The sequence below is a fragment of the Sturnus vulgaris genome, chromosome 2 (assembly GCF_052056855.1).
Source record: "Sturnus vulgaris isolate bStuVul1 chromosome 2, bStuVul1.hap1, whole genome shotgun sequence".
NCBI lineage: Eukaryota > Metazoa > Chordata > Aves > Passeriformes > Sturnidae > Sturnus > Sturnus vulgaris.
In genome coordinates, this window is record NC_142244.1 from 91,206,685 (window position 1) to 91,350,863 (window position 144,179).

Here is a 144,179-nt window from a genome sequence, read left to right on the forward strand (position 1 = left end):
TTAAGCTGAAGTTGTCTTTTAGAACACTCTTCTCCACCCCTTAAATCTCAAGGGGCCTGATCAAGGAGGCGTGTTCCGAATATGGCTAATGCACAAAGATAGCATTGGACTCTTTGCCAAATACAGTCATAACTTTTCTGTTTTAAAATCAGAAGCAGGAGGTGATGACAGTGCTGCCCACCTCCTGTCTATAATTGTAGCCTTCCAAAATAGATCAGTGGTTACAGTGCTCACCCAAAAGCTTAAGGTTTTGGTTTATTGCAAACTTCCTTCCGGGGGCAGAGGTCGAATACTTTCAAGGAAGAGCGTATCCTTCATCTGTCCTGGAGGAAGTGGGCCACAGCAAAAAAAGAAAATAAAGTTTATCTCACCTGGAAAAGCAGAAAAATATAACTCAGTAACAGGGCACTTTCCAGCTTTCTTTTAATTTAGAACACTTCAGTATTTGTGATTCTTTCTCCCAGCCAGATTTCTGTAAGCGCTAGAGTACCTGCTCTGCTTGTTACTTGGCTGTAGATCATACCGAAAGCTACACCTCAGAGGTCACAGAAGGTGCCAGCAGGTCACCACAGGTGATAAGCAGCTGTGAGTGATGTGTACAGGTCATTATTTTCCCAAGTAGCATTCAGGGGAGCAGCAAATAGATAGACCTCATCAGCTTAGCAAAACAGAGAAGGTCAGAAACTGGGTATGCATTGCTGACTGACATGTTTGTGATTCCTCTCCCCAAACTTTTGTTCCTTGAGAATACTCTGTAAACTTGGACAAGATTCCTCATTGCTAAGATAGTTCATCTCAATCAAAATACATGAGGCTAAAATTACCTGAAAGGACATTGTACTAATTTGGGTGTCTTTTCCAAAGTAGCAAGTGATAGAATGAGAGGAACCACATAAAGTTGTGCCACTGAAGGTTTAGATTGGATATGAGGAAAATTTCCGTCACCTAAAGGGTTGTCTAACACTGGCTCAGGCTGTCCAGGGAAGTGGTGGAGTCTATATAAGACATGTAGATGTAGTGCCTGGGGACATGATTTAATGGAGGACATGGTTCAGTGGTGGACTTGGCACCACTGGGTAAATGGTCAGACTCTGAATTTAGAGGTCTCTTCCAATGCAGAAGATTCTGTGACTGGTTAAGTTGAATTCAACAGCTGAGGCAATTCACCTGTCCCTTTGAAAAACAAATGGGGATTTTACATGAGAGATTCTACACTAAGGCAAATACAGAAAAGCTTAACTAGCATTTCTTTTAAATCTGAATTGCTTGTGTGTAGCAAAATAACTCTTATGTCGTGTATCAGTAGGAGTTGTGATTTGTAATAGAAACATTCATCTATGCTGGGACAAGTACCTAAGGATACTTTTGTTGTGCTCACATAATGAAATGAAAAATGAACATAATCACATGGTCTTGAAGGTGCTAGCTGAAGAAGATTCTGGAGAAGATTAAATAGTAGAATTTTTATCTTAGTATCTTCTCAAATGAGAATTGACCAGATTGGCCACGTTACTTGTCTCATTATTAGGCAAGAAGCTACAAGTGCAACAGCCTATCAGCACCTAAAACATGCAAAGTCTTTTATCGTGTTTTAAAGGAATTATTAGTGCTTTACCTTCCAATAAAAGTATGGCCATGGCCTTTGATGTTTTAACTGAGCAAAGAACATGAGATGAAGTTTCAGAATTTACCACAACTTTTTAGGAAAGTCACTAGGAATACTAATTAGTGCTATGCAACCAGGTCACTTGTTTAATAGCTACCAGCTCAGACTTCCAGCTAAATCTGGAAGTGAGCCAAAAGAGAAAAACATTTTTAAAAGAGGGGAAAAAAACAAAAAAAAAGAACAAAACCCAGAATTGTACAGTTTGGTTTTTTTCATTTTTCTTTCATATGAAGTTCCTCTCAATTGTCTGCAATATGTGTCAACATTTATAAGTTAGGAATTTAAAAAGCTGTATTAAGAAAGACTACTATATCTGTAGTATAAAGCTGATGAAAAGGTGAAACTACCATTTTTTCACTAATTTTTGCAAACATCAGAACAATTATCATGTGGGAGAACCAAATAAGGAATTTTTTCGGGGTTGTTAATCGTTGTTTGTGACAGCAGCACAGCAGTAGAATCAGTTCATCCGTTTGAATAATCTGTTTTAACTTCCTGCTCCTCCTACTCCGTTGCATTCCCAAAGTTATTGAGAGAGGCAGCCCTGAACACCTCGCTTCTGTGTTCAAGCCAGGCTTTTTAGGTTTGAGTTTTGAACCCTTGCAATGTGGACCAACTTACCTCGCCAACAGGATTTCATAATTTAGCGTCCTGTGACAGGTGCTTATACGCGGAACATTAAAATACTTCCTGAATATGGGCAGAAAAAAACAAGCCCTCTGTGCTTTTTGGGCAATGTACGTTGTGATTCATCCAGGCTGGTTTGTTTGTTTGTTTTTCCGTTCCTCCCCACCAAAGTGGTGGTTTTGCTGCAGGGTACCAGAATTGCCTGTGAGACAAACGGAGGATGTGTGTGCCAGTGTTTGTCCCTTGTCCCATTGCTCGGTCCGCAGGGAAGCCGGGGCTGTCCCCGTGCGGGCAATGCCGCCGCGCTGCCACCAGGTGGCGCAGCTCGCAACAGAATGCGGATCCAGGAGTGGGATGCGGACTCCTGGGAAAGGAAGGAGAAATCTTCCTCGTGAACACTGCTTCGAAAACCACAGGTTAATATGAGAATAAATGTATTGGATTTCCAAAGGGTATGATCAAGTTGTCTTTCCAGGGCTTCTTTTTTTTTTTTTTTGGCTCATGACAAAAGGGTTTAGTGTGAAATAGTAAATGTCAGTTAATATTAGTTTTCATCAATCTAATTTCAGTGTGTAATACTTCACATTAATACTGCATTATGTTAAGGAATGCGAGCTGCTCTTTGAAGCTTGAAAATGGTACTGTAACGTTGTGCCAAGTCATCAAAAATCATGGAATGGTTCGGGTTGAAAGGACCTTCATAGATCATCTAATTCCACTGTCCCTGCTATGGACAGGGACACCTTCCACTGGACCAAATGGCTCAAAACCCCATCCAACCCAGCCTTGAACAATTCCAGGGACAGGCATCCATAGCTTTTTGAAGCAACCTATTCCAGTATCTTACCATCCTCTTTGTAAAAGATTCCTGCCTTATGTCCAACCTAAACCTACCTTTAGAAATCTCATACATAACGTAATAAATATAATTATTTAAATAAAATGCCAGGAATCAGTTTTGGCTGAGGAGGGAGATTTCTTATTGAAACTCCGTTTTATTTGTACAGTTTCATAAAATTCTTGTAAATATTGAAATCAATTATCCCAGTATTCTCTGATATTTTATATGGATAAAATTTCATGGGCTGGAATTGGAAGGGGTTTTTTTGTGCTATGCTAGCACAGAGTGGATAGAAGTTGTATCTTACTAAATCTTCAGACAAACAAGTAAACATAAATCACTGTCCATGCACCTGCCCACATAAACAGTGTGGGAGCAGAACAAAACAAACAAATGGGCAGTAATGGGTTTAGATTTCATGGTGCTTAGCATCTACTCTCAGCCACTGTGTCAGAAATCACCTTCCCTGTTAGTTCTCAGTATTAAACACCCAAATGTTGAAACCTTTCTGGTGGGCAATTCTAGCCCCCCTGCCATTTCTCTCCTACTACCAGCCCCATCAGCTGTGATGGATACTCTGCTGCTGTGCTGGGGACTTGCTCAGTTTGAAGAAAGGAAGAAAACCTTGAGTACTCCACTCACAGCACAATGTATTTCAACACACTAATTGAGGCATTCAAGGTGTGTCCTGACTGTTTCTTCACCATTTCAATAAATGTCACATTCAGTTGCTGATGATACTGACATAATAAACAATGCAAGCAGAGCAGGGTGTGTTTGCCACATGTCCTGAGCAGACTAATACATCACAGAAGCAATTTGAGACTAAGAGATAATTAACATGAGATACAAGATGAAATCTTTCTGAAATCTTTCTGAAAGTGCTGATTTGCTTCTGAAGTCAACAAAAGCAAATTCTCCTTGGTTCCAGAACTGGTCCTGACACTTTCCTGCTGGCCTGGTAACACTTTGCCTTAGTAACTGTGGTAACTGACATAATGCTAGGAAAAAATTGATTGCACTAACAGTACCATGGCAGAAATTTTTTTTAAAAATTGCAGCATGTCTTGGTACAATCTTTATTTCAAGTCCCAGAGCAGCCCTGCAGGATTTGGATTGGTGACACCACTAAAACTTTGGCCTAATATATACCTAATATATACCTAATTCCTTGACTGCTAAGATTGCATGTGGGCAGTGACAGCTGCAATCCTTTTGTACTGGTGGATATATCAACAGGATATTTTTATTTGTTTACACTTGTGTTCATATAACATCAACTGAGGTTTTAGAGGAAAATATTTTACAAAGTAAGAATGAGTATAGACTATCCATTGTCAACAATAAAATGGTAAGAATATTGTTACAGACTGTGTAACAGAGAAAGAGGTCGTTGCTTTGTAAAGAACTTTGTCTTATAAAACTCTTTTCACACTTAGTCTGAGCACGACATGCCCATCTCTGCAAGCGTGAGGTGAGCCAGAAAATCCTCACTGAGTGCTCTTAGGCAGGAACAACAATGCCCGAGAAGGCTGTGACATGAATACTGACATTGCTGTGTGAGACAAAACATCTGCTTCCTTCAACTTCATTGCAAAAGGATAACGCAAGCATATGGTTGCACAATATCCTCCTTGCTCAGCCCACAAATAAAATCATAGGGCAGCTGGGCTGTTAGGATCTTACACCTTTCTGCTACGTGTCACCTGTCATGCTCAACCCGAGCTGAACACTCCCATCTCAGTAATAACTTTGAGGACAAGCTGAGGAAAGCCCCAGGCAGCTGCTGCAGGGTGTGCTGCAGTTCAGGCATGCTATTGTGTGTTTGCTGTGAGAGGGGAGTGAGGCTCAGAAATCTCTCACTGAGGCTGCAGTGTGCTGGTGGGGAGAGACCCCAGCAATGCAGAAGCAAGGGCTGCCCCTGCTCATGTACTAGAGGTCTAGGATCTGTTATTTAGTAAATGTTCACCCGCGGATTACATCACCTGCAAGGGGGTGAGGAATTTGCTTTTCTCCTCGCTCAGCTGTAGTTAAATTCTTAGGAGTTAAAAAGCATGTTCTTTAGTGAGACCTTGACATGCATGCTGGCATCTCTTGGATGTTTTTGAGCCACAGGGGTCCCTCCTGCATTGTTTCATCTGAGATATCTCTGGTAGCTACATACATTCAGCTTCCCTCAAAGAGTTTCCTTCCCTGTGAGAAAGTCACTTTGAGACCTATTCTAATTCCTTCCCCTATATTACCTCTGAATTCTGTCTAATTTCAGAGGTTAAGGAAAAGAGCAGATTGTTTTCTTCTCTAAGTCATGCTTTCAAAGCTGAAAGACTAATTTGTACTCAAGGTGTGAAGATCCCGTAATGATTTTGTTTGACTAAGGCAAAATGAGAAAGGAAAACGATATTTAGAAAAATTCATTAGAAAAACATTTGTTTCTTTGTTTCTCTAACAGCCAGATTTCTTTGTGATCTCTGCCTTAATTCATCAGGGATAGCTGGTTGCACCAGATGTGCTGATGGAGCTGATATTGATGGGCTGAGAGTACAAAGCATACACATTACCCTCTAGAAAACTTGTGCCTCAGACCAGGAACGTGCAAAACAGCTGCTCCATAAAGATACTCCAAAGTGTGAAAGAAAAACTGGGCAGGAGGTAAAACAGCTGAGAGCAACTGCAGAGAGTCAGAGGCAACTGAACTTCAAGAGCACCAGGCCAACCCTGCCCGCTGCTGAAGTCTGGGAAGCCCTAGGAAAGGAGCCCCCTCAGGTGGTGAATTGCTGTCCAAGTTGTGGCACTGACTGGTGCAGTGATGGTGTCTAGAGCTTCAGCTATCTGCGGTATCACCCTTCATTCATGAAGGGTGGGGTTCCAGATCTCCCCCACCTGGCAGCTGGGCTGCTCTCAGGTTGGCAGGACAAAGTCTGGGAAGGGTTTCACCGTGGGAAGGAAGAACTGGCTGGAACTCTCACACTGTGTGTGGGCAGAGGATGTATCCCTTCCGTACAGCAATGCAGCTGATTTTATCTGCCAATAAAAAGGGGACACTGGCTGTGTTTCATGATCCACTGTGAGCTTATTTTTATGTTAAGGAACTTATCATTTAATATAGCATGTTACGTTAGCATAAAGTTTATCAGATGTTTAACATCAAAAGTCAAGACTTCATCCACTGCCTGAATTTGGCATAAATCTGATTGGTTTCTTTTGTAGAAAGCCAATTTAGGAATCAATTATATATTGTGATGGGTGTGAAAACAGCTCTTCTTTGGTCATTGTAGTAGATTGCAGCTTGTTGTCTGACATCACTTAACTGCACAGCAAATTGTTTGAAAATGAAAACTCCTATTAGGACACTTAAAAAATTTCTGTTTCAAATGACTACTTAACAACCATTAAAGCATCTTTATAGAAATGTCACTACCCTCGTTACATCTGTACCTTTGGTTAGTTTCTTTCCCCCTTTCTAATTTTCTCCCAGCATCTTGCAGCTTGCCTATTATTTGGATGTATAATTAGAAATCTATTATTATGTTTTATGGAGATGTAAAGAGTAGGAAGAAAGCTGCATAACTACTTTTTACATACAGCATGCAAATTATCCACCTTGTGTATTTTGGCTCTGAATGTTCTGCAGATGTAGTTTCATTTCCCTTGGATCTCTGTTTACCCATTTTTATTGCTAGTCATCAAGTATAGAAGCAAAAAAATCAAAATAGGAGGGGAGGAGGGACCTTTCCAAAGAAGCAGCTTCGCATGCCCCCGTCACAGAGCAGTATCAAAATTAATGTGCTTCACCTACACAGTTCTTTGCATGGCCATTATTTATAATAGATGGTCATGGAAATGGTAGGGGTAATCAAAATCTCATGAGAAAGTGGTCGCTGCCAAAGCTGAATAGTTGGGAAAGTGCTTTGAAGGATACGGTTTTAAATGTTCAATCCAGATGCTATGTGTGCTGAGAAAGAATGTGGGATGGGCCTTTGGATGTACCCCACAGCTCAGGATGAGCAACGCCCCTTTCCTCAGCCTCACTCTTCCAGATGAGTGGTGTTGTGGACTTGCCTAAGGATGATATCCCACTGTGTGCTGCACTCAGGACCTGATCTGAAGTCAGTGAAAACCTTTGCCTCAGGTCCTTACATTTTAAAGGATTTAAGATCTCTGTGATAAACTCCTGTCAGTGCCTATGACACAGTGTGGTTTATGGGCTGCACTCCTTCAGATTTTCCAATTCACTGGAGAGTGAATGAGGTGGAGGTTTGTACCTTCTCCTTCTGCATCCCACCAGATAGAAATGTCTTGAGCCAAGAGGCTCCTCCATGCTCTGCAGCTGTTGACCAGAAAAAGGCTCTGGAAACTGGAAAAGCCTCTGAAGCTTGACTGTCCATTTCGATGCAGCATCGAGTACTGAATGCCTTGAGAGAGCTGCAAGCCTTGCTGTGCCTTTTGGGGTCCCTTGCTGGATCCCTGAGAGCATTTCCCCAGGTGGGAGGATGCCTCTAAGACAGGGAGGGCTCAGTGCAATGTCTTTAAAGCAAAGATTACTTTAAACTGGAATTGGACATTGGGTCTGATACCAGTGCATGAACAAGGCTCTAGGAGAGGGTATAAAAACACATGATCTTTCTTTTTGGATGCCGGTGTTTGAGAATGAGCTGCCTTCACAAGAGAAGGAGCCTCCCTAGTGGGGGTCTGGCGGAGACCTGTGATGTGTGAATTAAGATAACACATAGCCTTGGTAATACATGTTTTAGTGGCTCAGTGTAACTTTGGAATATTGAATTCTGAAAAGAAAAAAGGGCAAAGTGCACCTAGCAGGTATGCATTTTAAGAAATATATTTTGTTTTATTGAATATAATCTAATTTGTTTAGTCACTGGCTGGACAAAATGAGATGTAACATCTCTACAATATACAGATTTTTCCCCATTTTGAGTTGCTGCTGGTGTGCCTTAGCTTTTAATTTATTATAACTGGCAAAAGAATGGATTGCCCAAGAGTATCAATCTCATTTAGTCAGAGTAGAATCTGGAAACAGGTTGTGGTCAACCAGATGCTAACACTTAATAATAAAGTAATGGTTGATCAGTGTATTATATGCATGTATACATGAACACACATTTGCATCCAAGTATTACACACTCACATCTATTAGAACCAGGGAAGATACTTAACTCTTTCTCATTTACATAAATGAATTGTTCCTTGAGCTAATTTGATAACTGTGCTATGGTTATGACTTAGCTATAAGGACTGGAACAATTCAGAAGAAAGTTGCAGTTAGGAAGCTCTTATGTTGCTGGGTGAGCACATAGTTCATTTCCTGCTCCCTTCCAGAGCTTGTATGTGACTGTGGAGAAATTGCTGATTGCCTGACCATGAGCTGCAGGCAATACTTGAACAGAGGCAATGGCACAGGAGATACTGTTTAGCTCATTACAGTGTCCAAGCTTTCAGAAGAGAATCCAAATATGAGCATGGTAATGCCAGTGACCCTGGGCCTGTCTGTCCATCCTCGTGGCTGCTCTCAGGCAGCCTGCAGCTTCTACTGCAGCCCTCATGCTGTGTCCTGAGCTAAGTCTTTGTGTCTGATGGCCCCAGAAGTGCTGCTCTCAGACAAGAGCAGTGCTACCTCCTCTCCTGCTCCAAGTCTGCCACAAGACCCCTGAGGGCTCAGTTTGACTGGGTTTTGGAACTTGTTGAACCTTATATGGCTACACAACTTGTAGATAGTGCTCAAAATTGGCCTATGGCTTTTTGGAACTGTAGATGAAAGAGAATTGTGTTTCTAGGTTGAGAGGCTGAGCTACAGAAAGGAGGAAAGGGGCAGGAGGCCACATCACACCTTTTGTTTCTGCTGCTATTAGCAATGTTGGAGATGCCATGAATGACCACTGCTTGGGGTGGCAGCATATCATTCATCAAAATTGAATCATATCCTTGCTCTGTGTCTTCCCCTGGTCCCTGATGCCAGCAGTGGTGCCTAACCTGGCTCTCTGTGTGCACAAAAGACTCACTAACACCGTGGCCAGTTCGTTGCAGTGAGAAGTTTCCTCCCACAGGTGATGCTGTGCCTGAGTCTCAGCTCTCCTGCTTGTCAGGCAGGAAAGAGAAGCTTTGTCCAGCTGGAGGTCTGCCACAGTTATTCCCAGGCATGACCAGAGAGCAACTCAGCTGCATTTGTGCCAGCTTACATACGTGTTTTTCATTTTAGGGTTGCTGTAACGTTTTATCCTTACTGGCAGGAGAGGGATTTCGAGACATTGAGGTTGCTGCTTGCAGTGTCAGTGAAGTGATGAAGCTCGGCCAGGTATGGACCAGGACATCTCTAGCTCAGTCCTGTCCCATACATGGGTTGTGTCTTGCAGGTCCCAACAGCTGTAGAAACCTTTTTAAATCACTAGTTTAAGAAGATATATCTCTGGATACACCCAGGGAGGAGATCTGTTGAGGAAGCAGGTGCCAGTTTTCCATAGTTACTTTTAAGAGCCAAATTGTGCCTTAGTGCTGATTTTTAGTTTTAAGGCAATATTGAGAATTTAAACACTCTTCTTTCTTTTTTATTATTTTTTATTTGATCCAGCTGGAGCTCATACTTCCTCTTTAACTTTTTCTTTTATTATTTAAAATCCTTAATTATCTGAGACAAAATTGGTAAGAAAATCTGCAGAATCTAGGGATTCCACAGAGCTCTCTCTATAAACACTCAGGCTATTCACTGTTGCCAAATAGACATGTGCCAACTCTGAAACACCCACCCACTCCCTGCTTCTGCCGCAGCAAACTAATAAGCACATTGATTACATTCATTTAAGGAAAAACACTGCTCTTTTAAACTTTACATCCCGCATGCTTTAGATTTCTGATTACGAGAGATATCCTGTTTATCACACATCATGTGGTGAAAAAGCTACTTGACACACCTCAACGCATTAGATATTTTAAAAGAATATTTTATAGTGTACCAGCAAGTGGTAGTAAGAGATAATTATCATTTCCTGCAAGCTCTTGTACTATTTGCAAGATGAACGAGAGGTTTCTTAAATGTGATTTTTGTAAAGGTCCCTTAAATGCCTTCAATCCCCCCAAACAAAAATGTTCACATGCAGTTTCTCTCTTCCTTCCCTCTCCTCTCCCCCTTTTCCCACTCCCCAAATCTGCAGAAACTTTGTTACAATTATGTGAGACATCCTCTGATGCCTAGTTTGCTTCTCAGTAGGAATCAGTCATGAATAATGACAATTCTATAGTTACATATAGGTGCATGTGCATACATATATATATATAAAAGCAGATAAAAAATCGTATACATGTGCTGCACATGGCGTTGATAAAATAAATAATGCATATTTAAGTCAGAGTTGAAACCCACCTTTTCAAGACTTGAGGACTAGCAGGAATGTCCCGTGCAGCTACATGTGTTTATGTACATAGACAAGCTTGCTTTCCTCCAGTGGACCCTTATGAGAGTCCCCCACCAAGCCCCAGGCATAGAGCTGGCCAGCAGTGCTCCTTAGGTGTCATCCTGGCCAGGTTTCCTGAAAGTGTCAGTGCAGGGAAGGGAGGCAGATCCCCACTGGAACAGCTGGTGCTGGTTACCACCACAGAGCAGCTCAGAAATGAGCAACAAATACATTGCAAAGCTGTGGAAAACCTTGCTTGGAATCCTCCTCTGGGCCTGTTTGAGTTTACTGTGGTGAATTTTTGTCATGAATGGGTGGTTTGGCCACTTAAAGAAAAACTTTCAAGGATATTGGCAAAAGCAGGGTTTAATATGAATTTGTGAAAATATGACTCACAGAGTTTAATGGCAAGGTTCACTCTATTACTTACTAGGCAAGTTAAAGCATCCATAGGATGATTAGAAGCAATTTGGAGTGATTTCCATGGAAGCTAGGAGTGCAAAAGGGGTAAGAGTGCCAAGGATATGGATGTAAAGATAAGGTTGCAAAAGGAGTTAGCAGCACTTAATCATTGAGTAACATTTACAAAGCAATTCAATACGGTTCACTACAAATATTACAATGACTTAACTATAGATTTGAGGCAGTAACATTTATACATAATCAATTCACACAAAAATGGGGTATTGGTTTGTTAAATGGGGAAAATACCCAGAGCCTAAGTAATAACCAGAATTCTGATTAATTCCCCTCACCTGAAATACCCTGAATGAAGAGGGTTGATGGCAGGGCACCCCACACTGGCTGACCCCACGGCAGTAGGACAGTGCTCTGCCACCATAGCACCATGCTCAGTTTCCAAGGCTCTGTGTTTCACACCCCTGAATCTCCTGACCAGACCCTAACCTTGAGCCTGGCAGGGCCCCCGTGGGAGCTTGCAAGGGTTTAATGATGCAGAGTGATGGTGGCTGTAGATTCCCTGGCATCTGACCCTGCAAAAACCATCTTGTGCTGGCCCTGACAGTACAGTTTTGCTTTTCTTGCTCCAGAAAGGAGAGGTTATCTACAGATAGTAGAGAAATCTCTTGGGATCTGATTTTTCTTTGCTACTGAACTTCAGTATTTGTGATTCTGAATTCAATGCCAGGTGCTATGGTAATAGGGAACAGAGACTTGTGCATCTGTACAACCAATCACCATAACCCAAATAACCCCTCATGGGCATGAGGTGGTGTGAGTTTTTAAAATTCATTGTGCTCGTTTGTAACATAGAGTAAAACATTTGCCTCAGGTCCTGTTTGCAGACCACACAATGGCTATGCCTGAAGTTGGATTGGTGTTTCCACAGCTTCCCATTATCAGGCTGGGGCCTGCTTATATTTCTCAGTATAAGCATGTATCCTCAGCTCCAAATTAATTTTATTAGTTACCTTTAACCCTGTATATTATTGTCCAAATCCATAAATATTTCTAAAAAATGTATCTTTTCGTGTTCACCTATATAGCACTAAAGTACATTGAATCTTTCAGTCAAACCCAGGTACGGTTTGGTTTTGGGTTTTTTTCATTCCATATGTGTGCAATCTCCGTAACTATTCTAGTAGACTTTTAAAGGCGTCATTTACTAAGAATTCTTCCTAATATTTTGACTGCTAACCACGGATTTTTTTCCCCTTAGAATAGCTTTTCTAATGGAACAATTCAGAAAAAGCACTATCATCATATCATAATGTACTGTGACAAGAACTGTTCAACTTTATGTTTTGGCATTCAATGTATTCTCAGTTCTTCACTGTGTCTGGCAAGATATTATAGAGAAGTAGTTGAGAAAAATCTTTGTAGTAGCAAATACAGGACAAATTGTAGCAGATCTCTTGCTGTTTTTCAATTGTTTGTATTGTGCATGTTTCTGTCTGACATCTTCCAGCAGTAGGAGAAGACAGCAGCTGAATACTACTATGGCTTGCAACTGCAAACTTTCTGTAGACTTTCCAAGATTCAGTAGAGCTTGTTTCTGTTCTTAGAAAGAAGGGAGCCACTAACTCACACAGAAACCCTAAATATATAGAAATCATGGCTCACAGTAGAGGGATTTAGTTGTAAATCTAGCTAAGTGAACTTAGTTCATTTCCAGAAACTTAACTGTGTTGTTCAAATAAGAATTACTTTGGATATATGTCACAAATCAGAACTTGTAAAGTTAAAGAATCCTCTGGATTTTCAAGTGCTGTTGAGGAGCCTTCTGTAGAGGGATCAGTAGAAATTTTAAAAACATTTCTCTGACTCTAAAGTCTTAGAAATACAAATATAAAAATAGAAAATTTATATAACTTTTATATATCAATTAATAAATAATAAATTTATATTAAAATGTATATATTTATATAAAATATAAAAATACAAATTTTTGCTGTAGACCCTTGCTTCTCTTGCTACATGTTTTTGTCACTGTTCCTGTTGAGACTCTGCTGTAGTGATCTTTACAGGGGGGATTCCCAGGAGGCCTGAAATCTTTCAGATCTTATTGCTTATATGTTTTCTTTTCTTGGCAGAGCAATATGAAATATCTGACCTTGCCCAGAGCAAGATCATTAAAGCTAAAGAAGATAACACTTGTACTGCGTCTTGGTCAGGAGCTGTCTAAAGCATTTCCTGAGTTCTTGTGGAACAAGAAGAAAAATTTGGGCAGTTGAAACACATGTGATGACAGAAAACTAGTATTTCTTATTTGAACACAGGTAATAATAAATAATAATTATATATCTATAGCTACCTATCTATATCTATATCTATATCTATATCTATATCTATATCTATATCTATATCTATATCTATATCTATATCTATATCTATATCTATATCTATATCTATCTATATCTATATACAAGTTTAAAACAAAGAAAAGGGATATTTTATAACCTAGAGGCTCATCTTGAAATTGTTTTTATCATACAGTAAATGAAATTCAGACCTAGGTATTTGAAGGACTTTTCTTTGAGGACCAACTAATGTGCTTTGGGTTAACATCATGTGACCAGCAGAGATCTGTCAGGATGTTTTGTACCTCCTATCAAGCATAGGAGAAGATACAGGGCCCAGCTGACTTTATCTACCAGCTGGCAACTGTCAAGGTGATGGACTTGGAAGGGCTGAGGAAGGGCTAAGGAAGTGAAAGCCAGTGGGTAAGGGGCGTACACAGCAATTTTCTGCACTGCACACAAGACAAAAATTAATTTTTGACAGACAATGGATCTACTCTTCCTCTTTTCCTTTACTTAGTGAGGAACTCAAAACACTTTATATATAGGTCCCATTCATGCAGCCTTTGTGTCCACATACTTAACTGGGCAAATATTTTAAAGTCATCATTCTCATCCCCTTTTTTTCCCCAGCTTCAAGGGAAGTCAGTTCTTCAGAGCCACATGCAAGCACTGCCTCTGCTATGATGCTTGTGCCATCCAGTGGCCCGGTGAATGGCAGCTGCCTGTTTAAGGAATGAGATGATGCAGCCACTTGGTGAAGCCCTGGGGGCATCACGGGCAATGCCCTGCTTTGGGCAGAGCTTTTTCCCTGCTTGCCCAGGAGCTGCATGCAGCTCCTTTATTTCAGTTCTCCATTGTGCTTGCACAGGATCAGTAGCACTGAGGAGGGTGAATAGCCTCATGAAGAGGATTATTCTCCTTTCTGGATCACCTTTTCCCCTGCTGTACTGGCTGCTGTGTACATTTTCCCTGTTCACCAGAGTTTTACTAGGCTGGAGTGCCATTCATAGCACACTTCCCATCCTGAAGATTGTAGTCGACACAGATGGCTCTTTGTGGCTGAGTATATGTGAGAGCTAAATTGAATGTGAGCTCTTGTCTAATATTTAACAAAGCACATATTGAGTTAATGACTAATGTGTCATTATTGCAGGAAGCTTTTAGTTCCAAAAGGTTAAGTGGTTCATTTGAATATTGCCCAAGTATCTTTGCCCTGTCAAGGTTTTTTTTTTCCCTAAAGTTAATTTGCTATTGTTGTGATCATGTCTGACAAGTGGTGGGTAAAAGCAAAGGCAGGTTATGGGGGTCTGTTTCCACGACATTATTTTACTGGTTGGATTTTTTTAGCTGAGCATCTCATTTGCATGGGCCCTTATTCAGGGAAGGATTAAAAGCCAGTTTTGATCATAGGGCATCTTCCACTGGGAATTATTTGCATCAGAGGCAAAGGACTTGGGGAGAAGTGATAGAAAAGTTAATGGATCCAGAAGAGGTTGCCAGAACTACAAGAAGAGATTTGCTGTGCTTTCACAGGTAGAGGAGTAGGCTTAGGAATTATTGTGAAATATAAAATTGTAGTGGTTGAGTACTAGTAAAACACTATAGAAACAAGTTTCTACTATGCTGATATTAATCATACAAACTGTTTATGACATGTGATCATGAAAATGGAAAAAAAATATTTCTCCATGTTACTTCGCTTATGTTGAACTTTCCGGTGTTTGAATGGATTTTTCAGTGAAGAGCAGACTCCTCTTAAATTGGTTCAGCATATACTTTTCTATTAATTTGTTGAGAAGGGGAGCACACATGCACATCAAATGCACCCTCTCCTGCTTTGCTGTTTCCAGCACAGGAGCAGTGTGTGAAGCTGTCATCTGAACCTTGCAGGAAACCACAGCTGCTGCAATTTATCAGCTCTTTTCACCATGGTCACTGCAGCAACTTTGGCACAGTGGAACACCAGAGCTTCACCTTTGGCTTTGCAACAATGGCATTTTTAGCATAGCTGCTTCACAGGTCTGTTTGATCCAGGTGTATTTTGAATATATTATGGATTTTTTTTTATTCTGAATCTTCAATTTAAAATCTTTTAAAACCGTTAATTAGTGATGCCTCCAATGGCTCCAGCTCTCTGGAAAGGAGAACCAGATTAGTACAGCAATGCTAATTCAGAGGAAAAAACAACCTTCATTTCAAGGTATTGGGCATGATTTTTTTTAATTAGTTCATTTATTAGAGTTTCTACATCAATTCCTTGAATTAGGCAAGCTCCTTTGTTCTAAATAATCTAATTTTTTTTTTCTAAATAATTTTTCTAATGCCATCTGAATTAAGATGACTGTTTAATTAAGACTTGCTTGCAACTAAAGGTGAACTGTAGATAAATTGAGGTACCTCCTGGTTACATATTGTTTTTTAATTAGTAAGATAAAAATGAAGCTTCTTTTCAGCTTTCAATTCAATAATGAAATCTGCCTTAAGCATTGGTAGGGAGAATATCCAGGAGCTAGACTGAGAACAAATATGTCTGTGTGCTAGTAGGGAGATCTAAATTAGCAGTCATCAATTAATTTGACACACTTGCAGACTTCTTAGTCCAAACACCAAAAAGCTTGGACTTTAAAGTATCTTCTTAAAAGCTTCTTTAAAAAGAAATTTTAAGATATTTCTGTGGGCATTGAGTAGCTTGGTATGTGTTCTTGCAGTGGAATGGTTCTTCTGTCCTGGAGCACATCTCTGCAATTAGAATTATTAAGTTTCTTCTTCCTCAAGAAAAAAAATAATTCTTCTTTGTTTACTTTATAGTCTAAGCTCAAAATGTTTCTTCAAGTGGTTCTCAATGGCTCCCTGTCCATATTTTCAGCCAAATAACTAGCATGAAAATCAGCTTCACGTTTTTCATGTTTCAAGAGTCCAGAGAATTTTGATGTAAAAAATATTTTATTCTACATTGCTTAGAGTGCTTGCAGGAACTGTTTTCTGCAGGAAGAAAAAGCCACTTGTCAAAGTGTGTTCTTGTGCCAAAGACCTTCACTTCTCAAGTCCAGATCTTTACTTACCTCAAAGAAAAATCTCCATGATGGTTATCAAAGCACTGCAAAATCATATTGCTTTTCCACATAAGTAAGCTTTGCTAAACCAAGTTTCTCTGTGCACCTCAGCATTGCAATTCTATGAAAGGATCAGCCTTCTTACTGTGAGTTAGGACCAAAAATAGGCACGAGGAAGTATTTTTGGAAATGTGCTCTAACTCATCCAAAGGCATTATTGTCTAAGACCTAGTGAGCAAGATCTTACAGGAATGACCTGATTTCACTCCTTGTTCAATATCAACCTTTTTGGTAATATTTTTTCCTGACCTACTGCATCAGTAGATCCCTGCTTGTGGTGGTATCTCATCCCTTCTGACATCCAAAAGTGAAACACATGATCTGCAAACCTCCCCAGAGCAGATGTTTCACAGCCAGTTGGGCTCCCAGGGAAAGCACCTGAGCACAAAGCAAAGTGAGCATCACAGCAATTCCATACCTTGGGTCAAGACTCAGAGTTATTCAAATATCCAGGGAACAAATGTTCCTTCACAGCCTCAAGACCACTTCAGGAGAGACACCAGGGAAGGGTGACCAAAAGATACACCCCCATTAGAGCACATACCTCCTCTGCTTCAGAGCAGAATAAGATAAAGTGGCTCGTTTCAACAGACACCTCTCATTTCAATAGAGTGCCTCAGCAGACACTAACCCGGAGGTCACTGCTCAGGAATGCAGGGCAGCAGCTGTTCCCAGATGTGGGAGCTTTTATTTGTGCCCATCCCTGCCTGTGCTGTGGGTCCAGACAATGATGTTCTGAGGCATGAAGCAGTGTGGAGTCTGTTTTACTTCAAGGATGTGAAAAGGTTTTCCCATTGTCACCCTTCTGCACAAGGTGTCATGTAGCAATGTATTTGAATAGTTTAGGCCATAGTTTATACCAGGTGCACCAGCTGAGCCATTTTTATCTGTTTTTCAGCTGTTTTATCAAACACTCTGGAATTCATCAAGGCTACTGAAATATAAATTGTGCTAAATTGGGACAGAGGAAGCTGAAAAACAGAATACCAATATTAGAAGAACCAAGATAAAGATGGGCAGTGAAGCACTGGACTGTAACCAATCTTTTCCTTCAAGATGTGTGCAAAGTGCATGGACAAGATAGAGGCACCAATAAAATCATGTGTGATCTTGTGGACAGTAGTTTTAGAATGCATAAATAGGGTATAAGGTAATCAGTAAAGTGGCTTCTGCAAGATCACATTGATTTGTCATTCAGAAGTCCTTTGTTTCTGCAGTGTCAGGGTCATTAATGGGTTTTACAGACCTAAACCCCAAATGCATCCAAAGGAAGTGCAGCAAGTTGCCAATCTCAGTGAAAAGATAACACCCTTCTTTTTCATGCCTGTCAATGACCCGAAATTGTTTTTACAGGAAGGAAGCTGAAGAAGGTGAGTGGCAGAGTTAAAGGCTGGCTCTCTCCTTTGCCTGCAGCTTTCTGCATTGCATCACTCCTGATTTTCCGCAGGCGTCTGTCCAGCCGCAGCCTGCTGAGTTTCCCGTCTTGCCATGTGTTTCTCCCCTGGAAGCACAGCATTTCCCACAGGGGCAGTTCCCAGTGCCCGCTCCTGGTGTTTCCCTGCCTCTGGCAGGCGATGGTCCCGGTCTGGATGCGCCGCCGCTGCTGCCGGGCACCGCCCCCGCTGCTCCGCAGCCCGGCCCGCATCCTGCTCGCTCCATCGCTCCGGCAGATGTGCATGATTAATGGATTATTTACCTTTTGCTGCCTGATTATTATTTTTCTGCCTCTAACCTTTTCACTTTTACAAATATATTTTGAATTTGAAATTCTGGGGGTTCCACTTATAACCTTTATGTTTATTAGTGAAGTAGCTATTATTAGGCTGTTTTCCCCCTTCTTTCTAATTCTGGAGTTTAATTATATTTTTCCTTCTGCCTTTTAGTACAGGTGCAGTAATTAAATGGCATTAAATCTGTTTCATGATCATTAAGTAGGCTCGTTATTGTCCTTTTTGTATATACTTTAAGGCTGTAAATAAGTCACCTTTCTAGTGAATCTGCTTGATATAACTTTGCCATATCACTGAGATAATGATGCTATGGTTGTACACAAAAATTTCATGAGTCAGGTATGGTCCCTGTCCCTTCCCAGCACTGAGAGGTCAGGGTCACAAGAGGACCCCTGTGTTTGAGAGTGCAGCCCAAGACTTGCAGGTGGGATGAGCCAAGAGGAAGAGAGGAGACAAAGACTTGGATCTTTGGACTTCAAGACTTCACTTGGCTCTTTGGACCACCAATTTCAATGCCCTGGTGGCATCTGTGGCTACTTCCAGCCGTGAAGGTAGTCCTAAAAGCTGAGGGAATCTTATTTTTCCCCTACCTTTCTTTTCTTTTCTTTTCTTTTCTTTTCTTTTCTTTTCTTTTCTTTTCTTTTCTTTTCTTTTCTTTTCTTTTCTTTTCTTTTCTTTTCTTTTCTTTTCTTTTCTTTTCTTTTCTTTTCTTTTCTTTTCTTTTCTTTTCTTTTCTTTTCTTTTCTTTTCTTTTCTTTTCTTTTCTTTTCTTTTCTTTCTCTTGCTCTGTTGTGGCTGTTATCCTCTATTCTCTCTGTAAAAAACAACCTGAATTGTGCTGAACTTTAAATAATAAATGCAACTACTTAAAGCACTGACAACTGTTCAGGTGCAAGTTCATTTTTAAACTCAGGCTTGTAAGCTCAGGGCATATGGATGAGACCCCTGACATTTTCTGTGGGCATGGGTTTTTTTCAGAGTTTCTAAAGTACTATTGATGGGAGAAGGTAGTGTGACCTTTTTTTTAAACACTATTTAAGGGGTGAAACACTATATTGAAGCAGCGTGCATAATTTCAGAAAGGCTGAATTAATCAGTTTTATGTGTTGGCTCTGCAGGAATGGTACTTGCCTTATTACAAGACCATACACTTTAAAATATGGTAGTGGGAGACAGCAAATGGAATAGAAATGTCCCAAAGATGACTAGGGCAAGGAGCAGGGAGGAAGAAGAGGGGCTTCTTGCTAGCATAACTCCACAGTGTTAGAGCTCTTTTCCAGCTAAGGCTGGAAATTTATTCTCCATGATTACATGACGGGAAAAGTGTACTCATCTTTTGGGGCACGTCTTCAGGTTTTAAAATTTTCTGGTAAGAATCCACACAGAGTGACAAGCATGACCTGAATACACATCACCTCTACATGGTACTTGCCTCCTTATGCCACGAAAGATAAAGCTGCCAGTCTTTTCTATTGTGTGGATTTGTTTGGTGACCTTCACTTGTGCCATCAGAACACGTTGCTCCTAAGGCCAGGTTGGGTAATTTGATGGAGGAAAGAGCTCAAGTGCAAGAGTACTTGTCTGGGGCATCACCAAGTCAGCTGAATGCTGGCAGTCAATCTTTCGGTTTTTATAATATTGTTATTGTTCTGCTGTAGGGTGTGTGGCACAAAAGTTGGTACCCATCTTTGATGCATCTCTTTGTCACTACACTTTAGGAAGAGCAGTGTAGACACTGTACATGTCTTCTCTTGAGTGCCCAGCCTCCCACCTGCTGCTGGGCCTGGCTCAAAGAAAGTCTCCATCAGAAAAGGATGAGTAAAGGACAGCCTTGGAACCAGCAGGTTTTGCTGCACAGCTGAGCCCATGGCACATTTGCCTCTGACTTTTGTGCCCACCACAGTGCTGGAGCTGCTCCTCTCCCTCCACAACACCCCACATCTGCAGGGAGCAAAGTCATACTGGCAAGGACTGGTTAGACTGGTGAGGACTCAAACTTGTGCTGGTGCTGCCTGCTTTCTTTACATTATGGTTATACCACCTACTGGAAAGTATAATCCATGAGAGTACAGTTTTAGAGCCACCACTATCACTTCACAGGTAAGTCAGGACAGTATACAAGGAGAAAATAGGTAATTTTCTACCTTAGGTACAGTTTTCTTACTCTTAAATGCTACAAAGAACATGAAAAAACTTTGTGTGTTGGAGCATTCCCAGTGCTGTGACAGCAGGAGGACAGTTGTGTAAAACTATGGCAGGTAATGATGCATAAAATAAGCATATCAAAGCTGCTAGGTTTTTTATGATTTGCATTGCTGAGACTACCTGAGCAAGGCATTTTATGAGTTTTCTGGGATGAGTCTGACCTGATGCTGCAGGTAGCACACAACCTTTAGGTGCTGGGTTATGCAGCACTCAAGTATCTAGATAAGACATGATGGATAAATATGGATAGGGCTCAACTTTTCCTGCACTTCCCCCAGCTTACCTCCACCAGACATACTTGCTATTTATTGTATGATGCAAGTCCACAGGCAGCAGGGCTGTCCCCTTGGCTTCCTCAGACTTCTGCAGAGCTGGACAGAATGTGACAGAACTGCTTACGAATGTCTTCAGACTCTTTTTGGTATTAGATGTATTAGATACTGCTTCCTTAGTAAAATCATCAAAGATAATGTTTCACCATAGAGACTTCATTAAAGTAGTGGGTGTATGAAAACATTTCAACACAAAAAGACACTGCTGACAAGTTAAGAGACCATGAATTGTTGTGTTAAAGCACAGCTTTGCTTTTATTTAATGCACACTGTTTAATAAATTCAATAATCTCTCTTTAGTTTTACCTCAGTTTTTTCTTCTAACATTTTACTAAAGCCTAATATCAAACTGTATGAAGTTGATATAAGACTGGAGGGAAAAGTTGTCAAACCCAGGCAGAAGGAGCACCCCAGGCAGGGCCCAGCCTGCCCTGCCCCAAAAGCCACACAGCTCTCCAGGAAGACATGGAAGAACAAGGTGTGGCCAAGTAAGGGAAGGTGTCCAGGGACTGACAGAAGCCTGGGGACAGAGCAGCCTGGCAGCCCCTGAGAGCTGGAGGAGTGTGGCTCATTCCCAGGGCAGGGAGAAGGGGCAGGGTGGAGGGAGCTCTGCAATTTAGGAAGTCACTGAAGTTTGTTCTGCTTTGACAGAAGTCAAAACCTGACTTGACAAGACACAAGGTGGGGAATTTGCTTGCAAACCTCTAAAACGTTTTCCCTACTCAACTCCTGAGCTTTTTCCATTTAAGAATTATTCTAGCTCATGATTTCATGAGGCCTGGCTTTTGCATTCAGAGCCACCTGGTGCTTTTAAGGGCATTTGCTTTGAAAAAAGGCCCTCTCTGGTCTTCTTTCTGGCTGCCTTCAAATCTTGTCATGGCATGGCTTCAATCAAGAAAATCTTCCCCTTCTCCCTTCCACAGGGAGAAAAGTTATCAGCACAAGTGATTATTTGTGTGAAACACTACACACTCTTGTGATTTGATATCAGACAGATGGGAAAACCAAAAGCGTAGGGTATTGAGGCATCGATAATTAACAGCAGCTTAACAAGAGACTCCTCCCTCCTCTGGGACTGAGATTTCTTGGCATTGTAGTTTTTAGTTTTGACCATCTGTGCTTGTTTTGGATGGGATAGAGTTGATTTTCTTCACAGTGGCTGGCATGGAGCTGTGTTTTGGATTTGTGCTGAGCACAGGGTTGATAGAATAGACATTTTTTTTATTAGTGATCAGGGCTTACACAGGCTGCTGGTTGGGGTTAAACCACAACACCAGCACAGTTTTATGGCCATTCACACTACAGAATGAGCAGCCATGAGGAAAGTACTCCTGACACGCTGACTGGAGTATCTGGAGGGGATGTACTGAGTGGCTGCTATCCAGAACAAGAGATTTCAGGAAGGTTTTGAAGCAGGAACACTAAAACTTCTGCTTGACAAATCAGCGTGTCACAAAAGGCCACAGAGATGCTTTGAAATGAGATATGACAAGTTAAAACCTAAAGATGGATCAAAAAAGGACAGAAATGAAAACCTTCTTTTACTTTGCAAATACAAATCCCCAGTGAATGACATCTTTTTTAAAAAGCAGATACAAATCCATCCTGTACTCCTCCCTCCCCATCTTCAGCTGCTTGTGATTCAAGTAGAAAAACCCCAACTTCTGTCACACTCTGGGAGCTTTCTGGCATGACACTGCAGAGTAACCTCATATGTTAGAGGAACTAAAGGGATTGAAACATCTTTGCATGCTGTCTATGACTTTCAAACAGATATAAAGAACTAGTCTTTTATTTGAATATACTTCTCCAGGTTAGAGAGGCACAAAGTGCATAATCTTGAAGCTGTCACCAGTAACTAGCTAAGTTTTAGAAATTCCCTGCTTATTTAATCTTTCTGTAATATTTGAAAAACAAAAGACAAACCAAAACAACAAAACAACCAACCAAACAAACAAATCAACCCCCCACAAAAAAAAACCCAACAAAAGAACCCAAACCACAAAATAAACTAAACTATTTATTCAAGACAAATGTACCTTTTAGCCTTTTACCTTTCTTTTAACAGCGAGTATTTTGGGTGTTCAAACAATGGATTCCTCTGGCAAAGACATGCCAAGAAGACACTTGGACCATTGCCAATCTGGTTTCAACTTTGCCAACATTGATTTAAACCAAGACAAGTAACCTGACACAGGATGAACCTGCATCAAGTTGGGCTTGGACAACACCATCTCTGAAGAACCCAACCAGCCTAGATTTTTCTAGGATTTAATAAGCATTGGGATGGTCAGGCCCCACTCAATGCAAATACCATTTTGACAGGGTGGTTACAGGACAATACCTTCAGGGGGTTATTGGCAATTATAGGCATTGGTAATGATGTTCATGACTGCTATTGGATTTTTAGGCACTGTAATCAGCCTTGTTATCTACTGAAAACCTGCCATGTGTTCAGCCATCAGTTTTCTTCTGGCAGCCCTGGCCTCTTTGACCCTATGCTGTCCTGCAGCTACAGTTGCTGCAGTGAACTGGACCTTTGGGACTCATTTCTGCCTCAACTCAGCTATACTCTATTGATTATTTGTCTTGGAAGGAGTTCCCATCTGGATGATTAGCATGGACCACTGTCTAGAGGCAAAACCAGCTGAGATCCCACTGTGCTGGAGTCACAACTGAGTTTGGGGCTTAATGCTTCCTGTGTTACCTTTCCATGGATGGATGGATGGATGGGGAAAAGCAAGCCACGGCTCTCCAGGGTGTATTTCCTGCTGGCTGAGCTAATAAAGTCATGCTTGCTGTGTTAGTTTTTCATTTCTTCCAGCATCATGCTGCACTCAACATTTGCATCCCAAACACCCTCTGTTAAGAGTGTCCTGAGCACCCACCAATGTTCCTACAGCCTTTACTTCAGCCAAAGGAACAAACCTTACCTGACAGGGCTGTAGAACCTTGTCAAGTGATCACAGACCTGAGCTTCAAAAGCCCTTCCCTGAAGCTCTGTGTTGGCATTTTGCCCTGCTGGATCCCCAGTTAAGCTCTGCACACAACCTGTCCTCAGCATCCAGGAGCTGCCTGCAGCACTGCCAGTGCCAGCACTGCCTGGCAGAGCAGAGCTGGAGAGCTGCTGAATTAAGTCACGCCTGCATGCCCTGAACATTCCTTTTCTACACTTCTCCTTTGCATTCCTCTCTCACTCCCCTTGGAGATCACACCAGTTTCCTTGGCTCACCACAGACTCTTTACCAGCCCTTACCAGCCTTCCTTTCCTGAGCTTTCCTTGTCCTACAGTGCCACTGTGATAGCTCTGGCCCCTCTTGCTGGAACTGGGGAGCAGCTCTGAATTAGTCCTGAGCAGCAAGGAGGAAGATGAGGAACACCAACACCACTGCCTTGTGCAGAGTATGTAAGCACCAGCCTCACTTCCACATGTCAGGGATCTGACCCCTCTGTCAGTCCCCCTGCTGAATCCCCTATTTATCAAAACATAATCTTTGCCCTTCACTTGAGCATTCACATTCCAGGGTTTATGTATCCATAAATCCATGACAAATGTAATTAAAAGATTTTATTTTATTAAAAATCAACATATTTATACATTTGTACATTCCACATACTGCTGTGTATGTTCACCAATATAACCACTAAGTCCAAAAGCCTTAACAGTACAAACTTCCATCTGAACAAATTTACTGCAGGGGAACTTCAATTTTGAAATCAATCATACATTACAGAATGTTATTAACTTTTCTTCTTTTCCCTTAAAAAGTAGCAGCACATTTAATTACCAGTGTTCACAAGGCATAAGCCCCAAAGTGTTGTACAGCAAGAGAAAAATTAATTAGCAAATATAGGCAATAAGAAGAGAGCTCACAATGAAAATGTATTAGTTGCTGTCTGTTATGAACAGCAGGATGTTAATAAAACACTTAGAGCCATGCTGAATAGAGACTGCAGCAAACCAGAAGAGTAATAAAATTAAAAATTACTTCTTGATAGAACAGTATAAAATAAAATATTTTTAATGTTGTTCAGGACAGGAGTCCTGAGAACAGATGTTGTTATAAAGACTCAGCAGTCAGGATAATGCTTGTGTGTTTAAACATGTAATAAAGTTCTCAGAAAACATACACATACTCTGTCCCTACAACCACTTTTCCACAGCTCACATTAGTAGGGCTTCATGTGGCTAAGCAATAAAGTGACATTTTAGTGAAGACAGATCTGCTCAGGAGTCCCCCAGACCTCGCAAGATTTGTACTCATGCCAGTTAAGTGCTAGAAGAGTGACATTAATCAGGTAACAAAGGCTGGGAAGTTTCTGGAGATTGGGAGCAAGGGGAGCAAAGAGAGAAGTTCTCATTGTAACCTGGACTCCTGTGCACACCTGAGCCATCTCAGTATGGGCTGCCTGAACAAGTCAGTTCTTAGCTATCTGTGGTGTACTCTGTGTAACAAACTCCAAATGCTTATTTTCCCCTGGCTTTGACAATATTACAAGAATACTGATCTCAATGTGACAACTTATCCATTTAAACAAAAGAAATGAAGATGTTAACTGAATTCTTTCTCATGAATATACAGCCATTAATCTTATTTTGAGCAGAGTGCCAGATTCTGAGCAATTTTTTTGTTAAGGTTTTTTCTCTTATTGACTTAAAGAGGGACAAACTGCATATGATGGACATACATACACACACCATAGGTAATTTTTACATGAGGAAGCGTGGAGATATTAAAGTGTAGAAGAAAGTTTAACAAGTGCTTTTTGTAGGTATCATCATCTATAGCAGTGGATGGCTAAAAAATAGGTCAAAGCTGTAGTATTTAAGTAACTGGAGGTTACATGTTAAACAAATGTGTCTTGATATCTGCAGAGGCATCAGTGTGAGAGACTAATCTCATTTATTATGTCCTGAATCACAGACAAAGGGTCACATTAAAAAAATCTGCACTACTGTTTTGGTTTTCACACATACAAAGTTGGAGGAAACTCATAAGAAAAAGTGAGAGAGATGAATTTCAAATAATTTAGCAACAGCTAAATTAGGGATAAATATTCTGGCAGAATCTCCATTCTACAAGGGCAGGTCTTAGACACCATATTCCCTAATTGGAGATAAAAAGATCACACCAGGCTTTAACTCCCAGAAAGCATTTAATTCCCAAACTAGAAGAACGGTCAGAGAAATGTTCCTCTTTCCTGCCTTTCCTCCTTCACATATGCAGTCAGCAATTAATACTCAATTCTGGTTCCTTCCCTGTTCACTCCCTCCATGCTGCTGCAGCCATAACTTACCACAGTAGCAATGCTGGCCCAGGATTTCAGGTGCATAAACCAAGAATCATCAAACTGACAGTGCCAAAACAAAAGAAGGAATGAACTCAGGTTCCCCAGAATGAAGCTCTCTTACCCAAGGGGTGTTCAGTTGTCCCACCTAAATCTGAATGCAGCCCTTTCATAAATTTCCTGGTGACAAAGCACAGAACACCACACATGACTCTGATGTGGGCTGACACCTCCTCTGGTTGAGAATTATCTCAGTTGCTCATGTGCTGGACACACACACAGGAAGGGCATTGTCCACCTGCCACCTCCCTGCTGAGCTCTTGCTCTGCCTCAGCCTCACATTGGCTTTCTTTGCTTTTCCCTTTAGTTACCGTGGGATTTCCATATTAATTCATTCAAATGAGTTCTAGCATAAAACTTAACAAAGCAACAGGTGAATCCAACGTGTGAATCCAATATCAATTTTTCCAGTCCACATTTTAGGAGGACCAGGTTTAAAAGAACTAGATGCCCCCAACTTAAATATTAATCACACTTTTGATTGCAAAAATCTAGCTTCCATTATTCTGATTTCTGATTTTGTTCTGTATGTACAATTATTGGTTTTGCTGCATTTTAACCAAAGTACGTATCTGCAAAAAGATATTGACTATTAATAAAGAATTGTTTAATCTTTTATAGACATACTTTTTCATGCAATAGCAAAGGAGAATTTTCCTGAGGTCTGGAATGATATGATCTTTATTGCAGCAGTAGTTCATCACTACTAAGTGGCTAAAATTACTGTAAATCATGGAGAGGGGTCTTTGTTTTAGTACCTTCTTACTAAATAGAAAAAAAGAGTATACTTAGCATACTGGCAGCAAAAGAAAACATTTCTTAAGAAATGCATGCTAGTGTACACAAAAGGTTTATAGGGTCTTTGTAAAAACCATTTCCACTCTTATCAGCAAGTATTTTGAGGACAGGGGACTACAAACTTTTCTATACCGTTACTGACAGTTGTATAAACATTGTTCAAAATCCATGACTACAAGATAGAGAATCTGCTTATACAAGTGCCATAGCAGAATCACTCATGCCAGAATTGAATCAGAAATGCCCACACTTGACTTCTTTTGAAGTGCCTCTCACTAAATGTGGTTTGTATGTCTTAGTACAAAGTACACAATTCCTTACATGGGCTTTCAAAAATAAATAAAATTCAACACAACACTTATACTTTCCTAATTTCAAAATCGGGAAGGAGAAAGATTCAAAGGTCTTTTGCTTTAAAGCAAAGTACTCCACACCTCGAGTACAACTCTGGGACCCACAATACCAGAAAGATGTTGAACTGCTGGAACAAGCCGGGAGTAAGGCCTCAGTGATGACCACAGGGCTGGAGCAGCTCTCCTACAAAGACAGGCTGAGAGAGCTGGGGCTGTTCAGCCTGGAGAGAAAGCTCTTGGAAGACTTTATAGCACCTTCCAGAACCTCAAGGGAGCCAGCAGGGGAGGTGAAGGTGGACTTTGTACAGAACCATGTAGTGATAGGGCAAAGGGAAATGGCCTTAAGCTGAAGGAGGGCAAGTTTAGATCAGACATCAGGAAGAAATTCTTTACTGTGAGGGTGGTGAGGCACAGGCAGAGGTTGCTCAGAGAACTTGTGGACAATCCATCCTTGGAAGTGTTCAAGGTCAGGTTGGATGAGGCTTTAAAGAACCTGGTTTAGTGGAAGGCATCCCTGCCTATGGCAGGTGGGGTGGAAGAGATGATCTTTAATGTCCTGTTCACCTCAAATCATTGCATGTTTCTGTGAGAAAGGGATGGATTCTTTTTCCCCTGGATGAAGTCTGGCTGCCCCTTCTTGGAGACAGCACTGTACATAGAAGGCAGCTTCCTTAGCCAGCCTTTCTGTACAAGGAGGCTGCATCTGGACAACACTGTGAGGCACATGGTGTGACTCTGGGGTGTCCTGTGTGGGGCCAGGACCTGGACTCGATGATCCTGATGCATCCCTTCCAATTCAGCTTATTCTGTGATCCTAGAAAGGACCAAGTCGACATGCCATTTTGCTGAAAGCCTCCACTGATTTATAATTCTGAAACAGGGAGCAGCCATACTCAACTGCATGCTGGACAGTAAGCCTGGCATTTATTAGAGCTTTACAGAATTAAAAGAAATGCTTCCACATTGCAGTACTTAACTTTTATTTAAAGTTGTCATTTTAAGCTCTCTTGGGGAAGCTGCATCTTTTAAACCAACTGCTTTAAAATGGCTAAACAGCAATGTGAATACATGAGGGCAGTTAAGTAAGTGGTTTGTGTTATTTGAAAAATTTTAGTTTACAGAATATTTAGTATATTTAGAATATAAAAAACCCAGTACCCCTGTAGTGCACTTTAGATTTCTTACAATTTTATACCTTCTCTCTGTGGTTTTGATTGCACAAAGTCATCCATAAGCACTAAAACCTATTTTTGTGGTGTTCCAATCTGCCTAAGTTATGTTATAGCAAACACTTAGCACATAATCTGTACACTTTTATATCAGCTACATCTCAATCCTCCAAAGAAATGCTAGAATGATAAGATCAATTTATTCAACTATATGTACAGCATATTTGCATATTAATAAATAAATCAGTATTAAAGTCAGGGCCTCTTCCCCCATATAAAAGTGACTACAGTCTGACCAGACAATCTTTCTTTTTTTTCTTCCGAGCTCACCTGTGTGATTACAGCTATTGGTTTCCACTCAGTACATTACAGTAACTGCAGGAGCAGAAACCTAACAGAGCAGTGCTTACATTTAAATTCCATATAGCAGGTGGATGGGAGGGAGGTACTAAAAAGTGCATCAAAAGCCAACATTTTGTAGAGCAAAAAAATTGAAGTTGATAATGTGATCCTGGGGAAGATAATCCAGCCCAAAAGAAGACATGCTGCAGCAAGCATTAAAATCAATGCACACCTCTGTCTTCATGGTAAGCTGCACAAAGCCAATCTTGTCCCATCACTCTTCAAGAATTCCAACTCCAAGAGATGCCATCTTCCCCTCCACAAATTTATCAACACCACAGTCAGTGAAAAGTGACAATTCTTGAAATAATTTCACTTGCCTTCACTCTGTAACATTCATCCGCACTGTGAAGAAAAGACTCCTTTTCCCTTAAGTGTTTACTCCTGTTCACAGAAGAGCCCATATTTGCACCTCTCCATGTCTGGTAGTGAATTTTCTTTTCTATCTACATTCATTAGAAATCAAAAAGGTAAGTAGCAGTATTTCATATTTACTGGAAGTCTTCCCATTAACCCAAAAACTAACTGTCCATCTTGATTTATACTTAAAGTAGCTGCACGTTTTTCTTTCCAGCCCACTTTCAATGGGATGTAAGTCATGGGAACTGTGGGAGTGTTTCAAGTCTGATTGCTGGAGCTGGGAGAGTGATGAGTCACATTGGAATTGAGATGTCTGCTTGCAGCACAGTGCGTGTGGGCCATATTCCCATTTGGGTATCTTACAAACACAGGCTCGCAGAAAGGATTTTGGCACACCTGACACACTTTTTTGTCTGAAAGAAGAATCGGGGCTCCTTTTTGTTTAACCTAAAGAGAGAGGGGAAAAAATTCCAAATGTGAATCTAACAAGAAAGGAAGGGAAATGATGGAGCATAACTGCAACTGTACCAAATGGATAAAACAAAAACAATTTTAAGAATCTAAGCAACACTGTCCTAACTAGGAATAGAAGAAAGCTTCACAACTGAATTTACCATTAACAAAATCTACTAACAAGCTTCTATTAATACTTAAGTGCTGGATAATTTTTTTTCACAAATTTTGACAGGCAACACTGTAAAAAAAAACTGAATTGGAAATTCTGACACTCCCTCTAGGTAAAAGAAATGCTAACTCACACTTGCTAAAGTTTCTGCAAGAACTTTGTTAATCTGCAAATCCCAGATTCACTTCATATTCAGCCCAGAAGTTCACCAAGGACCTATTTCAAGGTCCCTACTTTCCCTTTGTTTTACAGAGAAAACATAGAATTAATTTTGAATCTAGCAGTCATGGCACAACACTCCCTAATAAATGTCAAAGACATGAAGATAGCTTTTTTACTAATTCTTCAAACTTCTTTTGTTTACTGTATATCAAAGGACTCAGCTGCAAAGCTTCAAAGCGCTTTTATTTAAAAACACCCCAGTAACCTACCTTCTCATGCTTGTAGATTAAGTTTTCAGCTTGTGCTAACCCAAGTGCCACCTGAGTCATTCTTTTTGTGTGAATGCTTTGTCTCACTGCTCCAGCCAGGAATGGGGAGAGGAGCTGCACTGACCAGCTGTCAGGCACCACCTGCAAAACTAGACCTGCATCAAATTCTGCAGCGTGGTTATTCAAGAGATCCACGGCAGCCATGACGAGCGCGCAATCCGAAGTGCCTGGAGTTAAATACACTGAGAGCAGCAGATGGAAAAGCCTTCGCCTGTACTGCACATCTCTGTTCTCAGAGTTCCACATACAGTAATCTTCAGCAGCATGGAAGTCCTTCAACTCATGGACAAGGATATGCAAAGCCTTCTCATGTTCTTCCAGCTTCCCATATAAAATTGCACTTTCCATATGAAGGTCTGTGCCTTGGATTTTGTCTGTTAAATGAGAAACAAGGCAATATTTGCTCAGTGGAGGAGACAACTGCTCCCTCTCCCAGTCAGTGCAACTAGAGAGAAAGCAGATGCTTGTAAGTACAGGAATGCTCAGATGTATGGAAACACACCTCTAACAAAAAGAGCACCACAAAATATGGGACAAAGAAATTACTAAATAATAGGTGATAAACCACTGTCACTGACACCTTTTAAATTCTAGCAGATACTGCTACCACGTACAATAAACTGAAAGATGAAGCTGCAATATTTTTAACTGCTGCTTCTCCCAGTATTATAGGAGGTCACAGAATAATCTCCATAAAAGACAATAAAAATCAAATAGTCCTTTAAGAAAAGGACACTACAAACCCTTGATCCAGTTTAAAGTTTAAGTGTCAGCAATAGGCAGGTAAAATGGCAAGTTCATCTGGCATTTCAAAATAAAGTAGGAAAAAATCTAATTACTGTAAAGGTGACAGATTTGGCATAGGCCTTTGTAAAATGCATGGAAATACAATGTTTTTCTCACCAAAATGTTTTGGTTATCAAGGAGGAACACACTAGCTTGCATTAATCTCACTTTCATGTAATGTAAGAATAATAATGTAAGAAATCCTTTATTTTGGAGTACATGGATTTCAAGAGAATAATCTGTTCTGTAACTCCTGTCTTGAAAAATTTGTTTAAAAACTGACTAAAAGATGAAAAAGAACAAGAGTTTCAATGACTGTGCTCTACTTGTACCTTATCCATCATGTAACATTTTGCTGCCTGGAAAGGCAAGAAAACATTAAACAATAGTAAATTATTTAGTTATTACTATTTAGTTGTTACATTTTTATTTCCACATACACAAGATTTTTTTCCACTGAATTTCAAAAAGTCACTTCCTTTTCATCCACTATTCCATCATTCTTCAACCATAATCCTCCATACCAGAGAAGATTTAAACACCTGGCTTGCTTAATTGCATTGTATGTGTGCATTCTAGTGGATGAAACACTAAAAATTAAATCATTATAAGCACTGAACAACGAAAACATTTAGGTCAACTGTTGCTTGTCTTATACCAACAGTAACACGTATGTTGTATTTTTCACTTAAAAAGATGCTCATATTTTTATTAAACGTGAACCCCAGAGAGAGTTCCAGGGCTATGGGTAAGAAACAAGTCCTCGGTAATTAGATTCCTCAAAGTTTCCCTTCCATTCACTAGAAACAGGCTGCTTAAAAAATAAACTTGTAGGTCTTTTATTTGCAAAAGGTTTTCACAAGTTACATGCTCATCATTAAAAAGAAGGTGACTATTAAGAATATTGTGTGCAGATAATTTGTTCTGGACAATTGGTGTTCTGTCTCTGGTGCAGTGGCAAACGTATCATTTGAGCTATGGAGACCAAGGACAACACCAACACATATGCTTTCTAAATTAACCTGTGTCTGTTAGAAATACAGCCTATCAAACAAACACACGCAGAAAACTTAGATCTTTCAGTTTTCTGTCCTTGTAAGGACTATTATTTTGTGTCCAGCTGGAAATCACATACAGCATTTACAACAGACAACATGCAACCTACCTAAAATAAAGCGAATTCTATAAAGATCAGATTTCCGAAGCAGACTGCGAAGTTTCAACACCAGTTCAGTTGTTTCTGTACAATTATCTGTGGTCACAGATTTTAGCTGAAGTATTGCCTCCAAGTACAAGACAGCTAGATGAGTATGGTACTTTTCTTTCTACAGATGAATAGAACAATGTTAGCTCAGTTTACAAATCTCTTGGCCCCAGCAATAACACAATAATAAGTGATAAATATTTACTTAATTACATTGAAATGTGTTTTACTTAATTACATAGAAATGTGTTTTAACTTACTTAATTTGAATTAATCACAAAGTTTTTTGTCCACACAGATAAAGAACTTAATTCAGAGCAGCCTCACAAACTACATGGTAAATGCAGGATTCCTTATATTCAGGTATGTTCTTTGACCTTTTCTATTTCTGCAATAATATCTGACAAAGCCACCAGACAAAAAAGCAATCTGAAGGTGCAGTGCTTTTTGTGTTATCCACTATCCAATATTCATCAAAACTAACTGATGATTTGACTGTTTTAAACATTCTCACTAAATCATTCACAACAATGCAGTCATTTTTAAAGACCAAAATTGATTTATAACTCAGCTTTTACTAACAGGTAGATTTAATTGTAAAATATTTTCACAAATATTTTACAAGGCACTGTGTTTAACTCAAAAAGTTTGTTTGGAAATGACATCAGAGACAAGTACATTCACCAGTCATGGTGTAACACACCTGCAACACCAATAAGGGGAAGCCACTGATCTGATGTTCATTCAAAGAATGTGAATTAGTGCACTGACCATCAATTCTGCAGAATTCTTTCAGGGTTCATTTCCTTGCTTTATTTCCAGGTTAAAGGACTTCTCCAGCGCTTAAAATGTCTCATATCCAAATACAACATTTGGCTGCTTTTGTATTGTTCTAAAACCCCCACAAGTACAATACACTGTCACTTAGGACTTGTGAATGCATCTTTGGGGCATTCAGCATCAACAGTGGTTTGGCATTCTAGCGAGGGCTGCATGGTTTAATTTGATTGTTAATTGTTCATATGTCTCCAGAAAGAATAAACATTCTTAATTGTAAAACACTGCATCAACAATTTTAATATATTGCTGCCACAGTGCAATAGGATCAGCAGTTGCTCAATTTGTTGTTGATCATTTTCTATGATCTTACCAGAAGAAGGTTTGAGCCTCATCAGTGAAATAGAAAAGTATGCAATAACCAGATGTAAAAAAAAAAGAAAACAAACCCTTAGTCTGAGGGGACATAAGCAACTGTCTTGTTATTACAAGCATTGAAAAATTCAAAGTAATGACGGTATCTTCATCTTCTACTTTAATCTTAAAAACACACCTACCCTACTCTGAGTACATTTGGAAGATTTCATACTGTGCCAATTTCTTCCAGATACTGCCTATTTTCAGGCTTGTTGATTGTAACCTGAATTCTGAATCCTATGCCTACTTTTAGCATTCTCACAGAACTCACCTGTATTTTTCTTTCCAGTACTAGATGTTCTAGATATTTGACACGTGCTTTAGGATATTTGTTAAGGCAACTGATGATATCATCTGGATTAATGTTGTTTTTCTCTTGTTCTTCCAAAGGCCTTTTAGTGAAAATCTGTACGCCAACCTAGAAAGAGTTAATTGGAAGTTAGCTAGTCATTTAGGAACTCAATGGCACCATTTTAATAAATAAGTATTTAAAATTAAAAAAGAATAGCACTATTGTTAATACATTATTCAGGAAAATAAACACAAAACCCTGCTCAACACCACAGGATTACACTACTCCATGCTTATCGTGATCTCACTCCTATGTGCACTACCTCAATTAGTAGTCCATACATTGTTCAGCCTATAAACCTTGGCTTGGACACAACTTACACAAAAAATATTGAATGGATTTGCACAACAAAACAAGAAACTTCAGCCTTTGCAGCAGGAAAGCTCAAATTAGAGACCAGAATGTTCTAAGCCTTTTCACACGTGATGATATAGACAGAGCAAGAGATTTCTGTAATTACCAAACCAAAAGCTTCAAAATCTGCCACTGCACAAAATAGCTATGCTTAAATTAATAAATTAATATTACTATATTAATATTTGCTTAATATAAATCAAGCAGTAACGAGTTCCAGCAGCACAGACTGTCTGATACAGCACCAAGCACCGCACAATTTTTTTGTTTTTTGGCAGATTAAGTTCATTGCTAAAAGAATTAAATTTTGTCTTGAATGCAGGCTATTTATTCCATGTCCTGGTGTACACAGATACCCCTCATCTCCTTTAAAATAAGAAGCAGCAGCTGCTAAGCTGCCAGGTGATTTGTTTATTTAAAGATTCAAAAATTATCTTACTTGATATGAAGAAAACAGAAGACATGCTGTATTTTTCATGCCCTAAACTTTGTTTTCAGAATAAAAAGAGGCAATTATCACTAGCACTTGCTAATAGAGGGACTTGGATGAATTGAGAAACCAGCAAGTTTTCTTCTGCTGATGACTATTTAACTGGCATTAAATATTCTGCAAAAGGTCCTATCAGCTATCAAGAAAAATCAACATTAAGGAAAACCCAAACACTACTGCAGGGAAATACTGATGTTCTGTGAAAAGTGTAATAATCACATACCTCTTCATTTTTTTGCAAAATCCATTCAGAGTACTTCCACACTAGCTCTTGGTCTGAGCAGAATGTAAGGAAGTCTACTATGTACTCATAGAGATCTGAACGTGTAGAATCTTGAATGTCTCCATCAACTATTTTCACCCAAAGCTGCAACAAAAACACACAGATTCAAGTGCATAAAACATGTACTAGCTCTTCCACCTCAAAATTTATGTGAGCTACTAAAAGACTTAGTGCAAGACGTGAAATTAGAAGGAGTTGACAAGAACACCAATTGCAAGGAACATTGCTGGTCACCCTTGTCTTGCACCTGCCATTTTCAGCCAATTCAGACCCCATATCATGTGGGCTCTCATTCTGAGAGTGACTAAGGAAGGTACACTACTCATAAAGAAAGCATTTATCCAAAGTCCTTTTCTCCAATGCATGGTATACTTTTCATGTGTTCTGTGTGTGCAAGACTAAAAGCAAATTATACATGCAATTTAGAAGAAAAACTGGTTTTCTGCTTTTCTTTTGTCTGAAGAGTTACAAGTACCATACGATATTTTTATATGCATTATAGTTGGAATTTAAATGTGCCACATCTAGCAGACCAGTTTAGCAACAAACCTTGTTTTTTGTAGCATCAAAATTCTTCCAAGATTCTTGCACATGACAAATGTGTTTTTGTTGCCCTTACCTGATTTTTTCTCAGGCCATTATTACTACTTTTGTAACTGACCTGAATGCATCTGATTGGGTTACTGTAATTAATGTATTCAAAGAGCCACACAATAAGGCCAATTTAAAATACTGGATATGGTCTGAGACACATCAAGAACATTCTAATTTCTCTAGATGAAATTTTGCAGACAGGAAGAAGAGAATTATTTATTCTGCAATGTACAGGCTACTGCTAATATTAGTGACATCAGATGGAAGGTCCCCAAAGGGATTACTAACCCATCTGAAACTCACAGATCTTGCAGAATGTGCTGACTCTTCATCACCACATAAGGAAATAAACTCTGAATTGCTGTCAGTGTCTGCCATGAGATTACAATGCTGTTTTGCTGTGTGTATACAGATCAAATAGCACAGGACATGCTCCTTGAGTCCCATAAATACCTTAAAGCGACTGCTTGATTATTTTAGCACTTTTGTCCATCTTTTAGGAGCATAAACATATGTTCTGGTATGTACAGTTTTGCTTTAAAGATATCATACAAGCATCTAAATAGCTGTCAATTTCAGTAAGCTCTTCAGACTTTTCACATCTAGCATATTAATTTATTCAAGGAAGTCTTAGCTTAAGTTTCAAGTTTCTCATATACACACACCGCACAACTTTTAAAACAGATAAATTAAGACCTTAGATTTTTATCTCAGAGCTAAAACAGTATTTTGGAATGGTTTACTGATGACACTAAAAGCTTTATTCTAACCTGAAGTGCTGCAGCATCCTGACCGTTGTAGTGATACAGGAGACCAAGTGCAAAATACCTGTAAAAAAAGAAGACAATATTTAAGTTTCTAGAACTTTCCCACTAATTTCATTATGGCCTGATTAGCACATAGTACAACAAATAATGGCTTACAGTGACACATACATGGCCATGTCTACACTTGAACAAGTCTCTGTAGGCTGCTTTCATGAATCAAAGGAGAGTTCTGCCCTAATAGTGTGTCTTCATCACTCCTGTGCCCAAGACAATTTGTAGTTACTAGATCCCACTTACTCAAAATACGTGCCCAATTAGAGATGTTCCCACGCTGTTCTGTCAATTTTATGAACAGACATAATGCACACCTTCAAGTTACTATTCCTCCAGTAGTTTATCAGCTGTCATTAAATCACATTTTATTATGTGTTTATTTAAAACTCTTTTACCATCAGAAACTTTTTTCTTTATTGTGGCATGGAGTCAGGTCAGGCAAAGAAGAGCTTTGTACAGTGCAACTACTGAGCTGTTTTTGTGAACTCTAATAAAAATACAATTACAAGTTCTGTAATGGCTGTCCTCACAGAACAATGTCCTAACATTCATTCAATTCACACTTGCAAAAGTATGCTATGCAAACCACACTCACCAAAAGGTTTTAACAGAATACCTGAAAGAAATGAAAACACCTCAAATATAACCACAATTAAAAATTCTCCTCACCACTCTATTTGCTACTACTGCATCAGACAGTTTAAAGCTAAAGAAATTAAAACTATAATAGACATACTACCTAAGCCTGGAGTTTGTATTTTACACATTTACTATCTAATGTTTCCTACTTAATGAGAGTCAATTTTCTGGCTGCTGGCATTTCTGGTTTGAAGTCATTTGCAGTCATCTTAAGGAACCTCTTTTTGGTCCATCAGTGGAACATAGAAAGCTTGCAATTATAAGAGCTCTTTCCCTGAATAAGCAATTACAGTTTTAAAGTCACTAACTGGTTAATAGCTTTTACCTAAGGCAGTGCAAGCTTTAAGGTATTTTTTTTATTTTGTCTGTGTACAACTGCTGTAGCCATTCCACTCTCCCATTATCACAAGGGCAAACAATTTACTTTTTCCTCCCCAATTTGCACCAATTCTTTATTTTTCTGTTTGATACAGAAACTTGCATGGAGAATTCTGCATTTACCAGAGTAAGACAGAATGCATTTCCTTTACCTTAGACTGTCATAGCTTTTCACCAATATTTTTAAATGCTAACAATGCTAATTCAAACCGAGTTATCTTTTGGACAAGTGTAAGCACAGGAACTACAAGTACTCAAGCACATTGTTCTAGAAGCCAAGGGGATCTAAGGCAATTTTCCCCTCTGTTTAGAAGGTGTGCTCTGGTCTAGAAGGTGCAATAATAAAAAAATCCACTTACTTTTTGTGTTTTTCCAGCCAGGCAGCACTATCTGTTAAAAGACAGAAGTTCTCTGAAACTAGGAGATCCAGCAGGCTTTCATGATTTGCCTCTGCATAGAGTTTGAGTAAAGCTGTGTCAATATCCTCCTTGTAGCCGTTTGCAACCTCAGTGCTGCGGACTTCATTCAAATAACTCATAAGGAATCGTTTGCATTTTGCCATCTTCTCCTGGTCCCCTTGGGTCAGCTGGTTCAGGTCTGCGTACTCGTGCAGAGGGGGATGAGACCGGATAAATGAAGAGGAAGTAGGCAACAGGAAGGGGTACAGAGAGATCAGCTCCCGGACATCAAGCTGGCCGCTTCTGCAATTACAGTGTCAAACTAGATGAAGCAAAAAGAAAGAAAAAGTATACATAGGCACAAAAAAAAGTGTGCTCACATATGCTTAAAGTCAGGGCACTAACATGTAGTCAGTTTCTGGAATATTTTTTGCTATATCTTTTTCATTCTTCTTCCTCCTCTAGACATTGAATGCTCTGAGAATTCAGAGACTAGCCAGCCTTTTGCTTTTGACCTTCCACAGCAGTTTTCTGGCATATACAAAAACCAGCTGAACAGCCCTACAGCAATCATAGGACTGCCCTAGACTTCACCCATACATTATGGGAGCTAGTTTTCTGATGGTAGCAAAAAAAAAAAAAAGGAAAAAGTGAACCCTTTCAGGCAAGCCACAGAGACTATGTCAATGTAATTCTGGAGAAAATAACAATTTCCCGTACAAAACTAAAGCTCTCAGAACATGTCTGTGCATGATGAAAACCTTCTCCCCAACCCTGAAATGCACCAGATTCCTCATCTGGCTCTCTTCTTACAGAGGTTCTGTAAACAAACCACAGATACTGATTATGCATCCATTTAACCAATGTGTCTGTTGTACAGACAGAGGTCTTGGGTGTACATCTATGGAGGCTCCTCTGGAGTGCCTTTTCCACTTCAAGTATGAAAGACACCCTATACTTTTATTCAGCAGCAAGTTGTAACCATAGATATGCCACACAAAACTTTTCTTTTAGCCTAGATAGAAATTCCTCAAGCTTTTAAAGAAAACACATTGTTACAGAAGAGTTGGGGTTTTTTCCACACATGGCAAAGAATCCCTGATTTTCAAAGCTAGAGTGAATCATCTTTCCAGGCCTTGCTTTAGAAGAACAGCAAGACATCAGGATATTTTATATTATTTTATTTCACTGTCAAAGTTTTTATTCAGAATTTACATTTAAAAATTAACATTCCTGACATGCAGGATATACTGCTGCTGAAGAATAAAATCAAAATTAACTTGAAATTTCTCTAAAAGAAACCCTGTTTAGTTATTTTGTTGCAAACTGAACTTTTTAAAAATAATTCTTATCTACCTGGTGAACAGCAAACTGAAAGACTTTCTCCTCATAACTTTGACTGGAATGGATTCCAAAAAGAAACAAGTGATAACACAGAAGTAGAAAAGCAGCAGATTTCTACAGGCAATAAAGTGTGAAAGATCATCATAAACAGGCTTATCCCTTCACTACAGGCATACCCTACATCATTCACTTCTTGCCAGACACAATTCCAAAACCATCCAGGAAATATGAACCAGTAGGAACCATCAACATGACATTCCCCATTTAGAACTTTTCTTTCAAGTTAATAGAGTCCTTTGGCTACAAAAATCTATACCAGAAGAAGGAAATTCTGGGAGACAGCAGCAACAGCAAATTAAAAAGCAGCATCCTCTCTCCCAGAACCTAGCGACTGCAAAGCACAGGAGTAGGAACACAGACAATAGAGAAGAACCACAACAAACAAAATTGGGAAGCCTTCCCATGAGGAGAGGTTTGAACAGCAGGTTTTCCCAATTCATACAGAGAACCCCTACAGCCTAAAACCCACCTCCACACTAGAAAGACCCACCTCTAACTGAGGGTATGAAATTTCTTTTAATCCTTCTTCTGGGATTTGGCTTTGAAATTCTTAGATCTACATTATGATAAGAGGCAGAATAACCCAGAAGTAGCAAGTTCTGTCAGTGGCATGATCTGATGGTTCCAAGAATATCTGAGTTTTCAGTATGAATTTATTACAGTAACCTAACTGCAGTTTTAGCTACTGCAACTACTCTGAAATTTCAAGTCCTGAGGACCAGCAGATTAAATATATTATATGAGATGCATTACGCTAGAAAATTAACTCTATGCCACAGGCTCCTCAAAATTTGTGCAGAAAAAAGGAATCTCAATAAATCTGGAGAAATTAAAATATAAACATCGATTCCCTTGCTAGCTATGCTGTCAAGTATTTGGAGATGGCTCTAAGCTTGAGTTGGAGACTGACCACTGAAATGGATGAAGTTACAAAATGCTATATTTAATATGCCACTTTTTAAAAGTTTTAGAACATTTTCCAACTTCTACAGTAATTTCTGAGTCCTTTCCTGTTACCATCCAGGTTTTCCTAGATGAGGAAGTAGCCAACTACCATACCTCTGACTTCACAGATTGTGGCCTCAATGATGATCTGTTTTCAAAAGGAGAATCCACTTTCAACTTTGGCTAGCCCAAAGCCTGGGCTGTGAATCACCTGTGGTTCTCACAGCAGGTATGACTCGAGCTCAGCTGTAGAGTTTTGTTCTCCCCACAGCAGTGGTAAATAGCAATCAAGCAGCCTCCTTAAAAGCACCATATCATCCACGAACTTCTTCAGAAAAATACCAAATACTAAACACAATGACCCCACCTGTACAAATGGCTAACATTCAGCTCAAGGCTTCTGGCTCCTGAGATTTGTGGATGTCTTGTGGATCCTTCCATCACATCTGGACAGAACTCATTTAGAACAGCTACAAAGGATCTCATCTCTTTTGAAAAGTATGTCTGAGCCTTCAGCTTCTAGCATCTCAGGCTCAGCAAAATACAGATAAGAACTTATCACACAGTAGAAAACAAACTCTAGAGACATCAGTGTTGTGAAGTAACTTTCCTTCAAGCAATTCTGTATTAAATCTCTTTGGGCTTCATATACATAAACAATGCAACAGGCAGAATCTACAAGTCTTCAGGAAGCTTAGGTCTAAATTCAGACCCTCGTATCTACACATATCAGAGATGCCAAAGAAGCCTACAGTACTAACTGCTTTGACTAAATCCCACAATGCAAATCCCATATCATTCCTACATTTTATTTCTCCAGGTACAAGTACCAGCAATTTTTTAACCTTTTCAGTGTAGGACAGACTTATACCTAAATTCTCTCTATAGGCTTTCCAAGGTGAGAAATACTGTATAAAGCATTAACATTTTTATTTGTTAAAAAGAGCAAAGTTTAGAAAAGTTTCAGTATCCAGTGGGTCAGAAGGCGAGGAGTATCTAACCAGTAAACACCAAAGAACTGTTTTCCCTATAACAGCTGCCAAACATCTCCGTTAGGCATGGAAAATTGAGCAAATGACCTCCTAAAAAGCACTATTTGGTATAATGATAGCAACATGATACAGCATAACTATGAATCACAACTACATAAAACAATCACAATTCTGTTATTACTTACAACAGAATTTGTCAAAAAAGCCCTATTGTTACTTCTCACTGAGTTTTAAGGTTAATGGATCTAGTTGAAGAAAATTATCCTCCTTTTGTTGAACTGTTTGAGTTTCAATAAAGCTACACATTCTTTCTTTTCATCAACCTTCTTCACTATTCAGAAGTATCAGCATTAACCATGAGGAACTTCAGGACTATGAATTTAAGCATAAGATGTACCTGTTTCTTGACAAGGTTATCCAAGAAGGGTAATAATGCAAGAAAATGAAGACCTCAATCCAATATAATTCCCCCTGCTAACCTTTAACTGTCAGATATTTTCCAAGTAGTAAGACAATCTCACTTCATATTTAGCCAGATGCAGGCCCACATATCACACCAAGATCTCTGAGGAACTGCTGCTACCCTGTTTCACTGCTTAAATCCCTCTTTTCTCAGATAGGTACTAAGTTTCCCTTTGACATTAAGATTGAAGTGATTTTTAAGACCAGGTTGAAACATCTGCAGAGCAATACATGGGGATGGGAAGAAGTGTTTTCATAGACTGCCACATTCTTTCCCATTTTGCCTGTGAGCAGCAGTAAGTTTAAAATCAACAAGATTGATTGAGACTGTATCGGGGCCACCCAGTCACTCTAACTCAGGGAATCAAAGAACCTGATCACCATTACAAGTTTTTTCAGACTCACCAAAATACTCTGTTTAGCTTATGTATGGCTGGACAGAAGAAAAGCACAGAAACTTATTCTGGCTTTCTTCCCTGAGCAGACATCAGCAATTCATTCATCAGCAGAACTGTTGTTCTGCATTGGAGTTGCAGCTTTTAGAGGAAGGGAACGCCCTGGGATGCTGACTCAGCTGCAGAATTTGTGGCTGGACAGCACATTTTCTCATGAAGCATGTTTGTTTCTGTAGAGGAGCTCCCATAATCCTATTCATTAAAGCTTATTTATCAGATAGTTGGACGGAGGATGCATTAGCGATCTTGGCTCCTTCCACAAGGTGGTAGAACTCCTCACAGGATACATTTCCCTCTTTTCACTGCTCTTAAAATACTCTTAACTATACACTGCTTGTACTTCTGCTTCAGATACACAACCCTGGGGTCAGATACACAAGAATCTAAAAGATTATAAGGGTAGAGAAAGACTGCAAGTTGCTCACTAATGGCAGCAATTACTAAGTGATAGAGGAAGTGGTTGTGGCCAGAACAAATTGTCTCTAAATGCTGTTCAGGACTTTCCTGTCATACCCTCGTCTTCACTCAGTGTACACTGCTCATCCAAGCCCAGTGTCTCTCATTATACTGGTGAGCAGGAGGCAAAATGGCAAAGTTTTTCTCCAATAGCAACATTCCTCAAAGCTTTATTTTCCTCAATGCATTTCCATAAATCCAAGGACAACTCTTTTCCTACACTGTAAATACGCTTACAATTGAAAATTGTCTAGCCTTAATCCTATTTCATAGACTCTAAACTGATTTAAAGTGAATTTCAGCAGGTAACAAGGAGAGTTATTTTATATGGTCAGCATACATTCCACTAACTACAGACAGTGCCACATCACAGACTGAGGCATGGCTAGCAGAAATGAAATTATCAGGTAGGAAAGAGATAACAAGCAGCATTTTCTGAATGAAAGTGAAATATCAAGGTCAATTTATAAACAAGTGACTGCTGAAATGGCTAAATCGGCAAGGTTAGTACACACTTCAGGAACAAATCTGTCTTCTGGAAAAGGTCTAGCAGAACAAGTATTAAAGCAAATTCAGTATCAGCATCCTCATAAAAATTAGTGCCATTTTGTCAATAATATTTACGTTGTAACTAATATTTATATTATACCTCTTAACAAAAGTATTAAAAATAAAAAGAACAAAGCAATGTTTATTCTGTAAATCACAGCACAGACTCAGTGATAAAGCCTTGACCTTCATAAGCATAAAGTAAAAAAACCTCCATACCTACAACACTCAAATTCTTAATGCATGTGTTAGCATCTCCCAAAAAAAAAATCAGTTGCATTAACTCTTCAGCTAAAAAGTTGCTTCAACATTACTCTCTTCTTAACCCCAATAAAACCATTTTATTACACCGAACTCACATCTACATCAAAAAACATTAAAGCAACTAAATTTTTCAAACCAAGAACACTAACTCCTTTTTCAAAGAAGGTAAATTATTAAAATTTCTTGTCACACAATTACCTGAAGAGTTCTTTTGCTTCAAGGAACTGAAGCTGTGCAAACTGTATAAAACCTGCTTGCTGCAGGATTCGTTTGTACATTACCTATAAAAAAGAAGGAGGGGGAAAAAAGGTTTATTATATTTGTATTTACGTAGTGCCAGTTAGTACTGCAATAGCTACCGCCAAAAAACGCCAAACAAATGATCTTCAGCCACACCTGACAAGTCACAAGCAAAATAAACCTTGATCCTCTATATTTTAAAATTATGTACCCGAATATACTGAATCTGCTGGCCAGACTCAGTTTCTTACACAAATGTGTATGAACACAACACTGCTCATGAGTACTTACTAAAAGCAAAGTCAACAAACAGCAAGTTTTCTTGTTCAAATAATGACTTATCTGGCATCACACGGACTTGCCTCAAGCTTTTTCTTGAGTTATTTGCAAACATAAAAGCCAATGGTTATCTTTGAAGCTCCTCACGATTCAGTAAGTGCAAAAAATAAAGACGGCCCCACTTGACCACACACAGACACTTTCTTCCTGTCTCATCTCTCTGGTGCAAAATTGCTGTGAATTCTCATAGTCTCATCCCCAGCTGATGGCCACATTTTTGACTTTCTGCCAATTTTGCTACTTCGATTTTTTTTTTTTTAATAAAACATTCTTCCAAAACAGCTCAACCTATCCAATATGCAGTACATTAAGCAATGTTCCATAAAAATATGGTTAAAAACCAAGTAAACCATAATATGGAAGCTATTTGTTATCAGGCTTTACTGTTAAGGTCACATCTAGACAGAAAATGTTTAAATGAAGCTCAGTAGAAAGAAAACACAAAAACTACTTTAAATGATAGGTAGTTATTAAATTTGAATGGTCAATCAACTACCAATTACAAGATGAATTGAAATCCTTTTGCTCAGAATATTTTCAACAGCAAAAGAGAAGTATTAAAAGCAAGGAACCTCAACTGTGCTCTGCAGAGCATTCCAATTTGTGACAACACTGGCATTTTGGCAAATACACTCAGCTACCTTCTCATGTCCTCAGTTTTTCCCTTCAATTCGCTCATTAATACGCAGCTGTCTAATGTTTCACACTGTACATGAAGGCTGTTACTAATATAAGGCTTAAAAAACCATTTCCAATAAAAATACCCAGAGAAACTACAATACAACAGGAATGTATTCCAGGAAGGAATTGCTGAAGAGCATCAAGTACAGCTGACTGATACTCTGACTGATGATTTTTCACCTTGATTAAAGGTGATGGATTTACCAAAGAAAAGCTTGGCTTCAGTCCACCTAGTCTGTGCATGCTTTACTAATGGTTTGTCTAATGGAAATACTTAATGTCTCTTGTTAGCAAGTCTCTAAAATGCTTTGTAAGTGTGTGAGCTTTTTTTGCCTTGCAAGTGTATAGGAGAAAAGGGGAAACAGAGATAAATGTAATCAGGAACAGTTTTTCAGACAAATATAACAACATAAAATTAAACAAACAATACTTCATGACAACTTTATATTAACTAATTCTTTACATTCAAGTGCAACTATAAAAAATAGAGTTAACTAAAGCTAAAAGAGAATTTAATTAGAGTTACAAAGTAAAACTTCTTTAGGGGATTGAATCAAAAAATAGCCACAATATTTTGGATTTCTGACAGTGTTATTACATCAATACACAGTAATCTGTGAACCAATGAATACCCACCTGGTCACCTTCCTATGGACATTGCTGAGGGATTTAATTCTGCAAATATTTGCATCTCATGGCAGCAGAAAAACGTTAAAATCCAGCCTGACTTTCCAGAGAAAGACTTTTCACCCCACTGACTAGTACCAAAAGTAGATAGGCTGGGGATTTTTCCACCCCAAAATGTGTTCTCAAATTTTGCAATAGAGTGATCACTAAAATTTACATATTTAGTCAATTATGGTATTGTAATAAAGTTTGAATTAATCTCATTGCAAGCACAGCTTTAATTGCAGAGCTTAGTCTGTACAGCATCTTTTTAACAAAAAGGGGAAAAGAGCTCACTGATAGTGTAACTATAGGCTGAAGGAATCAGCTTTAAATTTGAACTGATAAAGTGGTATTCACTTTCATTCAAATGTTGACATTATCTTCAATTCTCCTTTAAAGACATGCAACAAAAAATTGTAGAATATCTACAGACAGACACTTTCTGAACTTTTTTAAGATGCAATGATGAGATAGACAGTATCCAGGTAGATTTTTAGCTGACAATATAAACATTAGATATTAAGATGTCCTAGAGTAAAGATTATGGAAGAAAACAGAATATATTATGGAAAATACAATATTACCTTTCTCATATATTTTTAAGAATGGGCTAGATCTACACGTCAAACACACTATTAAATTCAGTTTATGATGGAAAAAGAACTTTCAGGTTTCTTTTTTTTTTGTCAGAGCTGGAACAAGCTTCTTTTAAAAAGGTACTAAGCTACACCCAGTCAAAATTCAACACATTGTTTAGTCCATCATAATTTCTGAAGAACTACCATAGGACTTGCAATTCTTTAGGCAAATTCTGTACTGTTGACTGAATTCACATTAAAAATTATTCATATTAAAAAGTCACTACAAAAACAGGACATAAGTTTTATATTAATTCATATCTGAAAAAGCAAGGTAACTGCTGAAGCTGTGTTTGCTGTAGTGAAGTCTTAATTCTCTCAACCACTAAAAAAAAAAAAAAAAAAAAAATCCTTTCTAAAATGCTCAGAATTACCAACTACATTGTCCAAAGGAATTTTTCTAGAAAGCCACTTTGTCTTTTGCTCAAATTTGGGTGCAGTTAATAAGTTTTTTGAAGCTAAAAAGAATTAGGAAGGAAAAAAAAAAAAAAAAAAAGGAGATACCTATGCAAGATGTGTGTCAATCTAACCAAGGTCTTCACTACCATCAACCATGATTTCTGCAAACGTCAGCTGTCCTGAAAAATTAATAAGTAGTATTCAGTCATTTCATGGTAGCATGGTAGAAAAGCCTTTGTATTCTTCTATCAAAAATTCTATCCAGCAGAATCATCTCCCTGGAACACTTTTGCTTAGTGTTTCTTACCTAGCAGGAATTCCTGATGCTCAACAACAAAGAAATTTTCATCTGTTATGGCAAAGCTTTATTTGCAGTCTGCAGGGACCACAAGTTAAATATCAGGTTAGAGCTCCTAAGGCATGACCTGCTACTTTTCAATATCTAAATACTGACTCTACAAACAATTCTGAGAGTACAGTACTCAGTGTTGCTATTCCACCATCACTCTGCATTACCAGCATACATATACATATATATTTATGCTGTTATACAGAGGGAGAGCATGCACCCACATATGCATACAACAAAGCATTGAACTGTAGGGAAAAAAAATCCATGTCCTCAAAATCTGCCCTGCAGTGCCCTTAGTTCAAGTGACACATCTCAGCCATTGCAAACTGCAGAACTAAAGCATCCTGTGACAAAGGGAACACTATACTTCATAAACCAGACAACAATAATCACTCTTATGTATGGATAGATTATAGTGGCTGGATCAAATGCCTTAATGCCAACCCTATGCACTCCATGCTACTGCTTGTACAAAATGGCAAAATAAGGCCTTTGAAGTGTCTGCTGCTCAGGATTCAGTAATGCTTGCAAAACAGATACCAGAAGATACCTATTAGAAAATAACAATTTTCTAATAGATATGCATTATCTGAGGATAGCTCTCAGAAAGGAGTTAGAAATGAATGACTGTGTGATCAGTTAAAGTATGTCAAAGAAATGCTGCAAAAACATATGTAAGGCATGCAATTTGGTTGAGGTCCATCAGACTTATATTACACAATACTACAGTAAAGAAAGTCTGATGGCCTGTAACAAACTTGTAATGACAACAATTATGTATCAGAGTCATCTTAGAAAGCAAACTCAACATGTTACATTTCCAGCTACAGACAAGTTCTGAAAAACTGGAGTAATCTCTCAACAAAGTTAAGCTGAGTCATTTTAATATGAATTAAAACAGTGGGAAATTCCAACTCAAGAATTTGATAATTGGTTAATATCAGTTGGCAAATACACCCCAGAAACAGAACAGGCTATTTTGCTTGCAAGTACTGTTTTCTGGTTTTCAGCTGTAGCATTGAATTAAAGCAACTGAACACCCTTAAAAACACACTGAGTTAGAAAGAACTTACAATATTCTAGGAAACTAATTTCAGGAAGACCAACCCTGTGCACTTAAGATATTTGTGAAAAGAAAGTAACATATTTTAAAGGCTGAAAAATACTAAATCCAAGAAAACTTGAGAAGGACTGAAACTCTACATCATGTATTTTAGATAATGAATTATAGTTTCATCCTGTGGCAAAGCACAGAAAGTCATCTCTGACACTAAGTCTACATAAATTGTAAAGAAATAGTTGGAAAATTATAGGTCATCACACACAGAAGACATTGATTAGATCATGCATCCTGCCCTCATAGCAAGATTTTTGTTTGCTTCTTTAAACAGATTGGAAGGGAAAAGTAGGAAGTGAAGATGTAAAGCAAAACATGCTGGAAACGGAACTCTCTATTTGCCTAAATACTTTCCAACTTCAAGTACTTTCAGGTAGTTGAACCTTCAAAAAAGGATGGGAACAATTTTCTCAACAAGCTTTTTAGTTCCAGCAGTCTACCAGCTGCTTATTCAAGAGAGGAGTTAAGGATCAAAATGAAAGCTGATACAAGTTTCATTTAATGACTGCCTTTCAAGGGCCTTGACCAAAACTGAAGTGAAAAGGAATTAGAAGCTTCTTAAAATTAAAAAAAAAATTTAAAAAATCCTGACAGAATAATTTTGAACCATTGCAATCCTGTAACTTCGAGTTGTGTTTCAAACTTTACACCATCCTAAACAAGCCAAAAGTAACACAACTGTTTTAATGGCAACAAAATGCTCCAAGGAGTATTAAAAAAAAAGCAAAAATACAGCTTTTCTGCAGGTTACAGATCAAATTTTGCTTTTACCATAGGAAAGAAACTAAGTTAAATTTTAGTTCACCCACTCCACGAGTAGAGATATCATGCTACTTTTTACAAGTCTCTAAATACGACCAAATACAGTAGAATATATATATGGCAATATAAATCAGACATAGAAGGAAAGGAGCACAAATCTTTAATCAACACTGTAATCAAAGAGTTTGTAAGACACTTCAACACAATAACCTTTAAAACTGAGTTACACAGCAGTACAAGCATTACTTGCAAGACCTTGGAAGCAAGATGCATTTGCTTAAGATTTCCCACCACTTAACTTTGAAGTTAAGTGCTATTGTGAAGTTTAGGATATGGTGAGAATCTTTGATCAAAAAAGTAAAATTTCAAAATTCTAAATTGAAAAAAGTATACATTTTTAAACAGCAATAGCAAATAATAACTGAATCTAGTACCAAAGAAGCATCCATTGGGTTTTCTGCCCTTAGGTTTCTGGTTTTGTTTTGTTTTCAATTCTCTCAAGTTACACACTTGAAAAAATTCAACAAAACCGCAGAACAACAGCATTCAACCCTGCCAATGTTACAGCTTCCACAAGTGCAAAACAATTTTGCAGAATGCCTATTTCCTCAGGCTGAAATCATAAAAGGTATTAGAACTTCTCTGCAACGTAAATTCCTCCCCCACCTCTCTAATTGCTTGACCAATGGAATACATGACCCCACTGTGAAATTTACATTTTGATGAAAATTGAAAGGAAGGACAGACCTGAAATTTCTCTTTTGGAATATTCCTTCGAGCTCCTTTTGCTAGAACAAGGGCTTCTTCCACTCTGTGGCTAGCTAGAAGATCCTGAATCTGTTTTTCCAAAGGTAGTGGCACCAAAATATACACACCCTTGTTAGTAGCAACAATCACCTTTCCTAGACAGAACAAACAGATATATTTAATTTACAGCCTCTACAGAGAAAAGCAATTTCAGAAATAAGCTTTAAAATACACAATTTAAGACACAAGAACCTAAACAGTGTCAAAGCCCCAAAAATTACCTTTGCTGCTACCACATTTACTCGATAGTGCAGTTTACCTATGAATTCCACCTCAGAAATATAGAGATAATGGTAAATTTATTTAGTTACAGCAGATTTTGTTCCACTTGAAGTAAGAGAAATTGCCTAGAATTACTTATTATGAACTAAGCTGGTAAGGCCACTGAAATTATTGTCCAGATTCCGGAGAGCAGGAACTTTTAACTAAGCCAAACATCAAATCTAGCAAGTAATCTAAAGATCACAGTGCTAGAGTTTGTAGCTTTTCTGGGGGGGGGGGAAGAAGTACTTTTCTATGAGAAAGATCCAATTTAAACCTCGTACACAGATTTTTTTAAAATTATTTTTCTTTTGCATTTCTTTCTAATATGTAAGAATTTTGTCAGAATAGTTAATGGACAAATACCTGTAGGTCACAATTACTGACCTGTAGCATTAAATAAACATTGCTCCTTTGAAAGAAATAATCAGGTTACGAAAAAGCTCTAACTACATAGACTCCTACCCAACAATTAACTTGACAATTACAGCACATGAGCATACATTTTGTTAGAAGCATAGAATTCTGTATTACTGAAGTCTGCAAGGAATGTAACCAGGAAAGTATTTGCAAATAAGTTTCAACAGTCAACATACTTGTTAGATACTTTGTTTAAAAAACAAACCCAAGTGACTCCAGCGGGTGTTCCAGAATTACTGATGCAACAAAGTGTCCTTTTCTATACCTTCAAAGTCCTGTAGAATGTGACCTTCTTTAAAAGGCAGGGTTTGCTTTTGCTGCTGGTCCAGCATGCTGTGCACCGTAATGAACTCATCATCGAGAGCAACCACGTAAGGAAAGCACAAAGCTGCCCCAATCACATTCTCTGACCAGTGCACTGGGGCACGCTGTGAAATCCCATCTACAGTAGCAAACATGCCTACAAAAAAGGAAAAACAAAGCCTGAGGCTCGTGCTAGGTGAAGACTGTTGTTTTCCCAGCACAAAGCCTGGGTACCCAGGTACAGCAGTGGAAAGTCTCAGAGCAGGTACAGTATCAGGCAGCATGATGACAACACATCACACCTCCCTGGACCTGACAGATACTGGTTAATTCAGTCCAATTTTTTTTTTCATTCTCCTTCAGCACAGGAACAGACAATGCCAAAAACTGAGAAGAAATGAATACTGGAACAAACTAGCAAGAATTATTCAAATTTACTAAGTTTAAAAGCTTTCTTAAAGGAATTTTAACATGTAGTTTGAATTCATTTCAGAACAGTAACACTTCTTGAGACTCAATTTTCAGACAATCTTGCCTTAGTAGGAGCTGCAGACCTGCACCACCTGACCTATCTGGCAATGCAGATGTGTCTGTTCTTATAGTGTCCAATATCTAAAGAGCATTTTAGTGGACACAATTGTTTACTTATACTTTTTCACTTTTGCTACAGCCAACATTTTCAGAGAACAAAGGTCCAGCTCCTTGGGATGAGTCACTTCCTACAAAGCACCTGCGTTCTCAATCATTTGAAAAAATGCAGAGGCTGTGTATAAAGCAGCACAGAGCAAAGACTTTCTATTATCCCAGTGGTAACTCTTGTGCTGTCTTCAGAACAACCAGACTAAAGCTTCAGTCAATTTGCAGGGTGAGTTTTTGTCATTACCTTTCCTCATGTCTATTCTGTCCTTCATTCTTCTCCTAGCTTAATAGACTTTTAAATTGCTTTAGAACCGCATGCCACTGGTTCTATTCATGCTACTTGATATTTCCCAATTCTGCAGAGAATTTTCAGTCACAAGTAATTCCCAGAGAGAAGAGAAATTCAAAATTAATTGAAGAGAAATTTCAGTCACAATTTTCAGGCCTAGTTGCATACAGATTCACCAGCACAGTGTAAACTTCTGTTCTAAATATGAATTTATACCCCTTAAACCTCTCATGCCATTAAAAAGACATGCCCATGAAAATTGATCTTTGGCAGCACTGAGCCACTTGACAGCTGGCAGAGTAAATCTGAGCTCTAAAGAACAGAAGAGATTAAAAGATTACGTTATTCAATTTGCAAAATCTCTTCCAAACAGAGGATAATGAGGCAAGGCGAGCTGGGTACAAGGACCTTCTTGGAATGAAGAAAAAAAAAAAAAAAAAAAAAAAAAGGGAAAACAGAGAAAACAAAACAGAAGGTTGTAGACTTTTACAGAACTACAGTGTAGAGACCAAGCTTTTGGACCCCTTACAGTAGCAGCTTTCAAATGATCATCCCTTTGACTAAGGGTTCTTTTTCACTACAATGATCAGCTTTTCAATCAGAGCACCTTACAGAAAATACTTTCTAGGTGGCAATATATAATTCCTAATTTACTCTATAGATCTTGATATTCTTATGACTCCAAAGTAAGATTTTATGTCAGGCAAAATGTACTGTCCAGTTTTAAAGGCTTTCAGTTGTTATTCCATGATATAATCCCACTTCAAAATGTGGGAGAAAACCTGTACTAAATACATACTAAGCAGTAGTAAACTTAGGGCTTATTATATTTGAAAGACTAATTCTTATGTTTTCTATTTCTGTGGTGTTCTAACACAAATAATTATAAACCTCATATTTTTAAATTAAAAAGCTCTTTTTTAGGTAATGAAAAAAATCCTTTATGGAAGTGAAAATGTATGCATTCAAGTCAATGTCTCCCTATATCCCTCTGCCTTCAATAGCTAGGGCTTCTGTGGCAGAATGATGCATTATCTGTCTTCATCCAGCTCCCACCTAAGGATAACAATAAACATAACTACAGCCAGAAACCACAGCCTTTTTGTAGTACAGGGATGCAACTGATGAAACTTGAGATGAGGCCAGCAATCAATTCCATATTAAAAATTGCGCAGGCTACCCAAGGACTACAAGAGTTACCCAAAACAAAGCTACACTGTTTGCAGCATCAAGAGATATAGAAATGTTTTGTATCATCTGTAAATTTGTGAAGGTGTGCCCTTCCCTACCAGCCATGTTGTTAAAATGATGTTAGTATTGACCTAGCATTGGCCCCCTGGAGTACAAGACTAGTGACTGGCTTCCAGCTGCACTCTGCTCTGCTGACTGCAGATTTTTCAGCCAAGCTTTCAATCCACCTCAACTGTTTCTCCAGCTCATTCTTCATCTGTTTGTCTACAAAGGATGTCATGGCAGAGAGTGTCAAAGCCTTGCTGAACTTCACAGGATCACAGCTCTCCCCTCATTCACCAAGCTGGTGTCTAATCACAGAAGACAGTCTGGTCAGGCAATTTTCCCTATTTAAATCCACATGGATTACTTCAAATCTCATTCTTGCCCTTTGTATATTTGGAAACAGCTTCCAGGATTTTCTCAGATCCCCTTCCTGAGGATCAGGGTACAGCCAGCTATACTTCCCTGGTTCCTTTCTCTTGATCACCTAAGGCAGGAGTGAAAACATTTGTTTTCTTCCAGTCCTGAGGAACAGCCTCTGATCATCATGACCTTTCAAAGATAATAAATTGGCCTCACAATGACATTGACCATCACCCTCAAGCATTCATGAAAACATCCCACCAGGTCCCATGGACTTGTCTGTCCAGTTTATTTAACTATTCCATAATGTAATCCTTCTCTGCTGAGGGCAGGTTTTTGTTGCTCCAGATTTTCCCACTGTTCCTAAGGGCTGATGATTCCTGAAAGAAGGTCATACCAGTAGACTGATGTAAAGAAGGCATTAAGCACCTCAGCCTTTTCCATGCCCTTTGGCCTCAGGTCCTCTGCCCCATTTAACAGTAGGCTTCCATTAGCCTTCCTGTGCTGCTGAAATGCTTGTAAAAGCTCTTTGGCTGCCCTACAAAGTGTTCAGCAGAGTCAATGCCAGATGGACATTGGCCTCTGCCCTGGTCTTGGATAGAGTTAATTTTCTTCTTAGCAGCTGGTGTTTTGGATTCAGTAGGAGAACAACGTTGATAAGACATTGATGTTCAACAGAGCACATCCCTTCATCATCTCCTCAGCCACCATCAACACACTCCAGAAAACTCCTGGCCTGCTTGTCTCCTGCTGTGCTGCCCCTCAAGCAGATACTGGAGTGGTACAAGTGTACCCTAAAAACCAGGGCCTGCAAATGTAGATTTCTTCCTGCTCCCTAAAGGTCTTGCCTACATCTTTTCCCCGATGAAATAGTCTGTCCCAGGCACTCACCACAATAATTTTGTTCACCCATGCTAGTTTGCTCTCTAACCCAAATCCATAAACTCTCATTTGCCTCCTCCTTTGTTTCAAGGCACCCCATCATATCTTCCTATTGCTCCCATGTAAAGGGTAACCCCCATCTCAGCTGTTAAAAGACAGCTGTGCTGATTTCCTGGAAAAAGTGAGAGAGCTTCCACTACCATGATGTTTTGTAAAGACTTCTTTCTCTGCATATGCCTGAAGTAGAATTCCTTCAGCTCTCTTTGTGCTTATGATGTCTCTTATCACACCATCTTGCAATGTTTTTTTTGCCAACACAGCCTACCACCACCACCACCACGCCTAATCTAAATCCAACTCACCATGTTGCTCAGTCAAGTTGGCAAAAATGCTTTTGCCTTACTTGACCTAGTGGATCCCATCTCTTCCTTAAATAGGGATCCATAGTCCTAAAAGACAAAACTCATCACCACAAACTGTACAATCAGTTGGTGATGTGCACAATCCAGGTATTCCTCCTCAAGGTATTCTTCCTTACCAGCAGGATTGATGAGAAAACCCCTATCTCCAATATAAGGGAGTCTCTCACTACTATTATTTACTAATTCCTCCTGCTGCTACTGCATTGTACAGGCTTGGATGATTTGTTGGACAGCACTTCCTGCTTTTCTTCTGTTACTGTAAGCACCGAGCATATTATAAAGATGTAGATCAGCAAGCAGAGAAGGAGAATTCTTCAAGTTATGAATTCTTCCAGTGTTGGCCATCACAGAACAGCAGAGACTCAGCCTGTCCTTCCCCTCTGTACAGCTGGAGATTGAAGGCTCATGCCTGGTTGCTGGATAAGATTCAATTTCCTATTTGCCATCTCTGGTGCCATGTACTCTGCAGACCTCCTACTGCATTTCATTTACTTGGCAACATAAATCCTCAACCAAGCACACATCTCCCATGGGCAAGAACAACATTTTTACTTGGTCCAGTCTCAGCAAGAGGCAGGAGGCACTTTGTTCAGCTCAAGGTGTGAGGAGCTTCACCCGCCATTGGGAGCTCAGCCTGAGTCAACACTTCAGACCTTTTGGAGCCATTGCTCCATCTGGTGCTGGGAAGCATATCCTGTGCCAAATATTATTAAGAAGTATCTGCAGTAATTTTAAACACTTAAAGCCTCTGTACAGTAGGAAATCTGATTAAAAACATGTAACCAGGCTTCACAAACTCAAAAACTGAATTTTGGTAAGCAGTTTCATATACACCAGAAATAACTGATTTTCAATTGTAAATTAATGAATTACCAGAGAGAATGAACAAGCACCAAAAATGAAGTTCCTCCTCCTTTTGAAAGAACGAGCTAAACACTAACTGCAAGCAAAGACAACAAAGTACCAAATGAAGTACTTTTGAGGCTGAGGATCTGCTATGAACAATTCTAACAGTCAGTTTAAAATCCAGTGTCCAGATAAAGAAAAAGGTTATATACACAGTAAACTCAGAAATGTTTTACTTTATCATTTTGAGCACTTGCTTTTTGACAATCTAAATTCCAGTCTTAACTCAAAAACACTCTAAAGTTAAATACATTAGTGCAGAATATCTCCACCTCTGTAAAAGAGGCTGAACTTAGCATAGATGCTCTACCGAGTGCCAAACCACCATGCCCTGATTAATGAGACATACAAAAGCAAATCAAAATTAGAACTGAGGTTTTACATCAAGCCTCTTCAAATCCATGCATTCCACAGCAGAGGCCCACCTGAGATACCAAGATGCACAGTGCTTATCTATTATGAAGGTGCCCAACCATCTTCATAACATCAGAAACAAGTATTAAAGACACTAGGAATTCTACCAAGCAGGAACAGCAAGATGGATATACTAAGTCAAAATATCAGTGGGGAGGGAATAGAGAAAAAGAGCTAAAAAAAAGATTAATTAAACAAGAAGAAACTATACAGTTGACAGCAAATACTCTAGACGGTCTCTGAGGCAGTACAAGAAAGAATGCTTGTATCATGAGGAAAAGAGTGGTTTATAGCATGTTTACAGCAGCAGAAGTGCACTTGCTTAAGATCTCCTACACCTGACATTCTAACCCCAGGACACTCTACTTACACAAGGATGCTGGACTTCATAAGTAACCTTCTTTTCATGTATCTCTCTTACAGTACACCAGACAAAAGCAAAAGTCAGACTAAATAAAATTCCGATTCCTAATTAAGTATAATTATGCTTTTGAAATTATATTCTTAAAGAAAATGAAAAAAAAAAGAGAAATTACTTGAATGGAATCTGTCTTGACATGCCTAAAATTTTTTTTAAAATTAAAGTAAAAATAGAATCTTCTCACAAAACCAGTCAATTTTCAAATTTTAACTTCCCTAGCACTACTAAAACAGTAAATGTCCAAAAATAATGTCCATATTTAAAACAACTAAGGGCTTTAATAGGAAGTGGGCAGTGAAAATTATTTAGAAAAGCCCTGTACCTAAAAAAAAAAAAAAACAAAAAAAAAAAAGTTCATCTTGGAACATCTTTAACTCACATAAACTCAAATTTTACTGAGAGTCTACTTTAGAGAAAAGCTGGTGAGTTGATGTACATCTTGCATTCTGGTCACAAAGCAAAACTTCAATATAAGCAACTGATTTTCTTTGGTATTTATATTGCACGCTTGATTTTCTTTGAATTTGTATTAAAAAGTCAAAACCCAAATTATGGCCCTGAATAGCTGTGAACTTTGTGCCATGCTAAAGTTTCAGAGAAAATACATAAACCGTGTCTCCTGAAAGGAGAGTCATATGGCAAACAGCATGAAAGCATTCTGCCTGTGGTCTGTCAGCTCTGTGATGTAGCTTTTCCAAAAAAAAGCTCAAGATTACTGACCTCACAGCATATTGTCGATTTAGACAAATTACAGTAGTCCTTACAGTCATCTCTTAGATAAGAGTACGATTTCACATGATCTAACATAGTTTAAGTATTGCAAAACCAATCATTTTCTGTAACATAAAATACTACTAAAAATATTAAGCATATGGGAGCATAAAAACTAGTATCTGGTAACACCTACAGTTAGGACAGCATTTACTATTACGGGAGTTAGGATGCAACTTACTTCCACTGAAATTTCTTACTAACTCTGTAGTACAACATACTTTCTTGTGAATCTGTTAAAACCTATAAAATGGACTTCATATGAGCTCCTTTGAACAGCAACTGAGGAAAAAAATAATTCATCTACACTAATTGAACAATTTTGTAGCAATGTGAGGCTCCACAAACCCAGTCCCCCTAGTCACTACACACTGTCTACCAATCTCTGAAATTTCACTTGGTACCCAACAATTTTTTTTGCTAAGGGCTGCAAGATACAATGAAATGAAGCTTTGATTAAAATAGAACATGATTAGAATAAAAATAATCATAAAATCTTGTGCATTAAAAAACACTTAGTGTAGGTTTTTATAGTTATAACAGTATTACAGAGTTATAATAGTACTAAGTATCAAAAATTTACCATCCCCCTCTTTATCTCAGCATTCCAATATAGACCTGTGAAGGAAAGCATCATTATTATGCATAACATTTAAGTAGTAAAACTTTGCTTCAGAAATTCAGATAAATAAAGAAAGTTTAAAAAATTGCAAAAAATTTAAATCCTTAGTCTCACCTAGGCCTCCGGGGCCAGCCAACAGAAACTCTTGTCTGCCTATTCGTTTCACAATTGGCCGTTTCTCATCACTGCAATAAGGAAATAGGTCCTGGGAGACGCCAGTATTATAATTCAAAATTATATACTGTGTAGTAAGGGCAAGGCATAAGTAATAACCATCTACAGCCACAGCACAGGGCTGCTCTGGAGTAAACACTTCCTTCACTATCTGGACTCTGTCTTCAAACACCATGAACATTTGAATGGTCCGACGCTTGACCGAGATAATGCAAACTTCAACGCAGAAAGGATCCCCACTCACAGGGTTTTCATTCAGTGTGAATGTCACAGCTCCTTTGATCCTAGCACCAGTGGGGACAGGTTCCAAGTTGATCATGTTCACTAGTGTTATCGTGTTGTCACAAAGCACAAGCAGTCTGGTGAGGGCAGAGGCTGCTTTCAACTCGCTCACAGGCTTCTTCAAACCCAGGTATTTGTGTAGTTGCTTGGTGGCAGCAAAAGTTATTTTTCCAGCTGTCGACACCTTTTCATCCAACAGAAAGTGATAGATAAAGCAGTCATTGGTTCCAATATAGAGGTTTTTCCCACAACACTCAATGCACTCGATGTTGATGTAATTTTTGTCTCCCATTAACATCTCCCGCTCAACAGCAGAAACGAGCTTGAAAGCTTTAACACTCATCGTGTCTTCCGGGTGATCTAATTAAAGAGAAAAAAAACCACTACTATTCACCTCTGCACATAGAGCCAAGTATCAGAGACAGCAATTTAACATTCACTGATACAAAAACTTAACTACTGCATTTTTTAATAGTCTGTACTCTATTTCTAACCTGACTACACAAGCCAGAGCAAGCACATTAATAACCACAGAAATTAATCAAATTGTATGCTTCCGCTTCTGACTTATTCTGAAACAGATCCACAACAGCACCCAGCTAGTCTGAAGTGATGCTTTCTCCACAAGTAACCAGCACGTTATTGACTCTCTCAGACACTGGCACAATAAGAGGTTATTTCCAGTACTTAGTTACTTATAAGCCTGTCATGCACAGGTTTCTATCACCTGCACATGAAAACAGACAAGCTTCAGGTCTTAGATTTCATGAGAGGCCACAAGGCATTTAGTGCTACTAGTCAACATGCTGCTTTACACTCCACTGTAGGCCTAGTAATACACAGCCTTTTCACAAAATGTCACAGGTATACTCCATTTTAACACATATTTTACATTCCTTAGTCTCCAGAAGTCAGGAATATATACTTTCCAAGCCAATTAAATAATAACCTATACAAGGAATCATCCAACTCGTAATAGAAGTTGTTGGTTTGGGTCTGTAGCTTGCTTTATTTTTTAAAACATATGCAGAGAGCATGGCCCATAAAGCATTCATTAAGCTCAAAATGCAGTATCACAGAAATTCAGAATGTTTCTGTTTTTCACTACCACAGTAATTCCACAAGTCTGTCTTTAAGTGCTAACCAGCACTTCTAATATTTATTCTACAAACTATATCCACCCTTCTGCAATCAAGCACCATCAAGGGACAGATGCAATTTATGAAGCAGATAATACTGTTTGAAAAACAATCCATGCAGTTTTATTATACTCCACACTTGTGTTATTTTTATAAGAAACCATCAGACAACTGTGCTCAACACTCCAAAGAAGAGCAGATGAGAAACTGCTGACCTTGTTGAATCACCTTTTAATCTGTCATGACTGGTCTGTAATGGTCACTTAGCCAACACAGGAGAAGACACAAACACTAAACATCTCAAACAGATGCAATTACTTCTACTCCACATATACAGTGGTGATACAAAACATTAAATTATATCTCTGTGGACTAACAGAGAAACCAACATCCACAAAATGCTCCTGTAAATTGAAACTAAACACAGACAAAACAAATTTAGTTTCCAATTATTACATTACAACAAAACACTTTGTTTTTGCAAGAGAACACTAAAAAGCACCGTCAAAAAGTTCTACAATTGAGTGAGAAAAATAAGGTACACAACTTGCAGGTAGCCATGAAACTAAATTATATAAAACTAAGATTATGGCTAGAAGCAAACCATATTACCAAGATACAGTAGTAGGCATTAGTGCCAAATACTTCAGAGTTCATTTTTTGTTTTTTTTTCAGAAGTTAAAACGATTTTAGTTTGGGTTTCCATGACATTTTCAAGTTCCATCCTCACCTGGAGTGTAAATCAGTGTTATGACCTTCAACAACAACAACAACAAAAAATATCAACCAAACAAACCCAGGAAGCACTAGAGAACTAGCCAAGGGTAAAATGATAATGCAAGTCTGGCAACACAGCCACCTTATCCTCCAACATGATCAAAAGAAACACAGCATTTTAAGTTAGAGAGGGCTGTCCAAAGGTTGACTGCCAAAACAACCCCAACAGTTCTTAAGAGCCTGTGTGTAGCCTGAAGTGATAAACTACCCTCTGCAGAGGTCGGGCAGCTTTCATACCTGAAGTTGCCAAGGATTTAGTTAATGCTCCTGTAGGCCAACATAAAAGCCTTATATGTGCCACTGAGAAAAACACAGAATTTTGCTCCTGATCAAGATGTGTTAAAAAGTCCAAAAGGATTTCCTAAATCAAAGTAGATGAAAATTAAAAGTAGGAAAAAAAATCTTAACAAATAGATGACTCCTGAACAGAAAGAATAAAAAAATCCATAGTACTATATAAGTTTGATAATAAAGAAATGAAAACATTCATTCTAGGAAAAAAAAAAAAAAAAAGGTGTGAGAAAAAGCTTTTAGGAACAAACAATGCCAACACTCGTGGCCTGGAAATAACTTCTTTTTTAGCATTTATCTTGTTCTCATTTATGAAACCTAAGGGGTCAGTGAGCACTGTAAAGGAACAGGTTCTGCAGAACATGCCGTTCCTTTGAAGTGGAAGAGGCAGTTACACAGTTACAGACAGTATTTTTTATACTACGTTTAGATGCTCAGAAGTCCGGAAAACAAGATAATGGGGAAGTTTTGCTGTCAAAGAAAAATAAAACCATAATCAAGAAAATTATCAGTCGAGTAGACGCTGATTTTTTAAGCGCAATAACAACCCCGCACGTACTCATTTCCTGCAAGAAGTGGGAAGCAGCTCTCCCCCGCTCCAGTTAAGCAATAACCTTGCATTGCATTGTGCTCTCCCTGCCTTGGGGAGCAACACCCTGCCTGCCTCACCTCGCACCGCTCCTACACCCTGCGCGGGCTCTAAAGAACCTGCGGATACAATTCCCCCGAGCCGCGGAGCCCTCGGGAGGACAGGGATGCGCTGCCCGTCCCTCACACACACCGCACGCAGCCAGGCCCGCCACCGGCCGGCCCCGCTGCGCCCGCCTCCGCCCGGCCGGACGCGGAGCCTCTCCCGCCGCCCTCCCCCAGCACCTGCCGGCGCACGGCGGAGCCGGGCCCGCCGCTCCGAGGCCTCGCGGTGCGGTGGCGGCGGCCGGGCCCGCCTCGGGCGCGCTGGGATCCGCCGGCGGCGGGCGGGGGGAACGCGCCGCTTCCGGTGAGGCGCCGGCCCCGCCCCCGCCCGCGTCACCGGGCCCGGGCAGCGGCGGGGCCCGCGTCCGGTCACGTGCGGGACAGCGCGCCCGCACCGGCCGGGAAAGCGTGCCGGGAGCCTCAGGGAGCTCTGCGACCCTGCGGCCGAGAGAAGAGACTCGTACATTTATTATTTTATATATCTGTAGCCATAGGTTTATTTATTTATTTATTTATTTATTTGCATTATAGTTTAGTTATATATCTATTTTATATATATTATATATATATAAAATATATACATAAGAGAGTCCAAAGCCTTGGGATATACACAGACACACACACACACACATATATATATATATATATATATATATATGGGAGATGCTTTTTTCATAGTCCTAGAGAGTGCCCTCACCGAAATTTGACTTAATAATAGCAATAATATAAGTCTCATATCTATTTTGAGACTTGCAATGATGCTGTTTGTATATAGTGTTTATATATTATATAAGTCTCATATATTATAGGAGGCTGATACTATTACTAATATATATATATATATATATATATATATATATATATATATATATATATAAAACTCTCAACTATTATATATTTAAAAAGTAAGCTACTTGTCGATGGAATTGTCTTGTTAAAGTTGAGGGCTTGACATGCCTCAGTGACCTAGGAGGAGGTTAACAAACCTTGGCGACAAGGACGTGCTACTGATAGTGGACACAAAGAATGCAGACTTTATGGGCCACAAATATATCTGGCAGATTTCCCAAGATAAGGAAGAAACTAACAAAGCCTGCTCAGCAACTGGGCTGAAATCAGCTCCGACTGGGTAAAAGGTAATTCCGGCAGGGTGAGAGCCCTGATAGCCACCGACCCCAGAAACCCTCTGGCTCAAGAGAAGAGAACGACTGAATGGGCTAATTGGCATGAGAAGTGAAGGAATCATTGACCAAGAGAAGACTAATTAATGAAAGAACGATATAATTTGTAGCCAATTAACATTAATGCTTTTGTTTACTAAAGTATGTAAATGGTAAATTTTGATAGTCCTTATGCTGGCTTTGTGGATTTGCCTGCCCAGCGCGTCTTTCTGCACAGAACTGTAAATAATTCAAATATCTCAATTCTCTGTGTGGATTGGCCTCTTGTACACGGGATGAAAGAAGCTATTTTGGGACAACACATACAACTAATGAACAAAGAGAAATGTATCAGAACTGATGTAAAATATTATTTTTCTAATTGTAAAATCTTAAAAAGGAAAATAATGGAAAATCGTACCTGGTATCATTTATTTAAAATTGCCCTATTGCATTAACAACAACAACAAAAAAAATTAAAAAAAATCTCTTCTATGAAATGCAATAGAATCATTCAACAAATCTATGAAAACAATATAGTTCATTGAAATTCTATTATTTTTACAGCAATTGGAAAAGAAACATTATATTTTTTATCAGACCGTTGACATTTCCTCCCTTTCAGAACTTTATTGTGAGAGGACACGCTTTGGTTAATCAAAGAGGAACTATAATTTTGGGTACAAATGCCTACAAAGTAAATAGTAACATAAGAAAATCACAGGGTAAAAATCTTGATCAGCACCACTAATTTGGTTATCAAGGATACGTTTCTGTGAGGCAGAACTTACAAGGTGCTTTAGGAAGAGGGAGATGATCCATGTAATTTACAAGAAAGCAATATAATTCATTGAAATGAGCACCAAAATACAGGCTGAACATTCACCCTTGGAGCTATACTCATTTACAAGATTACTTGAGTTCAGTTGATTTTCTGACATAATTGGCTGAAGTGAGAAATGAATGAGAACAAGCAAATAGAACTAATTTATAGCTGTGTGCCTACTGGTCACAGAACTATGAAGTTGGGGCTTTGGGCAGCCCTGGCACCCAGCCCGTGCTTCCCCTTGGCTGCAGCTTCCCTAAAGAGAAAAAAGCACAGGAGAACAAATTGTATATACTGCCAGGAGACTCTTTTAAGGGCTATAATGTTAGTACTTACTTGTATTCATAAATGATTTTTAAATATTGAAAATTTGAATTTATGTCTTTTGAAGTGCTGTATGTATGTAGCTCTAATGTGACGTACGTAGTCATGTACCTGCAACTCCTTCCACGTGGATGTACTTTTATTGTTTTACATTGTTGCCTGTGCCTTGCAATTCTGCAAAATGCATCAAGTACTTCAAATTACTTTGTAATTTTATGTTGTAGCAACTACATGGTTACTTACACATGTAACCGTCTGTAATTCCCGATTCTGCTTTTAAACACGGTGACAAACTCCAATGGGCAGGCAGCTATTGTACTTTGGAATTACAAAGCAACTTTTATTGTTGCCTGTCAAACAGCGTTAACCAGTGGGTGTCGCAACTATGGGCAGGACGGAGATCGTGTTTAATTCCGTAGCAAAGTTCCGGCATGCAGCAGCACAAAGCGTATGCTGACAGAATGACAATAAAATAGATGTTCTCCCGCTTCTGTGCTATCAGCTGGGGGGGGCAATCTCACTTTATCAGTAATACGAAACTCCCTCAAGGGCAGAGAAGCCTTGCAGAGAAACCCAGAAAAAAAAAAATAGAGCTGTGCAACAAGAGCTGTATAAAGTTTAACAAGGGCGAGTGCTGAATTCTGCACAGGGGATGGGACAGCCCTGTATGTATGGAGAGACTGGGGAACACGAGGCTGGAGAGCAGTGCTATGGAAAGGGACCCGGGGGTCGGTGGCAAGCTGAACATGAGCCAGCACTGCCCTGATAGCCAGGAGGGCCAAACCTGTCCTGGGGACATCAGGCACAGCATCACAGCCGGGCAGGAGAGGGGATTGTCCTGCTCTGCTCTGAGCTGGGGCAGCCTCACCTCCAGTGCTGGGGGTACTTCGGGGTGACACAACATAAAAAATACACAGAGCTGTTGGAAAGCATCCAAAGTAGGGCCACGAGGGTGAAAGGCCTTGAGGGGAAGCCGTGTGAGGAGCGGCTGAGGGCACTTGGTCTGCTGAGTCTGGAGGAGACTGAGGGGAGATTTTTTCACAGTCTACAGGTTCCTCGTGAGGGGCAGGCACTGATCTCTTCTCTGGGGACCAATAACAGGACCCAAAGGAATGGCATGAAGCGGTATCAGGGGAGGTTTAAGTTGGATATCAGAAAAAGGCTCTTCATCAAAGGTGGTCAGGCACTGGAACGGGCTCCCTAGGGGAAGTGATCACAGCACCAAGCTTGACAGAGCTCAAGAAGCATTTGGAAAACGCTCTCAGACATGGGGCATAATACTTGGGGCTGTCCTGTGTAGGGCCAGGAGCTAGACTTCGATGATCCTTGCGGGCCCTTTCCAACTCAGGATATTGTTGGATTCTGTGGGATTTTATGCGTTTCCCCCGACCCGGCTGCCCCGTGGAGCGATGCCACCCCGGCAGGGCTCACTCCCGGCCCCCGCTGTCCCGGTCCCCGCTGTCCCCGCCCCCGCTGTCCCGGTCCCCGCTGTCCCCGCCCCCGCTGTCCCCGCCCCCGCTGTCCCGGCCCCGCTGTCCCGGCCCCCGCTGTCCTGCCTCCCGCTGTCCCGGCCCCGCTGTCCCGGCCCCCGCTGTCCTGCCTCCCGCTCCATCCCGTGACGCCACCGCGGCGCGCGGCTGCTCTGGAAACGCGTTTCCCTCCGCGCGCGGGTTTGTGGGAGTCCGGGAAGAGGCCGCCGGGGGACGAAGATGGCGGCGCGGAGACGAGTCCCGGCGGGCGGCGGCGGTGGCGATGGCGAGGAGGAGCGGGGGTCTGCGCGCTCGGAGTCGGAGCTGCTGCTGCTGCACCCGGAGCTGCTCTCGGAGGAATTCCTGCGGCTCACCCTGGAGCAGGTGCGTCCGGGGAGCCGGGGCGGGCGGAGCGGCGGCCCCTGAGGCGGGGCGAGGAGAGAGAGTCACTGCGCTCAGGGCAGAGCAGGCACTGAGTTGGTGCTCTGAACACCACGAACATGCAGAGAGGAGGCCCTGGCGCCGGAGATGCCTCCGGGTTTGCAAAAGGGCTGTGTTTGAACACCGAGGCTCTTAAAGAGCAATTTGCCCAAATCGAGACAGTGTCTGCATACAGTAAAACTGGCTGTGGAAGGATGAGCTTTACACTGTTAAAGTTGCCACGACCCTACCCAGCATATCGTGCTCTAGGTGACCCTGCCTTGGCAGATCGGTTGGACTAGATCATCTCCGGAGGTCCCTTCTAACCCTAGTAATTCTGTGATTCTGTGAGTTAAAGGAAGGCAGCCTGTGTAATCAGTCAAGCTAATGCTTAATGCGTAAATATTGATACGTGATAATTGAAAAATAATTGAGTTTGAAAGACAGTTTAGGACCATACAAAGCTTTAGTTGATGTTTGAAATATTAGTTACTGCCTTGGCTGAAAATTTCAGGTGCATGAAACAATAGTAATCAAAGTTTCAGGGTTTTGTATAAGCTCAAAGAATTTTCACATGCTTTTGTCCGTGCAGCCTATATGGACAGGTTTCAGGCCGACATCAAAAGTCATGGAGTGCTGCCAGAACCAGTAATGGCAGAGGCTTGACCTGCTCTTGAAGACCTCGATTTGTAGGATGTTAGTGGAGTTTTTTTCTCATCCCGTAAATTTGGCATGAGGTACCAAGAAATGTTCACAACCCGATATAAGGTTAAAAATAAAACTGGTGTTCTAACTGATGGATTCACAGCATAGCTGGGTTGGAAGGGACTTCCGGAGATCATCTTGTCCAACCTCCCTGCCAAGGGATGGTTAGCAAGAGCAAGTGACACAGGAACACATCCAGGTGGGTTTTGAATGTCTCCAGAAAGGGAGAGTCCATGATCTCCCTGGGAAGCCTGTTCCAGTGCTCAGACATCCTTACTGTAGGGCAGTTCTTCCTCATATTGGGTTAAAACTTATCTCCATTATTCTTTGGAAACTGGGGAAGAAAGCACAGCTCCACATCTCTAAGTTCGATTTGCATTACATTACATCTATCTGCTTTCTAGAAATGTGAAAAAGAGCTTTGGTGGTATAGTTGGATTCAGGGAAGCGTGTTTAAGAGTGCATTAAAACATCATTCATCAAGAATATGTCTATCACAACTTTTCTCTTTTTTTGGCTGCTATTTTCCTTGGGGAAACTTGCAGTATTTTGGGTAGACAGGGGCTGCAAGGTTTACCTGTGTGAGCAAAGGTGAATAACAGCCCAGTGGTGGTCACAGCTGGATCCATACATCTCTCACGTCAAAGAAAGCAGCCCATGACACCCCAGAATCTGAAGCAGAGTTGGTCATGGCAACTGTGCTCAAATGCACTGGAAGGAGCACAGACACCTGGGGTCAGGAGACTCCAAAGGACACACAGGAAGAGGCACATGAGGAAACGTGAAGAAATGCAGAAATGCACTTGTGGGTGGTGGAAAAAGAAACCGTTGTGCACTCTCCAAAACATCCCGTGTTTCCCATTGTCTCACTGAAGGGACAGGCTGAGTTAAATCCACACAGAAAATGAAGGAAGTTGGCAGTAGGAAGGTAGGAGACCAGGCTGTCGTTGGCACTGAGCAGTTCACGGCCTCTCCAAACTGATCAGCCCACCCCTTTGCTTCTGGGACCCTGGCCCCATACAACACTTTACAGTGGATTTTGAAGTAAGAAATGATGCCACTCAGATGGTTGAACTTTGAATTTGTCATAAAATTAACAACTCTTTTCTGTTCCCCACAGAAAAATATATTAGTTGAAAATGATGTAAAGATGGACAAAGATGGGCTCACTGATCTCTATATTCAACATGCCATTCCCCTGCCTCAGCGTGACTTGCCAAAAAGTAGATGGGGGAAAATGATGGAAAAGAAAAGACAGCAAAATGACTTGAAAATTGAGAATAAAAGGTAACTTAGCTTTATTGGGCCCAACTTGGACAATTTAGGACAATGCATTTAGTTTAATCTTTGCCCAGTTAATGAAGCTTGAACAGCTTTTGGATATTGTTACAGTTTACAGAGAATGCTGTGCTGGCTTGCCTGTGTCAGAAGTGTTAGACTCTACTACTGCAAAAATAGAAAAAAAGGGGAAGATTTTTTTTTTGTCATCTAAATGTTATTAATGCTATCTAGCTTATAGTGCTTCTTTTCACAGAACTGTCTTTCTTAGACATCCAATTTAAGTACAGAAAGGCTGCAGTAAGGTTTTCCTGGAGTCTTCTCCAGGGTGAGCAGCCTCCACTCTCTCAAGCCTTTCCTTATGATCATTTTTATGACCCTCCTGCGGAGCTGCTCCATGTCCTTCCTCCAGAGGCTCCAGATCTGGATGCAGCACTCCAGGTGGCATCTCACCAGAGCAGAGTAGGGGGTGCAGAATCACTTCCCTTGACCTGCTTGTCATGCTGCTTTGGACATGTTTGCTTTTCTGGGCTGCAAGCACATGTTGCTGGCTCGTGTCCAGCCTCTCTCCACCAGTATCCTCAAATCCTTCTCAGCAAGGCTACTCTCAATTCCTTCACCCCGTCTGTATTGATCCAGGGAATTGGTGTTGTTCCTTCATCCCCCAGCAGGTGTTGATAATGAGTTATTGGTAGATTTCAATGTACTTTATAATGAGGAGAAAGGAAATATTTTTGTTTCACTGAATAATTGCTAATTAATAATTGTGTTTAAGGAAAGTATTAAAAGCATATTTAACTATGCTTGCTCCTGGACAGGGGTGGCCTGCTCTATCTAGAGTGAGGGGTACATGCTGCAGCAATTTTGTGTGTCTGTTTCAAGACTAATGTTTGCTTTCTGAAAGAAATAGTCTGCCTCATTTAAGAAATCTCTCTGTTTGTATTTGCTCAGAAAGCAAAGTCTTCTTCAAAAGTTTGTTTTAATGAATCTCTTCGCTCAACCTTTCCCCTGCCCAAGACTTTGACATGTGATATGCATGAGTGGTGTTCTGATATATTCAGCAGTAAATCCTAATGAAAGCTGGATGGAAATTCCTGTAGTTTTTCAATATTGCAGCTTGTTGAAATCTTGAGTCTCTTTTAGCTTTACTGGAGTTTCTAACTGTGAAGAGCTAAACAAATTCTGTCAATCGATTTGGTGGGTTTTTTAGGTTTTTTTTTAGTTTTTTTTTTAAATTGTAGCAGTGGCTAAAACACTGAGCTGTCTTTTGTCAGGTTTATTTTCCATGTGCATGAGGTTATAGTACCTCAGTTTGTTTACATCTGCAGACTTGAGGATGGAAGTGTGAGGTTAGTGTTTGGGTAGGAAACTGTTAGTGTGCTGAAATAGGTGCAAAAGAGTTTTTATCAAAACTGAAAACTGAAGTTTTTAAACAGGAATATTATATCTCTTAATGGTGGTTTGGGTTTTTTATTTGTTAAATCTGCACTTTCCAAACACTTTGTCATTCTTGAGCATTGCATTTTTAAAACTCTGAATTCATATAGTGTGAGTTACATTAATTTTGTACTTTTCTCAGTCAGGGCGTTTCTGATAATACTGTTTTGATATTAGCTTGATGGTCTTCCTTTTCATGAATCAATGGTAACTAAACTGGCATGCTCTGACTACACATAGGCTTAAAGGCACAAACTATTAAAAAAAAGTCATTAAACCCACTTAGAAAACTTATTTTTAAAAGGTGTGGGTTTTTTGCTTAATGTTTTTATTCCTTGGCTAACAATCTTTTGAACTTACCTTAATATTATGATTTTGAATAAGAGTGGAAACAGGGAAATTTAGAAGTATCAGAATATGATATGCTGTTCCTGCAGGTAAGGCAGCACACCCTTTCTTAAATACTCGTCTTTTGAAATATTTAACACTTATTATCTCTATAGTTACTCTAGAATACCTACAGCGGTAGAAACGTAGTGCCTTTGGTTGTACAGCTGTAATTGTCTGCTTAGACAGTTCCTCACACAGCTCTTCTTGCTGAGGAACACTGGTCCTCACACAGCCCCTGTCCCTTTATATTTTGGAAGTGACTTTTATTACTTTTTGTTTTTATTTAACTGTAATTAAGTGTATAGATTTATTTTTGAGTTTATTTAATATTTCGGGATATATATTTAGGTAGGATAAAATTAATTTTCACTACTCATGTCATGGATATGGTATTTTTTGATCATCTAACCTACGTTTCTGAGAATTTTATGATTTGTATTTTCAGTGTTACAACAGTGGAAGGTTTAAGGAAACGGCCATTAATTGTATTTGATGGCAATTCCACAAGTACAAGCATAAAGGTGAAGAAGACAGAGAATGGAGCTGCTGATCGCCTGAAGCCTCCTCCAGCTGGAAGCACCACCAACACAGTTAGAAGATTATCAGGTCCTTCCAATGCCTCAACATACATTTCAGCCTCCAGTTTGTCAGAGGACACTAAGCTGGGAGTAAGGAATAATGAGGCTCAGCAAAACAATATTTCAAAGACTGACAGCAGTGTGTTGACTGGTCTGAAGGTTTACCCTTTGTCTCCAATAGCAGGAACTACTGTTGTGAAGTTAAAGAGGTCTGTTCCAAAAGAGGAATCTGATTTGCCGGTACGTTTGTGCAGTATCTTGTTTTGCAGGTTTTTGGTTTTTTTTTTAATTGAGATTTACAGGAGCCAGAGTTAGAGCCTTGCAAGAGTTTTCAGGATGATTTTATTTTGGAGTAATAGTATTTACAAACAGACAAAAGTGTAGCTAGTTTGGGAAATATCAGAATGAAATAAATTTGTGCTTGTCAATAGGAAGCTTCTGTGTAGGTAATGGTGCTGAGTGTAGCTGCCAGATGGGGACAAAGAGCAGTGGTTAGTTTTGACAATCGTGTGATTACAGGGCTTGTCGGTGAGCAAGGAACAATTTGCCATCTCTTAAAAACATGCCACAATATAGAGATAGGTCTTAACACTTGTGTTCTATTCCTTCATTATACAAATGAAGGAGTTTTCACATTTCCACTGCAGTATGGGAATATCTGGAATGAATCTGGGCTTGAAAGGAAGAAATATCTGATCTCAGTTGACCTGCAGGGGGAGCTTTAGATATACAGTGTGCAGTTACATTGATTAGAATTTTCCCAAGGCATGACATTGTTTTCTCAATATTGCCTCATGAGAAGCAATAAAATATATTAATATTTATTTAAAATATTAATATTGATTAATTCAAATTTTTTTTTTAATCCTTTAATGAAAGAATGCAGATAATATTCTACTGCGTGGATTGGTACATTCCATCAGGCTTCTGTTAAACATGAGTATTAAAACACATGGCTGTTGTAAAAGATAGCTTTAGCAGCTTTTAAAAGAAGCATGGCTGAGGCTCTGAATGGAATTGATGCTTGAGAGGTGTTGTTCCTACTACCAGTATTACTAACTTCTTTCAGTATTTAGAATTCTTCCAAGTATTGGACAGATCTGTACCTACAGAGCTTTTGAAACTTGTCTAGTATGCATCTCACAGCTTCTTTATATTTAATTTAAATGTTCTGTAGACACGATGATGACATTTTTAAGTGCCACTGTGTGGCTGACACTCAGAAGCTATGACCTCTGACATTTGACTTTCTACAATAGCCACAGTTTAGGTTGATCTTGTTAATACCTGTAAGTTCAGTCATGCCTTGGTTGGTGCTGGTCAGACGTGTGAAGTTAGGCAAGTGTGTTCTATGGATTTTACTCTACCATCTGAAATTAAAGAATGTGCTGTTGAATAGTAAGTGATGCTTACTATTGTGTCAGGAAGAATCAGTGTACTTGGCAGGTAGCCTGATCTATTTTTAGTGTAATGACAGTCAAGACAATTGTGTATCCAAGCAAGTGACTGTTCCTTCCTTGACTTTCAAGAAAAATTTAATGAATAGCACAGAACTATCCCTATTAGCTTTGGGTCTAATTCCCTTAAACTTTCAGTGGTTGCAGTCAACAGGATTCCTGTAAATAAATTAACACTGAAAGTCTTTTAAAGAGAAGAGAGATCTCTAGATTGTGCTCCCTGAACCAGTGTGTTGCAGTATGTTCTTGAAAACTCATATACCTATCTTTACTCTGCTTATGTGAATTATTAAAGCTCTAATTTCTCAGAATTTTTTAAACTATTACTTTAGATGGTGAAAGGGAGTTATTTCACCACTTCATCTGCCTTGCTTTGCTTTGGGTTTTCTTGATCTTTACATCTTGAAAAATGATCTCATCTGAGGCTTTGGCAATTATTTATCTTCTTTTTATCCCGGTCATTACAAAGGAAGACCAAATTTTCTTTTTCTTTTTTTTTTTAATGTTTTTACTATTTGACAAAAGTAAATTGGTTTCCTAGTTGTGTATTTGGGTATTTTTCCTTATACAATTCCATTTCAACAAGTATTTTGAGAAGACAACCTGAAATAACTTCAGAAGTATGTTTTGAAATTCCAGTATGTACCCCCGTTTTTCAGCTGCAGAACTGAAAGAAATCTTTGAATATTTAATTGTAGGTTGCTGAAAACCAAAGCACATGTATGATTTGCAGGTAGTTAAATTCATTGGCTCTATTTTTATCTTCACCAGAGAAATTCTGTGATATTTAGCTTTCTCCACAAGATGGCAATAGAAAGCTGTTATAGTAGTCTGTAGCTGAATACTGTAATAGTACCAGGTTGAAATATGTCAGATTAATGGCTGACTCCTGTTAGCACAGTATCTCTAAGAATAATTATTTATTTTCTTGTATTGCAGAATGACCTAAAGCCTTCGGAAGCAAAGAAGAAAATCCAGCATGTTACATGGCCATGAAGTAGCTAATGGTGCTTCAAACATAAATATTACTTCCATATTTTCAAATAGATAGGTCATATTTAAACAGTTTAAATAAAATTATTTTAAAATTTACAGACTTACAGAGATTCAGATTGCTGTGAGATTTTAACAAGTTTAACAGCTCCCTATCATGAAGCTGGAGTCACTATCACCAGTCACCTTAAAAGTATCCACTCTTGTACACCAAGTAATTAATTACTTCTTTTAAAGGTGGTGATGTTACACTATGATAAACCCCCACTCTTAGTTTTCAAGATTATTATAGTTCATCTCCTCCATGTCACTGTGATTCACCCATTGTTTCACTAAGATTCAGTTTTCTTCCACGTCTGGTTAAATAGTTAAAATAGCTATTGAAATTTAGAGTGATGCCTAGAACCTTCATGGCTTTAAAAAGGTAATCAGTTTAGGTGAGAAAACTGACCATTCTGCTGATAAGACAGTCTACAGAAATTTTTTTTCTTTTTGTTGCATGGGAGTGTAGAATTTGCAGTGCAAGTTAGGTTGGTAATAAGAGATGAACTATTTTAACAGCATTACTTCAAATTGAAGTTTCTCTTGATATGTGAAACAAGGAATGCACAGATGGAAATATATGATTGGACTGTTTGATATGAAACTTCGAGAGGAAGTCGTGAATGGATTAGTGCCATGTTCTCTTAAGTACACAGGCATATTTTATACATGCATAAGTGTAAAAATGTGCCAATGTAGCAAATTTGATTGTTTTCCTGGTTACGATCATACTTATAAAATATGGGGAAAACCAGTGGAATGCAGACCAGTGCTTTCTCAGCTTACAGATGGTTGGAGAGGGACATGGATAGGAAGACAGGAGTACCTTGAGAGCCTTAACACATGTGCATTCTAGAAAAAAAACCCACAAACCTGTTTTCCCTTCCTTTGATCATTTAAGATGGATTTTGGTTTTCTGTGAAATTTGGTATTTCATCTGGATCATTGGTAGTGCCTTACAGGGCAAAAATCCAATTAAATTAATGGAAACGTTTTTATTAAAACTCATTGGCTCAAAGTGAAGCCAGTTTAGATCTGGTTTAGATCTGGATAGTAAATAATAATAACAATGCTTCCAGACTTGTTAAAACAAAAAAAGAATTAACTTCTGAATCCACTTAGTTAACCCAGTAAAAGAAGCTCAGTAATGATCTGAAAACTTGTTTACATTTTAATCACTGGTTTATATTGAAACCAAAAACTGTAGCTTAGTTCTTTACAGAAGTTCTCCATTCACTGTTATGATGTAAAAGGCACTTCTTGAATGCTGTAAAATTGTAAGAATGTGTGTTTTGAAATGGTGTGACCTTTCCCTTTTACTAAACACTTGTGCAGTTTTTGTACTTGAGTACAGCAAACTTTAACGTAATGTACATTTTGTATGTAAAGACTTGTCTTTTAAGTAGCCTTATCCTATTTAAATAAATTAAATTAAAAACAAAACAGTACTGCCTTGTTTTTTTGATGTAATTAAGCTTGTTCATTTTACACAGTTATATTTCATTGGACTTGAAGTGATCAGCACTTAAAGGGTAAAAGGGTCAGTAGCTGCATTGCCTCTGTAGCAGCAGTTAGTATCACATGAAGTGCTGGCTTTTGCACTTGTGTAATAGTCTGATGAAAATTTTGTTTTGTGGCTGGCTTCTTGTCAGTGGTTTGGAGTCTGGGATGTATTTTGTGTAGTTCCAGTGGCTAGAAGCACGTGTGTGTTGGTATGTGTTAAGGAAGGATATGCAAAACTGAACTGGAATTATAGCATGATGCTGCTCTTGCATGGTAGCAGTCTTATTTCCAGGCTGGGATGCTTTCCAGCCTTGTCATATTTCACCTACCTTTCCCCAAAGCTGGGGCCATTTTGCCATCTGTTGTAGCACTTGGGAGGCAAGGTGCAAGCTGTGCTGCTCCTGCTGCCTTACAATCATCAAGATTGGGAAAGTCTTCCAAGATCATCAAGTCAAACCTTCAACTGAATTCCACACAAAGTTGTATCAAAGTGCTGTGTCTGCATGTTTTTTGAACGCTTCCAGGGACGGTGGATCACTCTACCATTCCCTGGGAGCCTGTTCCACTGCTTTACCACATCCAGTCAAGAAAATTTTCCTAATACCTGGCCTGAACTTCCTTTGTCAAAATTTGAGGCTGTTTGAGGCTATTTGAGAGAAGAGGCCAAGCTCCACCTTGCTATGATCTTTCAGGCAGTTGTAGAGAGCAGTAAGGTCTCACCTCAGCCTTCTTTTCTGCAGGCTAAGCAACTCCCAGCTTCAGCCCCTTCACCAGCTCCACTGCCCTTCTCTGGATGCACTCCAGCACCTCTGTCCTGCTTGTACTGATGGGCCTAAAACTGAGCACATGACTCAAGATATGGCTTCTCATCAGTGCCAAGTACAGGGTACCACCCCTTTAACTCAAAGGAGTCTTTCTTCTCTCAGCAAAGTACTAGAGCAGAGCTGCAGTGTGCTGGGGGATTGGCAGACCCCTGAGGAGAGAGTAAAGTATTTGCCCTCCTTTTGGAGGTGTGGATAAAGAGGGATTTTTGTGGCTATTTGCTACAGCTTTCATCATAGAATGAAATCAAGGGATAGAATTTAGTCATTCATTAAGGTCTGATAAGCACAGTGTACGCTTCAAAAATGTCAGCCAGCCAAGTTCTTCAAATGGTGCGCAATAAACTAAATCTGATCTGATACATCTATTTAGATTGTTGAATTAATGAGAGGGGGATGACCTGTGAGCTCTTTGCACTTGGTACAAAGAGACAAACTCAAGAGAGCAAACTTTCCCTATCCAGCAGCACACAGAGAAAGCATATTCTTAAATCTTAATGTCATATCTGAAGATTCCTGTTAGGGGTGTGACATATTTCTTTCTTCCTTTTTCTGAACACGAATTCTATCTGGAAGGTGTACTGGGATTGTACATTGCATAACACGGTCATACTTCTTGCAGTTTGCTTTGGGAAAAGGTTTATCTTCTGTTGTATTGTTTCCTTTTGATGTTCCTCTCCTGCCAAAATGGTGTTGCTGACAGTTGCCACTGTGGCAAGCATGTAGCAGAAATTAAGATACATCAAAGGGTACTACGTATCCCAATAGAGAACAAAATTAAAGCATGCACTACTATAGAAGTTAAACTTCTGACTTTTGCACAGATAGATGTCTTTTGAGTTGTTTTGACCTTGCTTGCTGAGAAGAAAAATATTTTGCGCTTGAGTTTAGAGTCTATGAACACACTTTTATCAGCTGCAGTCAGTTCAGTGTGTTTTCACACACTGCTTCATTTTTTGCTGATAATTTTCCCACTGACTTCAATTAGTAAACGACTAAGTTGTACAGCAGGGCCCTTCTGAGGATTGTCTAAACTTCACACCTCCAAAAATTGGGTGCAAAAAGGGTTGTGTTTGTATGCATTGTGTTTCTTCAGAATGTAAAAATATTTTTGTAAATATTGTATAAATACAATTAAGCCACAATCACAGTTTTGTTTTAAACAGTTTTATTTTGAAAAATACAATGTGCAGTGTAATGTCAACTAACTGTAATACTGATACTGTTGACCAGAACTTGTACCTCACACAATGATCAGCTAGACATGCAATAAAATATGTACCTGTCATGAAGCACTCCGACTTCCACTGTTTCATCATTATCTCTTTATGGCATGTCACAAATCCATGTACATTGAAACACACTCTACTTTTGCAATCTTTCCACAGACTTAACAGCACACACTAGTCACGTAGCTCAAGAACACTAGGGTTACATCAGCCTTATTGGAATTGAATGGCCTTTGCCATTGATTTCAGTGGGCTGAAGGCTTCACCCTGAATATCCACCTATGAATGTATTGCGTGTGGCCATTTTAATCTTTGAACTGTATCATGCTTGTAACAGGAATAATTTTTAGGAAAAAAAAAACCAAACCTTTAAAAAAGTATTTTATGTCAAAACCAGCCAAAGAGTTTTACATCATGAGTTTTGCATTAACTTTTGTGATGGGTAGAAATCTTAAGCGCTGACACTGTTATTAGAGATTTTCAAGTTATTTTCCCTCCATATTTGGAGAGTATAAAGAAAAAGGTTATGAAATGTTAATAGTGCAGTGAGACACAGAGTGGCAAAGCTAGCTCTGAACATCCATATGTTTCAGACTATATATTGCAAGTACGGCTTTCCTCCCTTCTTCCTCACCTCTTAGTTTGAGCTTTAAATATCCTTTCCACATTCAGGGCAAAGGATGTCATCCCTTTCTGTGAGGAAGCCACGACCCACCAATGAAAGGGAGCACTTCTTACAGTTAAAGCAATCATTATGCCACTGCCGTTCTTCGAAAGAGATGTACTTGGTTCCTCCGAGTCCTGTTTGAAAAGCAAAATCATTCTGTTACAAGAAAAGAATAGCAGGTCAGCCATCAGGTCATGCAGACTGACATGGATACCCAACATACAGCAGTGAAAAAATGTCATTGTGACAAATCTGTGTTGCTGTGCTAATTTAGCCACCCTTAAGCTGTAGTGACTAGTATTTTCATCCTCAAATACTTCTGTTGCTTTTCAGCAAAGTTTATAAGCAAGGCTGTTAACCCGAGTGATAATGGCAGAAATTAACTTCCAAGGGATGGCCCTGCAACATACAGCAGAAGAAAAGCAAAGCACCTGCTTCTGATCAGAATTCTGGTAGCTTTTTACAGAGTGTTTTATGGCATCTGAGTATGTTAATTTATGTTTTGTAGAGGTGCATTTAGATAGCTAAAAAAGAACTTTGTCATGTGTCATGACTTGATTCATAACTCTGGAGGAAGAATGCCTCAGGAAAAGAAGCAGGTTAGTAAAAAAGCATTCCAGAGTTTGAGGCTATAGCAGGTATCATCAGGTGTACTGGAGTTGTACAAAAGAAAAGAAAAAAGAAAAAAAAAAAGAAAAATGTCTCTTAGTAGTAATTGTCTTTTGGTTAACCTCAAAAATGACTAGGTGGAGTTCCATGAAAAGATTCAGTTGGGCATCTCTTGTACCAGGTCAGACTTTTTGTTTAGTTTTGCCTTTAATAGCAACTCAAAACACAAAACTGCCTTTACAAAATGTAAAGGCACCAGCCATAAGAGACCTACCACTGATTGGGTTTGTGCATCCAGCACACTTTTTGGCGTAGAGGTTGCAGAAGCAGCTCAAGCAGTATGCAAACTCATCTCTGGAGGTAAAGCGCTGTCCAGACAGCTGCTTCTTGCACGCAGTACACACGAAGCACTCCTTATGCCATGGCTGCTCCCGGTAGGTGACACCTCCTGTGGTGATAGCCTGTTTTAGGAAAAAAAAGACAAAAAAGTGTTTTCTTAAGAGCACCAGGTTTGTATTTTGATTTGGTAAAGAAGAAGGGTGATAATATTTTAGTGGGTGGGAAGAGGGGAAGAAGGCTTAGCAACAGCACAATTATAATTTTGCTTGGAGTTGAGCTTGAGAAAATCATGCAAGTGCTTGATTGTAATTTCCTTATTTATAAAAGAAATTCCATGCTAAAAGTACTTTAATCTGCATATATTGTAAAATCTCACTCTCAATTGTACTCCGTTTTTCAAGCTACCCTTTGTATGTTGCATTTGGTATGCATGTACTAGAGCTTGTCTCATCACTGTTCCTTCACCTGTCCCTTTCTTCATGGTGGAGGAGTTACCTGATGTGTTTCAACTTCCCTGTTACTTTCTTTGGGAAAGACTGGTTTATTTCATATTTTAGATGAAGTATTTACTTTCTGCTTCTCTGGACTTTGTCAGGGAGTTTTCTCTTACAAGTAAGCGGAACAGAAATTATATCATGTCTTAAAAACAGTTAAATCTTAATCTTTTTACACATACAAAATTTAGATATTCTGCCTACTTGGATATAAAATTGAATGGACTTCAATCCTTTAGGTTTCACGTAAGCAAAATAAAAGTACTACCTTCTTGCACTGGACGCACTGCATGGCAAACTGCTTTTCATAGCAGGGTACACAAAAGTTTTGATTGTCCTTAGGGATGAAGCTCTTTGTCCCAATGGGCTGTTGGCAGCGGTAGCAGATAAAGCAGGTCTCGTGCCAGCTGTTGCCCTTGTATTCCATCTTCCGAGTACCTGCAATGAGACCAGAGCATCAGCTGAACCTCTGGATGAGACAGACGCTGTTCATAGCTCTCGTTTGCCTGGCTGTCAGTCCAGAAGCATTGCAGCTATGAACTAGAGGCTATTTCATGTTCCTACAAGCTTTGCACGATATTTGGTACAATTTTAGGTTTTTGGAGAGCAAGTGGTTCTTCTCCTGCAAAGAAGAGAAATATTTATTGCAAATAGCTAATAAAATAGAACAGCTTTTTGTGGTATTATTACGCAAATAATGAATTCCAATGCACAAGAGGATTCAAGCGAATTGGACAGACACCAATAGAAGCTGCTGCTAATGCTGAGTGGAAGTAAGGCCATTCCTCATTAAAGACTGACCTCATTCATTCCACATCTGTTTTGTGCCCTTTTCAAACAGCAGCAAGGTATCTGGTTAATTACAGACTCATAGAATGATTTGGGCTGGAAGACACCTTAAAGATCCTCGAGTTTTAAACTCCCTGCCATGGACAGGAACACCTTTCATTAGATTAGGTTCTCAGAGCCTGATCCAACCTGGCTTTGAACACTGCTGAGGATGGGGCATGCCATTCCTGGCAACCATCTTGCCTCCCTTTCCCAATGAAATATAGTCACTGTCTGAGACAATGGATTATTTCATATGTGCTCAGGAGCCTTTTTCTTGTTCTCATTGAAGTGTATTAAAAGTTTACCATTGTTTACAGCTTAGCAACACCTATCCTAAATGTTTTTCTTTTCTTGTGAACCTTTCAGTAAGAAAGAAGCTTTCTCTGTTTTCAGCTGAATTGAAAATATGGTTGAAATGTGGAATTTAATCAATCCTTTATTGAAAAGCAGAAAAGTGTTATGGTAGTTAGGAAATAAATGCACTTCTCTAGAACAAAGTTTTAGGGTTCAGATAGTGTTTTTGTAGATTCAGACCACAGTATGGTAGGTGGACTCTGAGCCCTTCCAGGAAATGCCCTATTATATGGATAAATTTATTTGCACAAGGTATGATTTCCTATGTACCAGTTTGAGTCAGAATATTTGATACTGGCCAGAAGGATAAACAAATGTTGTTCCTACAGTTCTGCATCACTCTTGGGGCCTGTGCCAGCAAACACAAAGTCAAATACTTGGAAGACTGACAAGCTGATCAAGTTGGCTAATGATGAAGAACCACCCTAATACCTTTGATGCCAATTCTGCCCACCCCTATTACTGCAGGGTGAAGTTTTACCATTTTTCCCCTTCTCAAGAATTATTTCATCTTTGTTTACTATTTTTCTTCTTTTATGAGCTCATTAAATTCTGCTGAGAGGCATACTTCAGGATTTATTTGGTGGGGTTTTTTTAAATTTATTTGCATCAGTAGTAAGTTAAATGTTAATTACCTTTCTTTCTGATGCTTACATTCTTGAATATTTCTGCTCCACTTTATTAATAGACACCCTCTACAAATTATGCCCTCTCTATGCTGGTAACTTCCTGTATCATGTCAAGGAGCAAATAAATCAGTCCTTGAATAATGTTCTGGAAAAAGGAGATGTGGAAAAATTTCTTTAATAGTTTAGAATTTTATTTTAACATTTTCAACTCTGCTCTCTGTGGGATGTTATTGTCGCTGAAACTCAAAGCAGGGAGAACCCTGTTTTGTCAGCTGCTAGACTGAAGTCAGCATGAGTTGAGTTTGCAAAAGTACTGAAAGAGCAAGCTTGTAATCACTTAAATAGGCACATCATGATAAAGCTTCATTAAATCTGTATTTTACATTTAGTGGCTCAAAGCAAATGTTAAGTTTAGCATTAACAGTCTCCACAAAGGTCATTGAACCATTTGCTGGTTCTTTCAAAATGAATTATGCTTTCACGGGTAACCATACTCCTCTGCTGTAGCTCCTATGCTACCACAGTGTGCTGTGTAAGTAGAAAAAACATGCTGAGTGGGTAGGTGTAAAGCTTACAAAAATGAATTTCTTCTCTTTTGGGTTACAAGAGAAGAAGGGAGTCTGTGCCACTGAATCCAGCCTCCATTACTACATATCAATGTATAGCTGGCATAACAGAAAAAAAGAGATCCATTCAGTAAATCACTGAAATGGCGATGAATCCGATGAACAGTATTAAAAATATATACACATAAAATTATAGAATCATAGATTCACAGAATAATTTTGGTTGAAAGGAACTTTTAGAGATCATCTAATCCAAGCCCTCACAGTAAGCAGGGACATCTTCAACGGTATGAGGTTGCTCAGAACCCCATCCAAACTGGCCTTGAATTTTTCCAGGTATGGGAATCCATCACCTCTCTGGGCAACCTGTTCCAATGTTTTACCTTACCCCCTCATTGTATAAAACTTATTCCTTATATCTAATCTCAATCAACCCTCTTTAACTTTAAAACCATTACACTTCATTCTATTGCAACAGGCCCTGCTAAAAAGTTACTCCACATCTTTTTTACAGGTCCCCTTTCAATACTGAAATGCTCCAATCACGTTTCCCCAGAGCCTTCTTCTCTTCAGGCTGAATAATCCCAACTCTCTCAACTTGTCTTTATAAGCAAAGTGCTCCAGTCGTCGTTGTGGCCCTCCTCTGGACCTCCCCCAGTAATTCCATGTTTTTCGTGTGTTGGGGTTCCCAGAGCTGGATGCAGCACTCCAGGTGGGATCTCTTAAGACCAAAGTTATGGGGCAGAATCACCTCCCTTGACCTGCTGCCCATCCTGCTTTGGATGCAGCCCAGGATACAAATGGCTTTCTGGGATGTGAATGGACTTTTTGTGTCATTTAGTTCCAGCTTTAAAACTAGCACTGCCTATTCCCAGGCATGTCAGTTTTTATTGCTGTGTCAGCAAAATGAGTGCCCATGGAATAATAGGAAATGCCTAAACTTGGTCATGAATAGATAGCGTCGTCTGCTTTTAAGTATTGTTGTCCTATTTAATCATCAAGCATTCATTTTTACATTCCAGGGGCAAAATGTTGTGGTTTTCTCTTTTTATCTGAGATGACCAACATCAAAACCAGCTGACAAAGTAACTACTAATCGTTATGGAGTGTGTACAAGGATTCTTCAAATCACCTTTTAATATTTTATTTCTGCACTGATAACACTTCAATGTCAAAGCCCTCAAATCATCACAGAATGCTATAGTATTGATGTGAAAAGACCAAGTTTTAGCAATCTCTTACTGTAACCTCATGTTTCATGTTGAAAAAGAAAATAGCTCTTTCCTTTTTTTCCATTTCTTTGTGCTCAAGAAAGACCTCAGAGGCACTCAGACCAATTTTTCATCTATCTGAGAGAAGCGAAATTTAGAGTAATTGCAAAAAAAGTTTCACATGAATGAAAGTTCTTCCATGAGCCATTATGAACATTGCATATTCTGGTCATGGAAGTGGCCTAGAATGCACCCTCACTAGTTTCTGACACAGTTCAGCATGACTCAGAGATAGCCAAGAAGAAACATTTCTCACAAATATTGCTGAGTTTGGTTTTGATATTTAGTCCAAAAAGTGAGCATCCTAACCTGGCATAATAGTCTTCTTGCACTCATTACATTTGGAAGAGTATTCGTTGGAGTAGCAGTCAGTACAAAGTAGATGCTCCTCCTTTGCAGCAAAAGGTTTGTCCACCAATGAATTCTTGCACTGGAAGCAGTGGAAGCAGTTTTCATGCCAGTGGCGGTCCTTGTAAGACAGATCCTGTAGAAATCCAAAACCACAGAGTCAGGGGAACGAATGCACATTCCACACTTGCACAACTGGAAGCTCAGAGAATGCAAACACATCCAAATCTGAACTCCAGCCAGGAGCTGGGGGTAATTTGAAGAAAACAAAATGTTCTGACTAAGGTGAACTTATTTTGCTATGAAAACCAAGAGCAGCTCATGTCAACTATCAACCCTTTTTCATTTCAAGGTAACCCTTTTTGTATATGATAGAGGAGCAGCTAATTTATCTTAGGTATTTCCTTGGAGAATAAAGCCCCGCCTTTGAGTTGGATTAGAACTTGTTAACCTGATAGGTATGATAGACTTCCACTATTTTCCTTAACCATTACTGATTTCGAGTTCATTTCACAGATATTTACTCCAGAACAGAAGTATTTTTTTCCCAATTGAGTTCTGGTATTTTTTCAAAAGATTTACACCAAGGGTGGAATGAGTCTAATCTCCTTGGGTTTTTTTCACTACAACAAATTTTTACTGACTCTTGTGTTTTGATTTACCTGTATTTTAGATGTGGATTTCACTGAAAGATATGAGACCACATTGTACCTGCATCCAGTGATCCAGAGTACTGGCCAAGGGATTAGTGTGGGCAAGTTAGTACTTAAAATACTCTTCACATTGACTTCTTTTATTATTTAAAAGAAACAGTCCTTCTCTGAATTGGGCTTTTTAAAAATTAAATTAAGGTGGCCTGTCCATGTAACACTTGAACTTTGGACCTCAAATAAAATAGTTTGGATGATTACAAGAAACGGTATCTACCCCAAAATATAGAGGCTCTGGTTTGGGTTGGGAGTGTGAAAGGCTAGAATTGTCATGAATAGGGAGTATAAAAATTCAGCTGAAATAACTTCCCAGGTTCTAGCTCAAGATCTATTTTGTATTTATTGCAGGCTAATGAACTTAATTGGGGTAATTGAAGGAAGAGAGAGAGTGGTAGAATAATGAATTTCCAATTTTCCAAAGTTGTGTGAAGCATCACAAAGGGTTCATACCTGATCTGGCATAAGCTGTATATGTCAGTCAGTACAGTCACAGATAACTCCAAATGTGCAATCTTAGCCCAGGGCAAACTAAAGATACCTACCACAGATTTAGGTTAAACTAAAATAATATTGTGTCTTTGGGAGCCTGATTCTCATAAACAGCTAGCAGGAAACACTGAAATAGTTTCATCTAGCTCAGCTAGATAATAATTTCTGTCAGAATTTGACCATGCAATTAAGCATTTCTGTTTGGACATCTGTGCTACTCACCTAAATTTTTTGAATCATTGTGAGTAACAATTGACACCCAATGTGTCTTTCATCTCTGTGACAGAATACCTACGACTTCAACTGTACAGCTTTCAGTTGTTTATTCAGCTCATCTGTTCATTTCAGCTAAATCCTTTTGAAACAACACAAATTCCTGACTGTAAAATTTTGATATTTTCTAATAGCAAATTCAAACCAATCTTTTATGGAAGTAACTTTTTTTTTTTTCTTTAGGTGAAGTCGAATAGCCTACATCTGGTCTCACATTATTTTTTCAATAGAAAAATACAATATACAGTGTTTCCCAAAAGAACTGGAATTTGCCCTCTGTAAAGTATAACAACAGATCTGATTTTGTTTCTCTTGTAACATGATGTATTCAATTATTTTTCCTCACTAGCTGTCATTTCCTGTTTTTGCAATTTTTCAGCCAGCTATTTTTTAATATTCAAAATTCATGTGCTGATGTTTGCTTATTTTATCAATGGAATTATACCCTGAAGAAGGTGCATGCCTTCTAGAAGAGGAGTAATGAAGACAAAGATTAAGTGTCAATGATGAAAGATTTGATCCCTGAGTCTGATATGATGGTAAGATTTTATAGGCAGTAGCTGAGTAGGTAACAGTAGATATTTCATCATGATGAAGTTATGAAGCAAAACTATGACAAAAAGTACCCAAGATAAAAAGTGGATTGAATAATCTTTAGCTACTCTCATTACAATAACAACTGTTGTCATTGAATGTAGAGAATTCTAAGATGTCTGGTTTTAGCAGTAGAGTATTAGATGATGAAATGGATATTGTTTTTTCTCTCTGAATCTGTCTCATCTGAAAGCAAGGAAGTCCAAGGTACTGATGAAACCATTTATGCATCGTGAGTATTCTCAGGTCACTGAAAAGGAGATTTGGTCTATTTCAGCATGTTGTATATCTTACTGGAGCCTTTGACTTGTCCATAAGCTGTGGATGTATTGATCTGGAGCAAATTTTATGCTGGAAGAACATCTGCAAAAACTGACTTAAAGCTTTCTGAATGTCAGGCTGCTCCTCTGTTAGGCTGAGAGAATATCAGATCTAGTCCAGGCATGTGAATTCTAGTTTATGCTAGCTGATTGTAACCCAAATAAATCTGTTCCAGCAGAAGGTACAAGTGATACACAACTAATTCCTGTTGTATTTTCACTTATTTTCATTATGACATCCAGAAAGAGAACTTTGACAAGATAACTGTTAACTTTGGCATGATCAAGTTTTACAGCTTCTCCACAGCTCTGTAGTTTTGCTCCAGCATGGTTTATTTGGCCTCTAGGTGGGACTGCATGTGACTTAGAAAAGTGTGGTTTTTAAAAAAACCCAGAAGAGCCCTTTAGACTAGGTTTACCAGTCAGCTGGGTTAAGCTTGGGCTCCTCATACCCTGCATTTATGTTGTCTTCTCCTCAGGGTTTTTAAGTCTAAGTAAACTGAAGCCATTAGGCAGTACCATTTCTCTTGAACAGGGTTTCAACAGAGACCCAGTAGGAAGAAGGAGATTAGAGAGCTTATTACCAGAACAGTAACTTTATATTTTGTTCATGACTTTTTTGCCTGCCACAATGGCCTTTTCAGAAGGTTGAATGTAGAAAATGGCTTATGCCAACTAAATATCATGCAGATTTTAGCTACATATACCCTGTAGCAAAACACTAAAGTATGTTAGACTGGCACACACCTATAAAATTATGTTGAGAAAAGGCAAAAACAAGCGATATTAAACTGTACTCAGTCCCTTACATGTATGAGAAGATATTAAGGCATCCACCTCTTTTGCCATTTCACTTTATAGCAACTAGCCTGAGATTCAGTAATGAGCTAGAAAAGTGTGCTATGTTGGGACAGGGTTGAAATATTAAAAAAGGGAAAAATAATTATTTTTTCCTTTTCCTGGTCCTCATTACTGGAGGGTTGTTGGGGTTTTTTTTGTTTTGTTTTGGTTTGGGTTTTTTTTGCTTAGTTCATGTGTGAAAATGACCCTTTTGAGTAATTTTTGGCCTGTGTGCTGACACAGTAGCTGTATCTCACAATCTACTCATAATTTAATTTTCACATTTCACAGAGAGAGTTTTCATCCCCTTCTGCCTGCCAAGGTCAACTTGTGGACTGCATTAAACACAGGATTACTGTAGGTATTTCCTGTGTTTGCAATGGTTTCTATACCATAGGATCTGCAAGGAAAGTATTAAAAAAGCCAAAGTCAACCAAAAGTAACCCTTCAGCAGTGAAGCAAATGAGTACAAGATATATGGATTTTCAGAAATAAGCATGAAACTATAGGTGTGGTGAGCATCCACCAGGGACTTAGAAAATAAAGTGCCAATTTTTTCCAGAAAAAGTAAACTTCTCCTGTGACCACTTGGCATATGGATAATGTGTAATAGGTGTGAGAGAAATGCCATTGTGTTTTCATACTGTCTGCTGGTGCCTCCTACCACTCAGTATATGAAGTATGTATTTTAATTTGTCTGTGAAAGTTTTGTAAGCATCAGCTAGAACTGTTTACAGTTAATGAAATGGCCTATGCCCAAAGGTGTCGTTCAGACATATATTGTCATTCCGGGATTTTTTAGTGGAAAAGACTTGTTTTAAAATAAAGAACAAATTATTTGTTCCTCAGTTACATTTAAGTTATCCATAAACTACCTTAAAAATTAGAAAGATAGTGAAGAAAATTCTCCCCTGACTTGAATTCAAGGTAAGTTTCTCTACAACATTGTTTCTTGGGTTGTTGTCTTGTGGGCTCTCTGTGCTATAGCTAAAACACAATGTGAAAATCCAGCTTCAATTTCATCCTCTCAGAGTCTGGTGCTTCAGAATTTGAATATTACAAGTGGCCTCTTCTCAGCACCTGTGGTTTTATTTTGGTGTAACCCTGTCAGTTATAGGAGGTTTGATTGTAATTGGGAGGGTGGAAAAGAAGGAAATTGAGAGCATCTGGTTCTCAGTGTGGCTTTTCTCAGTGTAGAGAAATAATGGTGGCCAAGAAGGGACTTGTGAAGGAAAATCTCACATGAGAACTACATGAGACTTTCCAGGGTGTAATGTGGATGTAAGTGTGGACGCCACTGCCAGATGCAGAGGCCTGGATGTGACCTTTTCTCATTATACTATTAGTCCATTAGGTTTTCATCCCAAATTTTACATTTTTAGGTTATGTCGAGCATACAAACAAATTAGAGTCTGTTTCACACATGCAATAAACACACTGGTTTCATTCCCAAACATAGTACAATTTATCTTCTTTGTTCAGGTGAAAAAGTAAATGCAATGTGTGAAAAGGATTATGTAAAAATGCATACATATATGTGTGTGTGTGTATTTCTTATGTATTTATATACCTATGCACCCATGCAGTTTAATAAGGAAAAGTCTGATTTTTTGTAACTCTTTCATGGCTGAATTATGCTCAGTCATACAGTGCACACACTTCATCTGAAACTTATCTTGTGGCTGAGGCATTTGCAAGGGCTCTCTCAAATGTGTTCTCTAGTGTCTAGTACTATCATTGAAAAACTACTCTAGTTTTCTTCTCAGTGAGAACATTCATAGGATCTCTTTTTCTACACAAACAAGGGGTTTTTTTTCAGAAAAATTACAGGAATTTAAGTTTCAACTTTTATCGGTCTATCAGAATCTGCTTAAAATTGGTCAACAGCTTCAAAAGCTACAGCATAAGGCATGGATGGGCACAAACAGTCATCACAGAAACAAAAAAGGACATCTTTGTTTCTGGCATGTTTTATAACTCTTTAAGAAATCTTTATTTACTATCTCTTAGTTGTATTTTCCACATAGAGTTCTGGTTCTTTACATAGAAAAAATATTCTTAGGTTGCAGACAGTTGGGGCTTTTTTTTTTTTTTTTCTATCTGATATTAGAGTGTGTCTCACTTAAAAGTAAAGAAAAGCAGTATATCGGATAACACCCACACTCCCTAAATACATAAATCTGGGTTGAAAAGTTCAGCCCGATTAATTCCTGAGTACTTTGACCAAGATTTGTTGAAGCTGGTCCAAGTTTTTAAATTCTTGACTATCAACACATGGAAATATCTTCTCAGGGGATTAGAAAGAGACCTTAAAACAAAAGCTCATTCTGGAATGAGGCAGGAATATTTTGCTTTTTCAGGTCAGGTCAGGCCAGCTGTATCTCATCTCTAACCTGAATATTTATGAGCTGTAGGAAAGCTGGCAATTTTATACCTTCCTACAGATCATTGCCAGTTCCCTGTCTTGGTGGTGAAACATTTTTACCTTTTTAAGGCTTCTGAAAGGGACTTTCCTACTGATTTGCCAATAAGGTGTTGTAGATCAATTTGGAATGTATGAGACATTTATTTTTTCCAGTCTGAGTAAGCATATATTTTTATATCTTTGAACTAGTGATCGAGTGATAGTAACACTAATTTTTCTTTCTAGAGGTATGGATCAGCAGTGGGAAATCAAAAATCAGATCTCTTTGGGTCAGTGAAGAATCCTCTGGCATGCAATACAAATTGCAGTTCTACTTCAATCTCACGCTGTCAGTAAAAATCTTGCCAACTTTGAACAGGTTAATTTTATGCAAGGAGGATGTATATCAGATGAAGTCTGTTGGTAGCTGTATAACAGACCCTTCATTGGATGGCTCCTCTGTCTACATTGAGGCAGCTGAAACTGGCATGAACTCCAGTTGTTTTAATTAATTTGTAAGAAATACAGGTGGTCACATCTAATCTGTACCAGGCAGGTGTTTCCATGTGTTGTAGCAGTGCATAACTCAAGCAAGGATGGCCTCTGCTCTGTCCATCCCATTCTGTAATTAGACTCCACTATCATCACTCTGTATTTAAGAGGATAATTTTTCTAACTCTATGATTTATTGCTTGAGTCAGCATTAGCTAGATTTCTGCAACCTCCAAGTTAGCACCTTAGCTTGACTGTGTGTCTCTCGATGACCACAGAAGTGTGGTCACTGCAAAGCCAGCAGTGGCTTAGCTCCCTCTGACCCAAAATTAGGCACAACCAGCTCCTGTCACCCTTTCAGATCCTAGCTGGCCCCAAGGAAAGGCTCTCCCAGTGAATCAAAGATAATTTCTTACATCAAAGCATCAGATCGTTCTGTGCTTTAAAGGAGTGCATTTCTATTAAGGTGCTGGGTAAAGAAGGGTATGCCAAGTGATGACACAAAACAGATACAGGGGTATCCTGTTACACAGGCTGCTCTGTCAAGATTTCTGAAAAAGACACAAATCCAACATACCTTGCAGTCAGCGCCAATAGGTTTTTTGCATTCCTCACAGGTATTGGAATAAAGATTTTCATAACATTTCACACAGTAGGGGCTGTCCTCCTTCAGGATGTACTTCTTACCAAAGAGAGACTCTTGGCAGTAGTGGCAATCAAAGCGTTCAGTCATGTTGCTGTCTGGAGTCCAGTTATCCTGCCACAAAGACGGGAACAGGCACACGTCAGACTGAGCTACACTTGATCCAATCCCCCAGGAAAGGTTTATCAATTCTTGTTTATCACATTGTACCTCAGTTTTAATCCAACTTTCAGTCAAATAAATGAACACAATAGGAAGAAACTGGGCTATAAATTTTGAAGTGCAGCCCATCTAAATTAGCCATCTGTTGATCCATCTTTGGCCAGACCTAGTGTCAGAGATGAGAGGGAGGAGTAAACCCTGAGTCTGAAGAATTCTCATGGGATTTGTAAATGGAATTTTGACCTATAGGTCTGCAACAAGAAGGTGTTTCCCTAGGGGATGGAGGGAGTCAAGTCCAGTAAGAGGATGAGCCAGCTAATTTTCAGAAGCAGCATCTCCTGCATAAGGCAAGGGAAAGGTTTACAATGCTAGCAGACTTTAGTCATGCACGGCCTATCAGGCACCACAGTTATGTGCTCCTGCACCTTCCTTCTCTGCATCCTCAGTTATCCAGTGTCTGGCAATTATTCCCCCACAGGCAGACACCAACCCTCCATCTCTGCTCATGCATGGGACTATGGAGACAGAAGGTGTAGGATTGGTGACTCTGTATCTGATTCTCCTCTGATGCAACTGAAGGAGTCATCCAACAGCTGTAGTGTACTGGGACACAAATGGGAGTGGGGTGCCAGATGTCCTGGCTCAGACAAATGCCAAACAATGATTATGGAAGGGAAAAAACAAGCAGAAGAAACTGTATATGATGTTTCAGCTTGTCCAAATTAGGGACAATTGATGTTTACTTCTCAAGTTTTATTACATCTCTATCATTTTCTGGATGCACACACAAGCAAAGATGACACAAACACCTTTGATGAATATTTATTATTGCCTGGGACAATTTATTTTGGGTTTCTTTACAGTCATCACTTTCCTTTACCTGAGGCTTGCAGCATGAGTTGCACCTGAAATATGTTTGGAAGTTACAGCTGGAGCAGGGCATAGCTGTGTGCTTAGGAAAGGGAATTTCCCAAGCAGAAAGTGCATGCCGCCTGGACTACATGATCTTCACTGCCTGCCAGGCTGCATCTCCTCTTTAAGCCATATCTGATCTATAAATCCTTTAATGTTTTGAGTACTAATAGCCTAAGTGGCTATCTCTGTCTTTCATGCACAAGTGACATTTACAGCAGCTGCAGTCCTTTCGCCAACTTCAGCTCTCAGTTTTAAACAAAACGGTACTTGCTTAGTGTTCTTGGCACAGGTCACTGATTTCTGGAGTTTGTCCTCTCCCTCTGACAGTGGGAGCCACCCATAGGGCATTCTGAAATCCTGAGTTCTCCTCCAGGATTTCAGTTTTTGTTATTATCTTTTTATTCTGTCTAGCTGGGATAGGATTAAAGTTTTAGGGCTGTCTGACTTGACAAACTTTATTTTGATTACTAGAAAGCTTTTTTTTTTTTTAATGGTCAATCCACTGCTGAATTTTGTGGTGACTAGCACAGACTGAGGGGTGACTGCTTTTACATATGTGAAGTAGGCAAGTGATGTCTCAACTGCTGGAAAGTCTGAATTCCAAGTAGATACTAAAGAAGAGAGACAAACTAGCAAAGCCCAAAACGTGCTTGGAGGAAGCACAAATCCTGGCAGCTGGTTATCTGTGCTTCTGACCACCACTAGCAGTGCAACTACATTGGCCTTAAAGACGGTCTAGGAACTAAATAACTTTCTTATCCCAGAAGCGAACTGGGAGTATGTAGGGTGCTCTTTGTCCTCAAGGACTAGAGAGGATCATAGGACTCATCAGAAGACAGAAATTAAGAAGATGTGCTGGAGAGAGAAGTGCAATGACACCCAAAGCTCCCTCTAGCCCATTTGCAACAGCAGCAGCTAGCAATGGAAGGCAGGAGAACAGGAACAATATAAAGGGACCTTTCCTTAACAATTGCTTCCAATTCTTCTTCCAATTCCAAGTCTTCTCTTGAAGTACACCTGCAGTCTGTACCAGAACATTTAAAGGATGATCATGGATTTTCCTCTCTGTTCTGAACCAGTTTACACCCCTAACCTACATAATAGGTTTGGACTTTCCTGGGAAAGAACTAGTCAGGATTTAATTTCCTTCTGAAGTAATCTCAGCAAAATGAATGGAGTCAGACCAAGGTATGCTGAGTTATATGTGTAGATGTATGACTATGTCTGAGAGGAGTGATAGCTTTTGTTCAAATAATCTGTATTTAGGACAGAAATCTGAATGTTTACCAGACTACATTAGGTATTTTTTTCCAAATGATAGGATTTTGTTGCCCATTTAATGTACATTATTGCTAAGTTCAAATGTGAGCAGAAACCACTTATGAACTTGCATTTGTAGCCCATCTTCAGAACTACTTCTTTCTAGCCCTGATTTAAAAGTAGATGTGTGATACTGAAGAGTGAAAAGTTTCTCTGTTGTCATGATGTGTGAAAGCAAAAACTACAGAGTGTGATTCCTTTACAGGTTTATACCATTCCTTCTAAAGCTGCTAAATGTAAAATATAGAAGAGCATTGCGACTGGAAGAAGGACTGTTCCCTTAGAGGTGGATGTTCCTGTCTCTTGGTCACAAAACTTTCCCTCTTGAGTGCTATACTGTCTTCTGGGTGCATTTCACAGGAGCAGAGGCAAGCATTATGTAATACATGTATTTAATAATTTATATAATAGCACAATAATTCAACAATTCAAAAGAATTCAGCAACTATTTAATAGTTGCTGCCTCTATTTCAGAAAATACCAGGGCACTGCACTCCTATCCTTAAAGGGATCTAGTTTTATTAAATGTGCTCTAAGACTGTCCCAGGGGATTGTCCCCCTCACCCAGAGCAGGGAGAGGCAGTCCCCATTTCTACATCTCAAACAGATTTAGGGATGAACTCTGCTCTATGAAGACACTGCAGGAGCAGCTCTGGATGAGATTTGAGGAACAGCTCTAGAGATTTGGGAAACTGAAACACAAGATCTGCATTTTGGCATTAGTTATGTGAATCTTTTATTGGATCTGGGGCCAATTTTGGATCCAATATCTCTTAAAGTTAGGAATTCAGGTTCATGCAGTTTCATTCAGTAAACTGGAATTAAGGATGAAGCATCCCAAAATTCCAGGCTGTTTAAATCCATGCCTTGGATTGAATCTCATGACCTACTATGTGGTATTTTGAGCATATTGTACAGGGTTTTTTCTGCTTCAGAGATAATTAAATATGAGGTAACGATGGTGCCTATCTACTAAATACTAGAAGGAACTACAAAAAATAAATTCGCTGTTGTCTTACAATCAAGAAATGCGAAATTATACTGAGCAATATTTTTTGCCTGTCACTTTGTACACGTGGTCCTCTACATTGCCTGTTCATTAATTCCTGTTATATAAAATCCCTTCGTGTTCAGCTGAGTGCAGGCTTTATGCACTGTTTTGGACTTTAAGGGAAAAAAAAAACCAAATCAAGAGACTTGCACAGCTGTGGAAGGACACAAGTTGCAATTCAACCTCCTTGCTATTGATCTATTGCTTTCTCTTGTATTTGATACTTGTTGACCGTAAAGTGTTGTGGGACAGAGGCTCATCATTATTACAGCTCTTTGTGGTAAAAGGTCTTCAGATTTTATCACTGTAGTCATTCTATACTTATGCTCTTTCAGATTGCTCTCAACATAATCATGATGGAGAAATTGATTTTTTCTGTCATTCAGTCTCCCTCCTACAGCATCAGACATAACAAGTACATCTCCGAAAGGAAAAGAGCTTTCTGTTGCATGCCCAAAAGAGAAGCTACAGCTTATGCCAAATGTTAGTACTGCCCACACTGTGTCTCACAGGAAGTAAGAATTGGCAGGAAAATTACCAAAAAGTTAGTAGACTGACTCAAAATCTATGCTTCTTTCCTTTTCTTTCCCTGTTGTCTCAATCTCATTTTAGGCATCAATTCCTAAAATTATCATATTACCACATAAATATTAGGGCTCATCATGTCATTAAGAAATTATCCAGTGTTCCCCCGTCCCATGACACTATTGACTATTGAAAAAGCAGACCTTGCCTTCTTCTTCAGCTATGCCTGCAAGCCTAATAAATGCTGTTGTGTCCATCTTTTATTTCAATTCTTCTTAGGGGGTGTTGAGTACTGAGAGGTGCAGATGCACAAGCACAAGAGAAAGAGCTGTTGTAACAGCATCTGGAGACACAGAATTAAGCCCCTGCAGATGCCAAAGGGGGACTTTGTAGCCCCAGTAGTGCTGAGGCTCTCTCTACCTGTGCCCCTGGATCGATATGTTGTGTTAGCCACCTGCACAGGAAACAAAGAGCCTTCCTTCAAGATGTACAGTTATTTCTCCCACCTCACTATTTTTCCAGAAGAACAGTACGCATGGAGAATTTTCTATCTGTTTGTTTCTCTTCCCCTGAGGAAGGAAGATTTGTGTCTGGCAACTCCAGTGACATGAGCCATGCAGGTCTAGAGCATTTGGAAACAATTTATGTAAACGCTCCAAAGGCTAAAATGAAAAGATTTATTTACAACCATGAACTGACAGTTCAAACTATGCTGGTCTTTCTGGCAAGAGGTGCCTTTTTTTTCCTGTAACTTAGCTGCTCTTACCACATTCATTATCTATCATCTTGTTGCAGCAACAGGAAAACACTCTTGGAAGACCTAAGCATCTTTCCGAACCAGACCATAAGGCCATGAAAGGGGAAAAGAGGGAAACCTAATTTTATTTCTTTTTAATTTACTTTAGAAAAATAAGAAATTACCATTTTCTTGTAGTACTGATGAGAGGTAGGGGGTGGGGGAAAGTTGTATATGGTCAGAATTCACCTGCACCCCAGTGTGAGAGAGTTAGCTGGTATAGATGTACACCACAGATACCCAAAGCACTCCTGTGTGTTTAGATTTATGAAAACATGTTAAGGGCTGGTAGCCCTCTTTGTCTGGCTGTCCAGGTGTATCTTACCCTGTTCGCTGAGTGCCCACAAACACTGTCACGATGGAGAAGAGGGAACCTGAGTGCTTGGAGGTGTTGCTGGCCATAGGACAAGTGTTGATGCTTTGAGATGCTCGGAGCTGTGACCCTTCAGCAGCAGCTCCTGGCCGGGGGTGGCAACCAGCTGATGCACAAAAGGCAGGGGCCACAGAGGGACATTTGCTGCCTTCCACTAAAGGTGGCCAATGCAAAGGCTAACCAGAGTATGAGGGACAAGTGGTCTGAGGTTTATTCTTAGCTTGGAAATGAGACAGGGATGTTTAGGCAGATGTGGCTGCACTCCTTGTCTTTTAAATTTTTAAGATGAGAAGAAAGCAGAAGCTTTTTTCTCTTGCTGCTGCTACTGAAGAGCAATCCTGAAGTAAGCACAAGTAAAAGAATTTGGCACCTTGTCTTCAAGAAAACAAGATCCTTATAATTTCTGTCCCAGAGCAGCCCTGTTAACAAACTCAGTGCTTTACCAACGTTCACATCAAGGCTGGGATATTAAAAGTACCCAGTTACAGAGGCGTTCATTGCTGTTTCTTAAACTCAGAGTAGATATTTGCAGATGTCTTAGAAGCTCTTCATCAAAAGCCAAGAAAATTTGGTTTAATATTATTATTATCATTATTATTATTATTATTATTATTATTAATAGTAATAATAATAATATCGACCCCAAGTAAAATACCCCAGTCATGCCTTCAGATTCTAAATTTTAAAATCTATTTAAAGAAAAAAAAGTTTCGTTTTTAATGAAGTTACCTTACAATGTTCTTCAAAATTATATTAGGATTTTTCCAAGGACTCACCTTCCTTGTAAATAGACGACTTATTTTGCGTATGGTATAAAATTCTGATCTCTTTTTTAGAGTTTTTAAAAATCTCTTTAGAGCAATTTTCTGACCAGACAGACTGCTTTAACATATGCAGATAACCAAAGCATGCCTGGTTCCTGTCTGCATTGCCCATCATGAACTGGAAAATGGATAGTGTGCTGATTAAGATTGTACTCCTTAGCAGAACATAAATAACAAAAAAACCCAAAAACAAAGTAGAATATGTTTCTTGCGTGGCAAGGTTCCTCATGCATCTGGCTAAAGTAATCCCAGTTATAGCAGTGGAGAAGAAACACTTCACTTGTGGTTTCTGTGTGGTTTATTATGTTTGGCAGTCAATAAATATCCGCTCCAGTCTAGAGCCACTCCAGCAGTGGTAGAGCAAGAACCAGTGGTAATATCTACAAATGCCACAGAAGAAGCGAGCACTGACACTTTTGAAAGTGTACCCCACAGAGTTTGTTCTATGGTTACTCAGGCTGATACTGAAATGACTGGAGGATCTATGTCTTACCCATATTCCTGAACACATTTCAGTTACAAAAGAAGCATATTGAAATAACATGGAGCATGACTTAAATCTGCCACAGCAAGGAGGAGCACAGCTCAAGGAGAAAGGCTTGCTTTTATTTTCTGTTTTAAAGCCTTTTGAAATTGCTGTCCTCTTTCTTTCTCCTGCAAAATAAGCAAACGTTTGCTCAAAGAAAAGGTCAAGTACTTGATCCTACTTAAGCATAAAAGATTATGCTTCTAATAAGAGCATTTAAGCACATAACAGAAAATGATAGAGGAGAAAAATAGTATAAGATTAATAAACCTTATTATTATTTCTGGCACTATCCTGCAAAAGTAGTGTAGAAGCTAAATGTCTGAAGACACTAAACTCCAACAAAGATTTGTTTTTCCAGAAAAGGGTTGCTTTCTTTTGTTGACAGGGACACAGCTAATCTCAGAGAAATTAGACATTAAAATAAAAATACCCAGAAATGCCATGTGCTACCATGCAGTCATGTTTCCAATTTTTTCTATATTTTTGAAATCCTGCATACTATTACCCAGGACACAAAACCAGAACAGTGTCCCAAATGTGCTGTGCTTCCTTCTTTAAAGAAAGGATAGAAGAAAAATTGGGATGATTGTGTGGAAGGAGAATGCTTTGTTATTTGCTCTGGCCTCTAGCAACACAGCTCTGTTTCTGTTTATGGAGGTAAGAAGACAAAGCCCCCCTTGTGTCTAAGATAATTGGCACTCCTGGTTTGGGGATCAGTTAATGCACGTCTTACAGATGCAGTATAAAACTGCTGTGGCAGTGATACCTCAGGGCTCTGAGGTATCCACACCTTCCTGCTCAGCTGCCATGCCCATGGCTTTCCAAACCTTCACAGAGGAGGCTACGTAAACCTTGGGGGTGCCCATTCAGCTGGGCACAACTTAGCAAACCAGACGGATTGCACCAGGGTGAAAACAGTTAGCCCAGTTTTGGGGGGGTTGTGCCTGGAGCTTGGACATAAAGAGCAAAAAGAACATCTACTAAGGTTGAGCCAAAATACCTAAGGTGTGTGAGAGGTACAGAAGAAAGCAGAAAGACATAGAGAGCCTGGTGACATGGACATAGGCAATCTTTTTGTCGGCAAGATTATTTCCAGCTGAAGAAGGAAGTTATTGAATCCACCATGGAGAGCTTCATGGCATAGTATGGAGAGGTGGAATTCATGAAAGGCGAGATCCTGGTCTCTGAAGACACTTCTGCTCTAAATCTCAAGGGTGCTTCAGAGCAATGACAAAATACATCTATGTAAAAGCTTACAGGTATTTCATGGCTTCATGTAATTTGCTGCTTTTAGTATGCAAGATGAAGTGAAGAAACAGTGGTAGGTTTTGAGCCTTTATGCTTGCTGAGGGTCTAGAACTAACTCACACCATCAGAGTGATACCTTACACCTTTCTCTGCAATGATTGATATATCTGAAACTTTAAATTCAAAAAATTTCCCATCAAAGGGAGTGGTGAATATGCTTATATCAGTGTTATGCTCCCCTGCATTCCTCTCATGGCACATTATTATATGCAGAGTAACCATTCAGCATCCTAGTTGATATAATCCAATAGAATATAGGTGAAAAGGAACAAAATTAACTTTTTCACCTGGCATGAGTATTTTGATGTTCACCTTTAGGAGAAGGCTCTAGCGGTTTATAATCAAATTCTGTCTATATATAACTAATTAATATTGTTGAGATGTTAATGCATCAGTGGCTGTCAATGTATCCAAGATTTATTTTCACAAAACCTGTCATTATCCTGCCATTTCACACTCTCACTTGGGGTGAATCTGCATCACAAATAACTGTGCATATGTAAATGAAATATTAAAACTACACCATTAGAATTAATCAGTCTAAAAATGCAAATTATGAGATTCCCCCAGTCTCTGAAGCAGTACCCAAGTGAGGGAAGATTATTTCCTACAACACTACACCATTCAGAGTTTGTCCAGAGATGCTCAGGACAGATTTACCCATCAGAGAAACATGAATGAGACTTAGACCTGAATGTTCCTGGTCTGTGGGGACCTTGACAGATTGTGGGCATGCTGGCCAGCAGCAACAGGTATTGCTTGTGGTCAATGGCATTAACCCTTATCTGACTTTCCCTTAACTCTGCATATCCTGGCCCCTGTGAGATGAAACAAGCAGGGAGGTGAGGACATCAGCAGGTAACACATTGCTTGGCTCTGAGGCTCAGAACTCAATGCCCTGGAGAACTGAGCCAGGGGTTTCCATGAATATAGCTCTCTGCAGCCCTCTTCATCCCTTTCTTTTGGGATGAAAGTTTGAATTTGCAGTGTAATGCAACAGAAACTGTCATTAACCCATTATAATTATAGGAGTTGTACTTTGTCACCAATGTTTTGGGGCTGTTGTTTTGTTGGGGTCTTTTTGGCTTCTGACATTCAAAGCAGGATGAAATCCTGGCAGACTGTGTTGTGTGTGATCAAAGAAGTTGTCTGATCTCTTTTCTAATGCAAGGTGTGCCATCTGGGAGAGCTGATGTCTGCATGAACAGCAAAGATGTGATTTCAGGGAAAGTGCTATTCCTAGACTTCTCTAAGAAGTGAGAAACAAATCATTATTTGTACCTGAGTTCTTCAGTTGGGAATCACCATTTCATGCTCTACACTGTAGGAACTTCACATGGACAAACAATATCTGACACAATATAGCCACTGCTGTGAGATAACAGTGATTTCACAAAAACTAGTAATATTTTCCTGTAAATCCAAACCACCTGGAAGTGATTATTTGGTGCTTGCATATGTAGCACTGCTGATTTCTGTAGGAGCACATTTGGCAGAATGGTGAGAACCAAAAATAACTATATTTTATCCCAGCACTTTAGCCATCTTGAGCTTTTCCAAAGAACCATAAGACCATAAGAACTGGTCCACCCCCTAGCCTCAGGTGTGCTAGTTAGATGGAGATGTCAGGTGAGAACCCCAGGTAATTTTTACAAATTTGATTCCTCAACATCATTTTATGTCTTTTCAACTGTTCCACTCACCTCAACCACATGTTGGTTCAACAGCAAGAGATCATTTTACCCTAAGGCTAGGATAAAATACAGTTTTATTGGTGCTCTGATCTGATTTTGATAGTAATGCTGTTGTGTGTCAGGAACTGAGTTTTCAATACAGCAACTCATATCCTTTTTTTAAAATAAAAAGTCTCCATATGTAACCAAGAATTGGTCAGGTTCTATTATAAAAGCAACTTTTAGAATCCATCCTTTCCCAGTTATGTTTACAGGTGCACAAAACAGACACATTTTTGGTAAAATGAACATATACACACGTATACACTTTTTTCCCCCTTTTTTTCTTTCTTTTTTTTTTTTGCCTTCCATATCCAAATGCCTGAAGCAATCATGTTAAAAGTTTACCATCTGGCTGATAAAGGCACAGAAGATTTTGGCCAGAAAGCTGTGAGTCCCATAAATTTAGGAACTGATGAAAATATGGTTCACAGCAGAAACCCAGAGACAACCTTAATTGTAGCATTCTTTCACATTTGGATGCATTTGTGTATCTAATAATACAGCCTTATGTTCATCCTTTTTGGAACAATTCTTATTCAAGACAACATATAAATGCACATAACCATCAATAAATGTTACAGCTACTGACCCTGGCAATCTCAATGTCAATTAGCAATCTTAGTTTATATACCTCTAGATTGGAGTCAGGGGAGTGGCAGTCACAGACTGACTGACTTGCTGGTATATATATTTTATAACATTTGCTGTCTTGTGTACTCAGCAAAGCTGTGTGTGTTTCTGTACACTGCAAAGCTGGAATACGCAGGTATTTGGTCAACTAAATAAAAGCTACATCCCTTGAGGGCAGTGAAAAGTTTGGAACAGCCATCAATGCAGACAATGAAAGTTAGTATTTCCTTTATTATGTACATGGAGAAATCCACGTTAGCATACAGTAAGGATGCGGCTGCACACACATGCACACAGAAAGAAGCACAAGAAGAAGGAATGCAGAGCTATTAATTGGGATTTGTATTCTAATTTATTCCCTCCACATAAAAAGAAGAAATACGGTGCTGACGGCTCCCCGTTTTTCCCATTCACAATCTGTGCACACTGTTTCCCTGCAAAGAGCAGAGGCTACCTTTGTTTCATGTGCATCTGCTCTTGCTACAGTACAAAAATACTCCTTTGTTGAGCTCGGCAGCAGGAGTGCACAGAGGTGTAAGGAATCTGAGACCCCATCTTGTACTTTTATCACCTCCCCAGTGGATTACACACGCAGCACAATACAGTCATTACAAATAGTTACACATGAAAACACCCAGCGCCTCATCAGCTCGCTGATGTGTCACTTTACTGACGGACATGCAGCAGGAATTGCTGCGATAAGAAATTTGTCTTTTTGTCCTCTTCGCACCCCTCCCCGTGCACTCAGGAGAAAGGGGGACCGGCAATCTCTCTCCTCGCATCCCCAACAACCCACTGGGATATTAAACAACCCTCTCCTCCTCTCTGCACCCTTTGTTTAAAGAGACACCTCCAAAGATGTGTTCTGTGGGCAGTGAGAGGGAAGGGGGAAAAAAGGGATATTTACTTACAGAGCAGTAGCGGGCAGTTAATGCCACCTCCTGGAGCGGGGACAGGGGGTCACATCCATTAACAGATGTGCAGAGAGCACCCTGGCCTGCTTGCAGCCAGAGCTGTACAGCCAGCCGGGGCTTCCACCGCCTGCAAGGAGCGGCTCTGCCGGCTCCAGCTCTGCCGGCAGTGCTGTGAGGAAAGAGCTGCTGCCTTCCCCAGCCCAGTGAAACCCCTCGCTATCATTTTACCATATAAGGAGACAAAAGCCTCGGAGACTCTCATTCTTTGAGGCGCTCTGCAGCTGGCATTCGACACTTTCTCTGTTCCAAGGGTGTCAATACTTCCCCCTCCTAAACATCTTGTCTTTCTTGGCCCCTTTCCTAAAATAAGGCTCCCTCTCCCCTCCTCCATTCTTTGTTTCTCTAAACCCCTGATGCTTATTAATAACACGGCTTTGCTAAATCCGAGAGCTCGCTCTTTACAGAAGGAGAGGCTTTACAATGACTCAAGCCCATTGTGAGGCTCTTCACCTGGCTCAGACGATAAAGTCCTTGGTTAAAATTGGTACGAGGCTTTATTTGCTTTGGTCATTTTGCCTGCTGAGTGTCTTGCCAAAGAAGAGCGAAACAACCTGTCTCTCTTCTCCTTTCTGGAGAGGTGCACATTTTTACAAAGACAAGTGTGCAGACCTTTCTTTATGAGCATTCAGACCCCAGTCTAGTTTCTCTCCATCCTTCTTTCTTGCCAAGTTTCCCCATAATCAGGAGGGAAATGAACAAAAGCAGGGGAAATCAATGAAACCAAAACCAACCATCTTTTTGTAAGAGAAAGCCAAAGGAACAGATTGTGTCAGCACATGCTCAGTACCCAGTCGAGAGCCTTGCCAGTGTGCACATGGTAGGAAGAGGGGGAGCTATTAATCCTACTATAATCAGGATTCACTTTTTCTGCTACAAAATCCAATTTCATTTATCAACCATTCTAGCAGAAACACATTCTGCTAATCAAAACAGTGAGGGCCTTGGGAAAGCTTCCGGAGGGAAGAATTTGGATCAGAAGCACATGGGAGAAGTCTGCTCTCTGCAGCTTGAGGGGTAGGCTGGGGAGGCATTCAGGGTAATTCTTCAGTAATGACTGGTGCTTGCCAAAGGGAGGTGCTTTAATATGAATGCTTTCGACCTAAAGGGAAACCAGAAGGATTAATATGTAAAACCCATTATCCCGAGAGAGTCTTGCTGTTGTTTTACATCCAGAAGATGCCAGGTAGTCCAGTTTTGGGTACAGGGTTCTGGCACCTGTCTGAGTGGTGGTGTAGATGTACATATGTGTTACATAAGGGTTTCTCCTGCAAAACAAACTTTTGCCAGAACCCTGCCCTGTACTTGTTGTCTTCTTATGCATCCAGATGCAGTCAGATTTGGAATGGAGGTGAAATGTGTTAGTTGGTCTCAGTGCTACTCCAAATCTAGAAAAACACAGAATAAAATGGTGGTAAAAGGCCATTCCTAGTTCTTCTATCAGAAGCCAACTCTCCTTTATAGACGTGAGTTATTTTGATGACCAGCAGTGATCTGCTTGTCAGCTGATCCAGCCTTTGCTGTTGAGTTTTCAAAACACAGGCACCATGCCCTGGAGGATTGACAACAGGCATACAGGATTAGGAATGCCGTGGCAATTAAATCTTACTTAAATCAAAGCTGCTGCACTCCCCAGCCACATGGGGAGTCCCTGACTCTTCCCTTAAATTTGCAGTGGCACTGTAAAATGAATTAAACCAGAGAGTGAAAAGTTTTCATTGAACTCATGATTTGCCTTGGAGCTGCACCTATATCTTGGGAGATCTACTGGTTGAGTTCACAGTCCCATCAGTGATTTTCTGGATGCCCTTGGACAGGACATTTCATCTTTCTGTTTATTAGCTTCACTGTCTGTATATATAAAGCTCAGGACGGCCAAACTCATGTGTAAGTTGCTAGGAAATTTACAAAGGACTAGCTAGGGCATAAATATAATAGGAGTCATAGTTTTTCTCTTTTACGTTAAACTATCGCACAGTGGCAACAATAATAATTTATTTCCATCTTAGTTACTGTTCTTACCTCTGATTTAGTAGTGTACATAGAAAAGGAAAAAAGCCTTGAAGGTGATTAGAATTGAGCTATTTGATTACAAACTTTACTAAACAAACTAAATATTCTGAATGTGTTAATTGATTTTCTTCAATTTCCATGATATTTTTATTTCCCCATCTGTCCATTGACAGCTACTGCAACAAGTTTGACAGAGAACCCTGTGGTCATACAAGACAAATGTTTTCCACAATTATGAGTTTAAGTATATACTGGCTCCAGCTGAAATGATTTACTTTATCTGTTGCAGGTCCGGATTGACTTAAGGAAGATAAGGCAATTTTTGCCTCTGACTCCTTGAAGGCAGAAGAGTCTCTGCCAATTTAAAACCCATTGATTTGTGGCTAACTATGGGATTTGACACTCAGCAGCCACATCAGGACTGTGTGGCGCTGTCAAAGGGATGAGGAAGGTTACCAGGTAGCACCTTCCCTCATCCCATGATGAGGTGTATGCACCAAACACTGCTAGGGAAGGGATGGGATGGGATGGGGAATGTCAGACCTCTCACCCTCCTTCAGGACCATTCACTCCACGTTTATCTGGCAAGTAAGTATTCCTCAGTGACTGGCAGCCCTCCCCAGCCTGTTTCCCACCAGAAGCAATTCCAACAGGTGTGGGTGGGTGGGAGAGCCACAAATTTCATTAATTTTCAGAGAGATGGGGAGGAAAGGGCAGAGGCCCTTTCGCTAACAAATTAATTATGTAACCCACTTCTTCTTTTTCAATATCTAGATTTTTTAAAATTATTTTTACTTCATTGGTTTTCTGAAGAACCCAGCAGAGTTCAGGCATCTTCAAGGCTTCAAAGGAGCCAATGCAATGAAAACAGGGGCAGTGCTTCCAATGGGGGCCTAAACCAAGAGTGGAAATGCAAGTACTGTACAGTGATTTAGAAACTTATCCTAGAGTTTATATTTTCCTCATGTATATAGCATTTCCATTGCATATATTGCTTGCTTTTCAGCAATCTATGCGTTTTACAGGTTAATTCTCTGTGTTGAATGCTGTACCTCCATATGGGGAAAAAACGTGGAAATTGTACCATTTTCATAGCAGGACTTCTCAACGGTTTTACTAAGCCTTCATAAGTTTCACTTCAGCTACTGGGCTGATGCTGGAATAGCTATAATTTCAGAACTTATCTCCTTTTCTGGTTGAAAAAAATGAACAAAAATAAGTAGTGGAAAGAGACAGCTGGAAGTAGAATATTTTTATTTCCCCCAGTTTGAGAGACAGAAAAATATGTCTCTGAGAGGGCAGGGGAGGGGAAAGTATACATTTCCAGATTTGAAAATGGCTAAGCTACTGTCTTATTCCTTACTCCACCAATTTATCCTGGAAACTGTTAAGTTACTCTATCAGAATTCAACTAATCCCCTTTTTGATGCTTGAATCTGTGTAACACAAGCTGCAATTGAATATGAGAGGGTGTGTTTAGGAGAGCTGCTATTTTTGGCACTACTACTTAGGAAGGAGTGCAGACTAATGCAGATGTTGCATTTTAGTTCATTAAACCTAAAATAACAGCTAGGCAATATCAAATCTTCCTGAAATTTCATTCTCATAAAATGCTCACAGATACGTATTTTCCCCAAGATTATGAGGAATTTGCAAAGGATAAAAAGATATTTTCAGCATGTGTTCTCTTTCCCAATGCAGTTACCAAGTCACAAGGCTTTTTGCAATATTCTGATCTTCCTTTCTTCCCCTAGGAGACTCGAACCTCAAGTAGAAAGATACATCAGGTAAGAAATATCAGAATATCAATGTGGAAACATTAGTGGTTTAGAAACTCCAATCTAATATAAAAAAATACTTCCATGTTTACCTTCTTAATATGTTTGAATAGTTTCCACATGCAATGTCAAACAATTTTTTCAGTAATTTAGAGAAAGGTGCCATGGTTCAGTAGCATCAAAGAACTTCTGTTTTTCATAGGAAAATTTATCTTAGAAGGATAATATGATGCTATGTGATAAGACAGATGATTTAAACTCAGATACAAGTGTTTCTCTGTGATAGCATGGTCTGGGATAGAGAAAAAAGCATTTTAGACCATTATAGTCAGTTTGGACAAAGATTTCATTTTTCTGAGTTAGTCAGGACTTTTGGTCTAGCTAGCCCCAGTTTCATTCAGAGAAATCTGTCTCCTGAAAAAGATGTCCCAAAGTGAATATGGCAGTGAGACACCTGTCAAAACGTGGCCTGTCATTTTCTGTTGCTCCCATAATTGCTCCCACACCCTTCTCTCTGTGGACAGTAGAGATTTAAGAGAGGGTTTGCAATGGATGACCCAGGCAAAAAGACAGCTGTGTCCTTTTTTATGCTGCTTTCCTCTCTCCCAGCTGAGTAGACAAACAACTTTTATCGATGACGTGCATAGGAAAAAATTTGATCACAGAGAAGTGTAGTGTTGCTTGACCACTGAAGAAGCAGACAGAACACCAGAGGAAGCTTCAAGGATCAACCCAGGGCTTAAAGGAATGGGATTTAAGGGAGATCCCTCTTGTTGACAGATGAGTTTCCAAAAGCTTGGAAATCTGAGGCACCATGTTACAGAACTGACAGGTCCTTCACCGGACAAGCAGCATTGTCAGAAAATCTATCCCAAGACTTCATGGATTTTAAAAAAAGCCATACATGCCATTTCAGGATAAAGGCAGCCCATCAAATAACTCCCCAAGCAGTAGCTGGCTGTACCCTGAACAGCCCTCACAAGGCTGAGAACTGCATGAAGAAATAATGAAGATTTACAACAAAGAGAGTGGAAGACAACAATTCTTACGTCTTTCCCCAGTCAATTCTTATGTCTTTCCCCTGTATTCTTATGGAATACAGTCTTTCCCCCTAGCTTTCTTTCCCTAGCATTCTTACTCATTCTTTCTCCTCACTTGGGTATGGATGGTGCCTTTATTTTTAAGGAAACTAGAGTGAAATATTTTGGTCTCTGCCCTCTTCACACTTCTTTGGCTTCTAAGTGTTCACTAAACCATTCACCTCCACAGTTTGTTCATCTGTAACCAAGGGTAGAGATCTTGGTGGCAGGTCTTCAGAAGTGCACCCAACAACAGGTGAGGGGTTTTCATATGACTCTAAGTTATAATAGTGCAGGGACCTACGCAGAGGAGCTCTTGATTCTTTCCTTTTCTCTGGATTCAACTTGACTGCCATGTGGGGCCTGAATATGGCAGATGGGAAGAGCCTTTTGGGTTTCCTAGCCCTGCAGATGGAATCTGGGATGTCAAACTACTACAGAGGTTGCAGTAATTGCTGGTCTTCTGACCTGGCAAATACTACCCCTTAATTTAGGATTTATTGATTTCAGTATAATCATGATTTATCATTCCCTGTTCCAGACGCATGCAACAAACACCATGACTGTTCCAACAACTAATCAATCTGTGTTTCTGACAGCACCAGAGACTTGCTATTCTGTAAAATATAGCTCCCATTCCCTCTGGTGTTCCCAGCAGCACACCAACATTTTTGGGCAATCCCCTTTCCATAGTCTTTTCCTCTCCCACTGCCCCACTGCTCATGGCTTCTTCTCCAAAACTTTACTTCTGTGTGTATAATTTGTTTCTGCTCCCTTTAGCACTTTTTCTGCCTGCACTCCTGATAGCTGTTATCACCCTCTGGAAATAACCAACAGCAACATTTGAGACTACCATCTCATTTTATCAGACAGCCAGAGGCCTCAGGAACTTCTGAGCAAAGACAGGTTTGAAAAACTGAGCAGTTGACAGACACCCTAAGAACTTACCAAACTTATTTCCAAGGCAGAAGTGACAATGTCTAAGTCATTCCTGGTAGATCTTAGTCTAATTTGTCCTTCAGGATTAACATTAGGACTCCACAACCTCCAAGAAGGAAGGAAGGAAGGATGATTTAGACTAAAGTTTTCAGTCTAACATTCATGCCTGTAAAGGATGAATAGTGTCAGGCATTTGTAGTTATTCAGATCACACCACAGCAATATGAGAATCACTGAAAGCAGGGTTCCTCCAATTTGTTATGCTGATCTTGGGAAATGTCTTGGGAAGAAAGTGAGAAGATAATGTAATGATATCTCTTCATAATACTCTGCCAGCCTCCAGCAACTTTTGGCTTGGGGATTTCTCAGCCTGGAGGCAGTATCCATACTGAATATCACTTTCATGAGCTTGCAGTTCCCTTCTGATTGCCTGAAAGGAAATTCAGTTTCCAGTAACAGGTAGCTCTATTCTGTGTTGCTGAAGAACCGTCTTCCTCAAGTTAATTTTGAACACATTACCTACCAGTTTCATCTGAGGCCTCCTAGGTCTCACCTTTGGAGAGATAATGAGAAGCTGATCTTTATTCATATGCTACAGGCTGTTCATGTCTTTGTCAATCTTTATCATATCTCCCCTCAGCCATCTGTCCTAGGCCAGGGAGTCCCAGTCTACCTGTTCAGTCTGTATGAAAGCTACTTCTTGTGCTTTATCATTCCTCCTCAATTTTTTCAAAATGACAATTTAGTTTTTCAGGTGATGTGGCCAAAACTTTAACATTCAGTTTGCATTTTGGCTGCTTGTGTTCTGTTGTTTTGGAGTTTTTTTGTAAACCTCTATATAAATTTCTCTAAACCTCTAAATTTCACACCAAGCTAGACATTTCAGAACCATTACTTTATGGCTAAAATTACATTTCTCCCCCACATTCACTGTTTTATGCTCATCTGCATTCAGTTTGAGATGCTGTTTTAGTGCCCACTCATCCTGTTGCCTAAGATCCTTTGCTCTCATCTTAGAAGAATTTCCACTAATAATCTGCTATTAATCTCTACTGTAAGACCTGTCTTTCAACTGATTTTATGTGATATATGCAAATATCTCTTATCCTACTACTGTTTAAGTGTTTTTTAAGGTTTGGGGTGAGGGGTCTTATTGAATACATGGAAAAGAACAAATAGGCAGATGCTCTCAACCAAAGATCTTCATCTCCATACTGTTTATTATCTTACAGAAGCCTGATGGATTTGTAGAACATGATTTCTCCTTACCAAGCTATATTGAATTTCTCCCAGTGTATCATATTTACCCAGCTTCTCTACCCTGCATAGTGATTTCTACTAAATTTGTCAGTCTTACCAGGCTCTATTTTTCCCATTTTCTCTTGGAAGCATTTAAAAAGGCTGATGCTGTATTGGATACATTCAGGTCCTCAGTTCTAAGACTGTTTTAAATAAGAGGCCATGGACTATTATTATTTCAGCTAATTCATCCTTCAATCCCTTAAATCTGTTGTACGAACACCATCTGGTTCTAACATTTTCTTCCTATTCTTTCGTTTATTTGCTCCATGCCTCTTCTACAGACACTTCAGCTTGAAATAGATCCTCTGATGATACCCATAAGGAAGCATTCTTCAGCAGGAAGCTCTCCAAGTTCCTCACAATGAGCACAGGAGCAAAAAAAATATTGTTTTGCCTCTTCTGTTACAGCCATCTCTTCCTCAAGGGCTGGTTATCTGTTGGCCCTACCATTCCCCAAATCCTTCAACTTGCCTAATATTCAAAAGAAGCATACGGTTGAAAATCACTTCCCAAATTACTTCAAACTCATCATATTTTGATAAAAGTAGAAACAGCTACCTTCTCCAGTCTGACTGTGACTGGGGACATCCTGTTTTGAAGAAAGATCCTTCTGTATGGCAACAATTACTTTTCTTCCCAGCTACTGTTTGTATACACTACAGATAAACTGAGAGGGTCAGAGATGTAGGCTCAGACATATATTATGGTTGAGTATATGAGCTTAGATTGTGCACTTTGAAGTAGAGTCCTTGCTGCTGATCCTCTTAGGCCTGTGCTTACTTTGAACTCTATAAGTGCTCAGGTCCTTTAAATAATAGGATTTAAGTAATCATTTGGTTGCAGATGTGAATTTCATGTCTACCACTTCACATAGAGCTGAAAAAATATACCATCCATTGTCAGCCTGATAGGCATATGGATTGTGTTTGTCCCCGCCAAGTTTATATTCCTGTGGCTGTCTAATGGAGCTGGTCTCTTAATGTGAATGAAATTCAAATGTGAATAAAATAAAAGAAAGACTTGTAACAATGGCTTGTCTTGAAGACGAAGTGTCTCTTGCTGGAAGATAAGTAATTTTAGAGAGGAAGCAGTGAATTATGAAGCTGACATCTAACCTAAAGTCCAGGGAGTCCTGGCAGGGTTGCTACAAAGTAAATGCCTTACATGACTGAGCACTGCCCGTCTGTCTGTCCCTGAAGAGCCTGTCCACAATGATGCTGGCTCTTCCTTTTATCCAAAAGGTTTTCCAGGAACCTAGACTCCTCATTTGCAAGGAATAGTTTCTAACATTTGAATATCCAGCAAAAAATGTGAGGAAGGGGCTGGCTTGTCTGGCAGCAAACAGAGCACTGGCAGGTAGTGGGAACTTCACTTGCAGGAGAGGGCAGATGAAGACCTGTGAGGAAGGCAGAGTGCTCTGCCTGAGTCCCTACAGCACTTCCACAGCCATGCCCACACTGCTTCTCCTGCCAGCTTTCTCTGTGAGCTTGCCCTGGACCCAGCACTGTTTGCTATTTCCTACAGTAACCTGCAGATCCACCCTACATTTGGATTAATAAACACAGGGCAAAAAAGCAGAATAGAAGCATGGCTGCCCTCAGATCTGGTCTGTAGAAGACCCTTATTTCTTTTTTTCTGAATTAGGAAAAAGTGCTATTTTTATTCCCTAAAAGGATGTTGATAGAAGAAATACTCGACAGTGAAATGCAGGCCAGGCAAGCACAAAACAAATCATGTGTTTAACCTGTGTTCACACTAATCCCTGAGTGGGGTTTATGTGGTGGGATTGAAAAGTACAACAGAGAGAGAGAGCTCTCTCTGTTCTGAGAACTTCCTCTCTATTATTGTTCTGTCTCAAAATTGCCATGCTGTATCTCTCTCTTTGTATTATAATTAGAGTTCTAAGCCCCCGAGTGTCCTGCTGCCTTCTACACCCAGCGCTGGAGGCTGGGAGATGTGTTGCAATGGAAGCCAAGCATAGGCAATTAGGAAACCAAGCATTTAAAAAATGGGATAAATAACAGAATAATGGGTTTCTGTGTGATGGCATCTATGGCTTGCAGGTATTTCTATTTTCATATGGCATATTGAGCTTTGCTTCCCTAGCCACAGACTACCAAAAAGTAGCACTAGTCAATGCTGTCCATGCTTCCCTCCTATAGAAAGCATGCAAATTTCTAGGAAGACTTTGGGGAAAATCTGTTCACCTTGACAAGGGAATATGCTGATCTGAAAGCCCACTAACTTTGTTTATGGAGTGTGTGAGATAGCTTCTGTCCCCACTTATGTGCCCATTTTATTCTCATAACAAAGTACTTATTTTCCTTTTTAAATGAGAGTTTTGCTCTCATTTGTTGTGATATGGGAGTTCCACAGACACTGCAGGAAAAAGAAAGACTATTATAAAAGAGAACCTGTATAAGTGGCTTCATAAAAAATATTACTGAAAATACGAAGTAAAACTGAGGGAATTTTTTTTTTCTTCTAGCTCTTTCAGTTTCACTAATTCTTGGTAAGTATGTCTTCAGAGTAGCCAATAAATCAACCTGCAGCAGAAACATTTTGAGTTTTATGAAGCTGATGGATGCCTTTAAAATGTCTATGGTAGTCCTCCTTCCATGTTTGTCAGAGGGAGTTGAGCAAAACCAGGCAAAATTGCTCCAGCTGCTTTCTGAAAAACTAGGACTCTGCAATATGACCTATGCTTCTCAAAGCTGATCAGCGTTGGATGATGAACATTGTTGAAACAGCCTGAGATTTATCAGCATGAAACTGTACTCACTGTGATATAAAGCCAAAGATAAAATATTGCAATCTGTAATAATTCATCTCACTGAAAACAACTGTGTCAGAGTGTCTGTGGTTTGGTTAGACAACACACGGCCACAAAGAAGGAAAAATGGTGAGAAAAATATGCAAACGCACTTTTGTGGTACAAATCTACACAAGTTTGGCACATCTAAAATTAGGAGGAAAAGAAAGAGGTCTGAGTTTTGTTAAAATAATCTGTGGATGCATCTGAGAGAACTCCCATTGATATCTGTGAGACCAGGATTTTACCCCCAAGTCAGTATTCACAACCTCTTCCTTCTTTGGTTTTCTTCCCTGTAAAATAGCCTTTTACATTTTCTGTATTAAAGAAGTGTTTAAATGAGGCTGCCCCCTCACAGCCTCTTGCCAGCTGCAGTCAAAGGTCTGCCTTGTTCTGATGGCTTGCTGTTTGCAAGGGAAAAAGTAAAGTTATTCATCCATTAATCATATTTTTAAATGCTAGGTAAGAACAAAGTATTATTGTTGGAGATTGCCTTTAGAACAGCTTCGCTTTGAAAACAGGCTTTGGGTCTTTTTGTTTAATTTCACTTTCAAATTCAAATCCCTTGAAAAATCACAGCATTAGTATGTATGTTCCTGTATTTTGTTCCAGCAAAAGACTTTTGGCCAACACAGTTTTTTAAAAAGCTAATGCTTTGCTGTACATGATTGGAATACTGCTTCTGCTTCTTGTTTTTAAAAGGGAACACTCTCAATACACCAGTGGCTGCAATATTTTAACACTACGTGCCCAACCAGGATGATTTTCTCATTTTTATTGTTTTAGCCTGAGGCTTGGAAGATAGACAAAGAATTTGAGGACAGGAGATAATTTCTAGTATGCAAGAAGTGAGACTACTCTATTAATAATTACTGGTTTTGTACACGAGATCTTTATTGCACAATTTACTGTGGAAGCACATCAGTTTAGCTTAATAGCAAGATCTTGCAATAACCAGATGAGTGAAGGCAGCTGCCATGTCCCACTGGTGTCCCTCTGAAACTTGGCATTCTCTGGTGGGACACGCTACCTTTGGGTCCCAGGTAAACTCATCTCACCATAAGGGAGCAGAAGATTGGAGCTCTGTGCAGATCTGACCAGACCACGGTGTAGTGGCAAGATGGTTATGGCTGGAGAACAGGGAGACGTGTGCAGGTGCTGGCATCCATGTGGGGACAGCAAGCCCCAAATAAGATAAGTGCGTGTACAGATAAATTGGTATTTTGCATTACTTCGTTCTTCCACTAAAAGTTATGTGTTGCTCTTGACATGAAAGGTGGAGCAAACTTGTCCCTAAGCGTGTTGTCTCAGCACTTTCTACACTGACTTTCACAGCCCTCACCAGCATAACCCTGGAAAGCTATGCCAGACATGACATACTTCCTGAGGACATCAACCAAGGCAGTGAGTGCCTGTCACAGGTGAGGTTGGATACATGGGGGCAACCTCAGAGGCCATGTCTTTACTCATAAATCAAACTGGACACCAGGATGCTCCCAGGCACTGAGATTCAGTCACCTATGCTGGTCTGCTGACCAGATATGAAGGGCTCTCCCCGCTGGGCATGGCCTGAGAGCAAATCCTATCCCTAGGATATGTTTTGGATGTGTTCACTTGATTTCAGAGGCCATGAGTGTGTAATGGCCCAGGGCTGCATTTTCTGCAGGATCACTGCCCTGTACATGCTGCCATGGCAGAGGCCAAGAGCCAGCCCTGGGACCAGACCAAAGTTCTGCACCAATTGCACAGATGTGAGCATCTGCCTCTCATCTTAAGTCAGTGCATCTCCAGCAGCTTTAGACCAAGTAATCATCTGAACTCCTGCCTTTGAACTCCTCACACAGGATCTGACCTCAATCCCAAACACTTTGGAGTGGGCTGTCCTTTCCTACAAGGACTGGCTTTGGGTCAGGTCTAAGGAATCCTGCCTCTCAGGGTACCAGGGACCTGAGATCCTGTCAAAGCCCATGAAGGACTCAGCATCTGAAAAAACCTTTCTTTCATTTAAGTTCTTGAATAATGGAATAGTAAACAAACTCTAGTGCAATGTTTGATAGCTTTAGCTTTTAGGCTAAAAGTAAATGAATATTTCTTACCTTTGTGTTGTATTTTGTGGTCCTTGGATTTAAAAGCCTTTGGTTATAAGAATATTTATAATAAAAATGTATCTGTAAACGAATCCAAACAAATGTATGCACATGCACAAATAATCTTATTTTCCCTAAGAGGTGTTCTTTTATTGGCTTCATTTGAAAAGTAATGCTCTCATGAGGTGAGGTTAAAAGTTATTTAATGTAACAATATCCTGATAATTGGCATTTGGCAGTTATTGCTAATGCTATTTTTCAGGCTAATTTTGATGAATTCCTGCTTTGATACACAGCTATGATTCAATGCTTTGCTTTCTTTTCCCTTTTCCCTCAGCTGCTGTAATCCATAACAAGTAAGTTTTTAAAACATGAAATCAGCAAGCACCTGTAATGTTTTTTCTTTCATGGCCACTAGAAAATGGTCTGAAAGAGAAGAAAAAAGTAAAATGTTCCTTCTGCCTGTCCACTTTTTTTCCCAGTATCTATTCATTTTCCAAACATTCAACATAAAGAAGAAAATGCTGATAGAGGGGGGGGAAAAACCTCCAAAAACTAATTAAAAGCTTTCTGCCTGATGTAATTCAGTTTGCTATTCAAACCAGGGAAGTGTCTATAGTTAGATATAGTTGTGTTCCTTGAGAACATGAAAACATGACAGTGTATTATTAGTGGAGAAACTAAAGAGCAGCTGTTAGTTAGCACCTGGTTCCCAACAGCAGACTGGGAATACAAAGAGAGATTCTCTGTGTGTACCCTGGCAGCAAGAGAGGAACAAACATCTTAAAGTCCACTCTTCTGCTGAGAAAACAGCACTCCCCTCAAGATGTCTGAGCAGAGCTCTGAGAAGTGATGGCAAACAGCAGGTGGAAAGGAGAAAAGGGCTCAAAGGACAGTAAAAACCAAAATTAGGTGCTATCTTACCTTGCTGCAGCTCAGTGCTGCCTCTGCTCCTGAGTCTGTGAATGAGAGAGGACAGGCCAGACTTGTCTCTTTACTGGATTGCCCAAGTTATATGTTTCGTAATTAGGCAGTTGGGCATCCGTGCCTTGGGTGAGCTATAAATATAATATCTCCAAAGCAGCAGCCATGGGCAGGAGATAAGGGCTGCAGCACCTCTGTGCTAACCACCTTTTAAGGCATCACAGCTAGAGGTGCATGAGGGCCCCGATGGAAAGGGCTGTTGTGCTCTTGAGTAGTGCCAGCCCATCACATTGCTGCGTTTGGGAGTCCTTCAGGAGGTGCTGCAAGGCACCCCGAGGAGATGGCACTATTTCAGGGCTCAGTATATTGTCTGAGATATGAGCAGCTCTTACTTATCAATTAGATTGTTTTTCAGGCCTTTGGGATTGACAGAAACACCTTAAGAAGTGCTGACTGCTCTGTGGATGTAACAAACTCCAACTCTCCTTCGTCTGTCCATCTGTCCACCCCAGGTGTGCAGCCCTATTGCAGGGTGCTTTATGTCTTGTATCATGCTTTGTTTTTGCCCTGCACCTCCTCATGCAGGAAGCTGTAGTGCCACCTCACTACAAAAGACAGCAGCTTTAGAGATTAGCCTGAGATCACAAAGTGAGTCAGTGTTGGCAGCAGGATTGTAGCTCAGGGGTGAACTTTCTGCTCAGGGCTTGTCCTGCCCTTCCTGCTGCAAGGTAAGTGCGATGCTGGGTGAAGGGGACACTTGTACCTGAAAAAAACCCAAGGTATTTGAGGTGGAAAAAAGCTCTTCTAGTAGCTCCCATGGGGACAGTCTTGCTGGCTGGGGGGGGAAAAACTGTCCAAGCAAGGCTCAGTGTAGAGATGGGGTTACGAGCTGCCTACCTCCTTGCCAATATTGGGTCCATCTCTGCATTTCAACGTTCTTCTGCAGACAAAGTTGCAGCAAAGACACGATCCTTGGTACAAAGTTGAACTATTTTAAGGGAAGGAAAAGGAAAACCTCTCTGTAAGATGGGGTAGTGAAGAAGTAACATCGGGCAGACTATGTGTGCAGGCAAATGACTCCACTCATCTGAGGAAGTGTGGTGCTGTTGAACTGAGGTTGCTGGTTGTTCCTCTCCCTGGCTGAAGCAGCAATACTTGACAAGGGATTCAATTCCTTTGCTGATTATTTATTACTTCCATGGTCCTGAAGAACATCTCATTCCCTTCATCTCTTGCTTCTCTCTCTTTTTGTCAGAGTTCTGGTTCAGCAATAGTCCTTAGGAGTGAGCATCAGACGCAGTTTGTCTTTGAGCAGTTTGGACAACAAGTGTAGGTCAAGCTGCAGAGACTGGATATTACCACAAACTCTGTGCCAGGCTTTTGGCATGACAAACTGATTCATGGCTTGACACGGAGCCCAGTCAGGTTTTATGGTTTTAACTCCAAACCAATGAGAAGTTGGCATCTGAGGCATTCATCCTACCATTAAAAAGCTCGCAACAGCATGTCCTCAGCCTCTGCCAAGCAATATGATTTGACAGCCTGAGTCAAGCCTCTGGCAGAAAATGACTTTCACACATCTCCTTTTAGCCCTGCAGAAATGCCTAGCTTCCAAGCACCATGGATGAGGAGCGTGGCCTAGAGACTTTGGTTACGGAAATAAGAGAAATATCCCTCAGGTTCTTGGGGAAAGTATTGTTCATCCTAGATCTAGTGGCCTTTTGCCTCATATTTCTTTAGCTACCATGTAAACAGCCCTTTCACATTTCCCAGAACAATAAACAGTTATGAAAAGCTGTTTAAGCAGCAAAAATGGGGTAGTTAAGACATATGTTTGGACAGCTCTGGAAAGCCTCAACCTTTCCATGTTAGCCAATTTTTTTGTTTGCATGATTCAAAGGTCCAGCTGATGTTGTAGAAACAACCTGGATAAACGATGGTTGTCCACTGCTCCAGTCCAGGATGTTCTGCACACTAATGACATCTTTAATCCCCAGGTGTCAGCCTGACTGCAGAACATTTTTGGGTCTGGTGTGCACATCCAGCAACCAGGGACCAGCTTGGGGTAAATGTTGCCTTCCAGAACACTTAATCTAAAAACTTGAGAAGGTGGATTACAGATGTGCTAATGCAAACTTTACTCTTTCTCTCTGATAAGAGCAAATGTTCTCTAAAGTTGGTTACTCCACACTGCCCTTCTAGTTAAACTGTCCCAGTTTCATTTTGGGTGTTGCTTTACTCTCGAGGACCCTCACCAGGGAAAGGACTCCTTGAAAAAGGATGCTGCCAGTAAGCTAAATCATCAGCAACATGTCAGGCTTTGATCCTGTGCTCCTGGCAGCAGGTGACAGCTCAGCTACTTGCTTGAGATGGGCAGGGGAATGCCCCCACACTCAGGGGACCAGCACTTCCAAAGTACAGAAGGGTGACAGGCTAACAGTAGAGGAGAGGCATTCCTGTGGATGTTGTCAGGAGCAGAGACAACTCCAGGTATCTCAGCTATACAGTGGTATTGGAATTTAGCCTTTATGAAAAGGGATGGGGGCTGAGGCTCTCTATCCCTCAGCAGTGATGGCATTGCTTGGCACAGGCCCCCTTACCCTTTCCATGGGGCTGTAGCCCCACAGCTAGCCCTGCTGCTTCCCTGACTGAGGCACAGGCAGGGAAGCTAAGCAAGAATTTCAACCAGTTCTCTACTCCAAGGCAATGGGATGTGTATGTACAAGAAGAGTTGCTTTACAATCACAGAATCATTTAGGTTGGAAAAGACCTTTAAGATCATTGAGTCCAAATGCTCTTTAGAAATGGAAATACTGCAAGCTGTAAAGCACACCTCCCTTGGAAACTATACCAAGGTGTCACTAGCCATCCATTGCACTAAGGTTAGAGATTTTACCACTAACTCCTCACAATCAGGATTCCCTCTGCCATTCTCTGCAAGTCACAGAAGATGCCAGAGTGTGGGCATCCAAGAAGAATGTAAATGTTCAGGATAGATTTAACAATCCAAAATCTAACCGGCTTGCCCTGGTAGTGTGTTTACTAAAAGAGCTCTACTACCAGATATTCATGGGAATCTGCCCTTGCTGTTCTGACATTTGTGTTCGTGGTGGGTAGCACAGTGATTAAAACTATGTTATGATGTTGTTGAGCCTTTAATCTAATTTGAGGGATTTAGACATGGGTTCTGTACATATTAGATTGACTGCCAGAAACTTAGCAGCAGAGCCAGAGGGGAAGAGGGCACCTGTGGAGATTGTGCTGGTAGTCAATATTTTGCAAATACTTCACATTCAGGTTCTCACAGTGAGAAAGATGGCATTAGTATTTGCTGTTATGAGCAGAGGGTTCAGCTGTGTTAGCTGTGTCAGCTGTGTTAGCCTGTTGGCTTCTTCTAGCCCTTCACAGCCACAGGTCACATCAGTGCCTTCCAAATTAGACACCTGCTCATAAAACTCCATACCCATCCCATATGAAGCAGCAAGGCACGATGATGTCCAAAGACCTCATTTCTTCCTGATTTTCTCTCCTGACCTGTGTTTTGAATTGAAGCTCCAAGAAGATGTCATTGCTGCAAAGATATGCTCTGAAACACTGAGAGCCCTGCGACCTGGGTGTTTTCCATGGATGCTCTCATCAGCAGATCACCTCTCACAGTTTTTGCCATCAAAAGCTGGCATCTGGTGTAAGCCAGTTATCTGTGTGCTGTCTATGGGAGTTGGAGGTGTTTATCTCTTGCTGCTCACTACCTGGTAAGAGAAGATGGCTCACACCAGACTTTCCTTCACATACATTTTGTCACCAGCTAAATTCTCGTCATTGAATTTATGTAAACTATGCCTCACTCAGCATGAGATGCCCTTGCTTTAAATAGTGTGCCACAAAAATGCCTCAGTTGGGTGAAATGTAGGTTAACCTAGCCTATTTTCTTACCTCCAGCCTTGTGAAAATATATATACCAGAACAATTGTTTGAATTCCCACAGGTTTTGGGTTGGGAACTCTCTGAGATAGAAGCAAATTATATTTTATGACTTTGATGCATTTTTTTCTTTTCTTTCTGTTAATTTTCTGCTGTTTCTGATCCGAAACACGTGAGGTGTGTGTTCTGTCCCATACCCAGTCTCTGCAGCTTGTCCCTTGGGCTTGGTGGCTGTGAGAGCTCAGAGCACAGGCAGGAGCTCTTCCTAGCACAAGCAATGCCACATTTGGGTAAATGATGCAGATGAGATTGAGTTTGAAAATTCAGACACCCAACTCTCTCCAAAACCTCTAAAACCAAACTTTGCATGGAAAACTTAGGGAGAATTTCCATTTCTCCCCCTCTCCATCCTGTGTCCCACTCACACTGACTGAGATGAATCTAGCCCCCAGGCTACCTTTCTGTGCCTACTTAATGGCCCCACGTCTCAGGGTTCACTTTGCAGACCTGATGACACAGCACTGACAAATGCCCTGAGTGAAGAGAGAAATGAGTGGTGACTCTTAAGTCAGAGGGAGCTCTGGATATATTTTCAGAGTACAAAGTTGGAAAAACAGAAATCATTTCTTCTTCACTCCTCCACTTATCTGCCCATAAAATATCAGCTCACAAAAGGCCACAGCTCTTAGCAGCTGTTTCATGGCCTCATCTCTGCCCTTTCCCATTTTGGCTGAAATACTTGTTCAGTATGCTTTAGCTGCTGTTTTTGGATCATGCTATGGCTTCTTCAGTCCAAAACTAAATCTACCCTCATAATCCACCTAAATAAGTCCTTACAAAGTAAGCAGGCTTCACTTAACAACAATAAAACCTTTTGTGGTTTGTAGTGGCAAAAGGATCCAAGTGATTGCCTGAGTTCATAGCAGATGAGACAACCAGTCCCAGTAACACTGAATTTTGGTGCCCTGTTTGCCCACTTATCTGCCTGTTTGAACTAATGCTTTACCCCACTCTACCTAACTCCACCAGTAAGTATATGTGCAAAAAATTCTTTCAGGGCTCCTTTTAGAAGAGAGGAATTTTCTCCTGAGGTAATTCTTATCTCAGAGAAGTACAGTGCTGTGACCCCAGCAGCAGGAGTCAGGAGTTGCCTCTAGCAAAATGAAGAAATCAAGAGCCCAGCCTGCTTCGCCTGCCTCCAAGTATGAGGCTGCTTGTATGGATCAGGAAGTTTAGACTAAGCAGTTTTATTTTGGCATGCACAAACACAAAAGTAGACTTTTGAAATAGAAACTGCAGATTGCCTTAAGTATAGGTATAATCACCAGCCTGCCCTTAATTAGTGATAATAATCCCAGCTCTCACATTAATTCATGGTGTGGCCTTGGACATGACACATCCATGTTGTCCAACCTGGCCAGCAAATTCAAGTCCCAGGGGTGGACAGACATGGCCCAAGTGCCAAGCACTTTGAAAAAAGAGCAAATTAAGCTTCCAAGGGCTCAGGTTTCCTACTTGTAGGGGAAACTATGAGAGAGATCATTACTCAAGAACAAGATCTGAAAAATGCACCGAGATGATAAAAACCCCAACCCCCTGTGGACTTAGAGTTTTCCACACCTCTACAGCTAGTGAAAGGATCTTTCTCTCAGGAGCCCATTTCAAGACTAGCTGTGATAGCTCTTTCTCCACATCTGACTCAAGTTTTATGCTGAGTGAGGAGTACCTGGTCTTGAATAGAGGTGCTTTAGCACCTCAAAATCATCCTGTCTTCACCCATTACTACATTGCAATCAATAAGCTTTTCTTACACTATATAAAGTAGGACTTCAGATGTAAAATTCTATTACATTCTACTACCCTCAAAGGCACTTCCCAAAACAGTGTGCAAATAAAAACTAAGATAATGCAGCTGGAAATGGTGATAAATCTAAAATTTTGCACAAAACTGCTTAAGCCTTGTGTCGTGCCTGCACATTGTGGAGTAGGGCAGAAATCCCTTTTTTTGATATTGCCCTAATGCAAACCTGGTGGCTCAGGTTAGCCTGATGAAAGCCATCAAACACAATTTGAAACAAGCCCAGTGATATTAAAAAGTTGTGTTTATGAAGAGCAGCTGTTGTTGTTACAGAATATATCCTTCCCTGGACACATAATCAACAGGAAACTCAATCTTTGCTAGAGTTCTGCTGAAAGAAGTGCAGCCTAGGGCTACCCTGTACCTCTTAGGCTTTTTAGCACAATGTGGAGAATTTCACTGTAGAGCCTAGATTAGTGTGGATGCAAGTGCTCAGATTAATGTTAAACTTGCCACCTGCCACTGCCCCTTACCCAGATACTGTATGTGGCTACAGTAAACTTCAAATTCTTCTTTTCTCTTTATGTTGGGTCACTCATTTTCTCCTCCATAACAAAAACTCTGAATATGATTGAATTAATACTTATCTGTTTCAGTGATGCCTTTTTTGAGAGCTCATAGTGATTTCACTGATGGATTGAAAAATTACATGTATTAAAACTGCCATTAATTTTATGGTTGAGTTTAACAGAGAACATGACATTTACCAGAAGGATAGCACTTGATGGCACCTCAGTTAAATAATAGCTACTTCTGACATCATTTGGGCTGCTCAGATTTTTCAAAAACAATTCAAAGACAAATTATCAGCTCTATGGACACGCATTAATTTGAAAGACTTGACAGATATATTCAGTTATTAAGTTGTTGGAGCACAGAAATCAAAACCAAAGGAGATATGAGATATCTCTGCTATATAGCCCTTCTCAGCCAAGACTAGCTACATTTTGACACACTGATCAAAATGCACAAATATCTCTCTGATTTTCAAATTGTTGGGGAAAAAACACAGTGTCTTTTTTATGCTTTAAAAAGATGCATTTATGTTTGATATGACTGAAGGACAGTGAGATTAGAATCTATATAATGCAAAATCTGCATTCTGTTTTTGCACATATCCTGACTATGAATTTGCTGACCTTTTTCTAATGATACTTGTATGCATACCTCATAAAACCATCATCCAATGTAATATTAGACCACCTTACTATTACCATAATTTTCTATGCATTTCATTCCATGTTCCACCACCTCTTTTCCTCTTACATGTTATGGCTGGCTGACCACATCTCCCCTGCTTCCTTTCTGTCCCAGGCATCTGCAGTGTCAGCAGCATGGTGTTCCAACCTCCCCTCCCCACTCAAGCCATGAAACCTGCAAGGTAATCCTTTGAATTGTTGCCTCCTTCGTGTTCTTGCCACCACTTCCTTCCCCTCAAGGACTAACAGATGTTTCCTCAAAACATCTGCTCTTTCTCACCTTCCCCTCATTCCCCTCACCTCCCCATTTAACCTTATTTCCCTACAACACTTTATCACTCTTTGTTTGCCGTTGACAAATGTCCTTGTGGTATTCCTCACCTATCCAGCCCTGCACCAGCGTTTGCCTGGCCCCGTTCTGGCAGGGTGTGCCAGACCAGGGCAGGAGCTGTGGCCATCTGTGGCAGCTGTTGTTCCTTGGCTCCTGGCCGTGCTGGAGCAGCCCTGTCTCTCAAGCAAGAGGGTTGCAGAGAGCAGCTGAAGTCAATAAATCACCCAGACACACCAGGTATTCCCAGTGACAGCAATAAGGGCAGATGCTGAGCACAACCCAAGCACCTCTTGGAAAACTCTTCTGTAAACAAATCTGCCATTGAATTTTTGGGCACAAATATTAAACATTCTGGACAGTACCCTGCCGAGATGGAGACTAGAGGTTCACAGCTCTCTTTGGTCTGTGATCATGCTAAACGTGGCTCCTGCTCAGCAGATAGCAATGCTTCTTTCTGTCTTTCAGGAAGAACCTGCTCTTTTACTAGAGTGTATTGAGAAGGTGTTTTTCTGAGTCTCTGAATGAGCCATGGGTGTCACCTCTAGTTTGAAATTATCTTGGGCCTGAAGAGATTCAGTAGTTGCCAAATCTAAAGAAATATGAAAAGAAAGACCTCCTGGCATTGAAGAGTCTAGAACTAAGGGAAAAGAACAAGTAGAAAGAAAGAGAAGTTATCTCTGCCTTGCATGCTGAAATGCATTTAGAGCATTCAGTTCTGTATATCATCTCAACAAATCCTAAAGTAAGACTGGATCCCAGGCCTGTGAACTCTCTGACTCTGATCCTGCTCTGGTCTTGATCTTCTGTGTCAGGGTCCCTCTGGAGACAACTTTGCCCTCTAGAAATCAAATTTTAAGAAAAATAAATATTGACTATTGACAGATATTGATGATGGTATTGATGACGATGATGAGGAGAAGGAAGATGAAGGGTAAGAGGAGAAGGAGGAGAAAGTGTGGCATGGAAAGGCCAGAGGATCCCAGAAACACAGCTCTCAAAGTACCCTTTCTGGCACAGTTGTGTAAAAGGACTGAATTGGGAAGCCTTTCACATGTGGGACCTTTGCTGCCATGAAACATGACTTGCATTATCTCAATGTGACTAGAGCAGTTCTGCTCCTTTTCAAACATGTCAGCAGCTCAAATCACTCAGCTTTTTCTTGGTAGCTCTGTAACTCTGAATGCCAGGAGCTTATTGAGGACAACCATTCTGTATAACACTATCTAGCCAGCATTGCTTGTTCAAAAACAAAAGTTATTTTCTAAGTCAAAATAATTTTTCACAGAGATGTGATCACGTTAATGTCAAGCAACTCAAGATTATTCCTTCTGTTCATGTGACCATTGTAAGAGTATCTATAGTCCTTACAAAAGAAGTAAAAATTTTTGCCATCAGTGACCAGTTTTGAAACCAGTTTTGAAGCAAGTGAGGATTTTCACCACTGTCCCATATGAAAATTAAACACAGGGGCTGCTTGATGTGTCGGCTAATCTCCTGGATTTTGGAGAATAGATGAAAAATAAAATTGTGTTAATAGAATATGGAGTATGATAAATTACTTGTGGTTTTAATGTATTTCAGAAGTCTCTCATCCAGTACATCAACACTTTTGAAGGAAGAGGATGCCATCTTGGGGTATTGCATGGACATAGTCCATGCCAAGCATGTTTTTGTCATTTTCACCCTGAAATAATTTGATGGCCATTAATTCTTGTCTCAATACACTCAAGACCTAATTAACTACATATATTATCACTGTTTATATTTACTATGATTTTTAGCTTTTTCATATATACCAGCTGGTGTTTTCACTATATAAAAAAAATTAATACAAGGAGGCCTGAATCTTGATCTGCCTTTCAGGAGAAGCTCTCCTTCACAGTCAGCATGCATTAAGGTAAGCACCAGGATATTTTGTCTGGGCAGAAGAACCCACCTATTCATCAGATATCAATGCTTCCCAGCTCAGGCAGTGGCATGACGGTGTGATGAGGACCTGAAATAACCCAGGGGAGAAAAGAGGTGTGCAAGGACATGCATAGCCCTTAATAAACATCCCTTCAATGAAATACATGCTGAGGACCAGGTCTTGCTTAAGACAAGTTTCAAGCTGAAAGGTATGTAAGCATGCTGAGAGCATTTCAACAGGATGAAACAGATAACAGAATAATCTGTCTGCAGCTGTAAGTTTTCTTTTCTTTATGCACAGCTGCCTCTAAATAAGGAGATTGTAATGCTGATCTTTGGATTCCTGAATAAATTCATTCCTTACTTTATCTTCAAGCCTGTCTGGTAGTAGGAGTGATTTAAGTATAACTGGCAAGCCACCATCATTCCATTCCCATATAAGCCACAATTCTGTAAAGGGGTGGACTGTTCTCCTAGAAAAGATACAAAGCCAGAGGTTGCCAGATGCTTCTCCACAAGTTGCATGAGACATTGTGAAAATTGATAATAAAGCTTGTAAAGAAAGTCTTCTCGGGACACAGTCTTTATCTCTGGAAAGTTGGAAAAGTGCCTCAGCAAGGATCTCCATCAAGTTCAAGGTGCTAAGGCTGGCTAGCACCAACTTAGGATGTAGGTGAGGCTGCTGCAGCTCTGTGCATGGGTCTAGCCTGTAGTGAGGCTGAGCTTGTATTCCTGATTTATCCTCAGCATCTTTGCCTCACATACTCCTGATCTGAAATATCTCTAATTGCCATAATTTAATCAAACTATCAGTTTGAAACGTCTGAGTGTTGCACTGAGACTGCATGGAAAGTATGAGCCCAGATAATTGTGCTAGCCAGGAAAAATCAAACAGCTTGCAGCATAAGAATAGGCTGATGTTAAATGTTATCCAAGCTGACAAATCCTGAGGCTATGGCATTAGGCTGGTCCTGTTGTGGACTGCTGAAGAACTGAGGCTGTAAATGTTTATTTTAAAAACGGACATCCAAGGGTGCGTTCCAGATGATTTGTGACTCCTTACTGAGGTTGTGTGTATTCCCTCAATAACCACTATAGATATTAACCCAGCCAGTGCTTGATACTGCATGAGCAAAGCCATTTGCAAGAGGGAAAGCACAAGACCTGGGCTTACTGTTGGCAACACCTAGATCATGGAGATGCTTAGAGACTAACCACAGCTAAGGAGGCTTTGACCTCTTCGATTTATACTCAGATGGCTTTTTTCTTTATTGGCATTATGTTTATTTTCACCTCACTCAAACTGAAGAGCTATCCTGTGAGAAAGAGGAGAGCTGTAAGGGAGATCATGGCGTGGCATGACACTCTCCACCTCTGAGAAAGGTTTATCAATCCACTGTATCCCAGGTGGTGAGCTACACTGTGGTTTTCTCTGAGCTTACCACTGTGCTTTAGCAGCAGAGAATTCTGTGACAGGGCTGTAGCAATAACCTTCTGCTTCATCTTCCAGGCCACTTCAGCCCTACCCAGAGGTCTTCCCACCCTCAGCCCCTCCTGGCAGCTCCTGCCCAGGCAGGTGGGTGACATAGCAGATCTGATATTTGAAGTAGCACAGCTGGAGGTGGCTGTTAGTGGGGAGAAAGCAGCACCACTATGTTTTCTTATCCCTTATCAACGTACTTTGAATAAAAGACCATAATCCTGGTTGTTCATATTGACACAAAATAAAAGAGCCTCCACCAAGAGATTGGGAAGTCATCTTCCAAGGCTGCTAATTAGTAGAAAAGCCATTAAAAGGCATTTTATCTTAAAAGTAGCAAGGTGTGAAAACTCTTTTTTGTTTTCAAGACTGATCAATTGTGTGCTGTCAGTTCTAAGGCATGATCATAAAGCAGGCTGCTAAAGGCAATCACTAAAAAATAAAAATCTTGATTTTCCAACTGTTCTGAGGATGTTATTTTTTAGGTGTGTGTTAAATGCATCTGTGTGCTTCTAAACCAAAAGAGGTGAAAGGAAACAAATGTGAGACTTGTTTCACATCAGCAGCTTGGCTCACAGGGCTTTCACAGTGGGAGGCAGCTCTTTGGGCCTTCTCAAAAATGGAAAAGCAAAGCTCAGTTCAGCTTGAACACAACCCAGATTATAAAGACTGACTTTGGACCAGGCCCAGGCTAAAACAAATCACAGCTCTCCTTAGCCCAGGTCAGACCTCTGCCCTTCCTGTGATTTGCTCACCAGCTCCTGGGGCAGTCACAAGGGCTGCCATGTGTTTGTAAACTCCCCTGAGACTGCGGGCTCAGGGCTCACCCCATCCCTTGTGCTGCTGCCCCAGCTGCTGGGCTCCTTCTGCCCCTCATGGCAGCATCAGCCCGGCGTGCCTCTGGGCAGGGGACATCTGAGACAGCTCTGCCACCTCATCCTGCCCCAGAGCTTCCTGCTTTCCCTGGCCCTTCAGGGGCCCTGGCTGACAGCTGGGTCGTGGACCACATTTCTCTGCAGGAGCTCCTGCTGCTCCATTTCAGCTGCCTGACAGCCCTGAGGGCTCCTCCTTACCAATCAAAACAGGAAGGGAAATGTAACATTATAAATAATCCAGGCATTAGACTATGAGTTGCTATGGGGAATCAAAACCCAAATAAACAATAAGAACAACAAAACCCTCAAAACTCCCTAAATGCCACAGTATCCTTATTATCTCTATTGAACTGTTTTCGTGCATCTCTCCAGGAGAAAGGATCAGTTTATCTTTTTACCCTTCCAGGCTATTGGGTAACTTTTGGACATGATCCAAACTCCTCTGAAGTCAGTGAAAAGTTTCCAAGGTCTCTGAATCAAGTCCCAGATGCAAGGCAGTAAAAAGTGTGAGTATCCTGCCTTATACTCCAGGTGAAAATACAAACATTCTATAGGTGTCAAACTTCAGAGCTCAGTAAATAGTTCTTTACCTTTCCCTGTTTCTCTAGAGCCTAAGCAAATGTCTCTGATACAGTAGATGAACCTCTTCTCAGAAAGGAGGACAGGTCTGGCTCCTTTTTAGCAGTGAAATTGCTATTAGCAGTGGAGCTGCACATCACAGGAGTGGTCCTTCTCCTGGTCCTTGACTGTACAATTTCACACAAAGCCCTGTTTCAGTGATTTTGTTACCATATGAGACACTTTACCTGGTAACACTGTAGGTCTCTGAATAATAACCCTCTACTTCTGGTCAGGCTGAAGAATTGTGCATGATCTCTGAATAGTCACCAAACTGTCCATATGGCCCAGGCCATCTATGTTTTAAAGAGTCAACCTTTAAGTTACCTTCTCCAATCAGCAAACAACCTTAGATAACACAATTTCAGTGGCAACCTAAGACATGAGATGTTGACTGATGCCACAAGCAGATAAACTTCTGCAGACTGATCTGACCCCTTGCACCAAGGTTTTTAAAGAGGACAGATAAGGCACTGGCCATAAAAATAGTTCCACAAGCAGAGAGTTAGAGCAGTAGAGGATAAAGTGATGGGAAGTGATTTTAAACCCTCTAATTCATTCAAATTGCTGTGTTAGACCAACTCTGCTTGCAAAGAGTTGAGGTAAAGGGAAAAAACTTACTTGTGGCTTTATAAGCTCTGTTCAGTACACTTTGTGCCAGGCACAAGGACAAGGTTTGCCAAAGCCTCTTGTGAGGGTCCGTCATAAAGGCACTGAATTTTGTAGAAAAATACACATTCCCCTCCTCACTTAGCACCATCTTCTAGTAAAAATGAACATCACAGACATGTAAGGATAACTCCACATCAAGCCACTACTTGCTATATCAGCTTGATTTTTCCAGAAGCAATGCCTCAGGCAAGTTTCAAAATTTAAATTTCTGCTATTCTTCACCTTTCCCTAAAGCCATTTTTTAATATTTTTTTTTTTTCTAAGCTGTTACAACTCCATGAGAAATTCAGGTTCTCTGTGATTTCTTCCAGCTTTCCTCCTCCTGACCCTGGGACTCACTGAACACCACAGAGTCACAGAAAAACAAAGCTGGATCTTTTGCCCCTGGGCAAGATCAGCTGCAGACATACAATTTCTGACAAATGTCCTGACAAAATGTTATCTTGTTCTTATTCAACAGCCTTTCTGAACTGTGTCAGCCTTTTTTGCTCACACCTGACTCAGATCTTTAGCTCAATACGTAAGTAAAACTTCATTCTGCAGTCAGTGGAGGCCTCCAGAAGGTGGGCCAGAGGTGGCTCAAGTAGGGGCATAACCTGTGCCCTGGACAGGTTAGGTTAGACAACATGAACACCCTGCTGTGTGCATTTCTGCAATGGACCAGGCTGATTTGGAATAAAAGTCTTGCAAGGTTTTCCTCGCAATCCCTGTGTTCTGGTAAAGGCCAAAGGGGTGAAAAACATCTGGCCAGCTGTGCTGTAGGTACTCAAAGAGAACAATCAGTGGTGGCACCATAGGTGGAGACATGCAAAGCTAAGCTAGAAAATTTTTTTTTTCCCATGAAAACTGGCAACAGTTGTCAAAATTCCTCTTCTTGGTACCAGTTATTTTGAAAGTTTTGCATACACACACACCACAAGACAATGAGAGTGATCTAGGGCTCGTCCTCAATCACCTCACACTTTCACTTCCCTGCTGAGGGCAGTCCATCCCACATTGATTGATTATTGCTGTCATTATTGTTATGGCTATCACTACAAAAACTGCATACAGTGGTAATAAATATAGCACCTGGTTTAGATTGGCTTCTATCAACATCTCCCTTTTTAGTGGAGTGGGGTCCCTGCTGAAACTTCTTCCTGCCCACAAAATATTATTCTGAACCCTTTCTTCCATCATGGTCACAACAGACACTTTCCAAATACTCTTGTTCACCAGTCACTCCTTGGAAATGTCTTTTGTGAAGAGCTCCTCTTTTAAACAATAGATTGCTATTTCAAGCTTTAAAGTAAATACTTGGTGAGTCTTCAGGTTTTGCCAGAGGGTCCTGGCATCTTTGGAAAAAAAAGAGAATATTTATGAGCAATGCTGATGGGTGGAGGAGTGTACATCAAGCATGTAAAAAGCATACCTTGTGGTTTTAGTGCTGCATGAATTGTAATCACTGAAGGTAGTGAGGTTCATTCCAGTCACTGGGACAAAGATAAATACAAAGATTTGCCTTCTAATTATTTATGGAAGCCTGGTGTTCAACTATGCAATGCTGTCATGGATAGATTTCTTTTCAGAAATGCACTGCAACACTATCTGCCTCTCAAAACATCCACTCAGTCATTTTTGCATAGATGAATGGTGACGTGACAGAACTCCTATTTGTTGTACAGGTGGGACTGGAGTGTAGGGCACATGGGAGTGGCTCTCTGTGCTCCCCAGGTACATCATGTTATACCTCAGAGACTCCATGAAACAGGAACAGGTGTAGCTGCCCAAAAATGAGTGCTTCAGCCACCATGGGTGAAACTCCAGAGGTCCAAGTCCTCTCCCTCCTGCTCTTCCTTTTGGCTTTTCTCTCTTCCTGCTCTCTTCACTCCAGATTATGCTCTGGTCAGTTTTATCATGTCATCTGCCAGGCATCTTTTAGCTAACTCTTATCAAATGGCTTAGATAAATACTGCCTTGTTCTGGTCTTGGCTGCTCATTATTACCCATATCCTACCTCCCCTGCTAGGCTGAAATAATTTTTTTTCAAAAATGTGTCTGTTTTTTGGCTGAGTGAATCATCTCAGGCACTATGTACAGCCCATGGAGCCCAAAGCACACCATTCAGCTCACCTGAAAGTGTGGAGACATCCTCACTTTTTAAACATTCTCATTATTTTAGACTGTGAGCATTGCTAAAGCAAAACAAGACAAAACCTCCCAGATATTAACCATAAAGACTACTTCAGAAAAAGAGTTGCCTCAAGTCAACCTTTAGGTGGAAATCATCCCTGGTGGAGCTGGATTCAGAGAGGGAAAAGGGCAAGAGAGCCTTAAAAGCTAAATTTTACAGTTTTCCCCTTTTGCCACTCAGTGCTTCCCACTTAGCTGTAGCAGCACAGCCCTAAAGGAACTAAGACTCTGCCTGCTAAAACAAAGCTAATCCGTGCACATGCTGGGCTGAGCTGACATGGGCTTGCAGCAGAAGGTTTTAAAGGAGATCTGCTTAAAGCCTGGTAGCGGCTGGCAGGTCATTTGCATGTCAGGGAACACTCCCGAATGGAAACAAGCAAGCATAAACACCTACCCTTTACAAGACTGCTTTCATACTTAGAGAAACCTGATGCTCAGCCATGTGGAGAAAACATTTCTTTCCTCTCCATAGCATAAAGTTCACTGAAATGGAAAGCAGCTCTTACAGCTGAGTGCTCCAATTGGAATTAAGTATTTTTAATAACTAGCACAATGATGCATTCACTTTGTCTGTTATCATATAAATATTCTGTACTAAATACACTAAACCATTTTTTGCAAGATTAGCAACTTAGACACATACAATCAGAATTTTAATGAAAATGTTTAGGTCTGAAACAGGATTTAAATATTATTTCTTATCACTTTAGTGCTTTGTATAAAGGTAAATGTTATCTTCTATGTTTAAATGGCTTAAAGCATCCAGCTTAAACTGCATTACACAAGAACTTCCATGTTGCCATTAATAGCTCACACTCAATTTGAAGTACAGAGGAAAAATAATAGCCAAAACCTGAATTTCCAAGCATTTTCTAGTTCAAAGAAATCTCAATCTCACTTATATTAAAAAAGATGATTTGTTTGCTAAGTTAGGAGAATCTTAAAAAAAAAAAAGACACTAAAAACAGAAGTTATAAAGCATAGAGTTTACCTGGGCTGCCTTGAGGAGTCTCTCTATAATACACGCTTGCCTGGGCTCATCCTTTAAAACTGAGTTAATAGGGATTTAATAGGAAAACAATGCCACACACTTACCAGACTGGCAGCCATGGCTGTCTGCAAGGATGTCCTCCTTCTGTGTCCTTGTCAGTGCTGTCCCTGCTGTCCCTGCTGTCCCTGCAGACAGTGGTGGCCTCTTTCCTCACATAAGGCTCACCCAGCACCAAAGCAGTACCAAGTGGGTGGGAGGAAATGTTTTCTGTTTGCAGGACAAGGAGGCCACTATATTTTTAGTACCTGGATCCTTGCCTATCTCACTGCCCCTCTGGGATCAGCTCCCTACCTTGGTTTTTGAGCCTGTGATCTGACAGTCCCAGGAAGAGACAAAAACCTGTTCTCAGCACTGAGAGCTGTACATGCTTGTGGAATGTTTCAGTCAATGGGCATTCAGACACATTTAAATCTTTTTCTGGACCAGGGTCTTAGGCACGTGCTAAGACTTTAGGAATCAGTTCCAGGGAAATCAGTTTCATAATTTGGAAGCCACTGCCCAGCAAAACTCAGACATTTGTTCTCCTTGAGCTATTGATACTCAGCCTGAGAACTCTCCAGTAAGAGTTTAGGGTGGTCTGAAACATGAATCTGTGAGGGAGCCACTGAGTTGTTCACACTTGGTCACAGCTCCTTTCCTTTCAGACCAGAGGCAGGTGGCTCTCCAGAGTGAAGTGATGCTCCCAGCAGGAGCTCTTCAGCACCTCCTCACCTGTGGGCATGATTTAACAACCCTCATGCCTCTGCTGGAGGTTTTCGTGTTTTGCTGGGGATTCTTGTCACCCTTCAGTACATTTTATTTTGAAATAAATCAAACCACTTCTACCTATATGCTTCAATGATGTTAAAATATGATTTTATGTTATCTGAATGGTTGGTTAATACTGCACAAGACTTCATATCCTGGAAAAAGTCTGTATTTTTCACCAGCCATCAGCCCTGCAATGACTAACTCCCCAGAGCTGTGACACCATTTTATAAGCATAAGTAAGGAGGTAAGTCTGGCTCTTGCAGCAGGAGCCTCCTGCATCCCTCTCTTCTGTGACCCTGTTAAGGTATGGCAGTGTGCCAGCAGGGAACAAGCATTATGGCTGGAGCCATCCCTGCCTGGTCTGCTGGTGGCCGAGTGTGCCCTCACAATCCCTTCTCCAGTATGATAAATAACCCTCTTTGCAGTTCTGCTCTACTGGAGAAGACGATTCTTGTTCTACCACCTTAAGTCTTCTATTAAGGGATGGTACAGGAGAGCAGAAAATCTAAACTGTGTGAGTTGAGCTTGAGTTGCAATGGCCACAGCTGTGATGGAGGAGTGCCTGCTTCAGAAACAGGAGCCAAGCATGTCTAGCAGCCTATAAATAAACAGCTTGGGGCCCAGGCTTTTAGACACTTGTATATGTCACAGAAATGCCTGTTACAGCTCTTCAGCACGTTAGAACCGAAGTTATTAGCTACAGGCACGAGATGTGGAGCCAGAGTGTAGAAGATCTGAGATGTATTGCAGGTCACATATGACATTTGTAAATTATGATAGAGCAACTTCACTCACACAGACAAATGAAAGAACTACCAGGAGTTTATCTGTGTCCCATGTCTAACCTGTTGTGCTACATCTGTCTTATTTTGGGCCCACAGATCATCAAAGCTGGAAGGGATCTCCAAGATCAGCTAGTCCAGCTATCAACCTAACATCACTATAATAACCCCTAAAGCATATCACCAAGTGCCACACGTCCTATTTGGTGTATCTTGATTTCAAAAAGAGAGGAAAGCTTGAGGAATTTTTCCTGAAGCAATTAATTTGCCTTTTTCCAGACTCGTAAAGCCATTCTTCTGCTCACTGACAGATTCATTTCCCTTCACAAAGCAGCATTCATAGGTGGCAAATCTAGCTGATCTTTTCAGTGTGGTGTTTCCATGGATAACTTTCCCCATAGCTACACCACTGTCAGCAAAACCCACTCCATCTCTCCTCCTGCATGAGCCCCCAGACTTCCACCTCTGCTACCACAACACAGGACAGAGCTGGCTCAGCTGTGTCAGTACAGACCTAGGCAGGGCTGTACTCACTCAGCTGAGCCACCTCAAAATACTCTTTAAAAAATAATGATATAACCCAGCTTCTTCCCATGCTTGGTTGTGCACCCCCAAAATGTAGCAGCACAAGTAAAGTGGGAGCATGGCATTGGAAACTACTGGTGAAAGTGGAAAGGTTGGCAGAGGATCTTCTAGCTGAAGTCACCATAGAAAGAAAATCTGTGGTATCACAGAAAGCTTCCTGCACCACTGGGAGCTGTCATGGTCAGACAGTTTCAGGCTAAGTCTTTGTGTTTCCCACCATCTGCTTCCAAGGGAACAGAAAAAAAACAGTACAGGAGTTAACAGAGGTGGCCAGAGAGCATGATACATATCTATGGGTTTTTCCCCTTCTTGTCTAACACCACACAGAGCCCATAACTTACACTATAGAGCAGCATTATTTGGTGTGGGAAGGTGAACAAATCACTCAAAATAAACAGGACAGCTCAACAGAAGCCTTCTGCCACATTTGGGGTGCAAGACGATCCACACTTCACAAATTTTTCTCTTGACAAGAAGGCATGAAATCTGCCTGAGAGAGCCAAGTAACAAGAAGAGTTCAGTCTCATGATTGAGGGAAATAAAGTATTGGGACCAGTTTGTGCATGGGGAGCAGAACTATTTTGAGCACAGATTGGAAGAGTGCTTATTCAGTGCCATGGTTTAGGAATAATACTCCCCAAATCAGTACCCCCCCACCAGGACTCTCTCAAACAACTGCTTTCTCTTGATCCCACTTCCCCTCCCACTTCCCAATGTGGTGGGATGGAATTGAGAATTGGAGGCACAAAACAGCTTGAACATAACAGCTTGAGTTAAGAACAATTTACTGGAAACAGCAATGAGATAAGAAAATAAACAGTCAGAGCAAAATATTAATAACAAAATTATATGGAGACAACAAATAATGTGCAAAAATGCTCACCACAGAGACTGTGAGAATAAAGAATACCAAAGGGAAAAAAAACTCCCTCATCATTTTGAGAGAGGCATATAACAGGAGACATTTTTAAAATAAATGCAAACACAGGGTTACTACAGAGTTTTATGATCTGATTATTGAGAGATGCCTCTACCTCTATAAATGAACATTAGTTATCACTTAAAATTTTCCATATTAGCCAATTAATGAATTCCAATGCTCCTTATTTTTTCCTTCAATATCTTGTGCTTTCAGCCATCAACAATGGATAGGGCTGCATTAAGCTGTGAAGCAGCTTTGTGCCTTTCAGGACCTCTGGCATCAGTGGATTGTTATCCCCTTTCACATCCTGACAAGTTCAGTTTAGGGAAGTGTATCATTTTGGACCTAGACTATTATTCTGCTTGCCACCATGGTATCTGAACAGCTGGCTATTACTTATTCTTGTGGTCAAGCCCTTAGAATCCCTACAAAGGATCAAAAAGCCAAGACCTCTGGTTGCTAAACTTGAAACAAAAGATGAGTCCAGAGCAGTGAACGTTCTCCCAAAGTGCCTGCAATCCCATTCAGAAGAGCAGGAGAGTGAAGTGGTCCCTTTTCATCCTGAGTTCATCCCGGGCTCTGCTGTGCCGTAGATCTGTATCTTACAGCAGCCCCCTCAGCAGGAGAGCAAGGACTTTGGCCCCTGAAATGCCACCTGGCTACTGCTGCAGAGCTCGGGGCTGCTCCTGCAGAGCCAGCTTTTGCCATCCCTCCCCAGGAGCTGAGTTTCTGAGAGCACTCCCTGCTGCCTGTCAGCCCCACTTCAGAGGTGACGAATTGCTGTTGATAGCCCTCTCCAAGTGAGCCAAACACACCGGGGGAGCCGCAAGAAGCTTTGACTTAGATTAAGGCAGGTAGTGGTTATCCACCATCATAAGTCTGTCATTAGCTATTAATTAAACTAAGTAAAAGATAAACATTGTCTTTAGGAATCATTTCCAGGTATTAAGGGTTTGCCCTCACTGTATATTGATATCCTAGCACTGGCTAAAAGCAAGTTAAGTAGCTCTTAAATTCTTTGGCTGTATGTTTCACACAGTATTTGCTCTTAATTTTAGAAATGCCATCCTGCTTTTGAAATGGCTGAAACTTTATGTAATGTTCAATTTTTAGCAACATGCCTACTGTCAATCTACACCAATGACAGCAACCAAATCTGTCTGGGAGTCTGAGGAGGATTTCCAGGAAAACCCTTGAGAGGATGATACAATGCATTATTCAAGTTGGTGCTGGCCTATCTTCTTGGCTCTGAAGCCAAAGGCATATTTTGGCTGATATAGGGCTTCCCCCACAGCTGCTGCTTCTCACCCCTTCTGCAGCACATATGATGGCTCCTAGCAGTCCCTAGGCTGTGGGAATCTGTTGGGAACAGGCTGGACATGTGCATGCCACATGAGAACCTTCTAGCCCAGCTGCCTACTGCGCTGAGCCTGACACCTCTGATCCCTGCAGTCCCCAAACACAGGTGTGCCCATGGAAGCAGAGGCTCAGCCAGGATACGTGGGTGGCAGTGCAAGCACCACATGGACTTGCTGAGCTGCCTGGATCTCACTGAGCCCTCAGTTAATGAGCCTCTGATGATCCATCCCAGGAGTTGGTGGGTGGCTGAGGTGTTTTTCCAGGTGAGCCATCACCATATGATCCATCTGCCTGCATCCAGCCACAGAGGTGTATTCCTAGTCAGAACTTAGCCAAGGGCCTGGCTTTCTGCTGCTATGTCAGTGGGTTCTGGCTCCCTTTTGGTAACACAGGCCATTATTCTAAAGTCTAAAAATCACACATCTCTTTTTGTGTTATGTTGCTTTCTTCACTGAGACATCAATGTCAAAGTCAGATAGGGGGGAGATGGACCTTGTCCCAAAAAGCAGAAATATCTCCTGTTGTCTGCTATTTAGACAGCAGTCTCAGGTATTTTAACCTTAGTCTGTGTTTTTGATATGGAAATTCTTGGAAAATTCCAAAATTGCAAAATTTGTGGAAAGCTTCTTATGGAATGGAAATAGTTGCTGGTTAAGAATGATGGTTGGTATTCAAATAAGGGCTACATTTTTCAGGAGTCAACAGAGGATAATGCTATTGCCTTAAACCAGAGTAAATCTGAAAGAGGATACAATAAGATACACTTTAATTGCTGATGAAGGTCATCACAGAAATCATCCTAGTGATGCCTCTAAGGAAAAATTCATCTGTGTCTTCCTTATTCTCTATTCTCATGTCCTTTGCCTACTAATCACTAAATGTTACTAGAAGTCTGAAGAGAAAAAAAATAAAGAATAATTTTATTCTTTAGACACTGCTCTCTTCTCCATTCCTTTGGAATCCCCATGCCTTATTTCAGCACGTACAGTCAGTTTTTTAATATGTTTAGCAAATAGGAAGAAAATATTTATAACACTGAACCTAAAGGACATCTTCATTTCTATTATCTTGGCAGAGTCAAGATACCAAATTTTGTAAGATACTAGATTTTGAAACATCTGTGCTCTGAAGATCCTTGAGTCCTGGGTGTGAAAGAAGTAAAGCCATAGCTTTCATCTCAAAGAGGTTTAGCAAAGATTATGTTCAGAGATTTTTCTTAGCCTCTCACCTCATAGACTTTTTTTCCACATTCGTCCATCATGAAAAAAATTTAAGCTGCCACCTAAACTAGCGTTACATCTTTGTGGATCTCCTGTCTAAGGCTTGCCAGATGAAGCAGTGCTTGCTCAAGTCTAGCAAAGTCTCACCAGTAGCCATGAACCATTTTGCAGTGTGGGTTCTGCCTTAGAAGTGAAGGAGTGAACTTTCAGCATTGGGGGTTCATTACAGCTGAGGCTTGTGCATCTTCTGTGCCACATTTTCTCGTGGTGCCCTGGAAAGCAATACAGCTACAGGGATTTTGAAACAAAGAAGTAGCATGTATTGTTTTGCTTGATAAGTAGGTGAACCTTTGATCTAATGTATCTGTGCCTGTCTCAACACATGGTATCTAGCCACCACAGTTTTCCCAGCTTTGCCTAGACACTCCCCTCTGAAACAATTCCTTTTTAGAGTGTCTCCTTGCTTTGTGCCAGGCACTTTGCTATCCGCCTGAGCAGATGGAAATATGCATGCCTCTAACAAATGTGACCTTGTTAAGCTGCTCATCCTTCATGTCTTAGCAAGAGAGAGAATAAAAATGTTACACCCACTACCTTCCAGAGGGCAGAAAGCCTGAGACGAGGCGCGTTTGCTGTGCTGTGAGGAGTCTCCTGGTAACGCCGCCTTGATATGATCAACATTGCAGCTACTGCTTCTCAGCATCTCAGCGTTGCTATAAAGCATATGCCTGCCTGCACACCAACGCCTGCTCTCTCTTCACCTCCTGGAAAATGCACCTGGGGGATAAACGTGGGGTGCTGGAAAGGAGCAATGGCACAGCAGTAGCTGTCATTTTGGCAGTCATCGAGAAGGTAACGTGAGAGACAAGGACAAAAATAGAAAGGTAATGTGTGAAAGGAAAAAGAGGATAAATGGAGGTTTGTAAATAGCTTTGCTCTGTGACCTGATCCTAAAAGAAATTTCTAAAAAATGACTGCAACTGCTGCAACATAATTGGGGTTTGTCTCACTTCATACAAGATACAGGAAAGCTGTAAGTCTAAAGTCTGTGAGCATGACCAAAATGGAGAACATGAACCTCCAGAGAGTAATTTGTGTGACCTCTCTTAGGTGCTTAATTGTCCTCTGGAACAGCCTATTCATTCCTAGAAAAAGAAATTGTATTATTCTTAGCCCTTGAGGGCTCTAGGCAGTTGCTCACAGGGAGCTGTTTCAAGCTACTGGATATACTCTGGGGTCTCTGAGACACCTGCACGGGGCAGGAGGGAGGACACAGGAGCTGGAGGTGGCCTCTGCTGTTGTGGCTGCATGAAGAACCCCAGGGCACCACAAGGCATGAGCCAAGGTGTGGGTAGCAGAATGAACTCCCTAACCTTCAGGTTCTTACATCGGGGTTGACAAATCTTCACACAAATACAATACCACCAATAACCACTCTCAGCCCATTATCTAAATAAGGATAAAAAGTGTGCCTGCTGTTACGCCATGAACTTCAGGCAACCAAGCCCCACCCCTGTTCCTCTGCCAAACTGCTCTGTAGAATGTGAGGTCCAAGAACTGCTCCCAGTGTGAATCACAACTGAGGGCCACATTCCAGTGCCTTACAAGTTACCTTCTCACCTTAAGCATCGTCCTAGTAGTGGAAGATTCCTGAAAAGTGGCAGGGGAATCCAAGGGAATGGGTGCAGAGATGTGAGGTTGGAGAGTGAGGAGGAGTGACAGTGAGCAAGAAAGGAGTTGCAACGACCTCTGGTCCACCCTAAGCCTTCTCTTCCTTCCTCCGAACCTCTTTGTAGCTTTCACACCCTCTTCATCTACTACTGGCATTTTTTTCCAAGTTTTGTAGCCTCTGAATACAAGGCAAGGAAGAATATGCAATTAGAATATATTAATAGAATATACCATTAGGGATACATAGGAATTTTTGTCTCTGTATTCACATAAGATGCATCTGGCACTACAATAATTTGAAATTTAATAAATCTAGCCCCTTCCAGCATATTTAAGACTGTTGAAGCCTGACAATTGGCAACAGAATAACTTGGCTTTCATCTTTCACCCTTTGGTGGCAGGATCCCACTGATGCAGTGGGATAAGGAGTGAGCCACCAAAACTTCATGTCTGTTTTTCAGACAGGGCAGTGTGGGTGAATGACAACAGCTCTTAAAAAGTATTGGCTCACTGAGCATTTGTTAGCAATAAACAAGAAAGTCTTAACAGCCAGACAGCCTAAAAATCAGAAACAAGTTCACACTTGGGATAACTTAAAAGCAGCAACTGATACCCAATATCTCTCCTTTGTTGGGATGGTGAGGTGGCTGCCAGCCAAGTGTGTGTTCTCTCCTTTTAGGGTCTAGGTCCCTGCTGTCGGCAAATTGTTTTCATGTTTGGTAAACCAGCCAACTTGTGACCTATTAGCTGCTGACAAGTGAAGAGTGTGCTCTTCTATCCCTGGTATAATAGCCAAAAAATAATAGGCCAGATTATCAAAGCTGATCTGGTGCTTCTGTGGTGTTCAGGAGATGAAAAAGAGCTGGCAAATAACCAGCTAAAAATGCCTCTCCTGGTCGCCCCAACACACAAGAAGAGCAAAAATTGAGAAGAAGCAGGTAGAGATGTTCCCCGTGCAAAGCTAAGCTTAACCCAGGTCCCTGCATCACTGTAAGTGAGGTGTCTTAGCCCATAGTTGTGAGAAAACACAATTGGACTCATCCTGGTAGCTCTCACTTCCTGGATCAACCTAGAGCAGTCTGTAGGTCAACCAAGCAACTGACCTCAGCTTTCTGCCAAGAAGCATTCCTGGGGGTAATCCATGGTGGTACAGTGCTGTGTCTGAAGAAGGGCAGAGAAACGCTATCAGCAGCTTCTGAGTAATGTTTCAGCAGTGAAAAAGAAAGAGGACTCTCTTTTCCCACTCTCCTAGACCAACAAAAAAATTATAAACTTGCACTTTTCCTTCCTTCCTTTTCTCTTGGAAACACCTCTCCTAAAAGGGGCATGAGATTTCTGTCCTCCTTAGCTGCTCTCTCCATAGACAAGGGAGGAAAGGCAGCCTCAGAGTGGTTCCAGAGATATCTTCAGGCTTCACTGGAAAAAAACAGAAAAAACCCCCTTCTTTTCTGGCAAGGAAAATGTTGGCAGTGTTAATCATTGCCAGTGCCAAGTGTTAAGAAAAAGACAAACAATGAGGCAGATTTCAACAAACATGAGATTAAAAGCAGTGCCTCTGGCTTGTGTTAATGGCCTCCTGATACTCGAGCTTGTGGTGTTAAGGAGAGGTTGCATACATGTGGGATGGGAAAGATTCGATGTTACCCTTACAGGTTTGCTTTATCTATCACAAGTGGTGAAGGTGTGTTTTTAAAAAATGAAATCTGGGATTCTTACTCAGCCCTGTGTTTTCAGAATGTGAGGCTTGATTAAAAAAAATCATTGAACACAATGATAGATGGTCAGTATGTGCAACATGTTGTGGCCTTTTTTTCTTAAACACATTGGTATTTCTGATTAAAGTATCATACAATAATCCTCTACCACAACTAAGGCTTGGGAGAAGCGTGCAGTGATTGTCTCAATTTTAGATCTTGTGGCTGTGTAGACTCTTGTTTCCTCTGATCAGATACTGAAAAACACCACAAGCTACAGGACCAATACTCTACTACCAGTGTCCTGGTTCCATCAAGACAGGTTTAATTTTTGCAGTAGCTGGCATGGGCCACGGCCAGTAGCTGGAGTTTGTTCGATGCCACCTCATCATTGCCAGGTGCAGGGAGAAGAGACTTTCTCTTCCAGGGAGAAGGGTTTCCTTCCGGTTAAGCCAGCATGGCAGAAGGAGCAGTGTGGTACCACTGGCTCTGAGCCAGAGGGGCAGTGGGGGTGGCGTGGAGGAGGGGGCAGCTGGGTCCCTGTGGACAGCAATAATGTCTGTTTTCTTGTACCTCTGTCATCGGTATTGCTGCTCTTACTGTTTGCTTTCTTATCTCATTGTTGTTTCCAGTAAATTGTTTTTATCTTGGCCCATGATCTTTATTTTTTGTGCCTTCAATTTTCCTCTCCAGCCCATCACAAGGGAAGAGGTAGAGGGGCAAGGAGGAGGGTACCAAGCAAGTATCAGTGTGATTTGGAGAGTCTCAGCAGGAACACTGAATTGAGGAGTACCATTCCTAAACCATGACGATTAGTCCAAAATCTTCCTTCAAAACTGTTTTTGGTGAAAACCAATGTAACATTAATTTTCCCAAATAAGTCATTGTTTTCCAAGATGAACATCTAATTTATTGAGAAAATAAATATAATTAATTGCAACCTTGACCCTTGGACCTTATGAAAGCTGTGGTTCAGTGGTTCCCCTGTATCAGCTTGATTCATAGCATGTTCCACTGCTTCCCCAGGGAACACGACTCTGTAGCAGCAGAGTTGCAAGGTCACAAGCATCACTTGCCCAGCAAGCCTGCTGTGTGGAAAGGATGGGGATGTGAGAGAGCTAATAAACAGATCACAACAGTCATTGCAGAGACATTTCTAAAATACCTTGGCTCTTGGTGGAGAGATTTTTTTAAATTAAAAAAAAAAAAACATAGAAGTTTCTGTTTGTTTGTTTGGGGTTTTTTTGCACACAATCAGATTTTCCTTGCAAAGTTAGGAGGAAGCATTTGTTTTCTCTCGGCTGGTGCAAACTATTTTTGCACCTGTGCCATTTGGCACTCAATACATTCATTATGTTTCTGTATTGCCATAGTTCCTGAGAGCCCTGACAGAGACCAGAATTTCAAAGTAACCAAAACATTTCTTTCTTGAAGCTGAGGTAGCAGATTTCTAGCTGACAAGTAGCAAACCCTTAAATTTGTTTGACAAAATTCTTAGTACCTTTCAGACCAGAAAAAGAGTTTAAAATACAGACAAACTAAAATAGGGATGTGTTGAGATTTCTGTCTGTAAGATGATAAATTTGAAAAATTGCCAGTTTAGGTGCAATATGTGTACCAGACACAACTAGAAGCAGATAATTTTTAGCAATTAAAAACAAGGGCAGGGTCCTACTGTTCTATGCAAATAAAAAGTTGAAAAACAGTTGTTTATGGATTAATTTATTGTGGATTTGTGTTAGATTCAGCATTATCAAACAATTTCTAAGCTCAACCAAAACTTCTCCTTTGGTGTCAATTCTGTGATGTCTAATGAGGAAATAACCTCAATCCTATATCCTTCTAGGCTTTTGTTTCTCTAGTTAATTGCTTATTTTCATGAGAGTTCTGTTTGAGAGCACCACCCGTCTAACAATGTATATGAAAAATATCGCGGTCTTCAATGGTTATTGGGTGATACACACACACAGTGACTGGACAGAACGACACCTGCAACAATGTGCCCAATAGCATGCTCTCCCTCTTTCAGAGTTTTGTGGTGTCCAGCAGCCTAAAACCCTTTCTTATCAGGCTCCTCTCTATCAGTATAAATAGGAAAAGCATTTGAAAATTAAGTTCCTATTTTTGCCTTTGTGATGGCATTTCAAAACTTTCCCCAGAATCATCTCTCGTGTTAAAGAAATTCCTATGTGGGAGGAGAGAAATAGTGCTGAGCAAGACCAGGAACAGCATGGGAAGGCTGTCTGCCAGATTTTGCCTCATCATCATCAAATTCAGTTCTGAGGGAGTCATGAGTCACTCTCATGGATATAAAAGTATAATATTTGCAGAAGTCTAAGTAAAAGATACGGGATTTTACTTCCACTTTTCTGCTGTATTCTCAGCTCTATATTTTTCTTGCCTAGTTTTCAATTTAATCCTTGGATTTTCTCAGCCCTTATCTGCTCAGTAATTCTCTGGTTTATATCTACAGCCTTGTTAGTCTATGCACTCAGATGCTGCAGGAAAATACAGAATGTTGATATTTAGAGGAAAAAGAGGAGGGTGGGTAGATCAGATCACACCTCTGCTACATTCATGCCTGTGCTGTGGCTGACCTGCTGTACTGTCTGGGGCTATCTCCGTGCTGGGTACCCCAGAGAGTCCCAGCCACACCAGAGGAAAGACTCATGTCTCTGACAGTGTGCATGAGAGAGGTGAGGAGAAAAAGGAGGGAAGTCTTCAGGCAGAAGAGAAAATGGAATGGCAGCTTTTCCTGCCTCTGGCAAAGGTTAAGGCAAGTCCAGACAGGGACAGGAATCTCATTAAATTGTTGAGAGAGAGATACGAAAAAGAGTAATACTTATTCTGATATGGTTGTTTGTGGTCCTTGAGTAAGGAAGGGCCAAGAGTTCCCAGTGCAGGTATAGATGGGTTAGGCAGAAGCTTGGGCACTGTTGGTCAAAAACTCTTCAGTCATCAACAGACCCCAAGTCTCTTCCATGGCCAGGGAGAAGGGCAGTTCTCTTCCACCAGTGCCATTCCCTGCCTGTTTGACTTTAGAAAAAGAGTGGTTTGACCCTTACTCATTGCCTTTTTAGATAATAGCATAAAGGTCACCTCTGGTTTTGACAGCCTTTTAAAATAAAAGAGTTAAGATGTCATATGGACTCCAAGACATATTTAAACTCTGATCATTCTGCAGAGCTTTGCTGTGTCATGGGACAGAAAGAGGAAATGGCTGTTGGCCTTTTCTCTTTAAATTCATAAGGGAGGAGATGGAAGTTTTTTGCCTTCATCTACAGAAATAAATGATATAACAGGAAAGAAAATCTGTATAGAGATGGTTTCAATGTCTAACTGGATCATATGATTAATCTTCTGCTTTTAACAGGTATTATTTCAGGTTACAAAGCATGGTAACTGAGTCCTTTTTTTGTTGTTCTAGTTCTACTGATTTATCTTTTCCTTCTTACTTCTTCCTCGAAGTTTACATAACAGTCAGTCATCTGCACCACCTCACCCAATGGTATGAGAATGTCCAAGTCTTTTGATGAGGAGTAAAAGGTATTAGGGCATATTCAGGGTATTAGGGTATTCTGCTTATCTATTACTGATACCCATTTTAATACCTTCATAAACAAATCCCATTTTAATACCTTCATAAACAAATTAGAGGGAATATACTCAAAGATCAACATGGAATCCAGAACTAAAGCAATAAGTCAACAACACATTTTAGGTTTTCAGGTGGTGTATAGGACTGAATTTTAGTCAGTAATTTCATTTAAAGAATGGTAGCTGATTGAAGATTATAAGCTAAGTGTAGGTCATAAAAGTTTCTGCCACACCAGGGCTGCTCATTGTGAAATAAAACCTGCTTGATCCACACACATTACTACATCAGGATATCCATCTGGGAAATGTACCCAGGGAAAAAGACTTATATATTACTGATATAAAACTACAGCTGCTCTAGGAGAAGAATATTCCACAACTACTTATAATCAGGATCTGTTCTTCTTGCCATTGTTTAGAAAACAGCTTTCTTTTGTGGGGAGGAAGCAACAGTGACATAATCTACCTCCTAAAGTGTCTGAAAAGAGATATATAGACACGAGTACAAGAACAGGAATCCTCCCCCACAGTCTCTTCCCAGTATCCACAAATGACTATAAATTACTATCACACTGATCTTTAAAAAACAATAGGTATAGTATGTCTAAACAATAATGTTTTAAAGAGTAAAATGATGCAGTTAGTTAACTTTAGAAATGTTGCACTGTAGAGTAGCAGCAAGAATGACAATTTAGCAGGAAATACCCCTGTGAGTTGCAATATTGTGTATTTCTGACTACAGAAGATGAGAAGGAAAAAAAAAAGTCTGTTGGAAGAAACCTGATTTGGATTAGATATTTATAGCATTCTAAAAGGCACATCTCCCCTACCTCCCCCTCATCCTACAGCTCATTTCAACAATCAGAAGGCCATACCCAAGCTCCTGCTGGACAGTCAACAGTAAGCATCATCCCCCTGGGCCTGCAGAGAGGCCAGTTCCAAGTCAGCAAGCACATCTCCAGGAAAAACATCTTCATTTTTTTTAGTGTGGCCACTGTTCCATAGCCTCTTTTTTGAAGTTCATTGCTTTCAAAGGCTGTGAGCATCCAGATGTCTCTCATCTCAACTGGGAGAGCTTCCTGAGCAGTTTTCCTTGCCTGCTCTTCTGCAGTTCAACTCTGACATGAACCATCTTTGCATGGGATAGAAAGTCACTTCATGAAATCAGTGGGACAACATTTCATGGATCATTAGGCAGCCCAGCATAGGAGGATTGTTTGGAAAAACAAGGGAAAATGGAGAGTATTTTTACTCATCATATACCAAATCCTGAATGTTTGAATAATTTATGCTTGTGCACAGATTCCTTAGTGAGAAGACAAAACAAAATCTGATAATGTTTATTTTAAGCAAGTCTCAACAGCATCATAGTTCTTGCTTGCCAGATAATGAAGCTGCTGTTTTTCCTTCTCTTTTTTGAAGGCATTGTATGAATTTTTGTAGTCTTGGGTTATTGCCCTGGAGAAGGGCCCATAATTTGAGTGACTGAACATACTGTCTTTTTTATGACCTTGAATGGGGTTCATTCTAAAGAAATCATGAATAACAAGAAAAAAACACAGCAAACAAATACAGAAGCATCCATGTGGCCAGACCAGACAAGACTAGCCTTTTGTATCCAAGTAAATCATGTGGTGGGAAGTGGATCTGCTCACATTAAAAGTGACAATTAAAAGTCCCGGTAATGGCTGCAAACTTTGCATGCCTATCACGATGATGGTTCATGTGCTCCTTTGCACTTTTCATAGTGGGCTTTCTCAGGCAGCAGAGAAACCCTTGCCTCAGAAGGAAGGTCAGAGAAGTTCAGAAGAGGAAGCCCCATGAGGCCTTCAGCATGAGAATATGGAGCTCATGGAGATTTGTAAGGCATTCAGGCTTATTCCTCTCCTGGAGGAGTGAGATGAAGGTGGCCCAGGGCTAAAGACAAATTCTTTTGGAAAAGTATCAGCAGCAGACTATCTGGCAGTTGTGTAGGCACAGGGTTATGCATGTATTGAGACAGATTCAATTTTCCCAGCTGGCAGATCCAACATCCAAAGATAATTTGTGGGTTGCCATCATTTCATGTCTGCCAGTCAGACTGTCTTGTTCCAAACACCCTTCACGGGCCAGCTGGAGAGCATCTGCACAGAGAGGTGCTTCTCTTGGCCACCACAGATCATGCTTCTTGCCACCACTGCATGTGTTCCCAAAAATATGGCATGCAGGCTGTGCAGGTCCTCCAAGAAAGGACAAAGACATGGCTCCATATATGTTCTGGCCAGCTTGAGTGACAGCTTCCCAACTTTCCTTTTTCAGTTTTTATACCAAGCCTGGCAGCTGCAGAAGGAGAAGCTCCAGTGGTCTCCAGCCTGAAGACACTTCTGGAGCCAATGCCTGGTATGAACAAATATTCAGGGGATTAAAAAAAAGTTACTGTGGTATAGAAAGAAATATTTCTTCATTAACTTTGGTCAAGGTCTACAGACTTCAAGTTAATAAGAGCTTTATCCCTGTTTTCTGCTTTAGAACTGATCCAATTAGGGTTCAGACCTTTTCCTGGTTTAAACAAACCCTGTGCTGCAAATCCTAATGTGTAGGCGATGTGCTGATACGTGGGAATGAAGGGATGTGCTAAAAATATAAATACACTTAAGGGAATAAAAAAACAGGGGAGAAATACAGGATGAAATGATCATTTATATGCTAAAAAATAAGCAATTATTTGCTTCACATAAAGTAGGTACAGAAAATACTTGAAGTGTATTTTTTATCTTCCTTATGTTTCTTTGAAAACTATGAAAGTGTTTGTAGCTGGCTGAAGATCCTCTGGGAACACATGGACATTCTAGCAGCATTATCTTCTCAGTCTGCTCTTATGACTTCTGTGTACTGCTGTTGTGACAACGGATTAGTTGCAGCTATTCCAGTTTCCAGTTGAATTTGGATTAATGGGTCATTTTAAGGTCTTCTCTAAATCTATTGCTTACTCCACATAAATTATATGAGAGCTGGGGAAGTTTGGAAGTAAAAAAAAAAAATTTCAAAAGCCCATATATTGCTACAGGGTTTTTTTTAGCCTCATGCCTTTGTCATTTTTCCAATGGAAAATGGAGAAAAACGTAGTCCAGGACAATGTACAAACTTTCTCTGTTTAGCTGTATGGTGTTAATATTTCATTCTAGTCCTTCACACTGTATAAACGTGAAGCTCAGCAAAATAAATGGGGTAGCTGGAATTCACAAACATAGCTGCAAATCCTATTAGCAGTTAAACACAACAGGTCTGAAATGCACCCTAGTGTGCATGAAATCTACTGTGCAAACACAAAATAATCACTTTGGGTTGAGTGACATTTGCAACTTAGAGGTAAAAATACTCAGAGAAACGAGTGTATTTAAGCAAGT

The 144,179-nt window shown here is 40.2% G+C and overlaps 3 protein-coding genes and 1 long non-coding RNA gene across 6 annotated transcripts; 2 read left to right on the forward strand and 2 right to left on the reverse strand.

Moving 5' to 3' along the window:
* The first annotated feature begins 7,381 nt into the window (after window positions 1–7,381).
* Window positions 7,382–19,020, forward strand: LOC148224901 (uncharacterized). Its single transcript, XR_015801684.1, has 2 exons — window positions 7,382–13,272; window positions 17,308–19,020. It is a non-coding gene; the product is annotated as an uncharacterized LOC148224901 (long non-coding RNA).
* A 5,209-nt stretch (window positions 19,021–24,229) lies between these two features.
* Window positions 24,230–60,835, reverse strand: TGFBRAP1 (transforming growth factor beta receptor associated protein 1). Of its 3 annotated transcripts, none has more exons than XM_088160093.1 (12): window positions 60,730–60,835; window positions 57,308–58,009; window positions 50,194–50,388; window positions 49,188–49,342; window positions 43,442–43,524; window positions 37,678–38,019; window positions 36,251–36,308; window positions 34,827–34,970; window positions 33,679–33,825; window positions 32,175–32,334; window positions 30,164–30,597; window positions 24,230–29,554 (listed from the first exon to the last, which is right to left on the reverse strand). In XM_088160093.1, exons 2-12 carry the CDS (start codon window positions 57,990–57,992, stop codon window positions 29,366–29,368), a joined length of 2,592 nt encoding a protein of 863 aa, XP_088016219.1. In that variant the 5' UTR covers window positions 57,993–58,009; window positions 60,730–60,835; the 3' UTR covers window positions 24,230–29,365. The 3 variants fall into 3 exon arrangements, with proteins under 3 accessions (XP_088016219.1, XP_088016220.1, XP_014748872.1); XM_088160094.1 differs by lacking the exon at window positions 60,730–60,835 and adding an exon at window positions 60,526–60,648; XM_014893386.2 differs by lacking the exon at window positions 60,730–60,835 and adding an exon at window positions 59,803–60,632.
* Window positions 60,836–64,390: 3,555 nt separating this feature from the next.
* On the forward strand, window positions 64,391–73,071 carry TSLIG2 (tRNA splicing ligase complex subunit 2). Its single transcript, XM_014893397.2, has 4 exons — window positions 64,391–64,712; window positions 66,574–66,740; window positions 69,004–69,376; window positions 71,533–73,071. The coding sequence occupies exons 1-4, from the start codon at window positions 64,569–64,571 to the stop codon at window positions 71,587–71,589; spliced, it is 741 nt and encodes a 246-aa protein (XP_014748883.1). The 5' UTR covers window positions 64,391–64,568; the 3' UTR covers window positions 71,590–73,071.
* Window positions 73,072–75,103: 2,032 nt separating this feature from the next.
* Window positions 75,104–99,439, reverse strand: FHL2 (four and a half LIM domains 2). The gene is made up of 6 exons (XM_088160095.1): window positions 99,135–99,439; window positions 87,989–88,168; window positions 81,251–81,425; window positions 77,559–77,728; window positions 76,732–76,918; window positions 75,104–75,982 (listed from the first exon to the last, which is right to left on the reverse strand). The coding sequence occupies exons 2-6, from the start codon at window positions 88,142–88,144 to the stop codon at window positions 75,831–75,833; spliced, it is 840 nt and encodes a 279-aa protein (XP_088016221.1). The 5' UTR covers window positions 88,145–88,168; window positions 99,135–99,439; the 3' UTR covers window positions 75,104–75,830.
* Between the last annotated feature and the right edge of the window lie 44,740 nt (window positions 99,440–144,179).

What these genes read in the sequence shown, in the direction of transcription:
- TGFBRAP1 (XM_088160093.1), bottom strand. Translation starts at nt 57,992, where the DNA reads ATGAGTGTTAAAGCTTTCAAGCTCGTTTCTGCTGTTGAGCGGGAGATG. An exon ending in TTCCAAAAGAGAAATTTCAG is followed by an intron (nt 43,525 to 49,187) that starts GTCTGTCCTTCC and finishes TCTTTTTTATAG; the next exon opens with GTAATGTACAAACGAATCCT. An exon ending in TACTGGAAAGAAAAATACAG is followed by an intron (nt 32,335 to 33,678) that starts GTGAGTTCTGTG and finishes ATTCATCTGTAG; the next exon opens with AAAGAAAAGTACCATACTCA.
- FHL2 (XM_088160095.1), bottom strand. Translation starts at nt 88,144, where the DNA reads ATGACTGAACGCTTTGATTGCCACTACTGCCAAGAGTCTCTCTTTGGT. An exon ending in AGTGCGTCCAGTGCAAGAAG is followed by an intron (nt 76,919 to 77,558) that starts GTAGTACTTTTA and finishes TTCCTAAAACAG; the next exon opens with GCTATCACCACAGGAGGTGT. An exon ending in ATGCACAAACCCAATCAGTG is followed by an intron (nt 75,983 to 76,731) that starts GTAGGTCTCTTA and finishes CTTTTCAAACAG; the next exon opens with GACTCGGAGGAACCAAGTAC.
- TSLIG2 (XM_014893397.2), top strand. Translation starts at nt 64,569, where the DNA reads ATGGCGGCGCGGAGACGAGTCCCGGCGGGCGGCGGCGGTGGCGATGGC. An exon ending in TGCGGCTCACCCTGGAGCAG is followed by an intron (nt 64,713 to 66,573) that starts GTGCGTCCGGGG and finishes TGTTCCCCACAG; the next exon opens with AAAAATATATTAGTTGAAAA. An exon ending in AAGAGGAATCTGATTTGCCG is followed by an intron (nt 69,377 to 71,532) that starts GTACGTTTGTGC and finishes CTTGTATTGCAG; the next exon opens with AATGACCTAAAGCCTTCGGA.